The sequence below is a fragment of the Melanostigma gelatinosum genome (assembly GCF_949748355.1).
Source record: "Melanostigma gelatinosum genome assembly, chromosome: 3".
In the NCBI taxonomy this organism is placed as follows: domain Eukaryota; kingdom Metazoa; phylum Chordata; class Actinopteri; order Perciformes; family Zoarcidae; genus Melanostigma; species Melanostigma gelatinosum.
The window spans coordinates 21,932,860-22,077,038 of NC_136636.1; the positions used below are offsets into that span (position 1 = coordinate 21,932,860).

The following is a 144,179-nucleotide window of genomic DNA, read 5'->3' on the forward strand; positions in this document are numbered from 1 at the left end:
AGTGATTTCTTCAGTAAGTAGCCGTGTAATGAACTGCTTTACATTGAGGTCCTGCACATCCTGTCTGGGATTATTTCTCAATGGTGACTGGCTGGCTGTACATTATCCCTTACTGAGACAACAATGGAGTTCTGTCGAGTGGTGAAGAGATGACCTATTATTGTAGGTCAATACCAGAAGATAGCAGCGCACTGGTTCCCACGACAGATAAAGCCAATGGGGTTCACAAGAGGGTTATTTACTGATGTGTTTTATGTCATTGAACAAAACTTTAAAATCTCTTCAACTTGTGTTAACCACAGACCTTATTTCAGGCATCTAACCAAAACTCATTAAAAAAAACATTAACAATAAGCCAAGGGAAACTTTATTCATTTCAGGATTTTAGGACTCATTCCTTTACCGCTCTATAACAAATAAGCTACATTGGGTTTTGGCTGCACAGACATTATTTGTCCAAGCATTGTTGATTTGGGGTTGTCATGGGATTTGATGATAGTTAAGAAATCCTTTAACATGCTTCCTGGGTGAAGAAGGCTGAACTACCCGTGTTTCAAACTGTTTCGTGGATTTAGTGTCAATATGAAATAAAAAAAACAGCTGAGCAACTTGATGTATCCTTATTCCACAGGTCTCCCACAGATCCTTTGATTTTGGGGCTCGGGGTCGGGCCCAGGGGGAGCCGCCACCATTGCGTCCAACGAGTGGAGCGCCAACGGTAGCCCAGAAGATGGGCTGGACGGGGAAAACGAGGACAAGGCCATTGACGGGGACGCCGAGGGCGTGTGGAGCCCGGACATCGAGCAGAGCTTCCAGGAGGCCCTCGCCATCTACCCTCCCTGTGGCAGGAGGAAAATCATCCTGTCGGATGAGGGAAAGATGTATGGTGAGTATGCTGGATCACAGCCAGATGTTCAAGAGTCCAGATGTTTATAGTCCGGTTATACAAGTTCAATCGTGCGAAGGGCTTTCTCTGGGACACTCCATAAAAGACAGAACTTGTAACTATACAAAGACATATAAAATACAACTTAATACATATTATAAATATATAAGACACAAAAGAACATCTGAATGGAAATCAGTCCCATAATGAATGGGGAAAAATGAGAATACCACACATTCCACTGATAGTTGTGGCTGAAAGAAAAATATAGTGCCCTGAAAAGAAATTAGAAAAATACTTGTGCTCATTGTCTCAGCGTTGACACAGAGGTGAGTGTTTTCTTTCCACTCAGAGCTCTCTTCAACAAGTCTGTACCTGTTGAGTTGTGACCCAGGGGCTGGTTCTTCCAGCCGCACCAGCGCTCTCGGAGCTGGTTATTGCTGTCCTGAGAGCATCTCCGCTCCTCTCCGTCTGATTTACACCGGCCTCTTTTTTTTCCAGTGTTTTTTCTTTCGCGGCCGCTTTTTTATGCTCTCAGTTTTACGGCCTCCTCTCTTCCGCGCTGCACTTTCAGTCGCAAAAAAAACCTGCTCTTTGTGTTTTATCGCTGAACGTAATGTTTCCCCACAAACCGGTATCGCTGGGTGAGGGGGTTTCTTTTTGCCTTGTAGGTGACCGGTTGGAGCCGGTTTCTGGAGAAGTGCTGCGTTTGATGCCGGGACGGCTCGCGTTAAATTGGCAATAATTAGCACAGCGTGAATGGAGACTCGGGGAAAAAAAACATCACATTGGCATGTTGAAGATTTGAAATATCCATATGGTTTCAGAATAGTTATGCTGTTTCCTGCAGCGTGTTCATTAAATTGCAGGTGTTGAGCCTTTAATGCCCTGAAAAACTCCAGATGGATATCTTGGCAAGGTCTCTGGTAGAATCACTGACATCCAGGTGTAGGCATTTCAACGTGTTTGTCTTTCATTATTTTGAGCGCACTTTCCCACTCCTGTTGTTGAGACAGCACGCTCTCCTAATTAGATTTATCATTTGAAGCTCGGAATGTTGCTGGACAGAAACAAATGTTGACTGACAGGAATCGCTTTGCTGGTATACATGCTGTTGTCCTCAACAAACCTCTTTTTGGTTTTGTGAAATTGTGTTATTTTCACCAACTCCCTGCTTTGTAAAGACTTTCCTTCCCTTTAATTACTGTCCACCATGTCTCAAAAACTTGCAATTGATTCCATCTTCAGAGCGGCCATAAAAAACATCAATCATTGCCACCGACGTCTCCGGCGGGCTGTATGTTTTCGAAGCATTCATGTTTGTTTTTAAAATCATTTCGTTTTTTCTTCTGCTCTTGACGTCAGATGAAATTCTTTCAGCGTGATTCACATGAGATTGAATCCCATCCGCTCATTCGTCAGGCAGATTTGCATATTCAAGGACATGCACATACCTGAGAAAACCAGGCCACTGTTGCTGCTTCTGTTATTCTGATCGTGTCTTAAGGAGCGGTAGTAGTTAGAAAACAAGTAGCGATTGAACGACAAACTGAATATTAACTTGTTTTTTTCTCATCCATTTATTATTTACCTCATTTATCAAACAAAAATGCCAAACCTGCCGATTCTACCTTCTCAAATATGATGATTTATTGTTCGTTGGTTAGACAAAACAAGGCATTGTAAGACATTACCTTGGGCTCAAGGATAGGCAGACATTTTTCACTGTTTTCTAACATTTTGTGGACTAAAAGTATAATTAATTATAAAATGAATTGTCGGATCAATCTATAATGAAATAAAAACAGACTAAACTAATGATGTCATGTTGACTGGAAGCATTTCTGATGCTGATAAAATGTTCTTTCTCAGCAGACTTAAGGGACATGCTTAAAAGAGTATGAGTAACGTATTCTATATTTTTCATAATGACTTGTTCACAGCATGCTTTTAACTGGTGCACAGAGACCTTCAAGCACAAATCACTGCAGGCATCTCTAAAGGTACCTATAAGTAACTCTTCAGGCCTGTTTAGCAGTGCAGTGTTGCTCCATACATTTGCCATGAGAATGTCAACAAAGAGGCCGGCCGCGCACAAACCTGCACCCTTAGCAACAAACTGTCAGGACCCCTTTTAGAGGCCTGTTTTTTTCAAGAGCACGAAACACCCTCTCCATTTACAATAAGTCATCTGAGGCTCCGCTGGCAGGGCCAAGGCATGCCCCAGAAGAAGCCGACTCACAAGGTGATTACCTCAGACGTCTAAAAGCTGCCCTGACGTGAGGTTGGGGGAATGTTAACGATTGCACTGTGTAATACTGTCTACCTTGCAGTCTCAGACTCCCAGTGGCCTCGAAAGGAAGGCAAGTCATCCCATTGGGAATTCCACTTTTTCTGCCAGGCTTTTTTTCATATGGTGGGAAACCTTTTTGCAGATTTCCATTGCCTTGGAAAGATGACTCTCGATACATGTGTGTTCTTCGCTCTTCAAACCTGTCTAGACTTTCCAGAAGCGTTACCAGTCATGTGCGTGGCTCAGGGGTGACAACGAGTTCAAAGAAACACTTTATTTTAATAAGTCACACATGTTAATAATCACTCCAGAACATGAACAGAACTGTAGTATAGACACATAAAGTATTAACAAGTTACATCTTCTGTACACCGTGTAAAAACAGGGAGGTCATGGCAAAGTCTCTCATTTAGAAAAAAGTAATGCGGTGATGATTTTATTATTTACAGGTCTCATGTGTGATAGTTTGAGCAGAAATGACACAAAGTTACTTTTATTATAGTTATCAAATATAGCTAAGACTTGACTGTATGATGCAATGCTTTAGTGGTTTATATTTGCACTGGTCATCTAGCCAATATTATTAGCTAGCACGTGCGTAAATCATGACAAAGATTAAGACAAAGATCTGTAACATTTGCTGCCATTCACCAAAAACCTCAGTTACCTGTTTGTCTCTTTAACATCTTCGCGAGGATTATTTCTTACTGACGTTAACGGTTTTATCTCCGAATTAATGTCTCAACATTCCTTATGCTGGACCCTTTGCCAAGAAATAGTCTGATACATAATTCCCATAAAACCGCAAAATTACATTTTTAAACTTTGGTTTTGTACTGGTTCAACAAACAAGATAAAACACGTTCATTATTTACATTTTTCCTATACCTTTGGACAGACGCAGGCTAGCTGTTGTGAAATTGAATAGTTTCCACATTTTTACAACCGAAGTTAAGAGGAAGCTTGTGTGAATGTTGTCCATCTAGTTTTGCTTTGGGGCTGTACTGACATGTTGTTCCCCTGCGTTTTATGGCCTTGACAGGTATGTCAAATCCCCCCCCCCCCCCCCCCCCCACACACACACACACACAGAGACCTCTCTCTCTCTCTCAGGCCTGCAGCAGTCACGACTGCAAAGCATTCTGGGTGCAAAAGAAGAGAACGATTTTAGTGCTAGAGGGAGGCTTATGTCTTTTTTGACCTTTGAAGGTTGCATTCGGAATTAGCAGCAGGTTCAGTGGATGTGTGTGGAGGTCTAAGAGAGAGGGCTGAGCGCCGGGTAATGATGACTGAGCAGGCCTTCACCGTCAGCCCCCTCGCTGAGATGCTCGGAATGTTTTCAGTCATGGCTGAGCAGTATGTTAGCAATTTAGGATTACCTCAATGTTATGAGAAGGGAGGTGGGGAGAGAATATGGGTGGAGAAAGGGTTCAGGAGGGAGACAGAGCGGGAGAGAGGGAGGAGCGAGGTGGGGGGTGAGTGAGGAGAGATCACCTTTTTGCTCACTATCTTAGCGTGGAAGTGGAAAATTCCAGCGGTCATGTAGTTAAAGAAAAAAAGATAGGCGTGTCCTGTCGGGGAAGAGGTTAAGAATGGAAGCCTGCAGCGATATGAGCGGGTGTTGAGCAATCAACAAGGGGAATCGCAAGCAGCTCAAAAAGAGGGTCGCGGGATGGAGAGACGGCCATTGTGGGGCAGGAGGAGGCCGAGGACAAGCGAGGCCGAGGCCAAGCGAGGCTGTGAATGCGTGTCTGTTTGTGTGCACCTGTCATGTTCCCCCTGCTGCTGCAGGGACCAGCCCCTTTTTTTCTTTTTTTTGTTACCGTCTCTCTGACCTCCACCACGTCAAGTCTGAGCAGATCTCGGCTGCCAAGGCTGCAGCTGCCATTAGCAACCACAGAGATCACGTCCTCTATATTCTCTCGAACAAAAACGACCGATATAACCAGTCCTACTGGGTCACTGTTCACCCAGAAAACAGGACGTACAAATGTGCATGTGCACACACCAATGCGGCCTCTGCTTTTAAGACCTGACCTTTTAAATACATATTCTATGTCAGGTGGTGATTTTATCTTTTTAAAGTGAGTGAATCACATCCAGCAACAGGTTTGCAGGCATCAACTCCTGATTTTACTGATCCAGAGCCTGTTGAATGAGTGAGTTCTGTTCAGCAGTTGTTTTTGTGCCTTAAGAGTGGGGTTGAACATGTTCTCTTGATTGTTTCCCCTCAAAATGTGTTTTTTATGCCACGGTGTGAAGTGGAGGATGAGGCATTTGGGAGCGATTACCTCAGTGTTTCTAAAATCCTTTGGCCAGCTCTAATACTTTTGTAAATAAGCGCGTTTAGGGATGTAACAGTTGAACAGTTAAAAATCAAGGCTGTGTTGCAACGGTGTCATGATGCAGTTTGTGTTCTTCCACAAAGCAGAAGAAGTAGTGCCTGTGAATGTGTCTTACGGATTCCATTTCCAATTCATTTTAACATTCGACTGTTTAAAAAAGTTTCTTTGAAACTTTGAAATCAAACACTGGAGTTATTTGTCCGAGCCGCTTCAAAGTGAGCCGCTCTGCAGGAAACAACAGTATGTCGCATAAAACAAAATCTGCAATTTGAAATATCACGAAAAACCAACCAGATGTGGAGAAAAAGTGGAGATATCATCTCAGCTCGCAACCACAGGACTGCACTGTTTAACAGATGACGTGTTTGATATACCACACAAAGTATTTTCTGTTATAAATCAAGTCACAAAAAAATGTTTGTGGTCTGCTTTAAAAAAATATATATATATTTCCATAATATTGTGAAGGAGAGATTTAGTTTGGGTTTACTGAACCTCAATGTGGGGAGTGCTGAAGGTCTGCTGTGAAGTTACAGTTTGACCAACAACACCGAGACCACCTCACCAGAGAAGTTCTTATCTATTTCTTTCTTACTCAAACCGGACTTCATGCTACACTACTTAGCAACGAGATATCTGTGAAATCCACAGCAGAACTCTGTGGTCGGGACGATGTAATGTCGTCGTCCCCCCCCCCACTCGCTCCTCAGCTGAAGAGATTGAGAGTGACAGTTGCGCGGGGGTCGAACTGGCATTGTTCTTTCTCTGCCATCCTCTGCTGGGATGGCCGGCAGCAGGTGCTGCTGTCCGTTGAGTGCAGGGTCACACGGTGGTGTTGTTTTGGGAGAAGGGGGCTGCGTTGCTGCCAGGTGGCAGTTGTTGGCAGAGACAGTTATGGCTTTGTGTTTCCTCCAAGAGTTACAGCATCAGCTGCCCCCTTTTGCCCCCTCTAACCGACGACCCCCTACCCCAACCTTAATGGCCCTAACCCCGGCTCTAACCCCGTGCTTCTCCCAGAGCTGGAAGTGCTTGTGTGTGTGTTCGCCCAGGCTCTGGCTGTGTTCGCAGGCCCGGGCCAATCAGACTGGCTAGCACAGATGTGACAGGCTGAGAGGAATGCTAGGAATGCGGAGGCGCTGGAGCGGGCGTGTCCATCCTTGGCCCGGGGCAGAAGGTGGGGGGGGCTAGCTCAGTATCGGCAGACAGTTGAGTTCAGCTCTGCTCTGCTGGCCGACTGCCGGGTCGACCGCTTTGAGAGTACGGTGAGCGCTGCAAGGCCTGCTGGAGATGGTCTGCAGTACTTTTATGGTAATTGCACTAACCAGGGCCTTCTGGAGGCCAAGTGCTGAAGAGTGTGTGAAGAAACAGGACTAGTTCCTCCTGTCATTATGTGTCTGGATACTCTAAAGGCTGTTAAACGGCCTAGACATACAGTCTATTGTGTGTGTTCAAGAAGGCATATCTTGACCAGTTTTTGTCGGTTAAAAATTTCTGTCAGCAAGTTTAGCAGAGCTTCGGTCATTATTCGTAATGATGCCGCGGTTCAACCTCTCCCTTTGGCCCAATTTTGAAACCACAGCAACCCAGTAAACTTGGCAAAGACGAGAAATGATTTGCCCGGGAGACAACACAGTAATGCTTTTTGCACTTCCTTTAACCTGAAGATGACGGCGCTCAATGTAAAGAGGGCCGTTTGAAAGCCCTGAATAGAAGAAGCCTGTTCCCTGCACAACCTGTTTGTGCAGAATGTCGAGAGTAGATGTTATGTCATGAAAAACACGGTTCTGTTTTCTAAGCGACTCTCTGTGATTAGGCTTCAGGGCCCCGTGAGCAGACAATAAGTAGGTGTTAAACGAGCTAATGAAAACTTTGGGGTAAAGCAAGAAAATCAAGCTTTTTAATAGCGGCCTTATTTCAAAGAAGAAGGAGCATTTTAAATATGGTCTCCTGTAGGAAACGGAGGTGTTATTATGGCCTGTGACCTGTGACAAAAGTGTGTTTGCCTTGGGGTCTGAGGAGCTCTGGGAAAGGTCAAGCTGCTGAGTATGCAACGTACGGCAAGAGTGCCACCTTCTGGCCATTTCAGGGTATTATCACATCTGTACATATGTACTCTGTCGTGTATTCTTATTGTTGTTTGTGACCTTTCTTTCTTTTTTTCGTTTTGTCTTACAGGTCGCAATGAATTGATAGCAAGGTACATCAAGCTGAGGACGGGCAAAACCCGCACAAGAAAACAGGTGACCGAGATTTGATGATTGGATCAGAATGATCATGCATGAGTTTGGTTTTAGTTACCGATAGTACAAGACATGACATGAATACCATTAATAACAGCAATAACGTAATAACCAATTTTATTAAGGATCTGTATTTCCTGATGTCATGCCTAATTTCAAATAAAAGTAGATTACTAGTTATTTAAATGATAAGTCTGGTTTTATTACAGATGTATATTTCTTATTGTCAACAAATCCCACGAAAAAAAAGACCAAAACCAACATAGTTCCTCTTTCAATAGCTAGCAGCTTAGCTAGCCACCCTGTGGCATCATCACAGTATCCTGTCAGCTGCTCCTGTAGTTTTTAGCACATATTGGGGACTATTTTCAGCTGCGGATTAATACACGACTTTTATTTTGTCATTTTTCAGCAAGAATTCCCCTCTGGATTATTTATAGCAGCAGGTTGGTGTATGTGAGATTGACTCACAATAAACTGAAGGGCTAATGTTTATAATAATGACGAAACATATCACCCATTGTAACAGTGAGGCTCATTCATGTGTTTTTTTGTCAACAATGGAGGCCTCTAATAATAATATAATAATAATAAGATATTTCAGGCTACAGTACAGGTCCGTTCACTGGTGACTTAGGTCGTTTCGTGGGATTTATTGCTAATAAGAATAGTATAGAATATGGCCAGCCTCATTTTCTTTTGTTGTTTGCATGCACTTTTAAGAGCTCTCACAGTGTGTGTTATCTCTGTTAGTATGTGTGTGTGTCTGCACGCGTGTTGCATGTGTGTGTGTGTGTGACATGCATCTGTGAGTGCATGTTGTTTTTATGCTTAAAAACTGTTTCACACCCCTTTAGGTTTCTAGTCACATACAGGTGTTAGCACGGAAGAAAGTGCGTGAATACCAGGCGGGTATAAAGGTAGGTGCAACCAACCTGCCTCCCGGCAACACTGGCTGGGCGTCTCTTTCCTCTTTGGTTACGGCTTCTCTCTCTCTTTCTTCCCTTGTCGATTCCTCTCCATGCCACCTTTTCCTCTTCCCTCCTCTTGGCTATTCTTCTGTGCAGGTTTCTAGCCACTTGCAGGTTCTCGCCCGGAGAAAATCTCGCGAGATCCAGTCAAAGCTAAAGGTATGCGCTTCACCGCGGGCTCGGCGGGGCTGGCAAAGGCTTGGCTTTTGCACTAACCACCTTATTTCTGCATATTCATCAGTCCTCGCTTTGAGGCCGGTTCCTGCTAGATAAGTGGATGCGGGCTTGGCAAGTGACACACACACACTGTTTAAGGATAAATCAGATAATGTAAACATTGTTTAGGAGTTAATCTGCTGACACACCCACAGTCCTGCTTCTGCAGCATGCATGCAGCGCACCAAACAGAGAGCGCATTTTAACCACTAGAGTTGCATGAACCGTAAGACGAGTCTCACCACTCCGTAGTGACAGTACAGTAGCTGCTTTAAGGGAATGCCACACCAGCTGTTATGAGGAGCCCAGTGATCATTCAGCTGCATGTTGCTCCAGCTCTGCATCTGTCCTCTGGGCCAGCCATGCCTCTGCAGCAGACTGTACTTCTCTAAGACTTCTTCTTCCCCTAAAACTCTTTTCTACTTTGATACTTTTAGTTCCTCCAATGTGTCTGTTTGTGATGTGTTTTATAAAACTGAACATTCACAAAAGAAGGAAAAAGAAACACATTAATCTGCATCAGATGACACCTTTTGATTTCGTCTTGTAGTTCTTTCAATCCCTCTGTTCTGTCTTCATGCTTTTAAAAACAAATAACAGTAACATAATGCAGACTTCTGTGAATACCACAGAAAATGTGGCTTTCTTTAGTGCTAACTTTAACTTAAATGAACCCCTTTTATGCAGACTAATCCTGCAGTGGACACCAGCGTCCACAAGTAACTTATTTTGTAGTAGGAAGACTCAACTTGTTCATCCAGTGACACAAACGACAAACTTATCTTGAATGCAGAGTGTAAGTTCGTAGCGAGTCGGGCTGGGAATCACCAGAGGCCCCACTACACGATGTCAAGACACTTAAGTCACGATACGAATACGATCCTATTACCATTTTTAAACGTTTTGTGATATGTTGAGTATTACGATAACAAACATTGCAATTACCTTTTTTCAATACCGGACCAGGAAAAAACTGGTCCACAAAGAAAAGTGCAATTTTGTGAACTGATAAAGCAATTATTACCAAATGGTTAAATCTGTATGTGCAATATTAATAGTTTGCATGATAAAAGATCGATACTTGGCATCAGTGTAATGATTTTAGATTTTTTTTGTAATGAAAATTTTGCTTTATATATATAAATATATATATATATATATGTATATAAAGGTAATTGCAAGCTATATATATATACTATGCTGTATCCATTTTTCCACAATAGTGAGCCATAATGTCCCTCCCCTGTTCATAAGTTAGAAGGCCGTCACATTGTCCTCTTTGCTTTCTTTTTATTTTTTAAACATCTTCCAAAAACATCTTCTTCATGTTGTCATTTTGTTGGGGTCTGCATATCTAAACCATACATCTAATTGACACGCTTCTTCTTACATATCTTGTGGAAAATTTGCAGACAGGCGGCAGTTTTGTAAAATCAGCTTCTATGTTTTTCACGTCTTATATTGACATGTGCTCTGTGTGGTGACTTCAAGCCTCTCTGCTGGAAGGGGGGAATCATATTCTCCTCACTTCTCACTGTTTTCGCACACACGACAATCTGCAGTTTGTCTCCTTCACACAACATGACATATGTGACTTGACACATTTTGTGTCAAAATGAATATGAATAATTTCAATCACCTCATGCTCATGTATACTTGTTGAACCCTTTCACAAATACATATTCCAACTGTTCACTCAGCATGCCATTTAGTTCAGTCATTTGTGTCTATGCTTCCTGAGTTCACCTTAGTTCGGTGATTGGCAGAACTTCAATGCTGTTGTTCCTTTCTTGTTTCCCCCCCTGTAGCTTTTAAGTGTCAGATATCAATTAATAAAGTGTCCATGCAGTACCAACGCCATGTTCAAGTCTTAATCTAGGCATTGGGAAGTCAAGCCAAAGTAATTTATTTGCCAAAGAGAAAATCTCTACGTTCAGTTGGCTGACAAAGAGCGACTCTTTCTGCTTGGGAATTAAGAGAAATTGCAGCATCAGCTGAACAGGAAGTAAACATGTGACGGCTAAAATGGGTGCACACTGTGGTACATTTGACGTAACACACTGAAGGCTTGTGCTGCAATGAACCTCCAAGGGTTTAACTTTTGTTATCATGTGTTTCCTCTGTTGGTCTTCTATCGGGGGAAATGTCCAGTGTTATGAAGCAACGTGCTCCCCAGTTATACAGTGCATACTTTTAATGGGGAACTTACTGACAGAATATCCACAAAAAAACACACACAACCTTACACTTTGCTGTTGTAGTCGTCATACATGATTTGATGATGATCGCGTGAATGAATGTGTATTGTTGGAAACCCAATGTGTTGCAAATGTTTTGGCATATTTATTTTACACACTGTTATTAACATGGTTCAAAAAATGCAGTGATAATTCTGTATTGAACCGTTCTTCAAATACCTTAGTCCCTACTGAACCTTGTGACCGCTAAACACACGTATGTTGTTGCCTGGAGTGTAAAAAACAAAAGAGGCAATTTTATGTCGACCAAAACGTATTGATTCATCTTAACACATCATTTAGAAACTGCACCGTACTAATGGTTTCTCTCTTTTTTGATTCAGGCGATGAATTTGGTAAGTGGACATTGACTTGTGCAATATGCTTCCCTCCTCCGCTTTGTTTGGCAGCACCAGTGCACTGTCCCCTTGCTATGGCCCTCTGCTGGCATGGCGTCCCCGCCCCATTACTACCCTGTAAGCAATGCTTAGTTCGGAAACAGCCACGCTTTGAACACACAATACTGATATGCATCCTGCCTGATGTAGTGTAATCCCCTCAGTCTCTACCCGGAAAGCCAAAGTCTTGCTTGCTTTGCATTAAGGTGTCGCTCTTTCATTCGGGGGTCTCGCTTCTGAGACATCTGTCCTTTAATTGCAAAGTCATAGCAGAATTAGCCGAAGTGCGTTTTTGTTTTTGCAAATATGGAAAAAAAAGAGCAAGGGGACGCTTTGTAAAATAGTTTGGTGTATTAAAATGAAAACTTTAAATGTTTTCGTAAATCATGAAATATGTGTCATGCACCACGGATAGGAATTTGTTGGCTTTGTATATCTTTTGCTTTGTGTTTCCCCAACATTGTGCCGCTTTCATCTGCGCAGCAGTAATTTAATTTATTGATGTACACCTTTCGATGCAAATGCAAATCTGCATTTCCAACCAACGCACTTTCTTTATTCTCATTTTTCCTGTGGTGATGCTGGAAACATAATGACAGCCAATTAGTCTTGTGACCAGAGCTTTTAAATACCATCTTCATCTTCCTCGTTCTACCCTTTGCTTCATTCTGTCAAGCTGCTCTTTCAAAAAGAAAAAAAGTGCTTTTTAAGTTTTTGAGAATAATAAGTGTTTTAATTGATTGTTAAGCTCAACCCAAGTTTGTGAAGTTAATCAGAAAACCCTTAAACGCTCTCCTCAAGATTGTTAAACACATATTCCTTTCAGAATCTAGATGTTTTTAGTTATTACTCAAGCGGATACAAATCGATACAGTGTAGTGTGGCAGTCCGTACACAACTCTCTAACTCAACACTAGATCATGTTTATGTCACAGGGCCACCTTGTGGCTGACTCTCGTTATTCCTCTCTTTCATCCTGTAGGATCAGGCGTCTAAGGACAAAGCCCTGCAGAACATGGCAGCGCTGTCGTCTGCACAGATCGTCTCCCCGAGTATGATAAAGAATCACCTTCCACCACTGCCTCCTGCCCACTACCAACCACCCAGAGTTAGCCCACCTCTCATTTTCTCACACATACAAAACATTTCGTTCAATTTTTTTTAAGTCGCATCGGGTTTTACCCAGAGAACAAACCCCACAAAGACAATTAACAATGTTGTCTTACTCTCCAGTTCTGGCCTTCTCTCCCAGGACAGCCTGGACCCTCTCAGGAGTAAGTAAACACTTTCTACTCAACCCACAAGATGTTTGTGGGGTGACATCAGGGCATATTTAGATACCCGACAACAGAGATATGTGCTAGAGATGAGTAAAGCATAACTGAAGGGTGGCTGAGTCAGCACGGGGCCTTGGTTTGACATCAGGTGGGTATTGCAGGGCATGTTTAACGGATCACGTTTTTGCACACCAGGCTGATTCTAGATCTCAACCCGGGAAGGACTCCTGGGCTTGGCCGCACCAGCCATGCGTAAGTTCCTCCTAGCCGAGGTCCAGCTGTGAGCACAAAGCAGACCTAACTCTTTTTGCACACTGTATTGTACTATATGTTTCCTGCACTGATTCAAAAAAAAAAAAAAAAAAACACCACCGGGCAAAGGAACTGCTTCAAATTTGATTGAGGAAAAAAAACATAAGGGAGATAAATCCTCCTAGTGTTCACTGAAAAAGCACTAAAACCTCAATATTTTTTATTCTTAGATTTGTCAGTGAACTATTTAGCATCTTTAAGAAGCATTGAAGCAGGTGGACTTACGCCTAGCTGGTGCAAAAGCACATGCGTACGCTTTGACACTAACAGTTATTCACAATATTTATCAGAAATACAAATATAGAAGGACCCACGTGCCATGAGCATCTGTGTAAAGTAGAGCTCTTTGTCTCACTGAACCATTCGTTGTCTTTCAGTATCAAACCTTTTGCACAGCCCCCGTACCCGGGTCCTATACCACAATCCATACCAAGTAAGTATCAAATGAAAACCTGGGAGAATCTTTCAAAAATGAAACCGGAAATACTTTTTATAAATGCTTGTGTGTGTGTGCGTGTGTGTGTGTATGTGTGTGCCATCCAGGTTATGAGCCCTTGGCACCGCCTCCTCCTCCATCTGCTACTGCTGTGCCGGTGTGGCAGGACCGGACCATCGCCTCCTCTAAGCTGCGGATGCTGGAGTACTCGGCCTTCATGGAGCTCCAGAGAGACCCAGACAACGTGAGTCAAAAATGTACAACAGGGCTTCCCACATACAGACACGGGTGGATTACTGCAAGGGCCTGCCATGCTTAGGTCCAGGAGGGGTCAGGGGGCCCCTGGGCCAGAGCCTCTTTATCGAGTGAAGATTTCCTTTCAGAAGGTCATAGAGCTCATTTAAAAGCAGGCGTGTCCTGATCGAGTTTTAAAAACAATGAGTCAGCTCAGCGTTCTCACAGCTCTTGAATCCGTCTCACAGATGTAAGTCTTGAATATGACCCATTCATCCAGCACACATATATTCCCATCTCATACTTTTTGCTCTTTGTATTGCTATTACTACTACTCCACAATCTTTCTGCCAGAAAGGGCCCTCTAGCTTACTATTGCCAATTAAAATAGCCAATTTAACTTGGCCAGCTGTAAATAGCCAAATAGCTGCAGTGTGACTGTTCAAACAGACACTTTTACTATTACTGGCATGTGCCAATCAAATCCGATCCAATATTTGTGTATTTTTTTCCCTTCATATTGCAGCGGCGACAACATTCTGAAGCCACAGTAGCATTTTATGAAAATACAGTAAAAGTCACAATCAGTAACAGCATCCTATGTTTAAGAAAGTAGAACCAGCATCTCAGCATCTTCCTTTGGATGTGTCCTGTAATATTCCATAGAGAACGTTGTTGTAATCAGCATAATGTGTGTGTAGAGGACTGTCAGTGTGGATCTACTGTGGCACGAACTTAATACTAAAGTCCAGGAGCAGGTTTTGAACCAGCAGGAGAGCAGCTTAGAGCTCTGATTCAACTGCATAATGTCACCAAGAGATGCAAAGCAAGTTTAAATGGGAAGTGTAGACGTCTTGCTCCGATGTTGGAGTGATGGGAGGCTTTTACATGTGTATGCTCAGAGGCCTGTTGTCTCACAGTCCATCCATGCATTGACAGCATCTCTTACCCCGTCTGGAGTGTCCTGATGTATAAAACTATCTGATACCGAATGTACAACAAACACTTAAAACAACAGAACATTCAGTGGGGTTTGGTAGACAATGCAATAATCTCCTTCTCTTTCCTTATTCTCAAAAGTGAACATTAAGCTCTGCAGCTGATGTTCTTGAGGTTAACCACGTCCTTCCTTCTTTTGTCTCTGTCCACCGCAGTACAGCAAACACCTGTTTGTTCACATTGGACAGACCAACCCCTCGTACAGCGACCCGCTCCTCGAGGCTGTGGACATCCGGCAGATCTACGACAAGTTCCCCGAGAAGAAGGGCGGGCTCAAGGAGCTTTATGAGAAAGGCCCTCAGAATGCTTTCTTCCTAGTTAAATTCTGGGTGGGTTGTTGTTTATGGAATATCATCTACCAGTTATCAGTTGTTATTGTGCATTTGTATATCACTTTGTCTGGTTTATGCCTAACATGACCCCAATATGAAAAAGTGTGACGTCTTTATGTGCAACCTTTTAGCACAATGGGAGGCAATAACAATGCCAACCGATGGAGCTTTAATCAGTTATCTTTAAAATCACATGACTGACTGTGAAAATAGTTTTTAAAGTATTGCTAGAAGGTAGAATACATGAACATTTTGAACCTATGTTAAGACCATTGCAGATTTTTCTACAACCCTTAACCCTCAAAGTGAAATACATTTATGTCATCTCAAGATCAAACAGATACAGAAGGCATTCCACAATGGATTGCTTCATCATGTACATTTCTCTTTATATTAGGAAACCGTCTCTGCACACATTATGTTTTCGCCTAAAAACCTAGTCGTTGCACAGCAACAAAGCACCATTAAAAGACCTTAAAATGTTTTCTTGCAACCCGACAATCCGTGTGCCACGAGGAAATTTAAGTTACATCCAAGTATGTGATCGTCACCACCGATCTGACTAAATGTTTCCCCTCTGCAGGCCGACCTGAACAGCAGCGGCATGCAGGACGGCCCCGGTTCTTTCTACGGAGTCAGCAGCCAATACAGCAGCCTCGAGAACATGACGATCACCGTTTCAACCAAAGTCTGCTCGTTTGGCAAGCAGGTTGTTGAGAAAGTAGAGGTAAGAGCTTGCAATCGATTCTGTATTCTTCTCTCAAACAACTGATATACGGCCTCTCACTTTCACTACTTGGGTTGTTTTTGACTGTGTGTGTGTGTGTGTGTGTGTGTGTGTGTGTGTGTGTGTGTGTGTGTGTGTGTGTGTGTGTGTGTGTGTGTGTGTGTGTGTGTGTGTGTGTGTGTGTGTGTGTGTGTGTGTGTGTGTGTGTTACAGACAGAATACGCCCGCCTGGAGGGAGGAAGGTGTGTTTACAGGATCCACCGCTCTCCTATGTGCGAGTACATGATCAACTTCATCCACAAACTCAAACACTTGCCTGAAAAATACATGATGAACAGTGTTCTTGAAAACTTCACTATCCTACAGGTAACACACACTCGGTTTTATCGGATTGTCGAAGGAACAGTTTGACGTTTGTGGAAATATATGTAACATGCGCTTTCTTGACGAGAGTTGGATGAGACGATCGACACCATTCTCAAGTCTGTACGGTCAATACGAAGCTCCAGCCCGGCAGCCGTATAGTGTAGCCTAGCTTAGCACAAAGACTGAAAACGGGGGAACAGCTAGCTCGGTTCATAATACTCCTTAAAACTACAACATTGGTAGTTTTTACACTGGTTTTAGTACGTATTAAACAAAGTATAATGTGTTAATTAGTGAGCTTTAGATGTGGTAGTAGGAGGATGTTGATACCTTCAAACAGGGCCAGGCTAGCTGTTTCCAGTCTTTATGCTAAGCTAATCGGCTGCTGGCATTAGCTTCACATTTAGGGCACAGATGTGAGATTGGTATCAATCTTCTCGTCTGACTTTCCACAAAAAAAAAGCCAATAACAGCATTTCCTGAAATGTCAAAATATTCCTTTGACAAATTAAGAATGCATTAACAGTTTTTCACTGCAGTATTTCTAAAGTGACAGCGCTGCTTCATGTTTCTCACTTCACAATTTCCCTCTGCCCCTCAGGTGGTGACGAACCGCGACACCCAGGAGACCTTGCTCTGTATAGCGTTTGTTTTTGAGGTTTCCACAAGTGAACACGGAGCTCAGTATCACGTCTACAGACTTGTTAAAGACTAACGGCTCCTCAGGGAGGTTTTTGGAAAAGCCAGAAATAAAGCGTGACACAATCTCTCCTCGACCAGCTCAACCATCCAGGAAAAAAACCCCAAAAAAAACCCAGACATTCAAACAATGCTAGACCGAACTAACATGGACACATTTTATGCTTTAAAAAGTCTTGTTTGCAAGGGGGAAAAAAAGAGCGAATCTCAACGTGCCGACGCGCAAATACATTTTGAAGAATTACGGATTTTTCGAAAACAACCAGCTATTTTCCATGTGTTTAAACATGCTTTAGATGAAGTGGGTCACTTTTTGCCAAGGTAATTGATGGGGCCTGAAATGTTTTACTGAGGGAATGAGAATGTGTTGGAAAGACTCTTATAGTACCGAGAGTACAGGACCACGGAAGGGGAAAACCAGAGCCAAGTGGTTCTGTTGCAGTAGGTTTGTTAGGAAAGCAAGTGCCTTGTCTCCAAAGATGATATCATTGCCTGCCACTTTGGATTGCCTTTTTTTTTGTTTTTTTGTTTTTTTTCACTACCTCTTGTTTTTAAACGAACAGAAAACAGTCAGACAGGTGTACTTTGTCCTAAAGAATTGGAAAGAAACCTCTCCGATTTACATCTATTGAGGCGTTTCTTTGTATTTGGGCACACAGAGGAATGGGATGGGATAACACATCTTCATGTAGCCTGTTGTTTTTACGTGAAGATCATCCCGAGTTTTACAGTCTACATGTATCGGGAGAAGGTCCATTGTGTTACCGTACTATTAAGGTTCTGCTTTTTTTTTTTACATTTTATTACACAGTTCAAAAATCAGGTCTTACGAGCATCTATCTATAACTGACTTTTGACACTAGGGATGCCTTGTAAAATGCTAGCCTGACGTAAAACCAGGGCTTTGCCATCCTCACGAGATCCCCTGTTAATTCTCTCTGTTTGAAGACGTGTGCTTGGTTGCACTTAAAAGATCAAGAAGGGGAGGTGAAGCGACAGCAGTGCTTATTTTCTGCCTTGAGTGATTAGCCTAATTGAAAAAAAGATGAAATGTTTCTGTACTGTGAGTCAGCGGATGCGAAAGGAATACGTGTTACATAGGAGTATTTTTTTTTGGAGGGGAGGGGACTTTCTGTTCATATTTGTGTTCAAGTAACTCAGCACAGAGACCATGGTTTAAGTGGGAGGGGGGGAGTTAATCACTGTTTCTTTTGTTTAAAAAAGAGATTGTATGCTGTGAAGTCGGTTCATTTGCTTCACCCTTCTCCGTTGTAATGTGTGGAGAAGCTGCATTCGTTGATTCAAGTTCAGTTTTTATATTTAAGACTTGTTTCTTTCTTTATTGACTGACATTAAACATAAAATCATGAAAAAAAAATCAAACAAAATCATTGTCTTGAATGAGAGCTATTGTCTCTGTGCTGTGGAGTATGACCATTGATTGTTATTTATAGGGTTGGAAGAGAATTAGCGGGAGGGCAGGGTGGGGTACTGGAGATGTATTGATCGTTTTCCACTGTGATGGAGATGTTAAAAGTATTGCAGGACTCATATTAGAGACAGGAGAACTGTCATCCCGTGGATCCTGCTAGACAAGTGTCTACTCTGTGTGGTTCACTGGACAATTGTGTTATAAAAGTTCAAATTTAAGATATTGTGCGGTGGGATAGTTGCACCTGGCTTTGGATGTCATATTTCACAAGCTAGATACAATAACACTCCTCTGGTTTCTCAATTTATCTTTTATACAGACATGTTTTTGCCATTATCAAGATTCATGTTTTGTTTTGATTCTGTTGTCTTTTGACTTTCAGTGTTTGCCATATGCCTCACTGAAAATAATGTGTGATTGTGCTGATATTGATAATTATTAATGAGATATCTAATGTGTCATATTCTGAATGGTGTGGGCAGTTTTTTTGTTTTGTTTTTTTCGGTTTAAGGTGGTTTACTGTTGTCTTTGTTACCATTGTGCATTGCAATTTTATACTTCAAAGTAGAGGTTGGACTATGTAATCAAACAAATGTATCTAACAATAAAAGACGCATGGTGCCTTTGGGGCCATTTTTCCCCAGAAAACTTAATAAACATGTTTGTAAATTTGTTTTGTCCATGATGGATCTTTTCTTTGATATATCATGGAGACCTATAGAAACTGCATATTATGTTAGTGTTGGCTTTCACAATTTAGCTTTGTGATCTCGCTTGTGCTTCTTTTTACCCCTTTCACTGAATGAAAGGTGCAGTGTAACATTTTTTTCAGGGTGCCCATGGAGTCCAAAGTGTAGCTGCATGATGCTAAAGCTTAGCATCATGAAGGCCAGAGATATTGGTTCAGTGAAATCACAAAAGAGTTGCCATGTGTTAAAGTATGATAAAATGTTTCCAGCTAAAATTCATAATCAGGTAACAGAATGTGGTGCATGTACAAGTATACTCATGTAGTGTATTTGAGTGCAATTTTGAAGTTATTGTATGTACTTTACTTGAGTATTTCCCTTTTCTGTTACTTTCTACTTCACTACATTCATCTGACAAATATACTCTAATTTCTGATTCTGATTCAGATTTTCCATCCGAAGTATAATTGCCAGATTAAACCTTTGGTTCCCAACCCCTTTGGCTTGTAGCCCGTTACAAAAAGCGTGATTTCATCTCTAAACTGCGAGAAAAGGAAACAAAACCGTAAAAGAAATCCATTGATGTATCAGTATTGACAATTTAATAATGCAATTTATAATAATATATTATTAACAGGGGCTATTTCCTGCACATTGGGTACTTTTACTTTTTATACTTTAAGTACATTTAGGTGACAATACTTCTGTTCTTAAATAGGGCGTTGAATTAAGGACTTTATTAACTTGCTCGTGCCAAGCGTTTGACTAAAGAACTTCACCTCCCAGAGGTAATTGCGGCGTCCGAAATCAAACCGGAAACGACTATTAATTTAGGTAAAGTAAACCGGATGTTGGATAAAAGCCTCCTAATTAAAGCTTTGCACAATAAATTATTGCTTATTTAAAATAGAGTTGAATTTTAAAAACTAAATCATTCACAGCTAAAGTTCACTTCAGTACAAATGTGTTTTATATACATTTACTCAGGGAGTAATGTCGATGAAATGCAGACGCGACTCAAGTTCCTGTTTTACTTTGGAGGGAAACAACCGGAGGTCAATCACAAATGGTTTTATCCCCGCTGACTTTATGCTGATAGGAAAATCACATACCAATGGTAGTGGCCAAACTCTGCTGAGTTATTGTTCTGAGATGCTGACCAACCGACTTCGATAATAATTACCTAGGATTACGTTAATAGCTAGCTAGCTAGCTAGCGCGCTTAAAGGAAGTGTTTAGGCTCTAAAGCTAAACTAACATTACGGTGCAGTAATCGGTCCAACGGTCCAGTTAACTTCAGCTGACGTCAACAGGTTCGTGAGTTGAGTTGAATAGTAGGCTAGCTAATAAATAAATAAACCATATTGCTGACAAGTCAACTGTAACCGGAGCCGTTAACGTTACAGAGACTAACGTTAGTCAAACGGCCACAGCTAGAGTTGTTCAGCAGTTAACGTCATTGAACTGGTTACCTGTAGTGAATAACGGTCGAATATTACGGCTAACGTTAACGGAACATGATAATCAACTCATGTTGGTAATACATACGTAAACACGTGATCCACCTGGTCTGCAAGCTAGCGATAGGGTGCTCTATCTTTTGCAGTATTTGATGGTGACTCGTGTGCTACATGCAGGGAATCTCTCGTGACTTACCACATTGTGTAGCTAGAGTCAGCAAGTGTAACCACATTCTGGGTTAAAGTCCAGTGTCTGTGGCATTAACGTTTAATATGGCTACGACACATACTGTCTCTCCACTCCTTTTTAGGTAAACCCAGGCAGATGCTTTGTACAACTTTAGGTCAATGTTTAACCTTATCATTGTAAGGAAAGTGTTTTATTTATTGCTTTTTTTTCTGTATTAACACACAATGAACAACCAGTTCTTCAGCTTGGGTTTCACTGCATTGCTGCTTCCCTTTATTCTCTCCGGACAGTAAAGCCCTGTCAGCACTCTGTGGGGCCGGTGTATTGTTGCACTCCTGGGAGAAAGGAGGGAATGCAACTGCCTCTTTACTTTGTCTCTTTTTGAGATGCTGCATGACACCGTGATGTTGTCCAACTCTCAAATTGTGTTTCCGTGCTGAATAACGTTTTATTACGATAGTACGTGTATTTATTGGAACGTTTTGTGCACTCGGACATGCCACCTAATATGTGTTGGATGAGATAACAAATATTGACCTCATTAATAACAGCAACAATCATTTCACGTGTCGTATTAGGAGCTGATCCCAGTCATCTCACCTGATCTGACACTCCATCATCTACTGACCGTCTGCTCTGCCAGCATGGCTAACACAGACTCTCTCAATGTCCGGGTCTTCTCTCTGAACTGCTGGTCAGTGGCTGTGGTTTGTCGTGATTCTAAATGCACCAGCTTTTGTTTGTCTCAATACATTTAAACAAAAACCCTGTTTTCCTTTACTTCTTCAGGGGGATCCGCTACCTCAGCAAACACACTCCTCAGCGCTATGCCATGATTGGCGATATGCTGTGCAAGGAAGAGCATGATATTGTCTTACTGCAAGAGGTTGGTGGATTCCATCTTTCAGAGTTATAAAGTTGTCTACTGACTTTTTCAGCTCATGCACCTCAGTTATTTATTTACTTCTGCAATAAAGACCAACCTTAAGTCATAAATCTTCTTTGTATGAACAATATTAATTATGCAAAGATGGCTGGTATTCTACTTTTATAATTGACATCCTTTTTTTTCAGGTGTGGAGTGAGAAAGACTATCTCTCCTTGAAAAAGAAACTAGCCTGTAGTCATCCTCACTCTCATCACTTCAAAAGGTAATTTCTTCTCTCTTTTCAATCCCAGATTCAAATTTAGGATTAACATTTCATATTATCAAAAGGCTCCTGAAGTGGCTCTGTTTTGGAAAAACAGAGCCAAAAAAATGTACTTGCATGGCTTTGATCCAAAGACCCACATTATAAGTGAAGCCTAGGCAGTACCTAAAGGATTAACTTTAGTGGCTTAATTCTTTCTTGACCTCTACACCAAAGCACAAGACTGATCTTAATCAAAGGCCCTGCCTTTCTAATCCCCTTTGCAGCTCACAAAAATGTAATCTCTAGTATGAATGAATGAATGAATTTTATTTATATAGCGCTTTTCACAGACAGTAGTATCACAAAGTGCTTAACAGAGCAGACATTTAAAAGCATAAAAAACACAATGTGACCCTAGGGTCAATAAATTATCTACACAGAGAAAATAAAAAAATTAAAGAATAAAATAAAATAAAATAAGAATATAAAACATATTTTAAGAGCAGGTCTAGGACATGGGTTTACTTTTTCACAAACGCCAGCCTAAACAGGTGGGTTTTAAATGACAGATTAAGTTGGATATCATCTGCATATAAGTGATAGGACACATTATAGCTTTTTATGATCGGTCTCAAAGGTAACAGATAAAGGGAAAATAACAGAGGCCCCAGAACCGAGCCCTGCGGTACACCACAAGACAGTGGAGAGGTAACCGAAACAAAATCACCCACAGAGACATTGAAACTTCTGTCATTGAGGTAAGATGTAAACCAGTCTAACGCTATGCCAGATATGCCCACCCAATCACGTAGCCTCTTGATCAGGATGTCATGGTCTACAGTGTCAAATGCAGAACTGAGATCCAGAAGAACTAACACAGAGCAGTCACCTGCATCAGCACACATGAGAATGTCATTTGAAACCCTCAGGAGAGCGGTTTCAGTCGAGTGTTGCTTACGAAACCCAGACTGGAACTTGTCGTACATGTTGTGCCTCTCCAGTGCAGCAGTAAGTTGTTTGGCCACCACTTTCTCTAAAATTTTGGACAGGAAAGGCAGTTTTGATATGGGCCTGTAGTTCATGGGCAAAGCTGGATCTAAGTTAGGTTTCTTTAATATGGGCTGGATAGTGGCATGTTTGAAATAGGAAGGGACAATTCCTGTAGACAATGAGGAATTGACAATAGATGTTACTGCAGGGCCAATAGTTAGCAGAACTTTCTTAAATAGAGAGGATGGAATTATATCCAGAGGGCAAGATGATGGCTTTGTTTTGTTAATTAAGTCCATCAGGTCTTGAAGGCTGATAGGCTGGAAAGAGTCCAGAACAGCAGGAGATTGCGAGGAGCTACAAGTAGACGAACAGATCCCAGGCCGAATGCCAGACCTAATACCTGTTACCTCATCATTAAAATATATAAGGAATTTGTTGCAATCGTCAACAGAATAGCATGGTAAAGTGGAGACAGACGGTGAAACAATTCCTCTAATTGTGTCAAACAGAATCTTGGGATTTCTCTTTGAAGAAGAGATTAGGTTGGCAAAATAAGCAGTTCTAGCTTCCTTTACTCTAGTATTAAAAGAAACTGAGGTCTTTGAGATATAAACTATGCACTTCTAGCCCAGTAGCTTTCCAGAGCCGCTCTGTCCTGCGACACTTCTGTCTCACGCTGCACACAGCGTCTGTCATCCACGGAGTAGTGTTATAGGCAGCCCTGGTCCTTTCCTTAAGAGGTGCCACTTTATCCAGCAAAGTGGTGCAATGTTCATTAAATTACTGTATCAAGTGTTCAACATCATCGAGATTTGTGTTAATATAGTAGATAAGTTCTCACATCTACATCACATCATACATACTTCAGAATAAAGTCGATCTGAATGGGAACCAGGGATGTGACTTGTTTCTTTTGACAATAACCACGTACTGCTGATGCTGGTGTGTTGAGCGTGCAGCTTCTTTTAATGTCCCGTTTCTCTTTTGTTCAGTGGAGTCATCGGCAGTGGACTGGCCATCTTCTCCAAGCACAGGATCCATGAGACCTTTCTGTATCGCTACTCACTGAATGGTTATCCTTACATGGTGAGTCCAGAGTCTTTTTGTAATGTATGCTACAAATACGACTTGATGGAAGTGAACAATGATAAACAAAAGAGTTAGAAACAGTCATTATTTGCCACAAAAAGATTTTCAACATCGCACTACTACACAACATGGTTACAAAGTGCTTCATAACACCAAGAGATGCACGGTGCAATAGAACATAAACAAGATTACAATAAAAAATTGAACAAGGGCAGTAAATGCACAGAATATAAACTATTTCAGACAAGATCTGCAAGAAACAACACTGTCTGTATATATTTCCAAACCTGTTAGAATTATGAACATGGCAGCTTGTTGTCAAAAACAGTTGTTATGAAAAAATGCAGTTGAATTAATTACTTGAGTCAAATTTTAAATTTGCAGATATAAAAAAAAAAACATTACACAAACCACTATGATTTAGTAACTCAATATTTTCACACACTTCCTTGGCCTGTGCTCCACTCTTCCACCAAGTTTCGCACATGGGAGAAGTTTGCCCTCAGGGCCTTCTGACAGACATCTCCATAGGTTTAGGAAAATATCATGTTTGAGGTTGTAATAAACCTTTTCTTGCAGAAAGCCCTTGTTAGAAAAGTTCCACTCGAGACTGGTGTAAAAATCATTCATCATTGGACATTTATTCTTTGCAAAGAAGGAGACAGGGTTGATTCACATACAGAATGTACATCAAGACTGCTCGAAGATCTGTCTCCAAGTCTCTGGTATTTATACTCGGTAAACATGCATTGGGCTGGCACAAGGTAACACACACACATTTCGCGTTTCACACAGGCGTCTACGTATCTGGACACTTTAACAATTCGTTCTAGTACACAGGTCACTTTCTCGTAAATCATGGTCGCAAATCAGCCCTGCGTAAGTATTGACGCTTTCTACACGTTTGTTATCATTCTTATTCAGGACAAACAGCTGAAGTGTTCTTTCGGCAATCAACTGCTTCTTAATAGATTAAACATTTGCTGAAGACCTAGTGTCAGTGAAAGGACACAGGCCTTAAACACTACAGATGAGATGAGCTTCTGTTAAATGTATAACATTCTTCAATCACTTAAACGCATACTAATTAGTCATTTAGATTTTTCCCAACAGCCCTGAAGGCAAACGTTCCCGTTCAGGAAATCGGGCCAGTAGTTTTTCTATAATTTTGCTGACCAACAAACCGAACTGAAAACATAAGCTCCTTGGTGGAGATGAGAAATGCAGCTCTAAGATAAAGAGCCAGCTTTCCTCTAATAGAGACCAATAGGGATCCCAGGCTGCATTTGGGCACAGTCCCATACTTGTCTTATAGGTGATCATCACAACCGTGGAAACCACTGTTACGACCGACTCTGGAGTCGCAACATATAGGAGGGACACAACACCAAGTTAGGTTAAAAACAACCACAGCTGCCAGTTTATTTACAGGACACACGTAAACTAGTGTGCAAATCCCTCTGCAGACCAGGGTCTGGTGCCAGGCAGAGGAGAGAGCGCTGATATAGGTAAACCACATCCTCATCCAGGTGCCCTCAATCACTCGTTAGGGAGCTGCACCTAGAAGTCAAAAGACACAGAATACACACACATAGAATACACACACATAGACACACACACCCAAGCATTCACAGCAGGACATAGAACCATACGTAGCACTCCCTTCCTTAAGATAACAGCCATAAGGGTGTCATCCAAAACCATGTTGTTTTAACAGAAGGATACCTCCGAGTAAATGTGGCATGAGTAGTAGGGCTGGGCGGTATACCGGTTCAACTGTAATTTTGAGACTTCAAGATTACTTGTTCCGTCTTCCCAACAGTTAAACCTGCAGACACATGTAAGCCCTGCTCCTCCTCAAACTGACGAGATTCACGGGGCAATACATGAGCTGGGCTTTGGTGCATTGAGCCAGCTGCTCTGTTGTAGGACCTTCACTGATCTCTTGAAAATCAGACTCTATTGTGAGATCACAAAAACAACTTTATGTGGAACAAATCTCTACAAGGTAGCACACCCAAAAATGGGCTCCTCCTAAGTAAGCCAAACCACCAACACAAAGTAACACGACCACACAGAACCAGTGCTACCAAACAGCACAGCTTACCTACACAAAATCAGAGAGTAATTCAAATGCACCAATCACTAGGCTGTCTATATAAGAGCAGCTACTTAACTATTTCAGGCCACACAGTATAGAAATAGTGTTAACAGTACTCTTACTCCTACGATACACTGTCATTCTAAACACTACTTTTCTACCTCCACTGAGAAGAAAGGTTCCACAAAATGTAGTCCCTGCAAGAAGCATGCGACTACCTGAACACGAAGCTCACACAGATAATAGAAAAGCATGAGCCCTGGCTTACTAAGCCAGCCAGACGAATCAGGGTTCAAAGAAGAACAAAACTACAGCCTAGCATTTAACCTAAACTAGTGTGCACAACAATATTTCTCCACTCTTACTACTCACACAGCGTACAGCATGTGTGAAGAACAAAGGCCAGCAAATGCCATCACATACTATCCTGAGGAATGAACATTTCAAACTATTCTTGAACTCACCTGGTTTCCTCTCTACCTAAGAAACTGTAGTTCTATCTGGCTAAACCTCAACTAGTCTTCGTCGGCTTTCCCGGGCATGCCAGGGGCCACCCCGGGGTTACCGCACCAAAAACAATAAAGTGGTGCTGGTCTCTCCAACACCCGCAGGCCTTCTTAACCAGGCAAGCTCAAAAAGAGAAAAACTAAAAACTCTACCGTAAGTGGTGACATCAGCCTGAACCTACTAACTAAGTCGAGGAGTAAAAAGTGACCTAAGGCTAACTGAGCTTCGGACGAGCCCCCGTTACGTTACGACCGGCTCAGAAGTCTCAACACAAGGAGGGACACAACACCAAGTTAGATTCAAAAACCACAGCTGCCAGTTTATTTACAGGACTCAAATAAACCGCAATGTGCAAATCTAACTGAAGACCAGGGTCTGGTGCCAGACAGACGAGAGAGAGCGCTTGTATCAGTAAGCCACATCCTCATCCAGGTGCCCTCAATCACTCGTTAGAGAGCTGCACCTAGAAGTCAAAAGACACAGAATATATGCACACACACACACACACACCCAAGCACAAACATTCACAGCAGGACATAGAACCGTACGTAATGCCACTCTTAAACATACAGACAACCGATGTAGAGCTTCACCTTCAGACATCACCCCCGCCAGAGTGGCAAACTGTCTCTCATGACACATTGTGTTTTCCCCAATAATCAGGCTCAGCATGGCGACTGGTTCGGAGGCAAAGCTGTTGGGATGGCGGTCCTGAAACTCGGCAGCCTGACTGCAAACGTCTACGTGACTCATGTGAGGTTTCCTAACAGCCGTTCTCAGCCTCGCCTGTGTATTACATCCAGTTGTTGATCAATGTGCTGCCGACTCTGCGTATTGATTTCAGCTGCATGCGGAGTACTGCAGAGACAAGGACTCTTATCTACCTCACCGAGTGGTTCAGGCCTGGGAGCTGCAGCAGTTTGTTCGGTAGCGTGTCTCCGTTTGTTGATTCTGCACAAAAGAGTTTGGGCCACTTGTTTGTCTACTCTGGAGTATATTTGCATATTTTTCTGAGGTGAACTTCACCTGTTGCTGTTTGGAGTTCCTGAAGTGTACTTCTAATGCTTTCTAATTGAGTTTCATCTTGTGTGTGTCCTTGGTAATGGTGTGTTTCCTCTGTGCCTATCAGCCACACCTCTGCAGGAGCAGATGTGGTGATTCTAGGCGGCGACCTCAACATGCACCCTCAGGACCTCGGCAGCAGACTGCTGATGTCCTACACCGCACTCCGAGACTCTTATGTAGAGTCTGCTAAATTTGACGTAGGTAGCGACTAGGGCTGCACAATTACACAACTTTATCGAAATCGCTGTATGGCGGACGGCAATTCTCAATTGCAATATTTGTTAAAGGCAGAATGCGTGTCAAAATACCATTCGTTTTAAAATGAAATATTGTCATGACCTGACCCCACACAACATTTCCGTCTGGTACAGAACCTCGTAAGATCAATCCCTCTAATATTACAAATGATATAGCAATTGCGATATCAGTCAAAATAATTGCTATTACATATTTTTTTCAAAATAGTTCAGCCCCACTATTGAATACGATGGTAATAGGGTTGTTTTTTCTCGTGTTTTGTTTTTAATAACTGTTAAAACAAACTGTTTTTCAGGGCTGTGAGGATGGCATGACTCTAATAGCTGACAACCCTTTCATCGGTAAAAAGGAGCTCGGCCCCTTTGAGAAAGGAATTCGAATTGACTACATCCTGTTCAAGGTGCGTGAGCTTTGTATCCCCTCATGTTCACGTCAAGATGTTTGAGTCATCGGGTGAATGTGTTTTGACCCCCGAAGCATTTCCCTTTCTTTAAATTCCCAGGGATCTTCCAAAACGGACATTTATTGTGATTTCATGTCCACCACCAAAGGCTCCGTCCCCGACCACCCGTTCCCGTACTCGGACCACGAGGCTCTGACCGCTGGATTGAGGCTGGAGACACAAACTCCAACTGAGACGGACAGCGACAGGCAAAGAACGTCAAAGAAGCGGGACTCTGCTGCAGGTATGTTTGCTACGCCACGCTAGCTGAGGGGCTCTAGTGACGCCGGTGTCGCTCAATCGCTTTGGTCCAGACTGAAGAACCTCAACGGTTATGGGTGGATTGCTGTGACATTCATGGTTCCAGCGTCGGTCACAATTTTAATAACTGCTAATCCAACAGTTGGAAACATGATAACACCAACATATGTGTATTTGGGAACCAATTTGACGACGGGAGAAAAGGGGAAGTGACACTAAAGTTAGGAGGAGAGCAAGATCCCGTATAAGCCAATCAGATGGGCCGTTAGGTAGAGGTACCGGTCTAGTCCTGCAGAATGTCCACATCCTTTCATTTCATCATGGTTAAAGAAGGAACTTTTAACTGATTATGACACGGTCTCAATTTAATACTTGTGCCTCTATATGACCCACATGTAAACAAGACAATCAGCAAGAAAGTCTATTTCTATTTAGTTATTCTTAATGCTTTCATCTATGCCACATTTTTTAAAGGGAATCAGCTGCTTGGAAACACTACCACGTTGGTCCACAGGGGCCGCCAAAATCAGCACAAAATGAAAGTTTACTGTCTGCAATGATGACTTTAATGAGCACATTGAATATTGAATGTTATATTGCAATGTTAATCCTGTTTGAATGGGGCTGAAACACAGCCTCACAGAGCTGCTAACACCCTGTAGACTCCTTTTTCTGTTGTACCTCACTGCTCAACTTCTATCAAACTCACCCTCGCTCGTGTTGAAGTCTATGATCATCGCTGACTCGCTCCTCGTCTTCCCTCCCTTGCGTGTCTTCAGGGAAGGTGGCCGAGTTGGTCGACATTGTGACCGAGGCGCGTACTGAAGTCAAAGTGGGCCTGCACTGTGCTGAGAGGATGCGCTACACAGCGGCACGCACCGGAGTGATGGGGCTGGCGCTGCTGGTCCTGGAGCTGGCCATCGCCGCTGTGCCCTGGTTGGCCCTGGGAGCAGAGCAACCTTTCCCTCGCACCTCCTTCTACCTGCTGGCTGCGTTGTGCTTCGCCATCCTGCTCACCACCGCTCTGCTGTACCTCTTCTACACCATGGAGGTGAAATCTCTTCAGGGGGCCGAGGACCAGATGAGGCTGGCTGTAGGAAGTCTGCAAGAGAAGCTCAGGGGTTTTCCTCTGACTCAGCCCCACAATGCCCAGCGGAGACCCCCAGAGAACCATGAGCCCAGCGCCTTTACCCCAGAGGAGTAAAACGGGAGCAGACCGGGGGGGGGGGGGGGGGGCTCACTCACTCACTGAAAGAAGCCCTTGAAGTGAGCTTGAAGATGGAAGTTTGAGGAGGTTGTATCCGGTGAATGTGTCATATGCTCTTGAGATTTAGATTTGCACTGCAGAATGAGTTTCCAAAGAACGTTTCTGAAAGTAGTGCAGGACACATGCTTTGACCTCTTTTGTACTTTTTATATATACTCGTCTTCATCCGCTTTCAGCCCTAGATTACCCACAATGCACCTCAACAAACACTCCCTGTTACATATTATCAAACGTCTGTGCTGCTGCTGTTCCCAAAGGTCTTAAAGGAGACCTTTTGTGTTTCTTAAGCTCGAGGTCGGACCTGCATTCCACCCTCCGGTAGTGTCAGCGGGACCAGCTGTTTCTGTTTATTTATTTTCATGCTTCCCTTTCGTGATTTGGACAGAATTGTCGTGGGTCCAGACGGTTTGCTGATTTATTTAAGATACGGACTCTCCGGACGTTGAAGATTTACATTTTGGTCAGTCACCTTTCTTTCTCTGCAGGACAGATTGTAGAGAGCTGCCAGTGGCGCTTAAAAACAAAGATCCGACGCACCAGTTCAGTATTTCAGTGTCGTGTTGAAGGGAAAGAGACGAACTTCATCGGCATGTCTCACTGTCCTGCACTGCAAAGTATCTTTATGTGTCATGTATTGTAGAAAGTGTGCCGTGCACTTAGTTGACTAACCCGATGAACAGCTTCCGTTTATGTGAGATAGGAAATTACCTAATGATCTAAATGGCTGTATTGTGACTCACACCAACTGTGTTACCAACAGCCCAACAATGGCTGATCATTTTTAAACTTTAATCTTTCACATCGATGTTGGAAAAGTACTTGATAGTTTTTAACTTTAAGGATATTAGGTTTAAAGTATTACCTGATGTTCATTCCAAAACTGTGATGGGCATGATTATGAAAGCAATAATAAAGACTTCACGTACTCTGTGGCTCTGGAGTGTCGTGTCAGTGTGTGATGGCTTTTACACATTCACCACTAGAGAGCAATGTAAGTACATGTGACTGGCTTTCTTACAAGTAATTACAAGACACAGTTGGCGAACGTGCGTGAGTGCGTGCAAGAGCACCCATGGGTGTGGTACCGATTTCATATTTTTTTTCTTTTTTTTTTACCCAGGCCCAAATTTTAACCATAACCGTGCCATTAACCTGCAGTGAAAGGGTGAACGCACATGCTGTATGGAGATTAGGATACACTACACCTATGCAAATAAACTCAAGGCTAAGTCTTCTGTTCCACAAACCAAAGTCGGTCTTTGGATTTTATCTGAAGATTGATGTAGTTTTGTTATTTGAAAGGCGAGGATAATGAATGTGTGTCGTAAACAGAATATAATTTAAATGAGGGGTTGTTTTGGGTGAAATACTTGGTATTCGCCACACATCTCTCCTGCAACCCTGGCCTTTCAAATTGTCATGTAAATATGTAATGTTTGTTTTCCTACTTTTACTCATGCATATTCAACAGAAGGATTGTTTCTTCGTCTTGCATGACATTTAAGTGAAGTTGTAGGTCCAAGGGAACTCATCCATACCCACATATATTACTTGCATTAACCTATTACATTCTATATCCCCCCCGTGCTAAATAAATACATGAATCTACTGTATATCCCCTTTTTCCCTTGCAGTGTACCGTCATGTGATGGCATCATTGTCAAACTCTTGCAGGTAAGAAGGAATCCAATGCACCATGAACAGGTCTGAAATATGATTGCGGTGCGTGATTATTATCTACGGTACATTTCCACCTCGTGTTATTTGTCCCTTATCTGTTGGAATCCAGTGTGTTTCGTGTGTTGATTGCGTGACATTTAGTTTGATTAATAGTTAAAGTGATTCATTGTGGCTGTCGTAGCCTTTATGACTTGTTAACATGAGGAAATGAGGCCTTGGTTGACTTGTTGGTTTCTAGACCGTAGGAAGATCTCCAGTAGTGGAAGAAGTACTTGCATCTTTTAAGTTGAACATACCAAAACAATTTGACATTTCTCCATCATAAGTAATAGTTATAAGTAGAAGTACTCAGTAAGCACACTGGCCCCCCTCAGAGTGTTCTTATAAGATATATAGGGGGTGGAAGGTAGCTTAGTACATTTAATTAATTACTGTGCTTAAATAAAATTAATAAATTACATACTTTTTACTTGTACTGCGGAATTTTTTTTTTTTTTTACTGTACATTGACTTCACAGATAGTTACTTTTCAGCATCTGTATTTACATAAAACATTATTACCGAGTCAAATGTCATGTTTCAGATGTCTTTTGAGCTGTTTTTATTTTCTTTATAACTGTTGAATGACTGTCAAGTCCCAAAGCAGCAAAATTATACAATCTTCACAAACACAATTCAAGAAATTAATTCCCATTTGTTTAGCATAACTTTTTTTCTCTTCCATTCTCTATTAATCATCTCAAGTCCGATTTGTCTCTGAGTTGGGAACCACTGGACTAAATATATACTTTATAAAGTAAAGGAGCTCCACCTCAACCAGCTACTGCAGGAAATACGACGTAGCATTGATTTATCTGGATTAAACATCTAGTTATGTCATAGGCCTGACAGTAAACCAGTTTGCCATAATGGAGAATGGGTCATGTGCTCCATGATGGAGTGGTATTTGCCAAAACGAGCCAGTGAAAGTGCAGTAAAGGGCGGTGTATTGTGTTTGCATGGGCGCGGTCTAATGGGGCAGGGCAGGGCAAGGTGCGATTTGATTTCCTCTGGCAACTCCCGACACTGCGCAGCTAACTGGCTTTACGCACGAGACCCCTCTGGATGCGGTCGCACCACCCGGGCAGTACAGAAACAAAATGAGTATGGATCCGATGAAATCGGCCATTTCCATCGGGAATGTGGACGACACGTCGCTGGCAATGCCGTCTCTTCACCAGTGTCGATCAGCCCAACAGCGCGTCATCGAACAAGTGCAGACTATCCGGAGGACCAGGTCCAGGACGTCCAGCAGCAGCAGCAGGAGTGGATCGACTTCTTTGTCTCCAACATGTAAGAGCAGCCAATACACCAGGGCCCTGCATACTACCCGGGACTGAAGAGAGTTTTACATTATACAAGTACAACTTGTTATTGTTTTGGTTGGTTGCTGGCAGCTATTTTTCCTCCATAACCCTGTTATTGTTTGTTGAACTTTTCCGTAATTTTCTTGGATTTCTTTGGGGGAAAAAGTAACGTGGCAAGACTGCTTATTTCTAAAAAGATATCTATATATATATATATATAGATCTATATCTATAGATATCTATATATATATCTATATATCTATATATATATCTATATATAGATATCTATATATATATCTATATATAGATATCTATATATATATCTATATATATATATCTATATCTATATATATATATCTATATATATATATCTATATATATATATCTATATATATATATATATATATAGATCTATATATATATATATATATATATAGATATAGATCTATATATATATAGATATAGATCTATATATATATAGATCTATATATATATATATATAGATCTATATATATATCTATATAGATCTATATATATATATCTATATATATATATATATATAGATCTATATATATATCTATATATATAGATCTATATATATATCTATATATATAGATCTATATATATATCTATATATATAGATCTATATATATATATATATATATATATATATATATATATATATCTATATATATATATCTATATATATATATATCTATATATAGATCTATATATATATAGATCTATATATATATAGATCTATAGATATATATATATATATATATATATATATATATATATATAGATATAGATATATATCTATATATATATAGATATAGATATATATATAGATATATAGATCTATATATATATAGATCTATATATATATATAATCGCTTAACCATAGTTAAACAGACAGTTTGCAGAATCAAACCATTAAATATATATATATATATATATATATATATATAGAGAGCTACGGTCCTGCAGGACAATGAGGTCGTGTCCACCTCCCAGTGAGCATTTTTTGGTTGAAAAGACGTTTAAAAGAGGTCTATGCCCGACGTTGAAAAGACGTTCAGAATTGGTTCAAAAGTGAAAGTTTTTTCGCCGACTATTTGTAGACGTTGAAAAGACGTTCACGCTTAGACCAGATTTAAACGTGATTTGCAATACTATAATTTTTCGTCCTCTACATTGTGCTAATACTAATATATCATGATTTAGACTCTAAATCATGATTCCCTGTGGTTGTGCCATGCATGGATTTAAATCCCAAAAGCTCCTCCGTAACACACAGATTTGAGTGGACACCGCGGATGAAGACTGACAGCTGCGCAGTATCAGACGCGTCAGTGCTCTCGTCCACAGCAAGGGAAAAAGAAACAAAATCTTTTCCCTTTTCCATCAGCTGGTCATGCAGCTTGGTGACAAGATCACATGTGCGCTCAGCTATTGTGTTCCTGCTCAGGCTTACGTTTGAAAAGGCCTGCTTTTTCTCTGGGCACACTTGGTCACAAACTTTCAGCATGCACTTTTTAACAAACTGTCCCTCATTAAAGGGTCGGGTTGATTTGGCGATTTCTTCTGCCACGATATAACTTGCCTTTACAGCAGCCTCATTTTGTGCTGTGACTTTTTTGAACATATTCTGTTGTGAAACCAAACCTCTTTTCATCTCCTCTACTTTCTGGCTCCTTTGAGTCGTGTCCAGGTCCTTGTACTTGTCCTGGTGTTTCGTTTCATAGTGTCTCCTAATGTTGTACTCCTTAGTTACCGACACGTTGGCTCCACAAACGAGACAAACAGGTCTGTCTTTTACATATAGAAACAGATAATCTGTCTCCCACCTGTCCAGAAAAGTTCTGTTTTCTGCCTTCCTTTTCGCCATTTTTGGCAAGGGTAACACAGTGACACTGACAGTTGTAGAATGAGGCCGCAGCACGTCTGGGAGAGAGTCACGGGGTGGCGGGGTGAGCCGGCCGGCTTTCAGCAGAAGCGTTGCGCAAGAACACGGATCGCTACTGACACAGAGGAGAGAGCATGGCTGGCGCGCCAAAACAACAGCAGAGCATTATGGGATTTGTAGTATTAGCGGTGAATGCGGTGTTACAGCGGCATCGCCGCTGTATAATACCGGCGGGCCAGCTCTAATGTTAATTTGATATTGCCTCAAGGGCCAAATGAAATTACACGGCGGGCCAAATTTGGCCCGCGGGCCAGAGTTTGACACCCATGATTTAGAGGCTTACTAAGAAACCACATCCACATTTATCAGTTGAAAGCCAGTATTGGACATCACGTTGATATCTGGTCTAAACGTGAGCGTTGAATCAACGTCTACAAATAGTCGGCTAAAAACCTTTCACTTTTCAACGTGATTTAACCGTGTATTCAACCTCACCGTGTTTTAACCGTGTATTCAACCTCACCGTGTTTTAACCGTGTATTCAACCTCACCGTGTATTAACCGTGTATTCAACCTCACCGTGTTTTAACCGTGTATTCAACCTCACCGTGTTTTAACCGTGTATTCAACCTCACTGTGTTTTAACCGTGTATTCAACCTCACCGTGATTTAACCGTGTATTCAACCTCACCGTGTTTTAACCGTGTATTCAACGCCGAAATGCTTACAGTCCTTCTGGGTATAGAACACATCAACAGTTTCCACTTACAGGACAAAAGACCAAGTGACACAGCAACAGTTCATTTGTATTTATTAAAGCACAATATAAATATAACAATGTTCTTTATATAAAAACATAATCTCCTTTTCCTTCTTTAAATGTCGTTTTCAAAGCCACACAGGAGCCTGTTTCAGGAGATCTGCCATATTTTCAAGCTGGACATCTGTAAATAAAACAAGTATTAGAAAAACATATTGACTTAGACCAGTTTTGAACGTCTCTACACCGGAGACCATAGACGTGTCTTCAACGGAACGATGCTGACCTGGATATTACACAATATTGTTTATATATCGCCATAACCCAAACAACAATGTTTTGACCATGATCTATTAACGTCAGTACAGTACATTAACTAACACACATGTTTACTGTTTAGGTATTCCAGCAGTAAACACTGAGTTGTGTTTTAGTGAACATATACAGACATAATGTGCTCTGCTCTCATTATGATGTCCTGTGAGCTTCTGGTTGACAGCACACAGTCTATAGTTCCATATTTACGACGTTTTATATGAGACATTAAATGCGTTGAAATAACGTCTTTGTGTCGACCACATATGAACGGCCAGCGGAATATGATTTTGGAGAAATACGTTTAAAGTAACCAAAATCGCGTCTCTTTCAACCTACAACTGAACAAACCATCAATATTTTAAAACAAATTGGTGTTTTGTGACACCTTGATATTGTAACCGTAATTTAGCCGGTTCAAAAGACGGTTAAAATACGTCTTAGACGTTCAGACCCCATACCAACGCTTTTTCAACCAGAAATCAACGTTGAAATCCGGGTTAGTGCTCACTTGGCTGTGTCACCTGTTGCTCTTTATCTTCCCCTATCTTCCCCTCTGGCAGTGTGGAAAAGCTTTGTCTTTTATGTTGGAATATTGAATTTACAGGAAGTGTAACTGAACAGAGAGCTGAAAAATAAGATATAAACAGTAATAACACAACTTTATAATTAACAATTTTAGGGACCCTCTTTTTGTTTTGTGGTCAAATGTTTATGGTGGCGAGGGGTCGTCGGTGGACTCTGTATTGGTAAAATCCTGCTTATGGTCCTGGCCTATACGTTTTGAAATCGCATTAACTGACCTACAGGAAAATAATGTATTAAAGAAAAAGAAAAAATCTGAAGACTGGTGAAACCTGAGAGCAGTCTGTATCTGACATTTAGGATGAAACCATTTAAAATCAGAAATTTAGTCGATTTTATTTTAAAGTATTTTAAAATCAAATAGAGTTCTATCTCAATATAGCATACAAGAGATTATTGATGGAACAATGACAACAAATAATGCTGAATATAGAAATAAGATCGGCAGTGTGACCTTTACAGGTATAATACCTTCCAATATACCAATAAATAAAATAAGATCAGACATCCCGCCAGCTGAATAAGTAACAGATTTTTCTGTTTTCTTAAAGAAAAGTCATAAATTGAAGACATTGCTCTCGTGAACTGTGTGTAACAGCTGATAACCTTCCTCATGTCTCCTCAGCTCCTTCCTATGACTCCGTTTTCGTAGAAGCTCTGAAGTCACAGTCCAGCGCATCTAACGGAGGCCTCTTCTCGGTGAATAGCCATTCTAAAACTGTAAGTTATGGAGCTTATTAATATTGTTTTGTTTATCTTCATCTTTAGTCGCAGATGAGGCAGGCCCGTAGCTACCAATCATTTTACAAGACTGCACAAAGTGTTTTGTGAGGGATCTTAATTAGAACTTAATATCTTCGTCTTTATTATTTTTAAACACCATAAAATAGATTGGATATAGATTAGGGCAGAAACTAACGACAATCAGAATTAATGAATGATTGTTTTGTCTATAAGGTGTCAGAAAATTGTGAAAAAATGTCCATTATAGTCGCCAATGTGGTGTCTTCAAATTGTTCGAATAACTGTCCGAAACCCCAACGTATTTCATTCACCATCATAAATGACAAAGAAAAGTAGCAAATACTCACATTTGACAATATTTGGCATTTGTGCTTTAGAAAAGGCACAAAACTATTATTACAATAGTTGAAGATATATTCTTTCCCAAACCAAATACTTGGCTAATCAATCAACCAATCAAATAATTCTTTCAACTTTAAAATGAATAGATTCTACCTCAAAAATAAAGTAAGATAATCTGAAAAGTTTAAACCTTTTTCTCTACATTCTTTGAATCCTGCCCCGTGTGAATTACGACTGACTTTAACTTCCAATGAATCAAAGTGAAAGCGTTTTTATTTCTCCACTATTTGATGCGTCGCTTTAGTGCGGCCCTGTATTTACCATATTGTGGCCTAATACCAAAAATAAGAAACAGGCTGAAAGATTTGTTGTCCTCAGCAGACTTTTCTCCCATTTCTTCCTCAAATGCCTGTTTCCAGATTCATCCAGACTTTCTCTCTCCTCTCAAAAATATGTTGTTTACCAGCCTCTCCCCTAGAAGTATATAACCAACCCACAGCGCTGCACACCAAAACCTTCTTTCACAATTACATTTTCCAATGCCAGCTTTATATCAGTCACTCTGTCTCTTTGCCTCGTTGCGGGTCGTAATAAGCCTTCACGAAACAAGATCATCTTTCATGGCAAACGCATGTGCTCTTTGGCTCTGCAGCTCAACCAAGAGACAAACTTCAAGCGGAGCGTAGTCAACACCATTAAGGGATCCAGTGTGAAGAAGAGCGCGACTACCTATCTGTCCAAGAGTGGTTACGCCTCTGTCGGCTCCATGGCGGTCGGTCAAAACAACAGCAGCAGCGGCTCTGATCTGCTCGGTCGGGGCATTGTGACACAGCGCTCCGTTCCTCCGCAGAGGCTCCTTTCCATCAGGGGAACCTACAAGACAGAGAGGGCCAGCGCTGACTTTGTAACAAACACCACATCCCTGCCTCAGCTGCAGCCCGAGCACACTGTGAACGGCACAGGTCAGACCAAAAGAAACAGCTACTACGTAAGCAGCCAAGTGAACGTGAGCAAAACACTCCCGAAGTCTCCCGTTACTGAGAGCGCTCCGAAGAGCAAAGGAGATTCTGGGTTAGTTGGCCGCCAACTTCAAATGATATGAATCAAATGTGTCACTGAACAAATGATTCTTGCATCCTCTGTGTGTTTTAAATAGCCTTTACATTGTTGTTTTCTTACAGGTCAAACAACAACAGTGGAGTTGCTGTTATCACTATGAAGGAGGCTGTCGAGTATCTTTCCAGCAAGGACGAGACGTATCAGCACTGTGGCGCTTCCTACATACAGCACAACACTTTCATCGACGACAAGGCTAAAGAGGAGGTGGCTTGTTATCTTCATGTCATGTTGACACACTGTTTTCATTTCATTCGTCATTTTCAACCTGGCATTCAGTGCGGAGATCTTGACAAATGTCGTAAATGTTCTGTCCTGCCAAACGTGAACATTCAGTGGTTGCCCACTCACCCCATGTCAGTCAAAACTCCACCGACGGTTCGGCAGTAACTCGAAACCGCTGTGACACTGTGATGGTAAACAGTGCGTCTGATACCTGTGAGATCAAAATGTGAACTTTCCCGTGAGCTCCTCATGCTTGGATCTGTCATTTGAATCCTGCATAGGAATGTCTCCGGCACGAATGGGGAACACCAACATGTAGACAAGTTATTACAGGGTAGAAAACTACTTAAGGGCTATTGCTGAGCCTAAATATCTGATGCCTAAAGACATCTCTACTGCAAATATCTCCCAGACTAGGCAACTCACAGAGTGATACACAGCACTACAGGTAAGAGCAAACATGTGTTGTTAATTTGGGGGTGAACTGTCCCTTTAATGATTGTATCTTTAACATGCAGTAAACCTGAGTTCTTTTAGGGGTCCCTGGGGGTCTCCGGCCGCTTGGCTGTGGCTTGCTTTTCCCCGTTTGTATTGCAGCCTTGCTGCTGACGTGACGTATCCTTGAACTCAGCGTCATCCGTCGTAGAAAATACAGTCTTCATGTTGAGCAAATCCCTATCATTAGGATTACGGTAAATTATTACTGCGCTAACTCCCGAAGCCCTCTCGTCTCGCAGGTGCTGAAGCTGAATGGGATCCACCCTCTGGTGGGTCTGCTGCGCAGCTCCAGTTCACAAGTCAGGCAGACGGCCTCGGCTGCCCTCCGGAACCTGTCCTTCAAAAGCAACGACAACAAGGAGCAGGTGCATCGCTCGGGTGGCATCACGGACGCTGCGGCTCTGCTCAGAGATACGGACTCTGTAGAGATACAGAAACAGCTGACAGGTACAAGTTAGCTCTGGAAGATGCAGCCCGACACATATGTGTGTACACACACACACACACACACACACACACACACCGACCCCTATCCAAGTCAGACAGAGAGCCACTTGTTTGTTGCATTACGTAATCCTGTTTAGATCCTCCTGTCAATGACTGAGCTGTTCTTGAGTTCCGTCATTCTGCCAAGTGTGGAAGCATATCACCTCGCTGCTGTTCTAACGATGAAGCTAAACATGTATATTTTCCCACAGGCTGTGAATGAATGTTTCATTGACGTGCCACTCAAACAGCTAAGGTTTTCATGTTCCTTCCAGGTCTTCTGTGGAATCTGTCCTCTGTAGACAGCGTGAAGCCAGACCTGCTAAAGAGCGCCCTGCCTGTCTTAATGGAGCGTGCCATCCTGCCGTACACAACAGGTCCCGACCGCTCCAGCAGTAACAGCCGGGACCCCGACGTCTTCTTTAATGCCACCGGATGTCTAAGGCAAGCAAAAGAACCAACCGAGCACCTGATATCACGCCATGTGTGTTTGCTTCAGCTGCCATAAGGCTCAGCTTCTATGTGTAACTCTGGACCAACGCAGTAGACACATTAATACATATTTATACATGACGTCCATACATCACATATGTATGATGTGCATGATAAGAGATTCGTGGCGAGGGAAGGTCAGTAGAAAACTGGTTCAGTACATTATGAAAGGCCTGAATTAGTCAATATATTGAATGTGAATGTAGACAAATGACAGCGGAACACAGACCGATACTACGAGCTTACTGATAGCAGTAGTTTTACTGCTTTTACTGCTACGACTCTCCGTCGCACGCTCTTGATCTGCCTTGTTTTTTACAAAGGGCGGGGCTAACGCGCTGATCAGGCGCGCGGACTTCAAGGCAGATTTTTCCTCTGGAAAAAGGCGGATGATTACTGTACCATTTATAATTACCATCGTGAACTGGCACCAGGATAAATAAATCGTACAAATGTAAATTTTGGCGACACAGTCAAAGGTTGTTATTATGCCACCTCTGTGAGAAATACATGTCATATTTTACTAAGTTTGAATATCATCACAATAAGACATTTTAGTACACGGTGTTTGTGAATTAGAGTATACTGTTGAACTGTATTGAGATTGTATGTGTTGCATTATGCTGATCTTGTGTCTCCGCTGATATTATTTGTTTCTGTGCTGTGCAACACTTTATTCCTTTATGCCTTCAATGCCTTTCCAAAACCTTACAAGCCTGTCTGCACCTATAAATACGCTTCTCTGTCAAAGTTGATGCTTTAAAAAGAAGAAAAAGCAGCTGCAGAGGTGTTTTAATACTTGTAAATGTATGACATCACCATCAATCCATCCGCAGGTACAGGTGATGTTAGCATGTTAGTCAGTTGTCTTACTACATCAGCAAACAGTGAAACATTGACTGATTTCCCGTATTGTTCTGGGAAAGCTGTAGTTGTTTGACCTGACTTGTTTTATTCATTTCCCCGAGTGAACAAGATTTACTGTTGTTGACCTTTTAAGGCAGGGCAAAATTATTATCAGACAACTAGATTTACACACTGACTGTCGCGGTTATGTTCGTCATAAAACACAATGTGTGTTCTTTGCCAAGAATACTTCCTCTTTCATGGATCAGACGTGTGATATTTCACTTCCAACAGAAACCTGAGCAGCACCAAGCAAAGCAACAGACAGGCGATGAGAAAGTGTCGAGGTTTGGTCGACTCTTTGGTCGGTTATGTTAAAGGCTGCGTGGATGCAGGAACACCAGATGATAAGGTATAATATGATTTATTCATGCTGCACTCTACTGCAACAGAAGGCACAGCTGAGTCATCATGTTCTCAGCTGCTTAGAAAACAACCTACTGTAGTATGTGGCCTTCATACAGACAGTTTACAGACCCATGATTTGAACAGTACGGGCACGCTAGGGATGCTCAATATTGTGGATTATTAAAATGCTGTGACAACGGGTCAGCAGGGAGCAGGATTTACCGCATTACTTTAGATCTATTAGTGGCGAAATATCCCTCTGCTATTTGTGTGTCTTGTTAAACGTGGGCCTCATGTCGTGTGTCGTTGAAACAGTCTGTGGAAAACTGCGTGTGCATCCTGCACAACCTGACGTTCCAGCTGCAGGCCGAGGCTCCGGCTCTGTTTAGCAGGATCACGGCGCTGGCCAAGACGGTCAACAGGGGGCCCAGCCAGGGCGACACCGGCTCCACCGGCTGCTTCAGTCCCCAGGGCAAAACGTCCGAACACGAGGTGAGACGAGGAAGGTGTGCGTACCGATGTAGAACAGGGCCCAAGGGATACTTTGAATTATGATGGTGTGGTGGAAATTATTTTCGACACTTCCTACAAGGGTTCAGTTTGTCTAGAGTCCAGACAGAATCTGTCAGTGTGTCTGTCATTCATTGATCATACTCCTCAGTGTGTCTGTCATTCATTGATCATACTCCTCAGTGTGTCTGTCATTCATTAATCATACTCCTCAGTGTGTCTGTCATTCATTGATCATACTCCTCAGTGTGTCTGTCATTCATTGATCATACTCCTCAGTGTGTCTGTCATTCATTGATCATACTCCTCAGTGTGTCTGTCATTCATTAATCATACTCCTCAGTGTCTGTCATTCATTGATCATACTCCTCAGTGTCTGTCATTCATTGATCATACTCCTCAGTGTGTCTGTCATTCATTAATCATACTCCTCAGTGTCTGTCATTCATTGATCATACTCCTCAGTGTCTGTCATTCATTGATCATACTCCTCAGTGTGTCTGTCATTCATTGATCATACTCCTCAGTGTCTGTCATTCATTGATCATACTCCTCAGTGTCTGTCATTCATTGATCATACTCCTCAGTGTGTCTGTCATTCATTAATCATACTCCTCAGTGTCTGTCATTCATTGATCATACTCCTCAGTGTGTCTGTCATTCATTAATCATACTCCTCAGTGTGTCTGTCATTCATTGATCATACTCCTCAGTGTGTCTGTCATTCATTGATCATACTCCTCAGTGTGTCTGTCATTCATTGATCATACTCCTCAGTGTGTCTGTCATTCATTAATCATACTCCTCAGTGTGTCTGTCATTCATTGATCATACTCCTCAGTGTGTCTGTCATTCATTAATCATACTCCTCAGTGTGTCTGTCATTCATTGATCATACTCCTCAGTGTGTCTGTCATTCATTGATCATACTCCTCAGCGTGACTTGTCCGGTAACTGTACCGACATTATGACGCTTGTGCGGGTAATTATTATTATTATTATTATTATTAGAGTGACAGTGCGAGACTTTGTGCTCTGACTCCAGTAGGTGTTATCTTTCGCTTTGTTTTGTATGTTTGCATTCCCATGACATGACACGGCCTCCCATGAATCATTCCGATTCATCGTCTGTTTCCAAAAATCCTACAGTGAAATTTAGATTATTAATATGTATTAGTTATTCATTTCACCATCATATCAACGGCAAATAGAAATTAAAAAGAAAAGTCAAAGTAAAATCGTGCCATCCATCCATTCTCAACTGAGCAATCGCCTCTTGCCTTGGCATTAAACACAGAAGCTTTCCTCCATCTTGTCCTGCACACGGACACAAATTCAGCATTTCTGCCCCCTTCCTTGTCCAGCAACACTTTGACTTCCCGGTTGTGGAGGATCCACAACCTAGCGGGGCCGGTTTGCTGATCCACTCCAAAACGATACAGAGTTACCTGTCTCTGCTTGAGACTAGCCAGCGAGAAGAAACACAGGAGGCCTGTTGTGGAGCCCTGCAGAACCTCACCGCACAAGAAAGCATCGTAAGAAAAAAACAAGTTGTGCACACTGACCAGGACAAAACAAATCCAACAAACTACATTTGACTATCTGAGCAGTTGTAGCTCATGGAGACTAGTTTGGATAATCTTGTAATTATCATTGCAAATATTCTTTTCTACCAGAAACACTTCTAGGTCAACTCTATATGCATGTTTTGGTATATGCTTGCACTCAGACTTTCCTGAATTCACATGGTTTTCTGTCTTCACAGGTCTCCAGTGTAATGTGCCAGACCATTGTGCAGAAAGTGAATGGCCTGAAAGTTATCGGCCCCCTTATAAAATCAAAAAAAGTCAACATGCAGAGGAACGCAGTGGCTTTGGTAGGAAACCTGACCCAGAACCCAAACTTGCACAATGTCTTAGGTAAGACACGTGGCACGAAAACCATGTCACCTGCATGTTTTTAAACACAAATATGATTCAGCATATAGCACATATCGCTGATGTCAGATTTGAGTCAGGACCTTGAAATGCAATGCAGTAATCATTTGTTTTTTACAAGTGTTTGCTCGTGTTAAACAGCCTGTCGGTTTTGTTTGCTTTGATACTGAAGCTCGTAAAGCCCTCCCAGGGCTGCTGGGCATCCTCAGCGCAGGCACCAAGGAAGGAAATGAGTCTGACGACACGCTGTCCATGGCCTGCCAAACTTCTAACTGCCTGCTTATGAAGGAACCTGAAATGGGCAAGGACCTATTAAACAACAACCTGATCAACTCACTGAAAGATCTCAGCCAGAACGGGTAAGGTTCCATGTGAGCGGTGTGTATTCTTAAGAACGATTATTCAAGGTATGGGGATTACCTATGACTCACCGGAAGTATGTTTTGCATGCATGTTGGAAAGTCCCAACGGATCTTTAACAGTTGTTTCCCCCTCTTTAAAGACATTTCCCCAAATCCAGCAAAGCTGCAGCCCTGCTTCTCCACAACATGTGGTCAGAAAAAGATTTACAAAGCGTCCTGAAAAAGGTGAGTCGAAGCTTAACCCCCGAGTGACGAGACCTGTCAGGGTTTGGGTGTGTTGCGCACCTTCAACTCGACAGTGTCGACGCCTCTGTCAGGTATTTGTGAGAAACGGAGGGAGGAAGTTTGGATTTGGCAACGTTCTCAGGGAAATGCCCATCGAGTGTGCTCGAGGCTCTTAAAGCGATACGGCCAAGGAATCTAGCAGCTCAGTATACGACCTCACATTAGCACCATGCATCATGACTCCAACTGTTATTGAGAAGTGAGCCGTGAGCGCAGTGCAGTTAAGTACACGGGGGTTTGTCACTCACTGTAAGTTCAGTGTGTTTACTGAGGCGGTGCACTGATTTGTCATTTCACTGTTTGTCCTGCAGCAAGGGATGAGTAAGTCCTCGTTTGTGAATGACACCACCGTGGCGGCACACAAGTTGGCTCAAGTTATCGATTAACGGCAGCTCAGACGGACGGCTGGAAGTCATTTTGACAGAGAAACTCCCCTGAAGGTCTGCTGCACATCCACTGAGCGACATCCTGAAAGACTTCAAGTTTTAATCCATGTGTCCACATAATGCTTCCATCAACAGGCAGCATCCCTGTAAATACTGTAAGGTTGTTTTTTTATTTTTCGGAAAGAAAGGCTAAGATGTAACATGTTAGCAACTAACAGTCATTGTTTGCTTTTCGAGGGTTAAGATTACGTTTTGCACGAAGATTGTTTTTTTAACAACATGTACCGGATGTAAAAAAAAAAAAAAAGTAAAAAATGATAATGTAAAATGATTATAGCTAACAGGACATTTTCTGTTCTAGTTTATAAGTTTTCTATAAAGTCAGAGACCTTGTCTTAAGCAGCGATGTGTGTTGGTGATGTATCCATTTATTTTTCATATGCATGTGTACAATCGTGACATATTTGTAATGTCCCCAAAAAAGTGTAATGAATAAAGCTTGACAGAGCTCTACATCTCGAGCTGTAACTGTGTTGCTGAATCCGTGAACTTGAGTTAAGTATCCGTCATTTGTGCAGAATACACAGTAGAGTTTTATTACACCTCACGCCTCGTCTGGGCTTTTGGCTGCAGAGTTTGAAATGCTTCTGGGCAGATGAGCAACACATCTTTGAAGTTCTGTTTACTCCACCCTTCTAATTTATTTAATGAGGCTGATGAACAAGTTCTTTGAGCCAGAGACTGCAGCTGTTGTCGCATTATCTAATTGTTCGCTCAATTTGAACTTCGGTCCTCGACAGTTCAAACCACATTTATGCTCTCGTATGGTAACAAGTGAGCACACGTCAAGGCTGTCTGGATTTGGCAAACACAAATTGTCGTTATTAAAGAAGGCGTGTGTGTGTGTGTTTGAAAAACATAATCATGAAGTTAGCATTCAGTTCCCACAAGTGAAGAAACTAGAGACAGAGGCCACCATCTCTGGTTTGTCAAACAAAGATTTTCTTTTAATTCATTGCAACCTCAAATTCGTACACACAAGAACGAATGAATTAGTCTCAACTTCACTTTTAGAAGTCTAAAAATGACTTTGTGGTAGGACATAGAACTAGGATAACATTGTAAATCTTGTCAAAGCGGCATCCTTTCATATAGTGAAGTCATTTTAATGGGTTACACATCTGCTGTCAAATCCCCTGTTTAATAAGCACAAGCTGTAACGCCTCAGTCTGCTACTATACTGCTACATTCCTGCAGATGAACTCGGCATGCACTTTGTTTCACAGATACCATATTTAAGAGCGTTTGTAATTGCGTCCATGCATGTTCAAGTATTTAGAAAAACAATATGATGCGGTTATCGTCAGGTGTTGGCAGTTTCCTTCAGGTTGACGTCACGTGTTACTTCCTCAGGCCACGCTTGCTTCTGCTGCCCTTTGATCTGAGAATAAAGAATACGTTTTTTTTCCATATTAGCCAGCACACAACCCAACCTTGTACATTCCTTCCATGGTAAATGCATTTGTGTGTTGAAGCCTTTCATTTGAGCTGTGTGTCTCACCGCTCGTTTGATTCTAATGAACTTCAGACATTTTTTTGTTTCTTGTGATGCAAATAAGTCGCTCTGGCTTCATTTGAAATTAAAATTATTTTTAGGGAAATTGTTTGTGCAGAAAGGAAACTCCAGACATCATGAGACCAGAAACGAGCCTTCTCTTAAAAGTCTTAACTTCATGGTTTTATTGTCATTAACCCTTTATTTGCAGCAATTTATCCTCATAGGCCAGTAGACATTTTCTCGCACTTGCATGAAAGCCGCTGCAGATCAGAAATCTCTTCCTTGTCTTTTTTATTTTCTACAATTTTGGTCAGGTCAATGTTAAGTCCGGCCCAATTGCAGTTCATTCCTGTGCAGCAGTGGACCTAAATCTTTAACCACAAAGCGTTATCCCCCCCCTCCCCCTAATGACAAATGTGCAAGTCAATGAGTTGTGAGAAGTTCTATCAAAGAGATTTTCCTTTCTCAGGTTTCTAATTGTAAAATAGCAATTATTAGAGAAAAATAAACACGATGACTCAGTTGAGGGGTCCCGGCCCTCAGGTTGCTCCACAGAGCTCTGCTGCTGGCCTCAGATACCGTGCTGAGAGCTTGTCATAGCTGTCTGCTGTTGTAAGGGGGATTTGCTACCAAATAACTGACTGCTATCTTTATCTGCTGTTGCTACCGAGGTACCTGATCCCTGCAGCTTCACTATGAGCACATACATTTATACACTGTAGGTGAAACTGGGACAAATTATGTTTTTGTTTTTATTGTTTGACATGTTACAATTTCTGAACATGAATTAGGGCTGTTTTATCTGAAAATTAAAAAAAACTCAAGCCTCTATTTCATAACTATTCCTCTTTGAAATGATCAGTTACAGAATTATAGTATTACTGGTTTTGCAAACGCAACGTCATATTCTGCAGGAAAAACAATATCAGCTTGTTTTAAGTTTTGAACCTTGATTGGAATGAAGGATCCACATGATTTGCATAGCAGCAGGGTCTGGTCACTGTGTTATTGTGAGCTACAGATGATATCACATAGCAGTTATAAGACCTCTCAGCTGTTGTACCTGCATTTAAACCCCGTCTCTCCTTCAAGACGGAGTGCATATATGTTGTTCAGATGCCCTTTTGTTTAAATCGTGTGTGTGTGTTCGCCCCTTTTTGTTTTCCCGGTCCTGTTTGGCTACTTTAGTCCTGCCCCTAGGTCAGCTGAAGCAAACAGGCTGCAACTGATGCCGCTTCAAACAAACGGAGATCAGTGTAGCGAAGAGAGAAGCTGAGGGGAAGTTGAAATAGGTGGAAACTTAATGAGGTCACTAGGTGAAGGTTTGCATCAGGGCAGACTTATGAGTGGCAGCAGGAAATTATTGATGACCTGAATGTTACTTTCTGCCTTTTCAATTCTACTGTATGGTTTTGCTTTTTTGATTTTTATCTATATCTCTACCAGCCTTGATGAATGATCCTCTGTTTCAAAGATAAATATTAGATGTCAGATGTCTTATGTTGCAGTGGTGAAAGAAGTAGCCTACTCGGATATTTCACAAAAGTAAAAGTAGCAATACCACAGTGCAGAAATACTCTGTTACAAGTAAAACTCAGGCATTTAACAAAAGTATGAGCATCAAAACATACTTGAAGTAAAACTACTCGTTATGTTTACTATATCACTGGATTATAATTCTTAATGCATAAATGTGTTTGTTTTATAGTGTTATTTATTTAGCTCATGAGATTCAATGTATTTGCTTACATCTCACTGAAAAGAGGCGATATTCTGCATTTTATACAGAAGTGATATTTTGTCACACTCAAGACAATGCATTCATTTACCACAGCACTTGCTTTCATGCAGTAGCCTACAGGTGTTAGAAGGCACTTCAAATATCTATATATAGCCATAACACAATAGACTTACACTTTCTGATGATCACTGACCCGGTTCCTCAGCACCGTGATCTGTTAAAAAAATGTAATGACATTCACCCTACTGCAGCCACAATTTTTGCAAATATTTGGCCAACTCTGAATCTGACTTTTCTACATTTATTTACCATTTAAAAATGTATTACGCCGTAGAAATGTGTCTGAAAAAAAGAGCATGAAGCCTAAAATGTGCCCACTGCTTGTTTAAGTTAAAGCTAGCTGGTGAGGTAGCCACAGTTAGCGTTAGCTGAAGCTAAATTGATCAACCTTTTCCGAACTTGTTCTCTATAATTGAGAAATTCATTTTGATGATTTTTACATGTTAGTATTTCAGTTTGACAACACCCCATCGTTATGATGGAGGAAGAAAAGTAGGCCAACACTTGCTAAGCTAGCCTAGCTTACAGTTTTTCTCAATTGCTAAAACACTAAAACCCATTGGCTGAACAAAGTTCTCAGTTGCCTGAACTCATTTAGCTAATTGTGCAGTCTGTTATCAATACCTTAAACTATTTCACATGGTAAAACACAATTTGCAGATCTCACTTCGACTTTTCAGCAAAACTCGAAACACATTCTCAGTCACAAAACACATTCTGCACTCTAATGCACATGTCATCCATACTGGTAAACACAAGTGGCAACAATCAAATACAAATAGAGAACACATGTCATTGATTAAACACAATCACTCAAAATGGATTTCACTTATATCAAATGATGTGACACAACCAATATTAGCCAGTTTAGAGAGCAAACAGGTGGTTGAAGGTGATGTCGACGAAGTGCTCTGGCCTGACCCAGCCCAAAGACTAGAAGAAGCACATTGATGATATGTTGACTCCTTTGATTTTTGTCCCTTTCAATGTAGTATTGTATACTGTAGTAGGCCTACAGTGCATTGGAGGCTGTATAATGTACAATAAACAAATTGTATGGCCTTGAACATCGTGCTTTCTATTTGTTACAGTAACAGCACTGACTGCTCAATAGATGTTGACTGGTTGCAGGTTCATATCAACAAACAACAAGAATTACAGTATCACAGAGACAAAGGACACGTTTGTGAGCTGCAGGGTACAGTACTGTACAAATAGGGGTACAAGGAGGAGGAAGAACAAAAGAAATTGCAAAGAGCAAACATGGTAGTAATTTCTGATCAATTTTGAGCGACTGTAATGGAACATGTTTTCGTTCATGTGAAATTTGTTTTGAGATTAAAAATCTACTTCTCCCTGAGAACTATATGTTTTGAACAATGTGTTTTCTATTGATTGGTGTATTGTTTACTGACTGCTTGATAGTGTATATTATTTTGATCACTTTGTTTATGATTTGAGAGCAGTGTTTGATTTTGAGCACAGGTAAAACTGTTTTGAGGAAAAAGTTTCATTTTGCAAGAGGATTCAGAGGTTTTGTAAATAGTGCTTGAAGATGAGGTTTTGTGTTTACAGTTTTGAGAGAATGGGTGACCGTTTCAAGAAATGTGCCTTAGCAATCGAGAAAAACTGTAAGAGTAGCTGTCTCAAACGCTGACTCTTGTGGAATGGTTGCGCCACATTTAGATCACACATTTGAAATGACTCAAATTAAAGATGAATTAATTGTACAAATTGTGAGTTGAACTAAGAGGTAAGATATTGATATCACTTCTCTAATATTAATAATACTCTCACTTGTCTTTAAACTGTTTGGCGAGCTAGCCTAAAACGTAGCTCTTTTCTCCTCACTGTTTGTTTGTACTGCTCTCTGTAGAGCAGTCTAGGTAGGATATATATATATAGAAGTTTTATATATATATATATATATATATATATAAATACAACTTCTAACTCCTCCTTTAATTCTTCTTCTACTGCTTCGTCTTCATCAGACACGTGATTTTCGGCTGAATTCCACTTACGATAACTGACAAACTGGTCGGCCATTTAGATATTGTCTTAAACACAGTAAGTGTTCCCATAAAGCTCTCTGTCATGGTCTATACATATTGGCCTGCATACCAGAATGAGAACAGGTTGGTGATACTCGCTACACACGATGACGCGATACCTTACCTCATACTTTTGCTTCGCTTGCTTATACTGAAGTTCAAATTTCTCGGCCTCCAGCTGGCGAACCCAGTCCCACATTTCTTTGGCTTTCTCCCTGCATCAGTACAGACGAGAAAGCGATCGATCTTGCAAGCGTATTTGTAATGAAATGAGGGACATTTTTTGTCACTATTTTTATTTTACCTGAGTTTGTCCTCTTTCATGTGATCGACGTCTAACTCTTTGCGTCGATCATTAAGAATCTTCTTCTTCTTTTCCCTCTCCGTTTGTTTTTTCGCGCCAGGCTGTGTCTGCTGTTCAGGAAGAAGAGCGCACATGAAGCGATTTGTGCACATCTCACAAAGTATGCTTGTGTGTTTTTAAAGATAAAGAAAATCTTCACATTGTATCCAATGAAACTAAAGTTGGACAGAATCATCTTCTTCCTTGCGCCGTCGTCTGCTTTTTTCTTTGCCTCTTCCTCTTCTTTTCTCGCTCTCTCTTCCTGGTGGAACACATTAATGCACCTTTAATCACTTAGTTTACAGTGTTTTGATGTGTGACATCGTCTGAACTTGGTTTAATTGAATGTAAGAATGATTTATAGACAGGATTCGCCTGGGGTAGGACATCCAAATGGTACTTTGACATATTTAAAAGGCAGTGGCTGACAGACATGTAGCAGGGTTGAGGAAGATGAACAACAGTTACAGTATGTCCTATGGACGTTTACCGTCTTCGTATACGTACATTTATTTTGTTCTGCCGGACTTTTTCTCTCTCTGCCCTGATCTTCATCTGATCTGCTCTCTCTGACCTGCGTGTCTCCTAAAGTAGGAAAGAAAATACATTTTACCGACCAAAACAATATCACGTAATATCAAAATGTGACTTAAAGACAGCGCTTAACTTTAGAATTAAAATACATACAATGCGATCTGTGAGGTTGATAAGCTCTTCTTCCTCCTTCTTACGCTTTTCAAAGTGGCCGTCGATCAGAGTGTGGAGCTCAGTCAGGTCCTTCTCCATTCGTTTTCGATGAATGTCCTGAAAAATTAGAGCAAGAAGTTGAATTCTGAGTTTATCCAACAACCTGCCTTCCAAAAAAAAGACAGCTTGCAGGTGCAACTTTGATCAGCACTGAGATGAACTCACATCAAAGTCAACTTTCTCTCCATCTGGGATTTTAGGAGGCGCCAAGCCGGCCACAAAACCAGGCCTGGTGAGCAGAATGGAACAAATGGAAATCTTTTTATCTTAATAGGTCTCTCACAGAGAATTCTGTTTCAAGTTAAGTTATATGAATACATATAAACTCTGTTCTTACTTTGACCTGTGCTTTGCCTCATCTGTATACGCATAACAAAAATAAACAGCAAAGTAAAATCTTTAGTTCATGAGGCAATGCATAAAAATATAAAAAAAACCCACAGAGCAACATTTTTATACTGTTGCACAACACACTTATATAACCGGTCCATACCTGCTTCATTGTCCTCTGGAGTATCTGTGAAAAGATGAAAGGATCAGTGCAGAGTCAAACGTTTCACACCGACATGCAGAGGATTATGACAGTGATGAACAGGGATACTCGTGATTCTCAGTAAGATTTTAAAATATGATTGTCAAAATTGGTTTTAAGTTTGATGTAAGGGATTACTGCTGACCAGTGGCGGGCCGTGCATTTCATACCTGGGCCTTCAGTGCTGTCCTGCAGCTGAAACACCACATAATGATCTCATTATGACGCGCAAGCTACGGTTATTTGTTTCTAGGGGTGTAACAATACACGTATTCGTATTAAAGCGTTCGGTACGCGGCTTACGAACCGAACAATACGTTTGAATAATACCAGTGCGTTTGGAAAATGCAGAAGCTGGCTTTGTGGGAAATATAATGTTTTCGGCGGACTGCGCTCACGTAGGAGTCAACGGGCTGTGTGACCTCTGAACCCGGAACAAAAAAACCCCAAAACAAGAGACAGCTGAGGCACCGCACTTCTGGGAGGCTACGCTAAACTACCTTAAACAAACAATAACTCTGCGCATGACGGTATGCTTCATAACACATATATTCATATAACAACAAATCAATCCAGCAGACCTGCAGCGGAACACCTACACACTCGAGGGCCATTCAGATATTAGATGTAAAAAAACATAAAAAACAAAAGCAGTTCACTTGAAGACAAACTCCATCCTCCTTTCTTTGTTGACAGAGTTTAATCCCACGGTTAAATCCCAACTCACAAATCAATTTCTCATCCTTCAGCCATTGAGTGTTAAAAAAATAGTCACGATAGTCACGTGCTTGCCCACTGACCAATCACAGTGCACGCTGCACCTGACTGCGGTTGCTGCACCTTAACACTGAGCTGCACGTAAAGCTGACGTACTTGTAAGCCAGCTAGCAGGCTCTGGCACGTCAAAGAATACGCCCAACATGTCAAACTAAAGATCTGATTGGTTGAAAACTATGACAATCAACAATATCGTCCCCATTCACTTAAACTGCAAAGGGATTCACTTGTGAGTCTGCAGGCCTCGGGCCTCTGTTCTTACCTAGAGACACAGAGGTGAGCTCTGATTGGATAAAAGCTCTACTTAAAACAAGCTGCACTGGAAGCAGAGCAGCTGAGGAAGACAGTAGCTGTGCAATGAGAAAATAAGATAATGGGAAAAATATTTGTACAAATTATAATACATGTAGTGTATTTAAGAAAAATGATTCAATTATAAAATAGATATAACTTTGATTCCATTTAGGCCAGCAGAGAAGGCTTTGCAGGCCCTGACGGCCCGCCACTGCTGCTGACAAATGTCTTTTTTTACCGTCATTATTTAAGCATTCAACCTCAGTCGAATACTTTGTGACTGAGGGAACATATCCGACCATCTCCTGTCGGTGCTGATGGACTTATCCAGAGAGGAATGCAGGTGTGTTTAGAGGACACTGCTTTAGATTATCATCACAAGGCAATGCAAGTTTATTTGTATGGCACATTTCAACAACAAGGTAATTCAAAGTGCTTCACATAAAACCATTAAAAGCATCAAAACATAAGGCAAAAGAAAAGGAGATTTAAAAACAATTAAGAACATTCATTAAAACATTAAAAAACAGTGCAAGAAATAAAATGCAGTAGTAAAATGCAGAAATGCAGGAAATTGATTAATATATGAATTGAACGTGGTTCAATTAAAGGCAGCAGCAAACAGAAAAGTCTTCAATCTTGCTTTAAATGAGCTGAGGGTCTCAGCAGACCTGCAGCTTTCTGGGACTTTGTTCCAGATATGTGGAGCAGAAAAACTGAACGCTGCTTCTCCATGTTTAGTTCTGACTCTGGGAACAGAAAGTAGACCGGTCCCAGATGACCTGAGGGGTCGGGATGGTTCATAAGGTAGCAGCAGATCAGAGATGTATTTTGGCCCTAAACCATTCAGTGCTTTGTAAACCAACAGCAGGATTTTAAAGTCAATTCTTTGTTGGACAGGAAGCCAGTGCAAAGACCTCAGAACTGGAGTGATGTGATCCACCCTCCTGGTCTTAGTGAGGACTCGAGCTGCAGCGTTCTGACGGACTTTTTACAGAGACCTGTAAACACACCGTTACAGTAGTCCAGTCTGCTGAAGATAAATGCGTGGACAAGTTTTTCCAAATCCTGTTGAGACATAAGTCCTCTAATCCTTGATATATTCTTCAGGTGATAGTAGGCTGATTTTGTAATTGTCTTGATATGGCTGTTCAGGTTGAGATCTGAATCCATAACTACACCTAGATTTCTGGCTTGGTTTGTGGGTTTTAACATCAGTGACTGAAGCTGAGCGGTGATTTTCAATTGTTCGTCCTTGGTACCGAAAACAATTACTTCTGTTTTATCTCTGTTTAATTGAAGAAAATTCTGGCACATCCAGTTGTTGATTTGTTCAATACAGTTACCCAGCCCTTGTATGGGATTATAGTCCCCTGGTGACATAGTTATGTAGATTTGTGTGTGTGCATAATTATGATAACACACTTTGTTGTTTTCCATAATCTGAGCTAGTGGAAGCATGTAGATGTTGAACAGAAGAGGCCCCAGTATTGAACCTTGGGGAACACCACATGTCATTTTAGTCAGCTCCGATGTGTAATGAGCCATAGACACAAAGTATTCTCGGCCCTTCAAGTAGGAAGACATCACAGATAAACTACATGTTGTCTCCACCTGAGTCCCCACCCAGTGACTAACAGAGAGTCATGTGTCCTTAAATCAGATAACAGAAGACACGGAGAAATGCAATACTTAACATGATTTTGTATTTAAATGTTACATTTAACTGTATACCACAACTGCCCAACTCAAATTGGGAATTTAAACACAAATTGAATTTTCAGCAGATATACGGGTACATTCGTAGTACAGAGAGATAGAATCACATTATATTCCCAGACTTGTATATCATCATCACTGTCCAGTGAAGAACAAGAATCTCCTCGTAAACTAGAGTGTGAAGTGCAGCTCAGCATTAAAATGCATTGTCATGAAGCTGGTTGTTTCTCACCTGATGAACAGTTTTTGGAGAAACATGGTTTTCCTTGGACAGCGACAATATATTATATTTGTACACTAACACTGTCATTCGACTACATGGTTGACAACAGTGTGTTAAGAATAAAGTCATCTATTTACAGCCGGCATGCAAACAGATATTAGCATAAGCAATACTACCTTCTACCTCCTCCTCTACTACCTCTTCTTCCTCCTCTTCTGTGCAAAGCAAGCATGTATAGTTAGCAAGCAAACAATTTGAAAATCTCATCCAGCATTCATTTCAAGATTATTTCTGTGTATTTTTGACAGTGCCTTTAAAACCTACAGCTATATATTTTATTTAAAAGCATTTGTACACATATGTTTTCAATGTATTTTTAAAGTTATATACTAGACATTTTTATTTTACAATTCAATCTGTGATGTTTTGTCCAGCCCTGCGATAGTCTGGCGACCTGTCCAGGGTGCACCCTGCTTCTGACCAATGTTAGCTGGGATTGGCTCTAGCCCCCCCCCCCCCCCTTCCCCCACACTGCTCCAACCATCTCAACAATTTGGATATCACTGAAGGAGGGAAATAATTGTATTTTTTCCTCTCCTCAGTGGGCCTCTGTGGGGAAAAAGTGGCACAGAGCCTTTAGTCAGAGTCCCTTTAGGTAACTCAACCTCTTTCCACTGCAAAGAAGGTAAGCCAACCTGCATTTAGAGGACCTCTAACAGGCATCAAAAATGAAAGTGGGTATTGTGCATGTGTCGCTGTCTTCCCCAAGGTCCCGTATTGAGAACATAAGCTGACCTACATTGCTCTCTAAGAGGGATCCCTCTCCACATAGAGGGGGGGGGGGAGGACAGGTGCCGCTTAGTTTCAGGGGCAGCCAGGCTGTACAGTGTGGCCCACATGGACAGCCTCACAAAGGAGACAGAAATAGAGGCACGGCCCTTTTCCTCTCTGATGGCAACCTGTTGCACCATTTGAATTGGAAGGACAGATCCACTGGGATGTTTATACAAAGTGAACAGTCTCCGGTCTCGGACAGAGAGGACTGACGGAGAGGACAAAGGTCAATCCAAAGAGCTCAAGGACAGCAGCTGCTTCTACAGTGGCACCAGAAATACAGTATGCTGTATGGCGAAGCCAGCAGCTTAGCAGACGCAGTGTGTTAAGCAACAATAAATGCAAGACTCAAGCAGGTAACAAGGTCGCAGAAAAAATACAAGCAGCCTCTTAAAGTTTAGATTTAGAAGCAGTTTCCATCGATATTGTTTGTATTAAAGTACATAACAGCAATATCCTCGTAAACTATAAGGCAATGTACGCCACATGCATATTTAAGATGAGCATGGACGTTTCTGATATGGAGGCTAAACATGCAGCATAGACACAATATTCATGCTTTTTTTTTTTTCACGTGAAGCAGCTGTGTAGCATCCAGCCAGTCAGAATGAACAAGCAGCAGCCTGAAACTGCAGCCTCTTCACTGCACTTCAAATACAAACTGTGAAGACTCATCTTGAACCGAGAAACTGACTTACGTTGACCCCTAAAAAAAAAGAAAGAAAAAACGCACACCAAAAATACAATTGATTCCACCGGTTCTGGCATCGTTTTGTTATTATCACTCTCTATTGTACAGAAATGATCCATTTACTCACTCGTTCGTGGCATCTTCTGTGTCGGACATATTTAGGATGCAGCACCTGTACGAGTAAGTCCAATGACGATAGGGAGTGACACTACACCAACGGCAACCTGAGGTGATACGACGACGCTAAATTGAAGCAAAGTCTCAATTTACTGATTAAAAACACAGAAGAAGAGCACTCAAGACTTACCCGGATAGTGCGATGTGTGCTTCAGACTGGGCTCAATGGGGAATTGTATCCTGTGCCCTCCTCTGTGGGCCATAAGCTTTTAAACCCAGTAGTGGATCACATGGCGGCAAGCTACCCACGTCTACAATGGGTGGGCACATACCTGCAAACAGATGGCAGATGGCATTAACTAGAATGGGAAAACAGGCATTCTCCATGGACTTGCATGGTCTATTTTTACACGGCCAAAACCTCGGCTGCAGGATTATTCCTCTCAAAAGGTTTCAGCAACTCAAGTCTGGCAGACAAGAGGAAGGTTAGAAATAATCCTTGTACACCTCCTCTTGTGTGCAGCAAATACATAGATGGGGGTGGCTCACGCTCCTCTGATTTACGACGCAAAGCTACTTATGATTCAGTCGTTATGATTCTGCAGATCAATGCCACATTTATTACAAAACAGCATCGTAAAACAGCAAAAAAAAGATTCCCCTGAACTGGATGTGTTTGGCAACCGCATTAATGATCATTATTCCCATAGCAGGTTGCCAAAGGACATGTGTGTATCCCTTCACCAGTACCTCGCCTTTAATCTCTGCTCTCACATGCAATAAAGTACCACAAACAACTCCCTTTACGATCCTGCCAAGTATTTTGATACTCCCAGTGTTTGCTGCATTGCCTCTGACCCCACAAATGGGATTATGACTCATCGGATGTCTCTGGTGAGCCAAAATGGGGACTGATGGAATGGAGATCTCCCTCCACTTCAACTCTGGCTTTGTGTGATTGTTTGATGCTGTTTTGAAGCCTTTGATGGTTGAGTTCAAGTCCCAATTCGAGTTTTGAAACTTGCATAAGCAAGTCCCTAGCTAATGCTGCGTTCACACCGGTCGCGTTGATTTTTTGACGCACTGCAAAAAAGCGTCCAGCGCACTGCACAATCGCGTCCAACGCGCCGCCGGTCGTGTTCACACCAAACGCCGCAAAATCTCGTAGCGCCGGAGAGGGGCCGTGGTTTATCGTCCTGGAAGCCTCCATCTGGCCGCCATTTCTTTCCGCCGTCAACCGTGAAAGGAATAAGGACAATTGCTGCTTTGTACGTGTTGTGGAAGTCCCTCAAACGTCGGAATGCCAAACGCCGTCATGTCTGGTTCATAATATTGTTCAGAGGAGCTCCGTGGATTGTATCGAGCTGTATTCACTGTGTCTAGCAAGCCACCGGTCGCTGTTTACTACAGCTGTAGGAACACAACATAAACTGATTTGGCTGTGATTCAACGGCAATAAACCGACAAAAAGGGACTCCGAAATAACTACATAATGATGCCGATTTGTACTTGTCTTCTCCGACAAAAAGGGACTCCGAAATAACTACGTAATGATGCCGATTTGTAGGTTACTGGTCTTCTCAATGGAGCTCTGATGGATCGGTGCTAGGCTATGCTAACATCGTAGCAGCTCCACCAGCACTCAATAACGTCACGTAGACGTAAATACGGCAGCGTCTATTCATTGTTTGTACCGTATGGTTTACACACACACATGCATACACATAGTTTGGTCCGGTCTCTGTTGATATGAGGTATCGTAGAGCTCTGGGTGAACACAGACGGCTACAGGATTTATTTCCTGATTCAACAACGGCAGGAAGCCAGTGATGACAGGGGCAGCAACTCAACGCTGATAGGCTATCGCGCCACAGCGTCACGCGATTATGTCGCTGAAGTTGAAAAATTTAAACTCGCGCGTTGGCGATTTTGCGGCGTCCAACGCGTCCACCGCACTGCAATAACGCGGCCAATGCGCCGCGCCATCGCAAAATCGCGCCGCGCCAGTTTCATCGCGTCTGTGCATAGACTTTGTATGTAATCTCGACGCGCGTCAAAAAATCAACGCGACCGGTGTGAACGCAGCATTAGTCTCAAGTCCTTCGGGGCTAATGAAAGTCAAGTCACATCAGTCAAGTCCTTAGGGGAAAAAAAGAGGCTCCGGTATCTGAAGGCTGTCATGCAGAATAGTGTTAAAAGAACGATTTCTATTTGAAGCTGTTATTTGTGTTTTCACATGACTAAATATTTGAGGTGTTTGTCACTCGAGCAAGACTTGACTCGAGCATGGATGGATTACTGAATGGGCCTACGGGGCACAGGCCCAAGGGCCCAAGGTGTTTTGACAAAACTAACAAACACACAACCGCAAGGACACACAAATTAATGCAAAATGACCACAAAGAGACACAAAAAAAGTCTTGTGTGTGTTGCCCATGTGTAGCAGGGGTGACCAGGGGCCCATTGACTCATAATCCGCCCAGTGACTCATATTTTAAGGGATTCAAGTTTTCAAAGTAAGGTCCTTAGACATGTGTAATACATGTGCCGGTATTATGATACATCCCTATCATTTTGTTTAAGTACTACCAGACAAGACAGCTGAGTCCACATGAGAGAATATGTGCTGATCTGTCGCTATTGTCAGCAATGCATTGCTCTGTACTGGAGATCTGCTGCATTGCCAACTCCCTCACAGTGGTGGGGTGAGCTCAAATGATTTGACACTTTAACACCACGGAGGGAAGCACCAGTTTCCAGAAACATTTAGAAACGATTCATTATTATTATACGCGTGTGTGTATCTGTTAGTTTTTTGTGACATGTGCTTTTGTTTGAATGGTTTAATCTCCTACTTTGATGCAACAGAGCGTACATGGAGGACCTGGGTAGGTACTCGTTATGGTGTATAATATGTCTGTAATTAGGACCGTTTATGTTTTACAGTCTTGTTTTGAGCTAAACTGTTGTTTTGTTCATTATGTAAGCAGAAGAAGTAACGCATCTTTTACATGATTAGATGAACACATTAATGCAGACACTTCTCTCTTTATATGAGAAGTCAGCAGTGTGTTGAATATAGATTTATTTGCGTTGCCTCTGGTGGAATCTTTTCCTCAAATATCTGAACTGTTCTTTTGTTCAGCGGTTGTTTACACATTAGAGAGAACAGAAACTGTGGTTTGCTCCATAAAGCCCGAAAGGTGTTTCAACACAAATACTCAAACTGATCTATTTCCTGTTTCAACATGTTTGTAATTTAAGACCGATTCACTTTAAACAGGAACACAACAATAGCCCACAGAGAAGTCCTTCATGAGCAGAAAAGGCCTTTGACATTAATATGTAAAGCAGGTATTCTGTTTTACACACAATGTATTTTCAATCCCTTAATAAAACACCTTAAATAAAGAAGCATGCGATTACATGTTTATAGTTGCTGTATCCGTTGAGTGGAGTGAAACAAAATCAAAAGTGTTTGGAAGTCAATCACAGTATTAAGCCTAACCTACTTTCCTTTGATTCCTGACTGTTGCAAACCCCACCCGTCTGGCACCCGAGTCGACTAAAACAAACAAGAGAAAGTACTTAGAGCTAATAAAAGTAAATCCTGATGTGACAGCAGCCCTGAGAAGGATGATCAGCTCAAACAAGAGTCACTGTCTCTATTAAGATCTGTTATTAATATATAATCTTTACCATAAGCTGTGTATTTAGTTAAGACACAAACAATACTTTGATCCAGTTTTTAACTTAAGTAGCTGAAACCTGTTGTTCAGTAAAGTGATGATGAACTGATGCTGACACCTTGTGGTGGAAACATTAGCCTGCACCGTCTTACTTCATATGTGTCACATTTTCTTTATGTCCATATCAAATTCACAAGAATAAAAAAAAAGAATACAAATAAGAATTATTAATTGATATAGTAGCCTACTATAGAAACCCAAACCTCACCTCAAATATTATAGATTATTGGGGAAATAATTAGTTGAATCGATTTAAGGTTTCTTCCTATTTTCCTCCCCACTAAAGTTGTTTTTGGGGGGGACCTGCACCGATGTGAGGGTCCCAGAACAGAGACTGTTGCATGTGTACAGATTGTAAAGCCCTGTGAGGCAAATTTTTGATTCGGGGCTGTACAAAATAAATTAAATCCAAAGTGTTGAGGATGTAACTCGAGTGAACAGACTGAGATCGAGGCGTTTAGCTCAATTCAAGCAATAACATGTATTTGTATCAGAAGTATTATGTCCAGCAGTTAAACGTGCACGGACCTAAAAAAGTTCACTCTGTAGGAGCGAATGAAAAGCTAAAAAGGCGCTTAGACAGAGTGCGCATGCGTGTTAAAGGTTATTCTGATGGAAGCCTATTGGTTAAAGCAAAGTTGCAGGCGGGGCTGTGTTTAGCAGATCAGCAGCCTGGTTGGAGCACTGGGCATCTTCACCCACACTGGCTCACGTCCGGATCACGCCTTCTCTGGAACGTCAGTGTGTATGCATATTGTTAACACTTAAGGTGCCGGAAAGGGTGCAGTTCTAAGCTATTTAGAACTCTCTGTGTCAATAGATAAAGAGAACTCTTCTCCTACTCGAAGATGGCAGTTTCCGCCCTAATCTGGTGGTTTAAGCAAGTGTTTCGTTCAGGGCCACTGTATCTGTTTCTATCGTGCGAACAGGCGACGGAATGCATGCTCGGAGTTTTTGACCTACTTACAGTGACCTCACAACTCCGCAATATAAGCATACAAGTATAGCGCATATTATTTAACATTGAATGAATATATTTTATTTACAAAAGCCAGATTGACAGAAAGTAATTGGGTGTAATGATTACAAGTACTTGCACACTGGAAGCCAAAAGCATCAGTTCAGTATCTAGTGCTGTAAGATATTTAGTTTCTGTCCAGATTGACGAGTCTAGCAATGTTTCATAAGTTATGTAAAGTTATAATCTCCATAAAGAATCTCAACTACTTTCCAACGGTGCGGATATATCCCAGCAACTAGTCTTATAATGTTGTACATGTGAATTTAGCTGCTTTGATTTCGTGTTTAGAATAATATTGTAGATCTTATATGAAAATGTAGCATCTTTTACAATGTTTAAAATGTGTACAGTTGTTTCATTTATTGAAAGTTACAATTTTAGTACCGTCCATGCTGACTAGACTAGTCTGGGAATGTGCTATAAGTTACACATTTATCTTTAATATCAAATGTATTATTGTTAGATGAATTAAGTGTCCAGTGCCATACAGTTTGTTTTGTCCAGTTTGACATCATATTCTTGTCATGTTAAATTTGAACATAGTTGAAGGAAATGATTTTAATAAAAGAGTTGAATTATTAATTGACACTTATATTTGTAAATTTCTCCACTAAATGTCCAATGACATCAGCACATTCATTATTCCAGTGGTATAGTTGTGGCTAATTATTAAAGCATCTTGTATTACCTACAAATAGACAGCAAGATCATTCAAATCGGGGAAATACAAAGTTTTATTAAGAAAACAAATTTCGGGAGGCCCAATTAGCGGCCATCTTGGATTTTTGAATGGCCAATCAGGCAGGTTTAACCAGATACCTCTGCAGAACAACTCCACCAAATTTCATGCTTGTATCATAAATTGCACGATTAATCTACTATCTGCCCCACTACATAAAACATGACACGATCATTTATATCAGTATTTTAAGAGGATTTATATTTTTTATATATATATATGGTTACATATAGTTTCATTTCTTTGCCATATTTTAAGAATCATGAGAAATCATTACATTCATAAATTCAAAGATAAACATTCAATCTGGTATCCATAGTAACGATGCCATCTAGGACTCCATGGATAGAATTCGTGATGTCATCGAATTCCTATGGTCATCATCAGAATAGAATTCATCACGAATTCTATTCTGTGGCTTTGGTGTTATGCCAGTTTGTCCCTCACACATACCTTCACACATTTGAGAGCAGACATACTTGACAGTTACATTGAAAACTCTCACAGTTTTCACAGCACTCATCAAGTTGGTTCAGAAACAATTTGACAATTGCAATGGAACAAATGAGAAGAAACAAACAGTTGGTCAAGGATCATCAGAAGAAGCTGGAGTCTGAGCGTCAGCCTAAAACTGCCACCAACTACCACCAACTACCACCTAAAACTACCACCAAGGAGGAGATGGAGGTATTTCAGCTCAAGGAGGATCTTGACAAGGCCAGGCAGGAGCTGACAAATGGTCAACTACAATGGCAAAAGGAGAAGTCTCTCTATCACGCCAAGGCTTTCTGTCAAGCCAAGGCTTTCTATAAAGCCCAGATGGCCGAACAGAGAGCGGAGACAAGCAGGATCGCAGCAGCTCTGGAAAAAACACAGGACCTGCTGGAGACTGAGTGTCTCATTCAGACTACCACCAAGGCGGACCTGGACCTCTGTCAGGATACTCTTGATGAACAATTAGATGTCAGCAGTAAGCTCAAAAAGGATCTTGAGAAGGCCAGGCAGGAGCTGAAAAATGGTCATCTGCAATGGCAAGAGGAGAAGTCTCTCCATCAAGCCAAGGCTTTGTCTCAAGCCAAGGCTCTCTCTCAAGCCAAGGCTTCCTATCAAGCCCAGAGAGCGGAGACAAACAGGATCGCAGCAGCTCTGAAAGTAACACAGGACCTGCTGGACACTGAGCGTCACGTTCAAACTACCACCAAGGGGGAGAATGACATACTTAAGAATCTCTGTCAGGATACATTTTACGAACAGTTGGATGTCAATAGTAAGCTCAAGGCAGCCTTTCACAAGGCTGAGAATGAGCTGAAGAACAGACACCTACTGTGGCAAGAGGAGAAGTCTTCGCTCCTAGACCAGAATAAAAAAGACTGTGAACTTTATCATACTCAGGTGAAGATCACAGCTGATTTTGGAAGAATGGAGAAGGAGGCTAAGGAGACGCTGCAGAGATTCAAGGCAGCTCATGAAGCCCAGCTGGTGGAACAGAGAACGGAGATAAACCGGATCAAAGCAGCCCGGAAAAAGACAGAAGATCTGTCAGAAACTGAACGTTTTCTTTGGCATCAGGAGAAGTCTTCCCTCCTTCAGGCCATCGAAGATCTTCAGGCCACTGAAAAAGATCTTCAGAGCCAGATCAAGAACAAGCAGAAGAAGAAAAAATGGTTAAAATTCTTCTAATGCCCGGCTCCCTACTGTCAAAACAGACAGTAAAACACTGACGCACATACACACACATACACAGACACACAGACACAGACACACGCACACAGACACACTGACACAGACACACAGACACACTGACACAGACACGCACACAGACACACTGACACGCACACAGACACACTGATCCACCTCCTCCGCGAACCGCCACCTTAACGTGGTGGAGGAGTTTGAGTGGCTCAGTGATCCTGGGAGCTATGTTGTCCGGGGACCCTGGTAGGGTCTCCCAAGGCAAACAGGTCTCAGGGGAGAGCCCAGACTAAGAGCGGTTCAAACATTATAAATAGCAGCCCACAGACTTCAGCCACCTCGGCCGGACCAGGGAAACCGGGGCACTCTCCCGGAGCCAGACCCAGGAGGGGAGCTCGTCAGCGGTGGCCGGGCCTTCGCCCATGGGGCTCAGCTCGAAGAAACAACATGGAGCAGCCACCCTGTGGACCCATCAGCCTCAGGGACAAGCATCGGGGTCTGGTGCAATGAAGATCGGGCGGCGGGCCGGGCCCGGGGCGGCGGGCTGGGCCCGGGCGAGTTTAAACACTATTTCATTGAATATACATTACATGTTTCAGTTTATAAATTACACTATTACCAAGTTACTATTATATATTTACGAGTATATGGATATCACTTTTATTTTAAGATTGCATCCTCATATGAAGTCGAACATGTAATCTATACATCTTTGACCAAGTAAAAAAATAATTCACATGCAAATGTGCCCACAAAGCTGATAGTTGATCCATTGTTTTAGTTCGCTGCCTTCTGTGATAGTAAATAAAATATTTTTGTGCTTTTGGGTGATTGGTTGGAAAAAGAAGAAATTTGAAATGTGACCTTGAGAGTGTAGGAAATTGCAAATTTATTTGAGAGAAGAAAAATATTCGGCAGATTCGTCCTTAATTAAGTGATTGTCGTTGTAGCCCTACCAGATTTATTGAAACATTATAAAAGAGACATCCGCAAAGTCAGAAATCATATTCTAATTACTACACGAAGGAAAAAATGACTGCCGTGAAGCAAAGCTCAGGCAAAAGCAGCATCCACCATTACGTAACATCATAATACAGTTTCTGGTGAGGCACTGAGTCTTTCTATCTTTGCATTAAACCGCTTCCGGCTGGAGTCCAGAAGAAATAAATAATGATAAATAATAATTAATAAATTGTATGTTTGTCACACCAACATTTCATGACCAGAGATAATCAGTTTACTCTCACAGTGAAAAGCATCTTATCCTCACAATCTAAATGCTGGAATAAGTCATTGTTTGACTTTTTGTTGGTAAAATTACTTTATTGATTAATTATCAAAACCATTCATTATTTTTTTCTGATTGCAGCTTATCATTGCAACTTTAGATTTGAATATAGCGTTCATACGTTTGTATTGTTGGGAACGTAAAGGGGCGTGTTTGGGTTATCAGCATCTAAGAAACTAAATTCTTGACATCAATAGAATTATTGATGTAAGTAACAATTATTAATGACGATTAATAATAACGGGGCACCACCCTGCAGACAGGGACCAATAACCAAACGATAAAACTAAGTCTCATAATTAGTGTTCACTCACAATGTCAATCGTCTGAGTACTATTACACATTCGGAGTGAAAGTGGTTTAAGTTCGAGCACAGACCACATATACAGTTATTATCACAATACGCATGCACAAAGTAATCACAGACAGCTGCTCTTTAAAATAACGTGGTACAGTGGTACAGTGACATGTGACGTAGTTGGGACGTGGTGACGTCTCTCATGCGTGAGACCCAAAATGGCGGATAGCCAACCAGGAGACCCGGCGTCTACATGTGGTAGCAGCTGTTCAGCACGTAGCTAGATTAGCTCAACGCTATATGTGTGTGTGTGTGTGGGTTAGTAAAAGAAAAGGGGAAGGAACCCAAACAAAATGAAATAAAACAAGCGATTACGATCCTCTGCGTCGCGTAGGAGTACTGAAGATTGCTCTCTCAGCCAGGGGAGAGAATAGCGACTCTTTGTCTCAGTCGGCGGTCTTAACCTCCTGAACTGATGAGAAGCAGCTTCGATCTCACTAGGCGGCTCGCTCAACACAGATCACAGTAGCATGGAATACACGCTACTGCTACACGACCCCATCGATCTCAGCGATCGTTAGTGTCGGCGATTATGAAGCATACACCTCGTTATAAAAATGAACAGTACTTTAAGCATGTAAACAAGGTAAAATAAACACAAATTAACTCTCTCTAACTCTGCCCAGACTCTATTTTGCCTAATGCCGTGTTCACACGGGTCGCGTTGATTTTTTGACGCGCGTCGAGATTACATACAAAGTCTATGCACAGACGCGATGAGACTGGCGCGCCGCGATTTTGCGATGGCGCGGCGCGTTGGACGCGTTATTGCAGTGCGGTGGACGCGTTGGACGCCGCAAAATCGCCAACGCGGCAGTTGAAATTTTTCAACTTCAGCGACATAATCGCGTGACGCTGTGGCGCGATAGCCTATCAGCGTTGAGTTGCTCCCCCCGTCATCACTGGCTTTCTGCCGTTGTTGAATCAGGAAATAAATCCTGTAGCCGTCTGTGTTCACCCAGAGCGCTACGATACCTCATATCAACCAACAAATCGACCAAACTATGTGTATGCATGTGTGTGTGTAAACCATACGGTACAAACAATGAATAGACGCTGCCGTATTTACGTCTACGTGACGTTATTGAGTGCTGGTGGAGCTGCTACGATGTTAGCATAGCCTAGCACCGACCCATCAGAGCTCCATTGAGAAGACAAGTAGCCTACAAATCGGCATCATTACGTAGTTATTTCGAGTCCCTTTTTGTCGGAGAAGACAAGTACAAATCGGCATCATTACGTAGTTATTTCGGAGTCCCTTTTTGTCGGTTTATTGCCGTTGAATCACAGCCAAATCAGTTTATTTTGTGTTCCTACAGCTGTAGTAAACAGCGACCGGTGGCTTGCTAGACACAGTGAATACAGCTCGATACAATCCACGGAGCTCCTCTGAACAATATTATGAACCAGACATGACGGCGTTTGGCATTCCGATGTTTGAGGGACTTCCACAACACGTACAAAGCAGTAATTGTCCTTATTCCTTTCACGGTTGACAGCGGAAATAAATGGCGGCCAGATGGAGGCTTCCAGGACGATAAACCACGCCCCCTCTCCGGCGCTACGAGATTTTGCGGCGTCTGGTGTGAACACAACCGGCGGCGCGTTGGACGCGATTGTGCAGTGCGTTGGACGCTTTTTTGCAGTGCGTCAAAAAATCAACGCGACCGGTGTGAACGCAGCATTACGGTACGATGCAATCGTGGCGATTGAGGAGAGTTCTTCTGAGCTTCGGTGGGCTCAGGCTGCGGGCCACGGGAGGTATGCTCTCGATGGGAGCGAATCGCTGTCGTCTGGAGAAGGGACTTTCGTGTCCTTATGGCCGGAGCAGACGAGATGCTTGGTGGAGAGTGGAAGCTCTCTGTCTCTCGTTCTGAAGAAGTCTGCTTCTTCACTTCTGCAGGAATAAACGGGTTCGCTTCGTGGATGCGAACAAAGATAAAATAGACAGTTTGGTGAATTCGGTCAGCGAATATAAACTGTTAAACCTAGGATTTTGGTTAAAAGTAGTGATGTTACGAGATGTGCCGACGCTTCGAAGCGTGTGTCGAGTAATGGAGGGGGCGTTTCCTCGAAGCGCTTATCGAGGCTTGCTTCATTTAGGGGAGGAGCCACAAATGATGACGTCCGAAGCCTCGCTGCCCGGCTGTACCACGTGACTGCTTCCTCAGTATATATGGCAGCAGGATTAACAAAGTGCTTTGTGTGTTTGCTGGACTGTCTCTAGGAAGCTGAACACCGACTCATATATTCAGATGCCAACGGATTACAAAGCACTTTTACAGTACAGTAGTGCATGCTGTATATGTCTAAGAATTCAAAATGTTCATTTACCATGCTTTGTGGATGTGTTTTTTGCTGTGTCATCCCCATTAGATATTAGATGAACACATTAATGCCGACACGTCTCTCTTCATATGAGAAGTCAGCAGTGTGTTGAATATAGATTTATTTGCGTTGCCTCTGGTGGAATCTTTTCCTCAAATATCTGAACTGTTCTTTTGTTCAGCGGTTGTTTACATATTAGAGAGAACAGAAACTGTGGTTTGCTCCATAAAGCCCGAAAGGTGTTTCAACACAAATACTCAAACTGATCTATTTCCTGTTTCAACATGTTTGTAATTTAAGACCGATTCACTTTAAACAGGAACACAACAATAGCCCACAGAGAAGTCCTTCATGAGCAGAAAAGGCCTTTGACATTAATATGTAAAGCAGGTATTCTGTTTTACACACGATGTATTTTCAATCCCTTAATAAAACACCTTAAAGAAAGAAGCATGCGATTACATGTTTATAGTTGCTGTATCCGTTGAGTGGAGTGAAACAAAATCAAAAGTCAATCACAGTATTAAGCCTAACCTACTTTCCTTTGATTCCTGACTGTTGCAAATGTTGTGCAATGTTTCATAAGTTATGTAAAGTTATAATCTCCATAAAGAATCTCAACTACTTTCCAACGGTGCGGATATATCCCAGCAACTAGTCTTATAATGTTGTACATGTGAATTTAGCTGCTTTGATTTCGTGTTTAGAATAATATTGTAGATCTTATATGAAAATGTAGCATCTTTTACAATGTTTAAAATGTGTACAGTTGTTTCATTTATTGAAAGTTACAATTTTAGTACCGTCCATGCTAACTAGACTAGTCTGGGAATGTGCTATAAATTACACATTTATCTTTAATATCAAATGTATTATTGTTAGATGAATTAAGTGTCCAGTGCCATACAGTTTGTTTTGTCCAGTTTGACATCATATTCTTGTCATGTTCAATTTGAACATAGTTGAAGGAAATGATTTTAATAAAAGAGTTGAATTATTAATTGACACTTATATTCGTAAATTTCTCCACTAAATATCCAATGACATCAGCACATTCATTATTCCAGTGGTATAGTTGTGGCTAATTATTAAAGCATCTTGTATTACCTACAAATAGACAGCAAGATCATTCAAATCGGGGAAATACAAAGTTTTATTAAGAAAACAAATTTTCGGGAGGCCCAATTAGCGGCCATCTTGGATTTTTGAATGGCCAATCAGGCAGGTTTAACCAGATACCTCTGCAGAACAACTCCACCAAATTTCATGCTTGTATCATAAATTGCACGATTAATCTACTATCTGCCCCACTACATAAAACATGACACGATCATTTATATCAGTATTTTAAGAGGATTTATATTTTTTATATCTATATATGGTTACATATAGTTTCATTTCTTTGCCATATTTTAAGAATCATGAGAAATCATTACATTCATAAATTCAAAGATAAACATTCAATCTGGTATCCATAGTAACGATGCCATGCAGGACTCCATGGATAGAATTCGTGATGTCATCGAATTCCTGAATTCATCATCAGAATAGAATTCATCACGAATTCTATTCTGATGATGAATTCAGGAATTCGATGACATCACGAATGCTTTGGTGTTATGCCAGTTTGTCCCTCACACATACCTTCACACATTTGAGAGCAGACATACTTGACAGTTACATTGAAAACTCTCACAGTTTTCACAGCACTCATCAAGTTGGTTCAGAAACAATTTGACAATTGCAATGGAACAAATGAGAAGAAACAAACAGTTGGTCAAGGATCATCAGAAGAAGCTGGAGTCTGAGCGTCAGCCTAAAACTGCCACCAACTACCACCAACTACCACCTAAAACTACCACCAAGGAGGAGATGGAGGTATTTCAGCTCAAGGAGGATCTTGACAAGGCCAGGCAGGAGCTGACAAATGGTCAACTACAATGGCAAAAGGAGAAGTCTCTCTATCACGCCAAGGCTTTCTGTCAAGCCAAGGCTTTCTATAAAGCCCAGATGGCCGAACAGAGAGCGGAGACAAGCAGGATTGCAGCAGCTCTGGAAAAAACACAGGACCTGCTGGAGACTGAGTGTCTCATTCAAACTACCACCAAGGCGGACCTGGACCTCTGTCAGGCTACTCTTGATGAACAATTAGATGTCAGCAGTAAGCTCAAAGAGGATCTTGAGAAGGCCAAGCAGGAGCTGAAAAATGGTCATCTGCAATGGCAAGAGGAGAAGTCTCTCCATCAAGCCAAGGCTTTGTCTCAAGCCAAGGCTCTCTCTCAAGCCAAGGCTTCCTATCAAGCCCAGAGAGCGGAGACAAACAGGATCGCAGCAGCTCTGGATGAACAATTAGATGTCAGCAGTAAGCTCAAAAAGGATCTTGAGAAGGCCAGGCAGGAGCTGAAAAATGGTCATCTGCAATGGCAAGAGGAGAAGTCTCTCCATCAAGCCAAGGCTTTGTCTCAAGCCAAGGCTCTCTCTCAAGCCAAGGCTTCCTATCAAGCCCAGAGAGCGGAGACAAACAGGATCGCAGCAGCTCTGAAAGTAACACAGGACCTGCTGGACACTGAGCGTCACGTTCAAACTACCACCAAGGGGGAGAATGACATACTTAAGAATCTCTGTCAGGATACATTTTACGAACAGTTGGATGTCAATAGTAAGCTCAAGGCAGCCTTTCACAAGGCTGAGAATGAGCTGAAGAACAGACACCTACTGTGGCAAGAGGAGAAGTCTTCGCTCCTAGACCAGAATAAAAAAGACTGTGAACTTTATCATACTCAGGTGAAGATCACAGCTGATTTTGGAAGAATGGAGAAGGAGGCTAAGGAGACGCTGCAGAGATTCAAGGCAGCTCATGAAGCCCAGCTGGTGGAACAGAGAACGGAGATAAACCGGATCAAAGCAGCCCGGAAAAAGACAGAAGATCTGTCAGAAACTGAACGTTTTCTTTGGCATCAGGAGAAGTCTTCCCTCCTTCAGGCCATCGAAGATCTTCAGGCCACTGAAAAAGATCTTCAGAGCCAGATCAAGAACAAGCAGAAGAAGAAAAAATGGTTAAAATTCTTCTAATGCCCGGCTCCCTACTGTCAAAACAGACAGTAAAACACTGACGCACATACACACACATACACAGACACACAGACACAGACACACGCACACAGACACACTGACACAGACACACAGACACACTGACACAGACACGCACACAGACACACTGACACGCACACAGACACACTGATCCACCTCCTCCGCGAACCGCCACCTTAACGTGGTGGAGGAGTTTGAGTGGCTCAGTGATCCTGGGAGCTATGTTGTCCGGGGACCCTGGTAGGGTCTCCCAAGGCAAACAGGTCTCAGGGGAGAGCCCAGACTAAGAGCGGTTCAAACATTATAAATAGCAGCCCACAGACTTCAGCCACCTCGGCCGGACCAGGGAAACCGGGGCACTCTCCCGGAGCCAGACCCAGGAGGGGAGCTCGTCAGCGGTGGCCGGGCCTTCGCCCATGGGGCTCAGCTCGAAGAAACAACATGGAGCAGCCACCCTGTGGACCCATCAGCCTCAGGGACAAGCATCGGGGTCTGGTGCAATGAAGATCGGGCGGCGGGCCGGGCCCGGGGCGGCGGGCTGGGCCCGGGCGAGTTTAAACACTATTTCATTGAATATACATTACATGTTTCAGTTTATAAATTACACTATTACCAAGTTACTATTATATATTTACGAGTATATGGATATCACTTTTATTTTAAGATTGCATCCTCATATGAAGTCGAACATGTAATCTATACATCTTTGACCAAGTAAAAAAATAATTCACATGCAAATGTGCCCACAAAGCTGATAGTTGATCCATTGTTTTAGTTCGCTGCCTTCTGTGATAGTAAATAAAATATTTTTGTGCTTTTGGGTGATTGGTTGGAAAAAGAAGAAATTTGAAATGTGACCCTGAGAGTGTAGGAAATTGCAAATTTATTTGAGAGAAGAAAAATATTCGGCAGATTCGTCCTTAATTAAGTGATTGTCGTTGTAGCCCTACCAGATTTATTGAAACATTATAAAAGAGACATCCGCAAAGTCAGAAATCATATTCTAATTACTACACGAAGGAAAAAATGACTGCCGTGAAGCAAAGCTCAGGCAAAAGCAGCATCCACCATTACGTAACATCATAATACAGTTTCTGGTGAGGCACTGAGTCTTTCTATCTTTGCATTAAACCGCTTCCGGCTGGAGTCCAGAAGAAATAAATAATGATAAATAATAATTAATAAATTGTATGTTTGTCACACCAACATTTCATGACCAGAGATAATCAGTTTACTCTCACAGTGAAAAGCATCTTATCCTCACAATCTAAATGCTGGAATAAGTCATTGTTTGACTTTTTGTTGGTAAAATTACTTTATTGATTAATTATCAAAACCATTCATTATTTTTTTCTGATTGCAGCTTATCATTGCAACTTTAGATTTGAATATAGCGTTCATACGTTTGTATTGTTGGGAACGTAAAGGGGCGTGTTTGGGTTATCAGCATCTAAGAAACTAAATTCTTGACATCAATAGAATTATTGATGTAAGTAACAATTATTAATGACGATTAATAATAACGGGGCACCACCCTGCAGACAGGGACCAATAACCAAACGATAAAACTAAGTCTCATAATTAGTGTTCACTCACAATGTCAATCGTCTGAGTACTATTACACATTCGGAGTGAAAGTGGTTTAAGTTCGAGCACAGACCACATATACAGTTATTATCACAATACGCATGCACAAAGTAATCACAGACAGCTGCTCTTTAAAATAACGTGGTACAGTGGTACAGTGACATGTGACGTAGTTGGGACGTGGTGACGTCTCTCATGCGTGAGACCCAAAATGGCGGATAGCCAACCAGGAGACCCGGCGTCTACATGTGGTAGCAGCTGTTCAGCACGTAGCTAGATTAGCTCAACGCTATATGTGTGTGTGTGTGTGGGTTAGTAAAAGAAAAGGGGAAGGAACCCAAACAAAATGAAATAAAACAAGCGATTACGATCCTCTGCGTCGCGTAGGAGTACTGAAGATTGCTCTCTCAGCCAGGGGAGAGAATAGCGACTCTTTGTCTCAGTCGGCGGTCTTAACCTCCTGAACTGATGAGAAGCAGCTTCGATCTCACTAGGCGGCTCGCTCAACACAGATCACAGTAGCATGGAATACACGCTACTGCTACACGACCCCATCGATCTCAGCGATCGTTAGTGTCGGCGATTATGAAGCATACACCTCGTTATAAAAATGAACAGTACTTTAAGCATGTAAACAAGGTAAAATAAACACAAATTAACTCTCTCTAACTCTGCCCAGACTCTATTTTGCCTAATGCCGTGTTCACACGGGTCGCGTTGATTTTTTGACGCGCGTCGAGATTACATACAAAGTCTATGCACAGACGCGATGAGACTGGCGCGCCGCGATTTTGCGATGGCGCGGCGCGTTGGACGCGTTATTGCAGTGCGGTGGACGCGTTGGACGCCGCAAAATCGCCAACGCGCCAGTTGAAATTTTTCAACTTCAGCGACATAATCGCGTGACGCTGTGGCGCGATAGCCTATCAGCGTTGAGTTGCTCCCCCCGTCATCACTGGCTTTCTGCCGTTGTTGAATCAGGAAATAAATCCTGTAGCCGTCTGTGTTCACCCAGAGCGCTACGATACCTCATATCAACCAACAAATCGACCAAACTATGTGTATGCATGTGTGTGTGTAAACCATACGGTACAAACAATGAATAGACGCTGCCGTATTTACGTCTACGTGACGTTATTGAGTGCTGGTGGAGCTGCTACGATGTTAGCATAGCCTAGCACCGACCCATCAGAGCTCCATTGAGAAGACAAGTAGCCTACAAATCGGCATCATTACGTAGTTATTTCGAGTCCCTTTTTGTCGGAGAAGACAAGTACAAATCGGCATCATTACGTAGTTATTTCGGAGTCCCTTTTTGTCGGTTTATTGCCGTTGAATCACAGCCAAATCAGTTTATTTTGTGTTCCTACAGCTGTAGTAAACAGCGACCGGTGGCTTGCTAGACACAGTGAATACAGCTCGATACAATCCACGGAGCTCCTCTGAACAATATTATGAACCAGACATGACGGCGTTTGGCATTCCGATGTTTGAGGGACTTCCACAACACGTACAAAGCAGTAATTGTCCTTATTCCTTTCACGGTTGACAGCGGAAATAAATGGCGGCCAGATGGAGGCTTCCAGGACGATAAACCACGCCCCCTCTCCGGCGCTACGAGATTTTGCGGCGTCTGGTGTGAACACAACCGGCGGCGCGTTGGACGCGATTGTGCAGTGCGTTGGACGCTTTTTTGCAGTGCGTCAAAAAATCAACGCGACCGGTGTGAACGCAGCATTACGGTACGATGCAATCGTGGCGATTGAGGAGAGTTCTTCTGAGCTTCGGTGGGCTCAGGCTGCGGGCCACGGGAGGTATGCTCTCGATGGGAGCGAATCGCTGTCGTCTGGAGAAGGGACTTTCGTGTCCTTATGGCCGGAGCAGACGAGATGCTTGGTGGAGAGTGGAAGCTCTCTGTCTCTCGTTCTGAAGAAGTCTGCTTCTTCACTTCTGCAGGAATAAACGGGTTCGCTTCGTGGATGCGAACAAAGATAAAATAGACAGTTTGGTGAATTCGGTCAGCGAATATAAACTGTTAAACCTAGGATTTTGGTTAAAAGTAGTGATGTTACGAGATGTGCCGACGCTTCGAAGCGTGTGTCGAGTAATGGAGGGGGCGTTTCCTCGAAGCGCTTATCGAGGCTTGCTTCATTTAGGGGAGGAGCCACAAATGATGACGTCCGAAGCCTCGCTGCCCGGCTGTACCACGTGACTGCTTCCTCAGTATATATGGCAGCAGGATTAACAAAGTGCTGTGTGTGTTTGCTGGACTGTCTCTAGGAAGCTGAACACCGACTCATATATTCAGATGCCAACGGATTACAAAGCACTTTTACAGTACAGTAGTGCATGCTGTATATGTCTAAGAATTCAAAATGTTCATTTACCATGCTTTGTGGATGTGTTTTTTGCTGTGTCATCCCCATTAGATATTAGATGAACACATTAATGCCGACACTTCTCTCTTCATATGAGAAGTCAGCAGTGTGTTGAATATAGATTTATTTGCGTTGCCTCTGGTGGAATCTTTTCCTCAAATATCTGAACTGTTCTTTTGTTCAGCGGTTGTTTACATATTAGAGAGAACAGAAACTGTGGTTTGCTCCATAAAGCCCGAAAGGTGTTTCAACACAAATACTCAAACTGATCTATTTCCTGTTTCAACATGTTTGTAATTTAAGACCGATTCACTTTAAACAGGAACACAACAATAGCCCACAGAGAAGTCCTTCATGAGCAGAAAAGGCCTTTGACATTAATATGTAAAGCAGGTATTCTGTTTTACACACGATGTATTTTCAATCCCTTAATAAAACACCTTAAAGAAAGAAGCATGCGATTACATGTTTATAGTTGCTGTATCCGTTGAGTGGAGTGAAACAAAATCAAAAGTCAATCACAGTATTAAGCCTAACCTACTTTCCTTTGATTCCTGACTGTTGCAAATGTTGTGCAATGTTTCATAAGTTATGTAAAGTTATAATCTCCATAAAGAATCTCAACTACTTTCCAACGGTGCGGATATATCCCAGCAACTAGTCTTATAATGTTGTACATGTGAATTTAGCTGCTTTGATTTCGTGTTTAGAATAATATTGTAGATCTTATATGAAAATGTAGCATCTTTTACAATGTTTAAAATGTGTACAGTTGTTTCATTTATTGAAAGTTACAATTTTAGTACCGTCCATGCTAACTAGACTAGTCTGGGAATGTGCTATAAATTACACATTTATCTTTAATATCAAATGTATTATTGTTAGATGAATTAAGTGTCCAGTGCCATACAGTTTGTTTTGTCCAGTTTGACATCATATTCTTGTCATGTTCAATTTGAACATAGTTGAAGGAAATGATTTTAATAAAAGAGTTGAATTATTAATTGACACTTATATTCGTAAATTTCTCCACTAAATATCCAATGACATCAGCACATTCATTATTCCAGTGGTATAGTTGTGGCTAATTATTAAAGCATCTTGTATTACCTACAAATAGACAGCAAGATCATTCAAATCGGGGAAATACAAAGTTTTATTAAGAAAACAAATTTTCGGGAGGCCCAATTAGCGGCCATCTTGGATTTTTGAATGGCCAATCAGGCAGGTTTAACCAGATACCTCTGCAGAACAACTCCACCAAATTTCATGCTTGTATCATAAATTGCACGATTAATCTACTATCTGCCCCACTACATAAAACATGACACGATCATTTATATCAGTATTTTAAGAGGATTTATATTTTTTATATCTATATATGGTTACATATAGTTTCATTTCTTTGCCATATTTTAAGAATCATGAGAAATCATTACATTCATAAATTCAAAGATAAACATTCAATCTGGTATCCATAGTAACGATGCCATGCAGGACTCCATGGATAGAATTCGTGATGTCATCGAATTCCTGAATTCATCATCAGAATAGAATTCATCACGAATTCTATTCTGATGATGAATTCAGGAATTCGATGACATCACGAATGCTTTGGTGTTATGCCAGTTTGTCCCTCACACATACCTTCACACATTTGAGAGCAGACATACTTGACAGTTACATTGAAAACTCTCACAGTTTTCACAGCACTCATCAAGTTGGTTCAGAAACAATTTGACAATTGCAATGGAACAAATGAGAAGAAACAAACAGTTGGTCAAGGATCATCAGAAGAAGCTGGAGTCTGAGCGTCAGCCTAAAACTGCCACCAACTACCACCAACTACCACCTAAAACTACCACCAAGGAGGAGATGGAGGTATTTCAGCTCAAGGAGGATCTTGACAAGGCCAGGCAGGAGCTGACAAATGGTCAACTACAATGGCAAAAGGAGAAGTCTCTCTATCACGCCAAGGCTTTCTGTCAAGCCAAGGCTTTCTATAAAGCCCAGATGGCCGAACAGAGAGCGGAGACAAGCAGGATTGCAGCAGCTCTGGAAAAAACACAGGACCTGCTGGAGACTGAGTGTCTCATTCAAACTACCACCAAGGCGGACCTGGACCTCTGTCAGGCTACTCTTGATGAACAATTAGATGTCAGCAGTAAGCTCAAAGAGGATCTTGAGAAGGCCAAGCAGGAGCTGAAAAATGGTCATCTGCAATGGCAAGAGGAGAAGTCTCTCCATCAAGCCAAGGCTTTGTCTCAAGCCAAGGCTCTCTCTCAAGCCAAGGCTTCCTATCAAGCCCAGAGAGCGGAGACAAACAGGATCGCAGCAGCTCTGGATGAACAATTAGATGTCAGCAGTAAGCTCAAAAAGGATCTTGAGAAGGCCAGGCAGGAGCTGAAAAATGGTCATCTGCAATGGAAAGAGGAGAAGTCTCTCCATCAAGCCAAGGCTTTGTCTCAAGCCAAGGCTTTGTCTCAAGCCAAGGCTCTCTCTCAAGCCAAGGCTTCCTATCAAGCCCAGAGAGCGGAGACAAACAGGATCGCAGCAGCTCTGGATGAACAATTAGATGTCAGCAGTAAGCTCAAAAAGGATCTTGAGAAGGCCAGGCAGGAGCTGAAAAATGGTCATCTGCAATGGAAAGAGGAGAAGTCTCTCCATCAAGCCAAGGCTTTGTCTCAAGCCAAGGCTCTCTCTCAAGCCAAGGCTTCCTATCAAGCCCAGAGAGCGGAGACAAACAGGATCGCAGCAGCTCTGAAAGTAACAAACGAAAAAATGGTTCAAATTCTTCTAATGCCCGGCTCCCTACTGTCAAAACAGACAGTAAAACACTGACGCACATACACACACATACACAGACACGCACACAGACACACTGACACAGACACACAGACACACTGACACAGACACACAGACACACGCACACAGACACGCACACAGACACACTGACACAGACACACAGACACACTGACACAGACACGCACACAGACACACTGACACAGACACGCACACAGACACACTGATCCACGTCCTCCGCGAACCGCCACCTTAACGTGGTGGAGGAGTTTGAGTGGCTCAGTGATCCTGGGAGCTATGTTGTCCGGGGACCCTGGTAGGGTCTCCCAAGGCAAACAGGTCTCAGGGGAGAGCCCAGACTAAGAGCGGTTCAAACATTATAAATAGCAGCCCACAGACTTCAGCCACCTCGGCTGGACCAGGGAAACCGGGGCACTCTGAGGAAAAGCATCTTATCCTCACAATCTAAATGCTGGAATAAGTCATTGTTTGACTTTTTGTTGGTAAAATTACTTTATTGATTAATTATCAAAACCATTCATTATTTTTTTCTGATTGCAGCTTATCATTGCAACTTTAGATTTGAATATAGCGTTCATACGTTTGTATTGTTGGGAACGTAAAGGGCCGTGTTTGGGTTATCAGCATCTAAGAAACTAAATTCTTGACATCAATAGAATTATTGATGTAAGTAACAATTATTAATGAAAAGATGGCAGAGATGGCAGGGGGGGAGAGAGGGGGAGCGAGAGGAGAGAGGGAGGGAGAGAGTTCAGCATCCTGACCGCCTGGTGGAAGAAGCTGTTCCTCAGCCGGGTAGAGCTCGAACGGAGACTGCGGAACCTTCTCCCTGAAGGCAGGAGGCTGAAGAGGCTGTTGGAGGGGTGGGTGGGGTCACCCGCAATGCCGAGTGCTTTGCGGGTGAGGCGGGTGTTGTAAATGTCCTGTAGTGTAGGGAGTGAGACTCCGATGATCCTCTGGGCAGAGTTCACAATGCGCTGCAGGCTCTTGCGGTTGGAGGCGGTGCAGCTTCCGAACCACAGCGTGATGCAGCTGCTGAGGATGCTCTCAGTGGCGCCTCGGTAGAATGAGAGCATGATGGGGGGGGGGGGCTCCTGCTCGCTTGAGCTTCCTGATGAAGTACAGGCGTTGCTGGGCCTTCTTTGCCAGTGCAGTGGTGTTGCTGTTCCAGGTGAGGTCATCTGTGATTGTCACACCCAGGAATTTGGTGCTGCTCACCTGCTCCACAGCAGCACCATTGATGGTCAGAGGGAGGGGGGGTTGGGAGTGGGTTCTCCTGAAGTCAACAACAATCTCCTTTGTTTTCCCCACATTGAGGAAGAGATTGTTATTTTGGCACCAACGGACCAGCTGGTTCACTTCCTTCCTGTAGTTAGTCTCATCGTTGTGGCTGATGAGACCTACCACGGTAGTGTCGTCAGCGAACTTCACGATGTGGTTGGAGCTGTAGTTGGGTTTACAGTCATGGGTCAGCAGGGTGAAGAGAAGGGGGCTGAGCACACAACCTTGGGGGGCCCCCGTACTCAGTGTTAGTGTGTTCGAAGTGTTGTTGTTGACCCGAACAGCTTGTGGTCTCTCTGTGAGGAAGTCCAACAACCAGTTGCAGAGAGAGGGGCTGAGGCCCAGGTCTGTAAGTTTACACACAAGCTGCTGGGGGATGATTGTATTGAATGCTGAGCTGAAATCTATGAACAGCATGCTGACGTAGGAGTTCTTAGTGTCCAGGTGTGTGAGGGCTGGGTGTAGAGCGGAGGAGATTGCATCCTCTGTGGACCGTTTAGTTCGGTAAGCAAACTGAAACTGGTCCAGGGAGGGAGGAAGGGTGGATTTGATCTGCTTCATGACCAGCCTTTCGAAGCACTTCATGATGGTAGAAGTCAATGCGACGGGGCGGTAGTCGTTGAAGCAGACTGGAGATGACTTCTTCGGCACAGGAATGATGGTGGTTTCCTTGAAGCACGTGGGAACAACAGCCTGGCTCAGGGAGGTGTTAAAGATCTCGGTGAGGACATCCGTGAGCTCCTCTGCGCAGTCCCTCAGCACACGACCAGGAATGTTGTCAGGTCCCGCAGCCTTGCGGGTATTAATCCTCAGCAGTGTGCTCCTCACACTGGCTGGGGACAGGCACAGAGCCTGGTCGTCGGTGGGGGGGGTGGTTTTCTGCGCAGGTGTGTAGTTCTGTGCTTCGAAGCGTGCAAAGAAGCCATTGAGGTTGTTAAGCAGGGAGGTGTGACTGTCACAGGTCTGTGGCGGTAGTTTGTAGTCCGTTATGGTCCTAATGCCCTGCCACAGGCTCCGTGAGTCCCTGCTGTCTTTGAAGTGTCCTGTGATTTTCCTGGTGTACAGTCGTTTAGCTTTCCTGATGCCACGGCACAGGTCAGCCCTGGCTGCTCCCAGCCCAGCTGGGTCTCCAGCTCTGAAGGCGGTGTCGCGAGCCTTGAGCAGTGTGCGGACCTCCCCTGTCAGCCATGGCTTCTGGTTGGCTCGGATGGTGATGGCTCTGGTGGTAGTTACATCATCAATGCACTTGGTGATGTAACCTGTGACTGTCTCTGTGTATTATTGAATGTTAATGTGATGGTTGTAGGTGGCTGCCTGCTTGAACATGTCCCAGTCTGTAGTACCAAAGCAGTCCTGAAGTGCAGCAGTACTGTCCTCTGGCCACACCCGTACCTGTTTTGAAACCGGTTTGGTAACCTTTACCCTTGCTCTGTAGGCCGGTTTCAGCAAGACAGTGAGGTGGTCGGAGAGGCCAATGTGGGGGAGGGGGGACGCGTTGTACGCTCCCTTGATCGATGTGTAGACTAGGTCTAATTTGTTGTTTTCCCTGGTTGGAAAATCAACATGCTGGTATATTTTAGGCAGAACAGTTTTTAGGTTAGCATGGTTGAAGTCTCCAGCAGCGATGAGAAGGCTGTCTGGGTGTGCTGTCTGTTGCTCACTGATGGCTCTGTAAAGTTCACTGAGTGCCTCCTCTCTGTCCTTGTTGTTGGGGCTCGGAGGTATATAAACAGCCACCAGTAGAATGGCTGAAAACTCCCTCGGCAGGTAAAAAGGACGGCACTTTAAAACCATAAACTCCACCAGCGGGGAACAGTGTTGGTTAACAACAATAGCGTCTCGACACCAAGCATCACTGATGTAAACACACACACCGCCGCCGCGGGACTTGCCCACGCTAACTATGTCTCTGTCTGCTCGGTAGCATGTTAGCTTGTCCAGTTGAATAGCGGAGTCCGGGATGTTGTTGTGGAGCCGTGTTTACGTGTTCACGGAAACACAGCAGTCCCTCACCTCACGCTTGGTTCTGAGTAGCCGTATATTGTCCATCTTGTTGTCCAGTGAACGGACATTTGCCATGAGTAATGTTGGAATTGCCGGCTTGTGTGGGCTAGCCGCTAGCCTAGCCCGGCTACCTCCACGCTTTCCCCGCTTTTGCTTCCTCTCGCACCGCTTGCGCTGTCTCCTTACCGGGTGAGGGTTGACACAATGGGGGGAGCAGAGAAGTCCCAGGCTGCTAAGATCCACGGAGAGTTTGGCTTCCAAGTTGAAGAAAGTTGTACTTTTTCCAAGAAGAAACTCACGGCTGTATTGTTGTGTTTTGCGATATAAGTCCGTCGGGCATGACGAACACAGCGGCAAACTAGACGAAAAAGACGAAAACACTGTTTTTTCGGGACCGCAAGGGGCCGCTGCGACTGCTCGCGCCGCCAACATGAGAGGACATCCGTATAACAACCGTATAATTCAAATCACGAGATGCGGAGGAGCAAGACGGGAGAAGAACACACGGAGGAAGCAGAAGGGCCTGCAAAGAACCACATATACAGTTATTATCACAATACGCATGCACAAAGTAATCACAGACAGCTGCTCTTTAAAATAACGTGGTACAGTGGTACAGTGACGTGTGACGTAGTTGGGACGTGGTGACGTCTCTCATGCGTGAGACCCAAAATGGCGGATAGCCAACCAGGAGACCCGGCGTCTACATGTGGTAGCAGCTGTTCAGCACGCAGCTAGATTAGCTCAACGCTATATGTGTGTGTGTGGGTTAGTAAAAGAAAAGGGGAAGGAACCCAAACAAAATGAAATAAAACAAGCGATTACGATCCTCTGCGTCGCGTAGGAGTACTGAAGATTGCTCTCTCAGCCAGGGGAGAGAATAGCGACTCTTTGTCTCAGTCGGCGGTCTTAACCTCCTGAACTGATGAGAAGCAGCTTCGATCTCACTAGGCGGCTCGCTCAACACAGATCACAGTAGCATGGAATACACGCTACTGCTACACGACCCCATCAATCTCAGCGATCGTTAGTGTCGGCGATTATGAAGCATACACCTCGTTATAAAAATGAACAGTACTTTAAGCACGTAAACAAGGTAAAATAAACATAAATTAACTCTCTCTAACTCTGCCCAGACTCTATTTTGCCTTACGGTACGATGCAATCGTGGCGATTGAGGAGAGTTCTTCTGAGCTTCGGTGGGCTCAGGCTGCGGGCCACGGGAGGTATGCTCTCGATGGGAGCGAATCGCTGTCGTCTGGAGAAGGGACTTTCGTGTCCTTATGGCCGGAGCAGACGAGACGCTTGGTGGAGAGTGGAAGCTCTCTGTCTCTCGTTCTGAAGAAGTCTGCTTCTTCACTTCTGCAGGAATAAACGGGTTCGCTTCGTGGATGCGAACAAAGATAAAATAGACAGTTTGGTGAATTCGGTCAGCGAATATAAACTGTTAAACCTAGGATTTTGGTTAAAAGTAGTGATGTTACGAGATGTGCCGACGCTTCGAAGCGTGTGTCGAGTAATGGAGGGGGCGTTTCCTCGAAGCGCGTATCGAGGCTTGCTTCATTTAGGGGAGGAGCCACAAATGATGACGTCCGAAGCCTCGCTGCCCGGCTGTACCACGTGACTGCTTCGGGAAGTGGTTCAGATTTTGCCGGGAGGTTTGACAGCAATATAAACCCCTCAGGCTCCATTCAAAATGTGGGTTGTTGGTGGAGAGTTGCGGTCAGTTGAGAGTTTGGATAGCGTTTATATAGTTTGGAGAGTTTAGAGAGAGAGAGATAGTTTGGAGAGTTTAGAGAGAGGAGAGAAGGATAGGTGATAAGATGGAGCCAGCTCGGAAGAGGAGGATTTCCCCTGTGTGGGAACACTTTGATTTGATAACTCCTAATAAGGTAAGCTACATCTAACTCTATTTCAGACACATTAGGTTTGCTTATCAATAACTGTATTTTTCACAGTTTCTTATTTTATTCAAAGGTCAGGTGTTTATTGTGCTCCAAGGAGTTGGGGTACAATAACAACACCTCATCCATGCTAAGGCATTACCGTGCCTTGCATGAGAATAAGGAGGAAACTGGAGCTTCACCCAGCCATGGTAAGTCATTACAATATTACAAATGCACCATCACAATTTTTCCCTGTTCACTTTTGTTTATTGTGCAAATAAAGACAGGTAACAGACACTGTATTTATTCTCTTTTAACCAGCCACCAGAAAACAAGAGCTGGATGAAGCCCTCGTCTCCATGATAGTGAAGGACACACAGCCCTTCAGTATTGTGGATGATGTTGGATTCAGGGCGTTTGTGTCCAAACTGGATGCCGATTTAAAGTAATAGGATTTTTCAGCCAAACAAAAGCCACCGAAGCAATAAAACGACTGACCTCCGAGTGTGCCACCATTATACGGTCAAAACAAAGCAGAGAGGAAATCCCCCAGGCTTCCACCTCTCATGATGTCACAGGAGGTAATCTATTATTTTACATTTTGAGATCAATTATTCCGATGAGAACACTTAGTAACGTGACCTGTGGTTTCCTCTTAGGTAGCAAACTGTGGCATCGTTTAGACACCAGCGTCATGGAGGCACGGAAGACTCAAAATGTAACAGCAGATGCCACTGTGGAGGTCCAGCGCTACCTTTCCGAGCCAAATATAAGCAGGCTGGAAAAGCCTCTGGAGTACTGGGAGAGGCAAAAATTCCTGTATGAAAATGTATATAGACTTGCTCTTGCGTTTTTGTGCACGCCAGCATCTTCTGTAGCCTGTGAAAGGGTGTTTTCAAAGGCCGGAGAGGTTGTGTCAAAAAAAAGGAATCGTTTAAAACCAAAAACTGTTGAGAAACTGTTATTTCTGAATACAAATGAATAAAATGTCCCCTGTCCTGTACATCACTGTCCAAGTTACACAAGCATATTCAGTCCCCTCTTCCTAGTTCCACAAGCACTTTCACTGTCCTCTGCCTGCTTAAGCCCATGCCATTTTCCTAAAGTGACATAATAACATTATTACACAACCTGCCATATCATGATACTACCATTTTGGGAAAATTTACACACAGAATACATTCAAAAAATATTTTATTATGCACATATGTGATTTTATTTTTCTGAAATCAACACTGAAAAATAAAAGTACATATACAAATAGAAGATGGCATCCATATGGCCCACTCAGTGTTCTACAATTTAGTGATTTGATCATGTGATTATTAGGTCCAATTTAGAGAGTCCTTATTGCTGTAGCAATGCAATTTCTCTTTAAACCTTTTTAATATAATGGAAACTGAAACAATTCGTTGATTAATTAATGAGTTACTCAACGAAAATGAATACATTTTACTGTCAAAAATGCCTCTGAAACGTGAATATTTGATGGTTTTCAGTGTTTTCTGATGGTAAACTAGAATCTTTGGGTTTTGGACTTTCGATGAGACTGCACTGCCCCGCTGGTCTGATTAAGATAATAGCGGCAGACGATGCTAAGCCAAGGTTTTAAGGCAGGAATGCAGTTTCCAGTATACATTTAGCTTAGGCCACCAACTAAACATAGACAAATTGCAGGGCCATGTTATGCTGCCACTCTCTGATTTTGGGTCCCGGCTCTCGTACTGTATGAGTGCACGCTTTGTATTTGGAGTTTGTGTGTGCAGAATGTAAACACAGATGGATGTGTCTTGTCTCATGTGATCACATAAGTGCTCAATTCACTCGTGCGAGGACAAGTCCTTGCACGAATCCACAAAATCACTTGTGTCTGGGTTGTGTTTGTGTTGGAGATGTAATTGACCCTTCGCTAAGTCCCGCCCTCCAACACAGACTGGCCAATCACAGCGTGGCATCGGCGAGCTCCGAACAGGGTCGGACAACTAACCAGCTCTGATCCACAGACTCTCAATCGTTCATATTTTCTTCTTTTTCAGGCTGGTGTTTGTGGAGCTGGTTATCTTTAAACGTTGCGTAATAGTGTTGGAGAGGTTGGAAGGAGGTGCACGTTTTAGAAACGAGCATTAGGCCTATATGTAAACAACTGTCTCGCTAACTTTAGCAGAGTACGCCAGCACGCCATTAATTAGCTTTAGCACTTCTATGCTATTTTTTAATCACCTTTAAACCCGCTATCCAACACATATATTCACAGTTTCAAGACTTTTTCCATAAAACTTTAAAGGAACTTCTCCGTTGAACACTTATTTTAAGCGTGTTTTACTTGCTGCTAGTGAGGGCAGAACAGATTCACTGCACCTTAGATTCTGACTAGACACATGAACATACTTCCAAAATATATTCCTTCATTTGGTATTATGCTGATGATGGTGGTGGAGAGTCCAATCAAACATGTCACTCCCAATTCTCCAACAGCTTTTAAACTGAGTTGACGTCGCAGGCCAAAGCTCATGATTTACATCATTTTCATTCTTCTCAAACCAGTCGATGGCCTCTTCTGTGGAAGCATCTGCATTGTTATGTTCCTCATTTATTCAGGTTTTTCCTCTAATAGGTAACCTATCTGCGTATATTGCATACTCTGAAAATTACAGGATTATTAAAAACAGCCTTTTCATGCTGCTGCTCTTTACACTGACCACACGCCTCACATATGTGGAAACATATATGTGAGGCTGCTGCATTGTCTCCTGCATACAGTGGAGCAGCAGGCAGTTCAGTGGGCTAACGGGCGAGCTGTCAGCCCCTTGAGACACAGTGACTGACCTGCTGGACCACCAGCCCTGCTATTTATTACAGTTCCATGTTTATAGAGAGGCACTGTGCATTGTTTACAATGCCATCAGGGATGTAACCAGTGGCGGCCGGCCAATAGAGGGCCACGGGGCCTGGCCCCACCCGCCTTGAGCCACAAAAAATAGAAAATTATAATATTATACTTTTTTTTTTTTAAATAATATTAATAAATTATACAAATTGTCAATATTTGTGTTTTTGAGCTATGCAATATACCCAGTAATATTTGTAAAATAGGATATATAAATGCTTTTCCCTGCTTGTCCTCTCTGCTGGTGCACCTCTCAGCTGTCCCCGTGCAAGGCTCTACTGCGCGTGCACGTGCTGGGGCCAGATCGATTTGGCCCAAGGAAGACGGGTCTAATAAGCAGCTTAGCCAATCACTGATTAAGGAAATAAATGAGTGACTTACAATTTGGCCAATCAGCGCCCTAAAAAAGACTTCCGGGAGGACCAGACCCTCCCGGAAGTCTTTTTCTCCCGGACTGCCCGTGTCTAGTTCTCTTCTCGTGTGTTCTCGCTACCCAGCTGGACGACGGTCACCGGCTTGCGGTAAAGAAACACAACGAGGAGGTGGATAAAAACCGGCACATTTTATCAAAAATAATTGATTGTGTCAAGTTTTGTGGGGCTTTTGAGTTGGCTTTGCGTGGGCATGACGAGACCCTGGCGTGTTCAAGGGACTGGTGGATTTTGTTGCGTCCCTCGACGGTGTGCTGGAGGAGCACCTGGAGACAGCCAGCGTTTTTAAAGGGACGTCGAAGACTGTACAAAATGAGCTGTTGGACTGCATGCTGTCGGTTGTAAGGGATTACATTCTGGAGGAAGTAAAGAACGCTGATTCTATCGCCAGCTGATTATAATTCCTCAGTATATATGGCAGCAGGATTAACAAAGTGCTGTGTGTGTTTGCTGGACGGTGTTGGGCTCTGGCCTATGGCTTAAACATGTGCTGTGGACAAAGAGAATCGGGCCTTCACTGTTTCAAGCACAGGTCTCATCCTGACTTGTAGTTTGATGAGAACAAGCCTCCTCTGGGTGAAATTTCACACTCAGGTGTGAATTCCCCCTCCCCCCCAAAAAACCATGGTAACCGCTGCAGTCTCATTGGCCGAAGGCCAGGAGACCCCAGGACCCCTGTGGTTCAGCCGATGTTCTATAAAACTGTTTTTAGTTCACACTTCTATGCTTTCCCCCTTCGACCTCGGTTGAGTTAGGGAGCACGCAAACGCTCTCTTCGCCCGGACCCCCCCCCCGTCCAGGCCACAGAAGAACCAACTTTCCCCGCCAGCGCAACGCTGGCCACGAGGAAACAACGGCCCTTCTCCCCTCATCAAACCCTGACAAGCCATTTCGCTGGATGAAACAGCCCGCGATCACGAATCTGCTTCAGCGATCCGTTCAGTGCTCCCTGCTCCTTTTCCTTTTTGCGCACACCCCGGCAGGAAGACGTCTAGACCTCTCCTGACCGATGATTACCGGGAGACCTACGGACCACGTCGTCTCAACCGAAGTTAGGTCATCCTCCCTGAAGCGAGGATTGACCACGTCTGCGTTTCGCTCCAGAACGAGCTCACGCCACGACGGGCCGAAACAGCGCCAGCTCAAACGCCGCGCTGAGAAGCCACCCCCCCCCCCTTCCTCTCGAAGAAAAAGGACAGCTTTGCCACGGACACTTCCACGTTGCAACGAAGCATCTACAAGTAAGATTCTTGGCATTTGGGCATAGCTTAGCTTAAATTAACTTAAGTTTAATTCAGGCCATTCATTTATATGTTGATATTCCCGTGTTTTTGTGTATTTAAGTTACTGTCGCGTGATATCGAGATATTGCGCAATCATTACGGACCAGAGAAGTTCCGTTGTATTCGTGTAACTGCTATGACTGTTTCTTTGGGATTATTTTCATTCATTGTCTTCCACTCCGTGTGGAAGTTCTCTTTTCATTAACTCGACTCGTGAGTGAGCTGAGGTGCGTGGTTTATCACGGCATAAGTTACCGGCAGTTCAAAGATGACAGCGGTATATTTATGCATGATAGAACCAGCAAGCAGGCTCCCTACCACATCGCACGCCGAAGCGTGATTCACTTCGAGTTCTCGCTCCTTTTTCTCTTTCCTCCTTTCACAAAACACGCACACACACAGCTCCTAGCTCTACCCCTGGGGAACCTCGTTCAAACGAGCGCCTCACATCACGTCCTGCCCAGGCACACGTGAATTACATACAGCAGCCTAACTGCCATTTTGGTCCGCGTCACTCGACTCCGCCATCTTTGTAGTTTTTAGCTGTAGTTCTTAAGGCCCCTCCCCTTTGGCCAGCGTCACTCGACGCCGCCATCTTTGTAGTCTTTAGCGTAGCTGTAAGACTCCTTCCTGTTCACCCACAGACCCACACACACACATACACATACACACACAGACATACACCCTCATCCACTTTATTCATTCTTTAGTTTAGGCATATAAAATTGTATGATAACGTTTGTTGGTTGCAATATTAATTGATTTGATCATTTATTATTTTGATTCAATAAACTCTGTTATACTTTCAGGAGCAGTCGTCTGTGATTACTTGTGCATATGTATTTGATAAGACTGTATGTAGTAGCCTGTGCTCGAACTTAAAACCTTCACTGTCACTGAATGTATAGTCATACGCAGACTATTGACATTATGAGTGACTACTAATTATGAGACTTAGTTTTATCGTTTGGTTATTGGTCCCTGTTCGCAGGGTGGTGCCCCGTTTATATTAATAATCATTAATAATTGTTACATACATCAATAATTCTATTGATGTCAAGAATTCAGTTTCTTAAATGCTGATAACCCAAACACGCTCCTTTAGATCCCAACATAATGGTGCCCCGTGTGAGGCTACGTTATTCCAGTTTTGTTACAGTATATATGCACATTAATCCATAATTATTTTTGAATAATTAATTTTCCAAAAAATATTTTTCTTCGAAAAATTATTTTTTTTCTTCTTTTGAATGATCCAAATTCCTGAAACTTATTTCCCAAAATAGGTAGGCTTTGATCTTCAAAATGTCTTATTGTAATTAAATTTTTGATTTTAAATTTTGATTTTTAATCTTAATCTTTAATTCCCTTCTCGAAATTTTATTTCGTTTCCAGGTTTAATTATTCGTTTCATTTCTTAAACTAACAGCCAGCTGTGTAGTAGATTTGATCGTTATTTGTAATACCTTGCTTGTTTTCTTAAATCCCTCAAAGAAGTTACACACAGCTGTCACAGGCCCAAAGTGCTAAACCACATTAGCATTTTCGCACCTCTGGCTGCAAAGCAGTAGTGATACCTCAGAGCAGCAACAGTAGAAACGTAAGTCACAGAGCTAGACATTTCACTGTGCGCCTGCATGAACCGTAACACTAACAGTAATTAACATCTAACAGTAGAAATCCTAAGTTACAGAACTAGACATTTCACTGAGAACCGTAAACACGAACAGTTTCCGTTCTAACACTAGGGAATTAACAACCACTGGGAGTCGCACTCATTAGAGAGAATGAGCGACGAGAAATTCCCCATTCCTGGAGCTGTAGCTCCAGAAGACACCGCATTACGAGATGCGGTGGCTGATGTCCTCGGACTCACAGCAAAGGAAAGAGAGTACTTTGCAAAATACACTGCTGTCCTATGCGACGAGCAATTAGAGCAGCTGGTGGCTTATGTAAATAACCCAGCAGGTAACAGAGAGCGCCTGATTCAGAACGTAATCGGCGAAATACTGCTCATCTACCATCAGAGAATGCAGCTGCAAGCTGCCCAAACCCGGGCACAGAGCGACGAGCAGCAACGCGAGATCTGGACACTCCGAACAGAGGTTCAGGAGTTGTCACGTGACTGTAGAGCCCTACAGTCAGAAAATAGTAGCCTGCGCAGTGACCTCAGAGAGGTCAACCTAGAACTCTCTAAAGCATCAGAGAGTGATGACAAACTGAAAGCGCTTCAAGGTGTTCCAGCAACCCCGGTAGGTACTGCTACCCCCTATCGAGCCTTTCAGCCCAGTCATTTCTTGGTCTCGGCTCCCTCATTCCCCGAGACCCGAACCACCTTGCATTTCTTGAAAGCGACATCCGCAACCAGGAGAGAGGACCAACACCAGGTCCTAGACGGCCCAGGTGGCTTCAAAACCACCTCAGGCGAACGCAATCCTCCACGCAGTTCACGCGCGCGGCAAGAACTGACCCCATCCCCCTCAGGGAGGGAGGATGATAGTCGTTACCACCATCGCGAGTATGGAGACTCGGACGGCTCAGGCCCCATCAACCTTGGAGGCCTGCGTACTCGACAGATTGAGTCTCTGGTAAAAGACGTAGAGCGCTTCAACCCCGATAATCACGACTCGAGCATCGATGACTACCTAAGGGAGATCGATCGCTGCCTCCTCGACCTATCGCGCCCCTCATCGCGCGAAAAGCTAAAGCTAGTGTGGAAAACCACTGCGCGAAGCGTCCACGCTTTCATTGAAACGCTCCAGCCGAGCATCCGCGACCGCTATTCATCCCTTTGTCACGCCCTTAGGGAGGAGTACTCCCTGTACACCGACCCAGCTTCTGCCACCCTCGGCGCCTTTGCCATTTCCCAGGAAAGGCTACAGTCTCCGAGAGACTACTTCAGGCGCTTGAGATCTGCGTACTTCCAAGGACGTAACGCCCCAGGTCTAGAAGACCATGCCTTCAAGTCGCTATTCCTGCACAATCTCCACGACAACGTGAGATATGATGTTACTATGCACTGCAGAACGAGTAACCTCACCATGCCAGAGATTAGGAAATATGCGCAACTTGCATGGGAGACACGCGGACGGCCGACAAATCGGTACGAAGACACCGCCATAGTCTTAGGCATCCAACAGTCGAGCGACTCCGACCTAGCGTCGGAAGACGACGAGAGGACTTGGCCTAGCGAGCCCTGGTCACCCCCGAGGAACAGACGACCCTGGCGGTCGAAAGACCAACGGAACCAGGGGGGTGAAAGACGCCCTCAAGGGCAACACCTCAGGTAGCGCAACGCAGCCCACCTGACTCAGCCAAGTGACCTTTCCCCCTGCTGCCAAGTCGACGTGGTAGGGGGGGGGAAGAGAACTCAGCACACTTCCGGAAACGACCACTCCCATTTCGCACCTCGTTCTTCAACCTTCTTGGGCGACCTTGTTCGCAAAGGCAATGCCCGTTATGTATATATCTATACATATTCTTCAGTCCTACTGGGGGGTCATAACACTCTTGCTCTACCCGACTCCGGGTCAGAAACGAGCCTCATGTGTTCCCCCACCTTTTCGCATACACCTCTAGGGTGCCACAACCTTAGAGGCCCTTCGAGCACCCTAGCTCGTAAGATCTTTCGTCAACTAAGCCTTCTTCTCCTGCTCTGTCAGCATGAGCCACCTCCAGCTTGTTCAACGAAGCCACCGCCTTCTTTCAGCCGAGTCATTGCCCGGGCCTGTCAAGTCGCCAGTGCCGTAGGTAACTGAACTTTACCTGTGCGCCGGACCTGTCTCCATCTCTAATTAGGAGGGTGGGGGGAGGGAGATATCACCAGCCCGCCATGACACACTCCAGAGTGAAACTGTTCGCGACGTTTCCCTGAGTGCTGGCGGTAACGTGGGATATCGGCCCTCGCCACTTGAACAGCGCGAGGGGGGTGGGCTCTCTGACAACAGAAACTTAGAGAGATGCACTTCACAGGAAGTTCACTCTAATCTCGCCAGTGCCGAAACCAACCGGCAGAATGGCAACTTACTATTGACTACTAACGTTTAACTGCATGCTTCAACTCACCCTGTAGACATGCACTAACCGCTAACACAGCCAACTTCAACCAGAACAGTTGCATGACCTGAAACGTTCATTGCGACTGTAAACTGATGCTCCACTCTCATGAACAACTCTTTGCATGCTTCATAGACTCTATCAGAGGTAACCAAAGAAGACATAACCTCTGCCGTAGCAGTCAGATTTAACCCAGGACCTCATCCGAGAAGGCTCAGCTGTCAACAGCTGGAGCAGCGAGAGACCAGCCTAGCTAGTCACACTAGCCGTGCTAATGAAATCTGTAAATCTGCTACCACTACTGTTATGCAACCCTCACAGGTACCTCTGGCCTATAGTCTTGGCAACGCAACTCCAATATCGATAGATTCTAAAACTTAGACACAGGACTCGCTCTAAATCTACCGATTAGAGAGAGAGATAGACGCACATATCATGTACCAATAGATCCAGAAGCGACAGACTAACTGGATTCCCTCCTATTCATAACACCACGTAGCCAACCTACGACTGCTCCGCCGACGGACTCCAGTCCTGTCTAGGAGTTGAACCAGTAACCACTGTTTGCCCCTCACCTGCTTCTTGTCTTTCTATTCTTTCCTTCTCTCTCTTTTGTTTTGTTTATTTGGGTTGTTACTTTCTTTGACACTATGCCGCAATGCTAGATTATCACAACATCATAATAGCGATTGAATTATTTGGGAATAATGTTTTGCTCACCTATGATTTGAATTGTATATGATAGTAGATGTAGGTAGAAGTAGTTAAAGTCATCTGCCCAGATGCCACCTTAGTCATCTGCCCAGATGCCAATGAACTCTGAACTTGAACACCATGAACTTGACCACTATGAACTTTGAACTCTATGAACAATGAACACTGCCTGTTTTAACCACTGCTTTTGGTCTCAGGAACACTTGGACTGTCTCACCTCTTCAGGTTTCCCCACCACATGGGTGCACATGCCAGCCCTTGGTTTGCTCTAAAGACCGAAGCCAACACCTCGCTCTTCAGAACAAAGGGGGGATGTTGGGCTCTGGCCTATGGCTTAAACATGTGCTGTGGACAAAGAGAATCGGGCCTTCACTGTTTCAAGCACAGGTCTCATCCTGACTTGTAGTTTGATGAGAACAAGCCTCCTCTGGGTGAAATTTCACACTCAGGTGTGAATTCCCCCTCCCCCCCAAAAAACCATGGTAACCGCTGCAGTCTCATTGGCCGAAGGCCAGGAGACCCCAGGACCCCTGTGGTTCAGCCGATGTTCTATAAAACTGTTTTTAGTTCACACTTCTATGCTTTCCCCCTTCGACCTCGGTTGAGTTAGGGAGCACGCAAACGCTCTCTTCGCCCGGACCCCCCCCCCCCGTCCAGGCCACAGAGAATCCAGCTTTTTCCCGTCGACCTCCGTCGAACAGGGAGCACACCACGCTCTCTTTGCTCGGACACCCCCCGTCCAGGCCACAGAAGAACCAACTTTCCCCGCCAGCGCAACGCTGGCCACGAGGAAACAACGGCCCTTCTCCCCTCATCAAACCCTGACAAGCCATTTCGCTGGATGAAACAGCCCGCGATCACGAATCTGCTTCAGCGATCCGTTCAGTGCTCCCTGCTCCTTTTCCTTTTTGCGCACACCCCGGCAGGAAGATGTCTAGACCTCTCCTGACCGATGATTACCGGGAGACCTACGGACCACGTCGTCTCAACCGAAGTTAGGTCATCCTCCCTGAAGCGAGGATTGACCACGTCTGCGTTTCGCTCCAGAACGAGCTCACGCCACGACGGGCCGAAACAGCGCCAGCTCAAACGCCGCGCTGAGAAGCCGCCCCCCCCCCCCTTCCTCTCGAAGAAAAAGGACAGCTTTGCCACGGACACTTCCACGTTGCAACGAAGCATCTACAAGTAAGATTCTTGGCATTTGGGCATAGCTTAGCTTAAATTAACTTAAATTTAATTCAGGCCATTCATTTATATGTTGATATTCCCGTGTTTTTGTGTATTTAAGTTACTGTCGCGTGATATCGAGATATTGCGCAATCATTACGGACCAGAGAAGTTCCGTTGTATTCGTGTAACTGCTATGACTGTTTCTTTGGGATTATTTTCATTCATTGTCTTCCACTCCGTGTGGAAGTTCTCTTTTCATTAACTCGACTCGGTGAGTGAGCTGAGGTGCGTGGTTTATCACGGCATAAGTTACCGGCAGTTCAAAGACGACAGCGGTATATTTATGCATGATAGAACCAGCAAGCAGGCTCCCTACCACATCGCACGCCGAAGCGTGATTCACTTCGAGTTCTCGCTCCTTTTTCTCTTTCCTCCTTTCACGAAACACGCACACACACAGCTCCTAGCTCTACCCCTGGGGAACCTCGTTCAAACGAGCGCCTCACATCACGTCCTGCCCAGGCACACGTGAATTACATACAGCAGCCTAACTGCCATTTTGGTCCGCGTCACTCGACTCCGCCATCTTTGTAGTTTTTAGCTGTAGTTCTTAAGGCCCCTCCCCTTTGGCCAGCGTCACTCGACGCCGCCATCTTTGTAGTCTTTAGCGTAGCTGTAAGACTCCTTCCTGTTCACCCACAGACCCACACACACACATACACATACACACACAGACATACACCCTCATCCACTTTATTCATTCTTTAGTTTAGGCATATAAAATTGTATGATAACGTTTGTTGGTTGCAATATTAATTGATTTGATCATTTATTATTTTGATTCAATAAACTCTGTTATACTTTCAGGAGCAGTCGTCTGTGATTACTTGTGCATATGTATTTGATAAGACTGTATGTAGTAGCCTGTGCTCGAACTTAAAACCTTCACTGTCACTGAATGTATAGTCATACGCAGACTATTGACATTATGAGTGACTACTAATTATGAGACTTAGTTTTATCGTTTGGTTATTGGTCCCTGTTCGCAGGGTGGTGCCCCGTTTATATTAATAATCATTAATAATTGTTACATACATCAATAATTCTATTGATGTCAAGAATTCAGTTTCTTAAATGCTGATAACCCAAACACGCTCCTTTAGATCCCAACAACGGTCTCTAGGAAGCTGAACACCGACTCATATATTCAGATGCCAACGGATTACAAAGCACTTTTACAGTACAGTAGTGCATGCTGTATATGTCTAAGAATTCAAAATGTTCATTTACCATGCTTTGTGGATGTGTTTTTTGCTGTGTCATCCCCATTCATATTTTATTTTTACAATAGCACACTGTAAAAAGACAAAGTAAATGTCCTGCATTCAAAATGTTACTTAAAAGTACAAAATGATTGGCATCAAAATATACTTAATATATTAAAAGTACTCATTATGCAGAATGGCACATTTGAAATAATATATTTTCTGTTGGCCTATATCACTGGATGATAATTAACGATGCATTAATGTGTTCATCACACAGCTGGTAAAGGTGGAGTTTATTTGAAATGCTCACAGAAAGTTCCAAGCAAGCCCACCCGCTGAAAAGGGTAAACTTATTTCCGGTTCATTCAAAAACTGTGGCGGGACAAAAGTCCAGGTATTCAAAACTCACTTAGTGTGAGATCAGGCCTCTCTATTGCCCTCTGGTGGGTAAAGGACTGAAGGGAATTAAACTACACAGCAGGACATTCAAAGCAAACATAAATCCATTTGAAATGTCAAGAGATGAAACACATTTTTGTTCCACTTATTAGGACTGTAAACAAATGACAACTCTGGAACAGATCCCAGCGTGACCTCAGACCTGCAGTTTTGCTGTTGATGTGACTCACACAAACAAACAGCTGCCTGGCGCTCCGGTCAGTGTGCCAAGTCCTCGGAGCAGGCAGAGACAGGGCTGAAGCCCTGCGACTCCATTGTTCACCACAACCACTGGCATTTCGCTCTGTTTGATGATGATCAGAGCGAATAACAAGCACGCCCAACACCACATACAGGCACACGATGATTGCATCGGACCAGAACCGTATAAGGAACAATGACATTTGTGTAGAGCTTGCCAGACTTTGCATCACGGGGAGTACGAACAAAAATGCCATTGTTTTGTTTGTTTGTTCTGTCTCAGGAATAAGGCACATCTTAAGACAAGCACGCACACCATTTGACATGTGAGGCAGAAAGGAAAGCTTTATGTTGAGTGGAACTGAAGCTGTCAGTCTCTAAACACGTTGATCTTATTTCGTTCTCGCTCAGAAACCGACTGATTCGTGTGAATCAAACTCAACATTTGCCAAACTTAATTCTGTTATTACAGTGGAAGTGCCTCTTTGTATTCTAGCCATGTTTTATTTGTTTCCTTTTTTTAAACACACACAATGTGCACATCCAAACACAGAGTTACAATTTAGTGTGTTGTGAATATTTAGCATGATAAGCACTCAAAAATGAGGATGTCATAATCCAGAATCAAATGCAACATATGAAGCAAAAATCTACTCGGTGAACTCGTACAAAAAGCGGTGAGTTGTGTGCCTCTTTCAGTCCTCTTTGCCTTTAGCTGGAGTGAACGGGCAGAGTGAAGTAGGGCTATCGACTGAAGGATCCTGGAAGCGATGCTATCAGAGCGATGTCGGTCCCAGGTGGGCCTCCAGGCTCCAGGCTCCAGGCTTCACTGGGAATGAGCCAGAGCTCCTGCACCCTGACCGAAGCCAAAACCTTTGGGACCGAAGTTCTTTGCGTAACAGCCTGTGAATGAGATTACGAAGAATGAGAAACACTGCGCATGAAACACTAGTTTATTAAACATCAATATACAGAGTCACGAAATCGGAACGAAAGAGTTTATTTTTATACTTGCTTATTCATACAAGTCATGATCAAATATGGATGAAAATACATTAAATGGCAAAAGGTCAGAGGGGCTGCCTCTGTCTTGAGTCATTTCGAGTAACTTCTTCTGCTGCTGCAGGTCGAAGTTCAAGCAGATGTGACCGGTGGAGGTTTAACTTGACCAGTGACATCCAACATATCTCTCATAAAACAACTGTTGCATAATGCAGTATTAATTCATTCATAATATAATATAATTAAAATTTGTTTTACAAAGAATTTTCATCAATAATGTGTCATTGGTGATGACTGTTTTGCATTAATCAAGTTGATTACTTCTATAAGATATCAGAAAACAATGAAAAAGGTCCATTTCAATTTCCTAAAGCCCAAGGTAACATCTTCAAATTGCTTTTCTTCCTTGTGACCAAACAACATTCAAAAAATGTTAAATTTACTGTCGTATAAGAGAAAGAAAATCAGCAAATCTTCCTATTCTAAAGTTGGACCAAGAGAGAATGTGGATTTCATTTTCTGCCACACACAGACCTTTACAGAAGATCTCCCCGTCTCTATCAGCGACAGTCGTGGACTCGAGTCCTTTGCCACACTTGGCGCAGCGAAAGCAGCCTTTATGCCAGGACTGATGAGAGAGAGAGAGAGAGAGAGAGAGAGAGAGAGAGAGAGAGAGAGAGAGTTGGTTCAAACTCAAACATATACAAAGCACTGACACTTAGACTTCCATAATGGATGCATAGATCTTTCTTACATTGCCTCCTGCGACAACCTTCTCGGCTGCGTACACGGTTGTCCCGCATCGAGGACACACATCTGAGGCCCCTGGTTTCTGGGCGAACTTTGAGGCGTTGGGGTTGTTTGTAGGGCGGTGAGGAGCTTGCCTGTGAGGTAAAAAGCAGAGCTCTAAAGAAGGTAGAAGAGGCGGGAACAGCTGGACGAACAACTTCATTGAACCCATTAAGAGCTACTAACACAGATATGTGGATCCTTTTTATTTTAAGTTCATTAATAGAAGTTGTTTTGTTTGTGCGCACTTTTATCTTCCAAAAACGTATGAAATGTACTTTGTCATTCTATCATCTGGATGTAGAGTATTTAGATTTATGCTGCAAATAAGAGGAAGTGATGTTTAGCTCACACTTCAGGCTTGATTCCAAGTCCCTCTCCTGTGTCCATACTCAGAGTACCGGCTCCACCTCCGAAGCCGTAGCCTTTCGGCCCGTATTTTTTGCCATAGCATGATTTGCAGTAGATCTCATCCACATGGACGGCAACTGTTGTGCTGTCTAAGTTCTTCTTGCAGACCACTGACAAGAAAGGAAAAAGGGAGAAAACACAAACACATTAGAAATTCAGATCTAATTATTCTCTCTTTACTCTCGCAAGCATCTACAGCAAACCAAACTCTCTAGGACACTTTTCTTTTCTCTCTCACAATGTTTAGCCGTGACATCACCTCAAACTATGCGTGACATTTTAAAAGGAGCCCACTTTGTGGGTAGCTGGCTCGGATAACCCCTCGTCTGTGCTGGAGGAGGAGGAGGAGTACGAGCACCTTCCTCTGCCAAATAAGGAAGACTAAACCTTTGTCACATGTTTCCACTGGATCCAAATAAGGACTGAGATGTCTGCGCGAAAATCTGCAGACGCTCACTTTCCCTCCCTGGTGCCAAATACCCTGCATTCCTGCACTTCTTGTGACTTCCAAGTCGGAAGTCTGCAGACGAATAGAGCAGATTACCTGGGAACTTTAATACTTACTGCAGAGAAAACAGGATTTGTGCCAGCTCTTCCCCTCGCACTGCACTTCCTCGGCGAAGTAGACGGTTTTCTGGCAGCAGCCGCACTTGTTTCCTCCCCCAAAAGGCATCCTGTGAGCTTGCAGGAGAGCCTGTTGACTACATTTGTCATTCACTGTATATATTACGCCTCTCTTCTGGAGTACAGATCAGTGTTGCTCAGCAGACGGAGGCCATCTGCAACACTTAAGGATACATGCAACAATACCTATAAAAGGAGAGGTGCCGGTACACACACTGCTCTCTTTCCCTCATCTTGTTTCAGCAGACTGAAGGACTGTTCATCCCTGATTGTAAAATGCAAAGTATACCTGCTGGCATCGCTCAGATAGCACCAATCTGTATTTGCGGCAGACCAATGTCAGCTCAGAGTAAAAGAAAAAAAGAAAAGACATGTCTTTTTATGGCGATGACTGCACGAAACGAGGGTGGGCAATCTACTAGATCACTCTGAATAAACAGGAAATTCCCTGCATTTTATCTTGTAGTCAAGCATGTTTAACAATCGTGACCTCAGACAACCCAACACGCTGCGATACAGATGTTCTGAGGATAGCTACTCAAACGATCTTCTACAAAAGAATCAATAAAAACCTCGTTAGGGGATCATTTCAGCGTATAGTCTCCAGTTAGGACTATAGGAACACCATGAAGCTTTTTCTGCAGTGGCCCCTTTTTCATGGTTGTTTCTTATCGGATGCTTTTCCTGATGTTTGAAGCATAAACCGTTTTTTATCAAAGCCGATAAGAGGTCATTTTTGAAGTTAGGGATCTTTAATTGTATTCAAACTAGCAACACTTTATAGAGATTTGATTGAAAGTGACGTTCTCTACATCTCAATTCTAACATTTAAAAAATGTGCTGCTTTTATTCCATTTTATTCTTGACCAATCTCATCACAGCAGAAACAACTTTCACTCTACTACATCCTACTGTTTACATGTTGAGATGCTAAACAATGTTTTCAGTATTCTCAGAAGTTAAACACACCTACCTGTAGTGAGGTGAAAGGCTGGTCCCCTCTGTGGTTGTTTAGTGGTTTAAGAAGTGAGTTGAGTGAGGAGAGACACTGGTCGGTTAAGGAGAGGCAGAGGGAGGCTGAGAGGGCGCCAGGCTGAACTGAGGGAGGAGTCAGGACACAGAGAGAGGAGAGAGGGAGGGATGTAGGGAGGAAAAGGAGGAGAAAGATATAGTGAGAGTATTGATGGATAGGGAGGGTGGGAGTCTGAAAGGGAAAGATAGCAAGCCAGCTCCATTAATGAGAAACTTCACAGATGTCACAGTTCAGCTCCACACCCTCCTCACTCTACTTGTCAGTCCCTCCCTCCTCAGTCTAAACTCCCTTCACCTGTTCACTCACCTGCCTCTGATCAGTAATCAAGCCCCTCTATAGACTCCTGCCTCCCAGACACATGTGCCAGATTGTTCTTCGCTTTTCAATGCCAGACTCTCCAGCACGCTCTCACGGACTGATCGCCTGTTCGACCCGCCTTACCTGACTCCCAGTAAACCCACCAGCCTTCTGATCCTGACCCTGTTTAAACTCTGCCTGCTGTTTTTGGAAGTTTGTAATAAAAGCCAAAGATCCCTGGAATCTTGTGATGCATTTGGGTCCATATACAACCGGTTACGACAGAAGCTCCTGCCAGAAAACAATGAAATGGTCGAAGCAACAGATGGATGGTAACTTTTTATAAAGGAGCCCAAACATGTTTATGTTGAAGGTAATTCTGCACTTCAGTGAACCCGACTGGAAAGAAGAGGTATCTGTTTTGGGGACTTACCCAAAAGTAATCAATAAATATAAATTAGATTAATCCAGAGTTCCCTCTGTTGAACATTTACTGTTTCAAATATTGTTCTTTTTTGCTCTGAAAGCTCAGATTGTCCCACCTGGCGGACCCCTGACGGACCCCTGGCCAGCAAATGAGTGGCGGGTGAGCTGGGTGCTGGTATCACGGAGGAAAACTGATGTTGGTCATTTATTTGCACATACCACCCACATAGCAACGATACAAAGCCGGTTGAAAATCGGCAAAGTGTCCCTTTAAGCATCCTGCACTTGAACTTATTTGTTACGATACATTTCAAATTCAGAGTTTCAGCTGTAATTTAAGGCTGTCAACATGTACATTACATGTACCAAACTGTAAGGTACATTCATTAGTTATGCAAGTCAATATAGAATTAAAGCTTTAAAAAGATTACATTTTTAAACAGTGAACCTGTTTGAATTTAAGATTGACGGTATATAAGTGCAAAACACTGACGGAAGTAGTTCTGGTTGTTCTTAAAAATGCACTAAATGGGTTTAATGGAATTAATTATAACAAATTACACGTTTGCTTTATTTGTTCAACCTTTAATTTTCGAATGAACTCACAGCCCTGTTCTATAATCAACACTTGTATTTTCTCTGGGATCAAATGTCTCTGTGTTTGTCTTTCTCTAGTGATGAGCCCACAGAGAATTCTCATCCTCTGACATCATTCATTCATTTTTTCCCATCTCTCTGGTATTTAGCAAGTGAAACACATGACTGGTGGGATTGAGGTCAGACGACTGATTTGGCAAGTCAAGAGCATTCCACTGTTTGCAACCCAAAAGCAACTTGGTTGCTCTGTCAGTTTGGTATCATCGTCCTGCTGCGCTGTCTTAAAGGTGTGTGTGTGTGGGTGGGTGGGTGGGTGGGTGGGGGGGGGGGGTCGACACTCTTCACCAAATATGGTTGTGAACCCTAAACACCCTTAAAACTGAAATTATGATACCGCTGCACTGTATTCAAATGGAGTAACTTAACGTGAGAATATAGAAACATGAAGTCGTGTCTTGTTAAGCCAGAGGGCAACCAACCTTTTATTTCGTGATAACAACTGCATTTGTTTGAGATTCTTGCTCTTAACCACATCTGACATTTTCTCATGATTTGTCTGCAGGGTATAGTGTGTATATGAAATACTGTTTGGACGTGTGCACTCCGATGTTTCTCTCTACAGTAATCTTAACTGGACACATATTTATCCATGTGTCTATCCTGCATGATCGGCTAACTCATCTGAAGCGAATCATCGTTTGTATACGAAAAAATTTGCAGTTCGTGAACCATATTATTTTATAACTTGCCCTAACAATTCTTCAACTCGTGAGGTTTTCTATGATTTATTTATGTTTTATTTTTCAAATCAGAATCTGTAACGTTCAGTGCAACGGCACATTTATGAAGAAAGACGGTCTGTTGATTGTTAGAGTTTTAGAGCTGCAACTAACATTTAAAAGTTGACTTAATTGGTTCATCGTTGCAGCTCTATTTGGTGTAAACCTAAATTAGGAAAATATTTTCTTGTTCTCACAGTTGCGCTCATGTATAACCATCATCTATCGAGACATTTAGGCTGAATTGTCTCCCTGATGGAGACTTTGTGTTTTCTTTGTTTCTTTGCTCTTTTATAGATCTCGAATGACTTCTGTTTCGACTGTTATAAAAACACGAGTTGTAATTTATGAAGGAAACCTCTTGTGTGGACAATTTATTTTTGAGTGAGTTGACAAAATAATTGGATTGCATTATAATAATTACATGTAAGAAGTTCAATTATTTGTTGACAAATTGTCTAAAACGGTTTCCAACTTTGTGACAGTGCATTTTGATCCAAAATGGTTGATTCAATATAAGAATTGGGAGATTTTGTCACCGAAGAAAAACTTAATCCTTCAGAAAATAAGAAAAATACCAAATTCTAGAGATACACCATTTTCAGTGGACAGTGAATCAAAGTCATTTTCCCACTGCAACAATATTTTAGTGTTTTTCGATGCGTGACACAATGACAACAGCTGCTGCACGGAGAGCCTCGTTGGCATTTCACTGGTTATCTTGTCCACTCTCTCACGCTTTACTAGATCCCATCGCATTTGTGACCTCTGCATTGTGAGCGATGGATGGATGGTCAGTGTAACTATTAAGGAGAAAAATAAAAAACCAAGGCAAAATGGAGATATCAGAGCCGAGCTGGAGGCGCCAACATGCCTCCAGCTCGGCTCTGATATCTCCTACAAAAGAGGAGACTGAGGAAAGGTGAAACTGATAGACTGAGGTCGTTAGGAGGAGGGAAGTAAGAGCCAGAAGAGAGGCATGCTGTTCGGTCTGCCCTCTCCCTCTCGCCAAGCCCTGTAGGCTCTTCACCATCATAGGAAGAGACAATGATGAACTCAAGAAGTCTATTTTTAGTCCGCGATTGGCCAACACTAGCCCTCTGTTTCTGCTCTGTGGACATCCGCCTTGGCTTGTTGTGCATGTGCACACATGTGATTACGCTCATGACAGGGAGGAGGAAGAGAGGAAGAGAGGGGAAGAGTGACAGAGACTCAGTGGACTTAATCCAGAGGAAGAGGAGAGGATAAGAGGCAGCGACAAGGCTTTGATCCATCCATCAGGGTAAGGAGGAGTGCTGATTGCTTATTGGAGTCTCATACAGGAATTCAGCACAGTCTCTCTCTTTTTCTTTTGCATTTGACCTGACTTGAAGCCAGGGCTCCTCCCCTGGTCATGGTCTCCCATTTGGCATGCATTATTTTTCACAGAAGCTTTGCCAAGTTGTAAGGTGAGGAGGAAGAGCTGGAGGAGGTGAGTTGACTTCACGCTGAGTAACATGTTTGAATAGCAACCAGCCGTCACCATGTTGCTGTATTTACCATGTTGGTGTATTTGGCTTTCTGCACGGCGGTGTTTAGTGTTAAATCGAGTGCGGCTGATGCTTTCTGCTTTGGTTTATGCTGCGTGTCTGTGTTTGTGTGTGTGTGTGTGTTATTTCTGCCAGAATAATCTCACGGAGCCTCATTTTGCAATTTCCAAGTGCATGTTTTTGTAGGTGTTTTAACTTTACTGTAGAGCTGAAACAATTAGTTGATTAATGGATTCAAAGGATAAAATAATTCAGCAATTATTCTTTTGGCAAAAAGGCACAGGTTCCAGCTTCTCAAATGATACTATTTGCTTGATTTCTTGACTTTCTCTGATATGAAACCATGTATGTTTGGGTTTCAGACACATGATCAGACAAAACAAGACATTTAGATTATGTCAATTTGGGCGTTGAGAAATTGTGAAGGGCACTTTTAAAACTTTTTTTCTGACCTTTTATATGAACCAATCCATACATTTAAGAAATGTATCAACAATAAAAAATAACCGTAAATTGCAGCCATACGTTTTATTTAAATTTTTGAATGTTGCAAGTGACTATAATCCCACTCATTACACTAAATGCCCCTTTGTTTTCACTAATCTGCCTAATTAAAAGTGTTTAGTAGTAAAGCTCACGTTGTTTCGAGAGTCCAAGTTGAATGAGAAAACAAAGGCAAGCTGCTCAAAACACAATAAACCAAAAATGTTTGTAATATGTCACATAATGCCGTCATCCAATGAACATTATTGGATGCATTTCAGGAGAGGGGGGGGGGGATTGTGTTCGTGGCAGAGCGAGATTCAACAAGCAGCAGTTTGATGTTTCAGCGCGTGTGAACGTGCTCTCCGCTGACTCCTGCTCCGTTGCCTGCAGCGAGAGGCGAAGGGATGCAGTTTCTCAAATGAGTCGGTAGAGGTCACGTACGGGCAGAGATTATGTTTGAGTGACGGAGAGACACACCCTGGTTTCTCTCCTCCTGGCTGTCTCTCGGCGTGCGCATCTCGCTGTTAAGCCGTGGCACGGTTCATCGACTGAAGCGGAACGCGCAGAGCGCATTTGAGTGTGAAGTGCACATGTTAATAAGCAGTGCGAGTATGGGTGAGGGACCAAACACTCGATCAGTTCAATTCACTGGGGCTGTTCGTACCTCATCTGCTGTCTGTGACTCAAACTCAGAGTTAGGGCTCTGATTTCCAGACTGCCTCGAGTCTTTAATCTCTCCGCATGGACTTCAGTCATCCTGCAGGGCGACTTAACTGCAAGCAGAGGCAATTTGCTCGAGGGGACCATAACATGACCCACCATGTGCCATGCATCTTCACACCAGCGTGCACGGTGTTTCATTGCTCTCTGCGCGCGCTAAAACATCGCTCATGTTACACATGGTCCTCGGCCTTGCACACATTCTTCCCTCGCATGTTGATTGTGTGAGGGAACACAGGGTGGTTTGTCTTAGTCACAGTTTGTAATACCTCAAAGATGATGTGAGGGGAAAAGCGTGTGTGAGCCCACGCTGTCACGACACCTCGCTCCTGTCATCCCCCCCCCCCCCCCCCCCGTGCTGACACCTCTGAGTCGGCTTCCTTTGGCCCTGATTCCCTCGGAGGGAGCCTGCGCCCTGTACGCGGCCAGCTACAAACATGCAGTGACAATTCAAATCAAGTCTAGTTGACTGGGTCTGGCTGTGACTCAGGACACTGAGCGCCAGGCGGACAAAAAGATGCAGACGCAACCCCGCCAAGCCGGGACAGAGAGAAAGAGAGGGAGAGAGATGAGGCACTTTTATGGGCGTTTCACCAGGTGAGTGTTTCAGCTCAGCACTTTAGTTCAGAGCGACTTGGACTGGAACAGCGCCAGGTCCATTTGCAAGTCAGAGAGAGAGAGAGAGAGGGGGGGGGGGGGGAGAGAGTATTGTTATGCAAGCAGGAAGAAGGGAGCACTCTGATCCAGGCATCGGACGGAGGCTGATGCTCCGGTCCTCCGCGCTGTTTGAGCAGGAGGCTGCTGTTTGCTGTCCATTCTGGGAATCAGCATAAGGGACAGAGCAGCGCGAGATCATGAGAGGGACGGACTGATGGACACCTGCTCCTCACGCAGCTTCCAGTGCACTTGTGAACGCGCCACGAACTTTGATCAACCGCATTGTTTAGGTAAGTTTTAATTCCTGGATGAATACTGAGAATATATTAAATACTATATTTGACTCGTGAGAGAAGCATGCAGCTGCACTGTTCAATTTCTAATTCAAAGGACTTTAAATAATTTCATTGATCTCAACTTTCCATTCCCTCTAATGACCCTGTTGGCAAAAAAAGAACCAGATAAACAAGTGTAGTGCTACAAATTGCATTATACTGTTGTGAAAGACCTTTAACAACAACAATAACCACCCTGGTTGACTGAGCGAGAGTGAGAGGGGGGGGGGGGGGGGGGGGGGCAAGGAGGACACAGTCAGGCTGCTGAACTAATTCCTGCAAAGACTTTGCGGTCCTGTGCTCGACTTTTATTGTACTGCTGGTGACCGGGAGTCATGAGCCCAGTAATAGTCTGGGGTGTACTGCTGACTCATAGCAGTGTGTGTGTGTGTGTGTGTGTGTGCTACTGGCTCCCACTGCATCAGGATCATAATTAATTTCAATGAGATACAGTAGTCTGTGATCATTCATGTGTGGCTGTTTGATCAAACAGTGGATCAACATGAGTGGTTTTAAAAAATGTCACGTTTTGTTTATTTGTCAACAAACTAAAATACCTGCTTGACCAAAATATTGCTTTTTTTTACATAGTTGAGGGTTTGAGCAGCCAAAGAGACGGATATTTCTTTGGTGGAGACCAAAACAGAGCTAAAAGTAGTGTGCATATTAATTTCATTGGGTGACCAGAAACGCAACTCCAAATAAATGCTTATGTTGCTTAATTTGTAAATCAGCAGTTGTTTGCCAACATAGAGATAATATATTTAAATAATGTTGTCAGCCCCCAAGTGGCCAAAAAAATCAACCTGAGAGGAACGTTGAGAGTATCACTGGAGTCAATCATGAATATCTGTTAAATATCCCAGTCAGCAGATATTCCTCAGGACATTTAACATGGATAATAAGTGAAGACATAATCTGACAATGCATTCAGCTTCAGACACATGACATTTTCAAAACCCTGGGCTTCTCTACAACACATGCTGTTTGGCTCCATAACGTATTTAAGTTCCATACAGCCCTTGCACTCACAAATGCACAAAATACAGACCATAACATAATTCAATTCCGGAGAGGGAGTCCATGCATGGCTCTGGGAATACCACTAATGGCGGGTGACGTCATTGCCAATAAAGCAGATCTGTTGTGTGTGCAACTTGCTGCACTTTTGAACTTAACTTATGTCACATGGATTACGGTAAAACAACACAGAAATAGTGTCTTGTGGTAAGACGACAACTATTATGGTGGTGACAAAATGCTGCTGAGCTCATCATTTTCTCTCCGGCCAGCATGCCTGCACCATTTCCAAGAGCCTTTCAGAAGCTGTGCATATAAGCAGCTGCTTTGTAGCTTCCTTCAGCACCACTGAGAGCTTTGTGGTTACGTCGAACGGCTGCCCATGTAAATCCGTAGCTGATTTTAAATTACACATATCATCAACATAATTATGATGATTATGATATTATAGCGCATGCACGCACAGGAATGTTATGATGGGATGTTCTGAAATGCCGGAGAGCATCATGTTCAAAGGGCGATTTTTGTTCCCTTGTAAATGCCACGTCTCAGTGTGTCCCGAATCCAACTGTCTCTTTGTGTGTGTGTGTGTGTGTGTGTGTGTGTGTGTGTGTGTGTGTGTGTGTGTGTGTGTGTGTGTGTGTGTGTGTGTGTGTGTGTGTGTGTGTGTGTGTGTGTGTGTGTGTGTGTGTGTGTGTGTGTGTGTGTGTGTGCGGTTTGTCTGATTTGGAAAGTCTTGTCCACAGACACGTTCCAGTGGCAGACATGTTCCACCTTGGCTAACCCAAAATGACAGCCTCGGAAAACCTGATACATATTTGATGTGTTCCTCATACAACTGCTGTACAATATTTGAGTGTTCAGAAAAGAGATTTGTCGGATGAGATACAAAGATGCAACACAAGATGAAGGTGACTCCTTCCCTTGTTGTGCAGAGGTGCAGAGGTGGCTTCATCTTTTTCTTTAGATGTTTTGAGTTGCTGTGAGGCGAGGATGTCAAACATGAACGGTTTTGGGCGAAAATGTCAGGTCACGGGTGATCTTTTCCATCAGAAAACATATTTTAGTTACTAATGAAATGCAGTTTAAGGTGTTTGTCTTGTTATCGTAAAGAAATATTAATTCCATAATTTAATGCATCTGTGGCTTCCTTAGTAAATATATATTGATTCATACTTGCGTTTGCATGAAGTGTAGTCGGATACAATAAATTATACAACTTGAATTGTAGAAACTTAAGTGTCGTTCTTCAGTCTTCAGGTTACAATTATTGTCACTTTAAACGTCTTGACAGCTGTTGAGTGACACGTTGCAGACACTGCTCCTCCCTGGAGAACTGACATTACAGACTTCAGTCCGCCCCCCCGCCCCCTCCAGGATCTGAAGCTGAGGTTGAACCACACATTGATGGAAGGACACAGGGGGCTCTTGGTCATAACACTATTTAGATCAACTTGAAGACAGTGGCTGTATGCGAATCCTTCAATATGCGGCGGCCATATTGGAGCTCCTCTGCTGTTGGTACGTGTCTGTTTCATGTGAAATGTTTACATGCGAGGTCGTGCTTCTGTAGTTTAGTTCACGATGCCAACGCCTATGTCGTGTCTTAGTTTTATACAACCCAAAACCTCGAGTGGAAAAGTCCATCAGTAAATGTGTTTGATGTGAATGCTGGTGTTGCACAGCGGTGCATTCACATCCACAGAGCTTGACTAAAATGTGTGAGTGAGCAATTAACAAAACAGATGAATGTGGCCAAAACTGAAAACATAGACCCAGGTTGTAAAAAAAAAACAACAGTTAGTGAACTTCGGTTAAGCTAAGGGGGAAAAAAACAATTAGTTTAAAGCCTATTGTACTGATCTATTTATTTTTTACTTATTCAGGCCACTTGTTCAATTTTATGAATCCCTTTTGAAATTGGGTGACGGGAGAAGAACAGTAGGCAGTTCATTTATAAAACTCATTTCATCCACATGTGGCAGATCAAAGTCATTTCCAAATTGTTCAATTATAGTGAGCCGTGAAGAGGTAGGTTTTCAAGTTTAGATTTAAAAGGAAGGTTCTATAACGTTTAACACACCATGTTGGATTGTTCCTGATCCAGTTTCCTTTAAGACACGTTTTTGTGTTCATTTCACTTTAAATAACCGCTGACTTTAAACAACTCCACTAGGAATCCTGTGTTTCCTATGAAGGAAGTCTGATGTAGATAACACAGACAGATGGAGAGGGTCAGCATTTCAGTTGGTGAGTTTTGGTTCTGCAGTGTTACAGACTGAGCGCAGTGGTGCCACTGAGAGCCATATGCACGCAGGTTTTCACTCCAACCATTTAACACTGTTTACACTAATTAATCCCCCCCCCCCTTCTGGCTTAAGGTGTGTAGTACAATGAATGGAAAGCTGCATACATGTCTGCTCTGCGTGTTGTTGTGCTATAGCAGCCGGCATGCAATACTGTTATCCTGCCTTTTGCCCAAACTGCTTGATGGGAAATCAAAATGCAGGTGTTGATGCCTCTGCTGGCTGTTGAGACGAGCCGACGGGCTTTCAGAAACGAGAAGAGCAGATGCTCAATGTGTCATAAAAACGGCAGCTTTGACTGTGACAGCTGAAGGAAGGACTCCTGCCATTCTGACTCTGACGTTGTAGAAAATGGGTGTTTGTACATATGCATAGATGTAGAGGTCATTTGGGTTATAAAGTTACATCTTTGCTTTTGGATGAAAACATGCCAAACATCAATTTTAGTACTTTTAATTTTTAAATACGGCGTGGAAAATTCCCGTTTTATGAGACACATTTAAAATATTCCGAAATAAAAAAGAGAACATTTCTATTCAAAACAATGATGACATTCCTTAAAAAAATGGGATTAGGATTTCACAGCAGGTTGTGTATTGGCAAGAATCTGGCGATGCAATAGGTTGAAACGGGGGTTACGATTCAACATATTGAATATATTTTAAAGTCTAATTTTAAGGAAAAATGTCATAAAGAACACACCACCATATGCATAATATCTGTAAACAATTATGCAATCAGAAAAGTGGGATTTGCATGTGCTTTCATCACAGTCAATTTATCATCCAGCATCATAGCACGACTTTGAGAGGACACACACACTTTGCCAATCAAATATTTGACTGAGTCTGTCTTCGTGTGTAAACTGTTATTAAAAATCCACACAGGGTTTTTGAGATCAATACAGTATCACAAAACCTAATAACCAAATACTTGATATTTATGATATATTTTTACACCCCTAATCAGGAGGGTATACATCTCATCATTAACATACCAGCCAAAAGTATGGTCTAAAAATCTATAAGAAGTATATTATTGGCAGTAAAGTGACATTATTTTCAGAAGTTGCCAGACAGATCTAGCTGTTCTATTATTATTATTGTTATTATTATTGCCTTTACCAAGTTAATCATTACATCCACATCACTGATGACTAATTATTAAGAATCTCTTTGTGTAAACACTTTGTAAAAGCACCAATGTTTAACCCTATGTCGTTGAAACACAGATATCTAGACTTTTGGTGAAATGTAATACAATATTTGATTTTCTCCGTATCGCCCAACCCTTTTTTTGTAAATAATACACAAATTCAGGTACCACATTTTAGGGTTATCTGGCCAATGTTGTCTGAGACTTTGAAAACTCAAATATCAAAGAAGTTATTGTTACGCTTTCATGACAAAACCTGCTAATTTGTGATGAACTAATTATGATTCACCTGAGAATTTGTCAATTTTGTTCTAGAAATGAACTCCTCATTCACACATTATTTATGGTGTTTCAATTGAAGCCATAGGTCACCATTCCTATGCTTTCAATAAGATACACAGAGAAACAGAAAGCTGCGCATTTTTACTGACTGCAGACTTTTCGTGGAGGCCTCAAGGATGAAAGTGAAGAATCGTGTTGTATTTGCTTATGCATGAACTGGATCCCTTGTACTATTTTAGGTGCTGTTGCTGCAGAGTTCGGAGAGGTTTCAAGTGTATTTCCAATGCACTTCTCTTTTCCTACCTGTCCTAATGACCCAGTTCGCAGAACTGATGGTCCGCCACAGACAACTGTCCACACTTTGACTCATGACAGCGCTGCAGTATGCTGTGAAGGCAGCCTTCCTGTTCTTACATGAGCTTCAGTTCACTTCAGAGAACTGTGTCGGTTGCATAACGGCAGCATAACTGCAGCGGCAGGTTCTTTCACTGTGCAGAGGGGATCTCACAATACAACATCCTGTGCTGCTTACAATCCCATTTTCTGATCCTTCTGGGACAATGTGTCTACTTTTGTTTCAGGTTTAAAGAAAGACTTTATGTCAGAGCAGCAATGTAACCTGGAATATCATATGTGGAAGGCCTCATTGACCCTGTTCAGCTTTAAGGCTCGCAGACACCGCTAGTTTAAAAGGCTTCTCCTAAGTTTAAATTGGAATCCGGCTCCTGTAGGATTCTCTTTTTAAAAGAGAATCTGGTCACTGCAGGATTGAATTAGTCCGTGCATGAGCTTGAAGCAACAAAAGTCGTCAAAGCAACCATACTGAATGCAACGATTCATGTTACTTGTTAATCAATTTAATGTTTCCACTAAAAAACACGATGACACTTTAAACATAAAATGCTTGTTTGTTTCAAAACCTGGTCGCCAGGCACATGTGGTTCATTGCACGTTCAGGTGTGAAATGGCTTGTAAAAGCATGTTGGAATGGAAACCAGCAGGGGTCCAAGTCCAGAAGATTGAAAACTGCAAAGGGAGAAATGAACAAGATTCATTGCTGTGCTGCTGTTCTGTATTGGATTTAAAGCGCGATGCACCCCACAAATAACCTGACCCGCCAGATGGTTTGTCACACAAAAGAAGTCATCTTTGGAAACTGTTGGAAAAAGGTTATTGGATGAACCATCCAATAAGTCGGGAGAAGAGCGAAAACATCTTTCCCGTTGGGAAAAGCCTTCAGTGCCGTTCTTTGCTCTTCTTTGAATGGAGAAATACTCTCCAATTGTGATATGACTACACTAACTTCTTCTGGGGCTGCCATTGTTTTTTTGAACAAGCATTCGCCTCTCTGTGTTGTCTCACTCACACCTAAGCCACGCCCCGGAGCTGCTAGCTCCTCATAGGATGCTGATTGGCATCCTTAACGGACACAAAAGCATTACTGGAAAACCAATAAATCAAATCACAAAGTTAATAATTCATTATTAATTTATGCTATTTGTAATGGTGCCTTACTTTCCCCTCCTCTGAATGTGAATGTTTTATTTCACAGAAGAGTATTAATTTTTTATGATGTTAACGGAGGTATTTTATTTTAGGATCAATGGCCCACAGTCACAATAAAACACTGCGGGTCACACTTATATTAAAGAGACAATGATAAAATGAAATGTGGAAGTTCAATTACAACTGCATCTGTAGTCCAGTTACGTCATGATGATAACCTACATGCCAATATTGACTCATGGTCATAGCGCCGCCTAGTGGCAGCAGGAAGTTAACTAAAAGAACAGAAAACTGCAGTGTTGTGAAAGGTCAACTAAAGGGCTTTTTCATAGGGAGACATTTTCACAAGATTGTGACATGACACAGGAGAAATAGCACAGGTGTAAATGTAAAAAAATGAATAATAGCTGAATTTCATTTAGTTGCTGTCACAGTATTGGGTTTCGTTTAGTTTGTTTCCTGTTTTATTTTGAATTTCCCTGCCTCTTGTGTCCCGTGTTCACTTCACTTCCTGCCTGTCGTATTTGTTATAAATACTTGTTGTCACATCGATGTTATGCGAAGCTGTACGTGGGGGGACTTGGGACCCAGGGGAATGGGGGCGAAGCAGGGCAACCTGGGAAGGGGTCTGGACTGTGGGGTAATGTACCGGAGCAGCTTGGAATAGAGAGTTGAGTTAAGAGCAGTCTGTTCTCACGTTTATTTCTAAACACGACACTGCCTTTGCATGTTTTCCCACCTTTTCGATTGTCTGCCCCGCCCCTGATTGAATCCTCCTGTGTCTAATCACCGTTATTCATCCCTCTGTTCCCTGTGTCTCTCTGCATTTAGGTCCATCCCTGCTACCATTTTCGCCTTAAACCCTGACAGTTGCTTTAATTCCAGGGTCCTTTTACTATGCATGCTGGCTCACTGTCACACTGTCATGTCTCGAGGCATCTTCGATGTTGTTCGTGACTCCTTTTCTTACTACGGCGACAGATGTTTCACATCGGAGATAAATCCCCTGCCGTTACATCACTGTATCAGAACATCAGTAATGTTAAATAACCTGGTCCAATGTGGACTTTTACTCTTTAAAAAAGCTTGGAGTTTGCTTGGATTATCTCTAATCTTCAGTGTTTTCAAACACAGCTGCCGGAAGCCGAAGCATTATTGAGGGTGTCGATGATGTCATGGCATTACTGATCATGGTTAATCACGTAAAGTGACTTATAAGGGATAAAACCCTGTAATGGGCCAACAGATTAACTAGCCCGCCTAAATTCCCACTCTAATCTCGCGTGCCACAAAAAAGCACAGTGGGCTTTAATGGAAAAGACAATATGTCAGTATTTAATGGTGTTATAGTAATCTTGATGTTCAACAAAAGCGAACATAAATGAGTGAAGTGACATTGGTAGGCGATGACAAGACAGAAAACAACACAGTTGAAGCACACTGCAGGGGAATGCTGCTGCAGAGAGCTGTAATGGTATTACAACGCGTGATGGACGAGGAGGGAGACTATTATCGAGGTTGAAGAGACAATGCGATTAGGAAAGAAAATGATCCGACAGCCGGAAACGCACCCTGAAAACAAAACAGTTTTAAAGCACATCATCAGTGATGCTTTGAGCTTACATCAGTGCACTGACAATGCTAACATGTTGATGTTCACCATCTTAGTTTAGCATGTTAGCATTCAATCATTAATTAGCACTAAACACAATGTACAGTTATTTCTGTTCTGCAGGTGATTGGTCATAAACTAAAGTATTGATGGAGCTGGAGGGCAAGTCAAGGGATCACCAAAGTTATTACATATACTGTGTTATCCAGAGGACAACAGGAATGGTTATCCCAATTTGGAATGTAATTCATCCAACAGCTGTTGAGCTATTTTACTCTGAACCAAAAATATTGACCTGACGGTGGCACAATAAAAAAAAAAGGTCGGTATAGGCTCCGTCCTCAGGGGACCATGAATGTGTGTGTAAAATCTTATTACACAGTTAAGATATTTTTGTCTGGACCACATGTGATGGGCAGAACGAATGGCATTGCCGTCCCTTGAACCACACCACTGAAAATGCCTTAATTATTGTCAATTGTCTTTAATGAGCAAACGAATAGTAAGATTAATCTAATATTATTGTGGCTCCATTTTGTTCATTTGAAGCTTTGTCTTCAACTCCTCATCGTAAATTACTCGATGACTGAAAATAATACATTGACTATATTCTATTTAAACAGATAAAAGAAAAAAACCACTATGAAAGGTATATAATATACCAAAAAAGCTTTAACTTTCCAGCTATTTTGCTGTCAAAGTGTCCCAAATAGCTGAAAACCTGTGGTGCTGGAGGGAAAACAATAAGACAAAGTGCAGCTTTCAGCCGTCGCAAACAAAAGAAACACAAATATTCTGGACTGGTGTCACCTAACAGTTTGCCTCCAGCCAAAATGTAAATAGAGCCATGCTTTACTTCTGTCCACTTCTGTGTTCATCTGCAAATGTGAATGTGTCCTTGTGTGCACATGTGTGTAAGTTGACCTCGGTTCATGTTTGCCCCCCAACAGATTCCCTCTCCGACACAGCTAGGACACAGGAAGCAGTGACAATCGGGAATCTGGGACTTGATGCTGCTATATATAAAAATGAGATCAGGCCTCTTGTAAAAGTAGATTGTGCGATAGTCTTGGAAAAATTGAATTATGTAGATAATGATGCACTCGTTCAACTCTATTATCTGTCGGTGCTCAGCTGGAATGGAGAGAAACTGGTGCCCGGAGAGACTGAAACAGCAGGGCCAAACTCAGCTATGTAGAGTATCTGCAAGTGAACTGAAACATTCACAATTTCAGAAGGTGACGCCCCACAAGATGACATTTGGCACAAAATCAAAACAATAATTGCAGAAGCCCTTAACGATCCACTGAGTCAACTCCATTTGAAGTCATCTATCTTCAGAAATCCGACTCTTCTGCTGTCTTACGAGTGTATTATCTGACTCTTGGAGGCTTCACCAGAGTAAAGTGATTCCTCTCCGACATGTTTTTGGTCAGCACGAGTATCTTTAGTCTGGCCCTCGGGCTGATTATAGGTTTGGAGGACTGGGGAAGCTTTAGCTCCTCGCGCTGTCTCCTGAATAGATGCTTTGATGATCGCTTGTTGAAAAGGCTGGCATGTTAAAATAAGAAGCTCAAAGTCGCATTCAAACATGAGCCCTGGAGGGAAAACAAAGTAAAATGTCACCAGAGATATTTTGAAATACGAGTCACGAATACATCTGTTCAAAATAGCTGAAGGGTGTGTGTGTTTGTGTGTGTGTGTGTGAGAAAGTGACAGTTAAGAAGAGTGTAGGAGAGATGTAAAGACATGGAGCTTCCCTTCAGCGCTCTCACTGGCTTGTTCGATTTGCCCCCGTTCACTTTAAAGCAGCACGTGGGTCTAAATTGTATTACTGTAAACTGCATCATGCCGTTAAGTGTAGTTCGTCTCTGTGGAGAGAACGTTAGGCTGCACCGCGGCGTACTGTTGTCTTCTTAATGTCTCCGCGCTGAGCATTGACTGATGCTGGACATTTATTTGCTCGGGTAAGACGAAACATCCGGCCTCATTCGGCCCTGGCAGTTTAGATTCACAGAACATGCAGTTTAGATTCAATTACCAGCCAGGACAGCGACGCTGGTATTGTTCTCACCTCGGTAGTCTGTGTGTGTGCGTCATCATGGCGAAGTGTGATCCTGGAGACACCTACTGAAAAGGACTACCACAGAGGCCGTTTTGAGTACTTTAACAGGTGTTTATGTCTGTGGACAGATTTTGTCAACATGATAGCGTCACAACAGTGCAATAGGCAGTCCCAAAAATGTACAGGAGTGTGGTTAAGATCAAAATGGAGGCAGAGTTTGAAGACGGTAAATGGACTTGCATTTACAGAGAGCCTTTCTAGTCTTCCAGCAACTCAAAGCGCTTTACACTACATGTCAACGTTCACCCATCATACACTGATGGCAGAGGCTGCCCGAGGTGCCACCTTGCCCACCTGACCTGCTCTTCATCCTGAGCCCCTCAAAAGATAAGTGTGGTGCGAGTAAGGGGCCGGAAGTGGGGGGCGGGGTAGGAAGTGGGGAAGCGCCATTGGCTGCCAATTGGCTGCCAATTGGCTGCCAATTGGCTGCCAATTGGCTGCCAATTAGCGTTAGTGCCCCTAGCCTGATTTGGTGTCGCAGCTGGTGTGATCCCAACAAGATCATCTCTAGTTGAAGGGCGTCATCAGAAGTTTCATATGATCGTGTAATAACTGTCTGTGAAATTTTTGTTTTACAAAACTCTGTTTGCGCACTGTTATATGCATTTGATTTAATTATTTATATGTGCACCTGTGATACCTGTGTGACAAATAGATCAACTTTTTATACAGGAAAACGTATTTAACGTATCGATGAATCCACTAATCATATCAGACCTGACATCTAATTCCGACTTTGGTTGTAAGTGTTTCTCGGTCCGACCCGGTACAATTGACTGTTGCTTAAAAGTGACTTGGATGTTTATTCAGACACCAGAACATGCCAAATTTCCAGTAGATGTCTGAAAGGGGTTGTAGAGACATAGAACAACAATATACTGTGCAGTCAAGTACTTCTAAGTTGCAAAGCATGTAAGAGAAAAAAAGTCAAGACAATGTAAAGAATTAAAAAAATGTATGGAGGAGTAAATCCTAAATAATCACTGGTAGGTGTTGTTGAGATGTTTCATAATGCTGAATATGCATTCAGGGGAAAAGTGGTATTTCTTAGGCAGCGACTGAGTTTCAATAAAGTTTTCGACATGGTTACTAACACTTTAGATTATAGTCATCAGTTGTCAGCATTAGATGACGGGATGAGGTCATGGAGCTGGGGGACTGGTGGAGCGCTTACCTTTATGTCTTTGGAGGAGGGGTGGTGTCTGCAGGGCCGCGGTGGGGACAGCCGGTGTTGGCGCGGCCTGAAAGGAGCCGTTGTCCTGCTGCATGTGCCAAGTGGTGTCAGCCCGCCACTGGCTTTCACAGCACGCTTCACAGTGGAGGTCGTGGCGAGTGGACCAGGAATACATTAGGAAAAGCTGTTCAAACATATGGCGTCTTTTTGAGATGCAACTCATGCTTTGATTGATTTTGTGTAGCACTGTTTTATTATTGATCATATTTTAAAAACTGAATAATTCAAGTTATGGTTCATTTTAATCCTCATTTAACCTTTTTTTCTTAAGTTATTTCCCTTCCTCATTTAGGAGTGCACCTAAACCGCATTGACGGTTGAGTTTTATTCACTTTCTTGATCTCAGTGTTTCTGCCAGATGATAAATCTGAAGTGGCGACTAGTCTGGTTCTCAGACATTTTGGTCACTTTGATGTTCTTTCCCACTGGCTTACATCCACATTTATAGTCAGGCAGTACCTCTGTGGTTAGAAACCTCTTCTCTGTGAGGTAGATGTCCTGGAATGCACAGCTGTTTTACAGTATTTTCTACAGTTTAAAGATAAAATGATGGCTTGTTATCCATCATGAGCTTCACAGCAAAGGATGCATGTCCACAGCCTCCCACCATAGAAAACCTGCACACCACAATCTTCATTCGTCCACCACATGTACAGTGTTTGACTTTTTGACTCGAGCATTAAGTTTCGAATCCTTGTCATTTTGTAATAACTACGTTAAAAAAAAAAAAAAATCAATCTATCTCAGGTCAATTTAATGTTTTGGAATTGGCAGTATAGCTCTTGAGAAGTTACTTGAAGAGACAACTTCCTGTTTCTGATGAAGTTCTTTGAGTAAAACATGTTTCTGTCATTGTGTCGTCATTTGAAATATCAGGATGTTGCACAAACAATACCATGAATCTTAATTGTACTTGTATTGTGTATGTAAAACTGTAATAGTGCAATTTCTCTGAAGCTGCCTTCTATTATAGTGATGTGCCAAATTTGGAGCATAGATTTTCTCTCTTTCCTCTCCAGGCCTCCGTCCAGTGACTGTCACCAACCATGAGCGGTGGAGTGAACATCAAAGTCATATCTCAGAGTCAGAGCGACGCAGGCGTCAGCTCGAGTCTGCCTCTACCTCGAAGCATGATGCCTCTCTCCAAGGTGGATCCTAAACAACAATACGCTGGCACCCCCAATCCCACGACGCAGTATCAACATGCAACCAAACGACAGCCTTCCTACTCTTCGTCTTCTGTGTCCTCGGGTCCTGCAGAGCTGCTGAGAGGTGCAGCTTTAAAGAACCACCTGCTGCAGCAACAAGCCGGCACGTATTCTCATAGAAGCCCAGCAGCTGCTGAGCGAACTGATGGAACCTGCTCGGCGTACAGCAGCCCTCAGATCCGAAAGAGGGAAGTCCGACGCTCTAAAGACACACTGGACCTGCGGGCCAGCACGCTGACCCAGACGGCTTTGCAGGACATCCAGTTGAGACGAACCACCAACAAAAACTGGACATTTGGAAAATACCGTCTGAAGAGCGTGGACAACGCAGCTGAGGGTGACGCCTTGTGCCGGCTCTCTGCTAATGTCCAGTTCGGACACGGAAGAGGACGTCTCTTTTATACTAAAGGTGCAAATGGCAATGAGATACCGGGGGTGTCCTCAGCTGGAATGGGCGATATCCAAAAAGAGGTGAGGAATATCTCCTACCAGCACATGGGAGCTTCAGAAAGAGGCGTGACTGGTGGCAAATCAAAGTCTTCTCCTCACACTTTCAACATGCCACGCAGAGGGAGTGAGCCAGGAAAAGTCAACATGGCCGCTGTTGCACCCTTTAGGTTCAGGTGAGGGCAGTGTTTCACTCATTTAAGATGGGAAGATAAGCAGCATTGCAGAGTTTATTTTTAGGACACATTTTGAATACGATGCAGCCGCAGGGCATCTCATGTTGTCTCTTGGAAATTGTCATCTTTGTTTAATGAGAAAAAAAAGAGTATTTTCTACTTTTAGTAGCATTTCATCAAAATTGAATCTGTGTTTTGCATGTTGCTTTCTTTTCCTGCAGGTTTCAGGTCCATGAGGACACAGATCCAGCCCTCGATGATCTTAGTGACTGTTCCTCTGACTCCATGGAGGTCTGCTGTGACGAGCTTGGTGAGTCTCTTTCAATCTTCTCCCACTGATGTTTCCATCCTGGGAATGTAGACACACATGATGCTCTTAACCAGTGGTTCCTGGGCGTCCCGACTAATTCGAAAGGGTCGCAAGATGATGGAATGGATTTTTAAGGAAAAACATATTCCTGTGGTTTTTTTTAAATCTGTTCTTTTCTCATGAAATACCGAAAACTCTTCTTCAGTCCTCTAGAAATTATTCAAATGAACGGCAACGGCCCCGGCTGGTTGCACCAGATTACCCATCTCTAGTTCTCCTTGTTTCATGTCATTTCTTTCCCGTTTACTATCGCAATAAGGCATAATATCCCCCCCCAAAAAATACATAAAAGAACCTCAGCTCAGACATATGCAGCAAGTGACAAGAGGTTGCGAGCCAAACATGTTGGGAACCATTGCAATAAACCAATAAAAAGAGACTCTGATGCTCAATAATGAAAACAGGATGATATCTGATATCATCCAGGATTTTATAAAGAGCAGGTTGTCCATGAAGTTTAATCACTTTATTGGCTTACAATTTAATTCAGCCTCTGTTTTTATGACGTATACTCATCTTCCACTGTAGTGTCAGAACAAGTTTACTTAAATCTTGCAAAAAGCTAACTTTTTCATTCAGTTCACAGCATTCAACCACTTTTATTATGTAAAACTCTGTTTTTCCAATTGTGTAATGTGGTATCACTGTAACACCCAAGCTTTAATATGGCTGCGTGTTGACACTGGACTCTGTTCAGCATGGCAGTTGTTCTCACGCAGGGCTGCTGCCAACTCGTCATGCTGTATGTACCACCTGTTATGTGCATCAGGATTTCCTGAACTGCTTAATTTCTTTCTTTATGTGCGTGTGGGAAAACAGATTCTTGGCAGAGATCACGTCTCTCAAATCACACCGCACTGCTAATGCGGCACTGTTTCCTCAGTGTTTTTTTTTTTGTCTCTGGTGACCCATCCTGATCCCATCCACCCATTCACGTCATTTCTGTCTGTGCTGTGTTAAACATTAAAAGTTAAGTGTTTTGTTCTGATGCCATGTTGCTTAGAGACTGACATACAAACATGACTATATTTGCTTGGTCAATATTTCATTATTTTAAGGAACTGGGAATATCTTGCTGATTGAAGGCAATTCACCATCAGCAGATACAACCACAACTATTCAATCAATTAGTTCCAATTAAAGAGAGATTACATAACTAAAGATCTACTCTAAATAAGTGATATTGATTTAAGTAAGCAGACGCTATTGACTCAGGGGTAACAGCTGTGACCACAAGACAGAATTAACACTTAAACATGTTTGTTGTTTGAGTTCACATCAAGAGATTTGTAGATATTTTTTCCAGAGGCCTCCTCAATGTAAAACGTGCCCAAACCAAGTAAATGAATTACACCCGTCAAACACTAATGTTCATCTGTTCAGATAATCAAAGAGTTAAAATAAAACTCTACATGGTATGCTCCTGGTCACGCTAGCAGCTCTGTAAGGCTGTACTTGGAAACAGCAGTGCTTTATGCTAAATGCTAACTGCTAATAATTTTAGTTTAGTGTGTTAGCGTGCTAAGATTTGATGATCTTGACTTGATGATGCCAGATGAAAAAGTTAAGGGATCACCAAAGTTATTACAATTCAGACCATGAATGTGCATTTTTATGGCAATTTCTCTAATAGTTATTGAGACCAAAACCACAAATGATAACCACATGGTGGGGCCAGAGGCTATTTCAGGGGATCACACAAATCATTTGGATTCATCTTCTGGGGACCATGAATGGATCGAAATGGTGGATTGTCGGAAAGACCCTACTTTAGAGCCGCCAGTATGGCTAAAAGGGTAATATTAAAAACAAATTAGTGTGTAATACCATGGTCTACGTGAATACTCTACTCTGATTGGCTGCAGGGTGTCCATCAATTCATCTGAAAGGACACCAATTACAGTGAAACTGTCAGTTCTAAATGAATGCGCTGGCTACATTAAATGAGAAAAATTTATCTGAATCTCTCATATTTATCACTGAGGTTAGTCCTTCAAAGCCCCATCCTTTGGACACCAACACAAGCTGCAAGAAGTAAGTTACACTGCCGCTGTGAACTACTGATAATTAGTATCACATAAGCGATCGTCTCACATCCCGTTCGCTATAGAACTAGCCAGCTAAGGCTGCGACCGACGGAACACTTTTCTTGGTGACAATGATTTTGGCTGGCTAGCTAGCTTGTGTTGTTGTAAAACATACCGTCTTAAGTACGTTTTATTTTCCGTTTGTCAACCGTACGCAATGTTATACAATTTTGAATCTTGCTAGCAAGGCTTTCCGGCTTGTAGCTGAGCAGAAATGTAATGTGCAAGAACCTTCCCATCGTCCATTTATTTCTGATAATGGACCCACTTTGGGCATTATCCCAGCAGCATTATATTCAAAGCCTAAATTACTTGGCTGCATCACTTTACAAGTCATTTTGGTTCAAATGTCTGATATATTTGTCGCTCCTGATCACCCAACATGCAGACTTTTGAGAAACGACCTCATGTAATTGCACCAGGGCTATTATAAACCCCTCTAACTGTGTTCTTAATTGCCATAATGACTTGGAGGGGTGAGAGCCTCTAGCCAGCCTCCTCAGGGAGAGACGAGACAAGAGACAGAGCCGCCCTCAGCTGAGGGTGGACAGAATCAGGACTGGGAGATCGAGTGAGTGGTTTGATGGGAGGATCGGCTTTCACCTCCTGTCTGGGAGTTCCTCTCGGCCCCGGCTGGACGGACCTGAGGGACGCTTAAATTCAGTTTTTGATCATAGAGCAGAGAGATCTTTGTAAGCTGTCATCCAGCTTCAACTACAAGTTAGCTGGAAGATAAAAAATAGGGTTGTTTAGTGACGGTTACATTCAGTAGGAAACATCTGCAGAAACTAGGGCTCTGTTAGGATCTCTGGTGAGAAATGTTACTTTCGAATGACTAAAGTTTCACAGAAGGGAGGCTTCACCTCTCTCAAGGATACGTACGAAACAGCCAATTAATCACTCAAATGTTTAAACAAGATGGTTTTACCTCTTCTATCACTTCCAGCAGCTTGAAGTTCATCATGAAGGGATTATTTGCTCAGCACATGAAGAAACTCTCATAACTGTTCAGGTCAGTCTTCATCCCTCAGGCTGCTCGCATTCCTGCAACACAATGATTCGATTAGATCTCTATCGAGGGTCTTTTGTAGAGCAATAATTACCACATGACTCCGACATCATCCACAAACACAATCTTCACACATGCCTGTAACACCATGCTTCGGCCTATATTGATGTTCTCCGGGGTTTTCCCCTTTGAGCACATGTGGAGGTTCTTGAATCTGTTGCTGTATAGCAGCTGAGCAGCTCCCAAATGATCACATGTGCTGTCCAGGGAAATATATAATACACAGCTGTGTAATACCATGCACACACAATAAACACACACACACACACACACACACACACACACACACACACACACACACACACACACACACACACACACACACACACACACACACACACACACACATAATTACTCAGCTGGCCAGTTGGAGAGTTGAAATCAGACCCAGATGTGAAAGAGACCGAATGAAAGATGCAGCTCCACCCTTCCCCTCTCTCAGCGATTTGAGAGTTTATACATTTTTATCTCCAGGACATTTTACTGAAAACCGTCAAATGTCAGCCCAAACGCTTCTAGCAAGGAGTCAGAACGTAGGAGTGATTTAGGAAACTTCTCAGAACAAGAAAGTAACAGAAAGCTTTCCCTGATGAGGAGGTGTGTGGCTCAGCGGTCAGGTTTGCAGTAAATATGGCATTTCGGAGTTAGTTATCTTATGATTCATCAAGAAACCTGATTCCATAAAATAATTAAGCTATTCAATGCATCATGGGAGTAAGGTCACAGTCTGCTGTGCTGGAGTCAGCAGGGGAGCCTTGGAGCTCGTGATGAGGAGGAACAAGACATGCCATTGTTTCCAGAAACGAATTGCCAGATCAAACCACCTCACTGGTCCATGAAAAGAAAAAAAAGCATTGGAGTGTGGTGCAAACCCATTGCGAGTGTCAGAGCGGGACCATCTGGGCATTGCCGCTAACAGGTCAATCATATCCGGTGGATCAGATTCTATTCGCCAGTGTTGTATTCAGATTATTTAAAGAAGACATTTCATTTGATGAGCACATAACAACATGGGGGTGGTATCACAGTAGTTTATGGAGAAGGTTCGTGTTTCTTTGGCAGCTGAGTTTTAGCAGAGCGCCGAGGTCTGCTGCAGATGACATGCGGGCACAGAGAGAGGGTGGTTTCCATGGAGCAGCGCTGCATGCGACCGCTGCAGAGCCTCCTTGAGCCTCCTGAGACACAGCCGTAGGGAATACCTTAAAATCATGATTCCACTCATATGTTAGCAAAAGAAAACATGGCCGAAAATGATGTGAAAATCCTGTGTATGTGTTGTTTTATGTGGGATTTTGACAGTGATAATGATTTCTGCCAAGGCCTGGAATTACAAATCTGAATGTGCATCCATTCACATTAACGATGCGTCCACTAACATCACAAATCATGCATCATGTTGAATGTATTGAACAGGGAGCACTGTAGGTGATGGAGGGGGAGGGGAAGAACAAAGGAATCAGAGGAGATGGTGGGAAAACATGGTGCGTTAGAGGAGAATGGCGCCTGGTTTTTAAATACACAGATGATCATTTCTCATCGCTCACTTGCATTTCGCATATTCTGCTGAGACGCAGCAAAGCATCTTCTAAACGAAGGAAAACAAACGAGGGAAGGAGGAGGCATGATGGGAGGGAGGGAAGTGGGAGGCGAGGCAGAGGCAGCAGAGAGCAGGGGGAGGAGGGAGCGTTGATGCGTCTGCTGTCATTCCGCTGCTGCGCGGCTCAGCGGCAGGAGAGTGTGCTGGAGGGAGGAGGGTGGAAAAAATCGGAGGAAAGGAGGACGGGAGGGAAGGAGAGAAAGGGAGTGCCTGGGCAGCACTGCAACAGCTGCAACTGCAGCAGCCTGTAAGGAGGAAAAAGAGGGAGAGAAGGGGACGGAGGGAAGAAAGAGAAGGATGCAGAGGAACCAGCTTAGAGGAAGCATTTTTATGTGTGTTTTTGCACAAGGAAAAGGGTTTGATACGGAAGCCAGTTTTCTCCCTCGCTGATGCTTTTCTACATGGTCTCATGCAGGAGGCATGCTTGGAAATAGTGTGAAAGGCAGAGGACACTTGAAGATGGAAAGGACGGATAGCACAAAGGCATACGGCCAAGCAGATGGCAAAGGAGTTGGTATGGCAGCCAAGAGGGCAAAGTCTGGAGTGCCCCAGAGCACACAGAGGGCTGAACTGAAGGTTTACCGGGCGGGTAGCTCTGAGGGCAGGCTACCAGTGTCCTCCAATCTCCGCAAGCAGAGGTCCATGACAAACCTGGCTGTACTCACTGACGCCGAGAAGAAGTTGCACCTTTATGAGCCCAAGTGGTGCGATGACATGGCCAAGCCCGGAGCAGGGCAGTCCAAGATGGGCAAGCCAAAGACAGCAGGGGTGGGCAGCAGTGCCGGAGGTTGTGCCCCTCTTTCTCGAAACCTATCCAAATCGGAACACTCGCTGTTCCAGGGCAAGCCCATGCCCTTCAGCCCCCTGGCTGCTCCATCTCCTCTGAGCAAGCTGAGCCGCATACCTCGTGCTCCTTACGCTGAGGTGAAGCCCATGAGCAAGGCGGCGCCCGAGGACGGGAAGTCGGATGACGAGATCCTCTCCAGCAAGGCGAAGGCCAACGCTAAGAAGCAGGGAGCCGGACCCGGAGGGGAGTCCGGTTCCAAGGGCCAAGGGGAGGAAGGGGGAGACAAGGCTTTCCTGAAGGTGGACCCAGAACTGGTGGTGACGGTGCTGGGCGACCTGGAGCAGCTGCTCTTCAGTCAGATGTTGGGTGAGTACAGCAGAGCAGTCTTGATACCTGTACAACCCCAGGGCCCCCGACAGTATGTGTGGCGACCATGTGCTACAAACCAAACGCCCCGCTTGTAAGATCTCTCAGTGCATCTCGGCGGCACGCCCCCTTCGATACAGCCGTCACACGGCACCTGCTTGCTCCTGCAGACCCACACCACCCTAAGAGCGGATATAATGCAGTTCGACGACGAAGAAGATATCCTTGTTGTGCTTGCAAAGCATGCTCCCCTTTATATTATTTAATTGAATGCTGCATCAGCTTGGCTTCCTATCAACCATTCAGCTTTACGTAAAAATGCCAAAGCTACAGTGATGCGCTATTGTTCTTATTCCTCCAGCATGTCGTTTAGGTGTCTGAGGCCGTTGATGTGAAACATGCTTGCTTTCTATCGTAGCGTTGCCGGCTGAATGCATGAGAAAAGCCTGAGGGGTTTGGGGATTATTACCAGCGAACTGAACTGAGCTCTGGTTTGCTGCAACATGTGCCGATGCACTCCGGGGTTCATCCACTCCTCCACGTAACGCGTCCCATAAAAAGAGAGATGGGGAAAGAAGGCATGCCATATTGAATTCATTTGAGGCACACAGACACATATTTAGCCTCCTCGCAGCTCCATTCATCTGTAGAGCGCTGACAGATGGTTTACTGCAAAAAGAAAGGAAAATGGCTTTCTCTCTGGAGGTGTAGGTCAGGTTTATAGGCAGAGCTGGGTGAATAATAAGGGTTTTGATCACATGATGGTGATTCTGATGACTTCCATCATATTTTCCTTGTATACCAAAGCATGCCTCCTTGTTTAGCTGCAGGTGTTGTATTTATCTAATTCCTCTGTTTTCACTGCAAGGTTATTGGACTTCTTAGATTTGAATTATTTTACAGTTCAGACCTTCAAATATCTGTTGTAGCAACTATTGTATAGAAAGAGAGACTGAACATTACACCCTTCAATGCATACAACTGCATTTTCTTATGTCAATGTTTTGGTTTCTGATGACACTTCTGACAGCAGGTTTTCTAATTTAAAGAACAGGAAGATTAGAGCATGAGAGCTTTGTGTTAATTCATATTCCTAAAATCCTATCATTGACAAATCTGGTCCAAGCATGTTACACACCAACAAGCATCGCATGTACTATTCAATTATTTGTCATTCCCTTGCTCCAGCATATCTGCAGCAGGGCATGTTCTCAGTTGCATCGTAATGAACACATCTGTGGTGATTGAATCGGTTATTCATGCCTCATTAGCCCATATGGACATCTATCACTCATGTTAGTCACACTTAGAGTCAACTACCAACTGTCAACAACAACAAGATTAGCAGCATCAGTGATGTTTGGGTGTGAAACAACCACTAACATTTCTAAAAGCTCTGCAGAATCCGCGTCTGCTTTATTAACCTAATTGCAGCAGAAAGCCTCGAGCTGATGCATCTTTTCTCCTCCATGTTACACTTTGACCGCTATGATCTGTGAAGATCAATTCAAAGTCGTTATTCCTCAAAAAGGGGAAGTTATTACCGAAATGAATTATTTATCATCATTTAAGATTTGACAAGTGCTTTTGTGCTCATGAAAGGAAAACCAGGAAACAGAACATGGTGCTATAAAAGCGGGAAACAGTGATTATTGACTTAAATTGATCAGGCAGATTAGAGAAAATGATCGTCAATGATATATTAATGTGTTGCATTCATGGCAGCATTTGCTGAGCACTCTTTTCTGCATGGTGGACTGGATCTTTTGTCCTTGTCCTGACGGCATGTGGGCAGCCTTGCTGCTATAAATAGATCAATTTATTAAAAGTCTGCTCTGTTTCTGCAGCATATCTCATTATAAGATGGCTGAAAGGACGCTATTTATGACCATAGAGGGTCTCTTTGTTTACCAACATGGCATTAAAAACTTAGTCAACAGGCTCATCTATTGAGCTCGCCATCTAAATTTGTGCACGTGGCTTGTCGTACAGTAGTGGAACATCGTCTTCATCACAAGACGAGCCTGCAGATAACACGGCATAATAAAACACTTGCGTTCCGATCAAGTGGAGCTTTCATGCTTTTATTTTGTGGTTTGATAATCTCATACTCATATACTTGCAACTTCTATTTGACTGAAGTCGTCTTCCTCTTTTCTGCTGTGTAATAAATGGAAACGGAGTAGCCTCAAATACGTTTCTTGAAAATGATGAATGCACGATGACAAATAGATGCCAGGTCATTAGAACGACAGATAGGAAGCTGAAGATGAGAGTAGAAAAGACAGCAGGACTCCTGGAAAAAGGGCACGAGCAAACGTCATTGCATTGTAATTATATGTCATCTGTCATGCAAGATCTCAAACATATATGGCCCACAGTGGTTGAATATGAGTAGAATATCAAGCTATACAGGCATGTAAGGGTCATGAAATCGTGCCTCTTAAAGGTACAGTAAGTTTAACGTAACATTTTTAAACATAAAAACCCATAGTTAAGTAATATCTGATGATATCTCAGTCGAAAAAGTCACCAATGTGCATGATGGAATTGAGCAATCTATTACATCACTGTGAGGGTGTTACTTTTTGTTGAAGTGCACAAGTTATTTTCCCATCTGTGCATTGTGAGAAGTTCTGAAAAGCTTCATGTGAGCTCTGATCCAATGACACAGGCTTTTAAAATGGAGTCTGATTTGCTCTCACTAATAGGCTTGTTTGTTTTTGGAAATTTGGATGGAAATAGTTTTTTAAGGTAATAACTAAAGGCCTTTAAATAATACTTTGGAATTCATTTTGCCACACTTTAATCTGCCTGTGTCGATGTAGATCACTTCCCGTGACATCATTCGTAGGACTTTCCCGAGAAATTATCTTTACATACAACTAACTTGCATCAGAAAATACGTTTACATTTTTAATGAACATAACAAGGAAATGATTAACCTCTCGCAAAAATGTCAAGACAGAACATATCAGCAACATATTTCATTTGATTTGTGCAAAAATATCAGATTCTGTTATTCAAATTATGATTTTAGCAACTCAAGCATTATTCAACTTTTTATAATTATGTGTAGGCACTTTCAGAAATTTGTTAAGATGAAGGAAAATTCATAGTTTTGATTTCATACAGAAAAGAAATCAGCGGTGACTTGAAGCACGTTTACATGTTATTGAAACCACAATCTTTGACTTGTCTGTGAACGCAACGCAGAATGTTTTTCATTGCTTTGAATGGAACATGCAGCACATTTCTGACAACTGGAACCTTCATAAACATCAATTATTGTGGATGAAATCACTTCCTCTTTACTAAAACTTGCACCGTATTCAGTGTCCACCATTTATTTGACTGTGCTGTGTCTACGTTCTGCTAAGAATCCCATAAAGCAGTACATCACATTTTATGAATGCAGAACAGTCATGTGACAGTTACTGATGAAAAAAAGACTAAACTATTAAGTGTCAATAATTGTTGGTGGATAGTGAATGAAGCGATGGGTTTGTAAGTGGACCATTGACTTCCACTGATGATTAGATTTGTAGCATTAATAGGTCTTAGAAGCCCTGAGAGAAGTCTGCTGCTATATAAAGTATATACGTAAGTTGCATTAAAGAATCCCTGCTCAAAGAAGTTAATAATAAAACCTGAGCCCAGACAAGTTTCCAACAACATAATATTTAACATTTACTCAGTATCACATTTAGGGTGGCTCATGAATCATAAAATGCTGTGATGTTCAAGTATGTACTTGGGTTATACTGTCTGGGTACACACGTTTCCATATGACGATTTATTGTTTTTTCATTGAGGCCATATATTCGATGTATTTGGATGCTATTGAAACCAGCTGATGTATCAATGGCTCTATTATAAACAAGCCTTCGGCTTCATTGCAGATTTGGACTCCTATCTCTTGTGCTGGTTTTAAAGAAGGACGTTAGCGAGTGTGTTTTGTACAAACTGTGTGTAAATGTTTGCACGTGATATTGATTCCCTCTATACACTCTGTGAATGAGTTCAACATCCTAACATGAGAGCAGCCCATTATTTGACGCCTACGCCCCTTCCCCTCTCCTCCAGCTATTCCAGTCAATGTACTGCATGTTCTTTCTTCCCGGGGGGGTTCCAGCTCCCCACACTGCAGTGGAAAGCCCCATGTCATTTTGTTTTAAGACAGGGTGGTTCCTCTCATTTGTTTACAGCTAACACAACAACATAATTGTACTGTAATATTGATTTGACACGGTCGTGACCCACTGACTGCACACTTTGCATCGCACGCAGCTCTGTCCAAATAAGCTGACCTGCAGTGAAAGCCCGTCTGGCTGCAGTTCAGCTGCTTGTTAGCCGCACAACTTCAGCTGAATGACTCTGAGTTAATGCTCGATAACACAGAAGCTCTGGAGAGAAAGGAAAAGTCCTTGAAAAACCATCCTGCTGTGGCATGAATGTCAGAATACATCCCCCTGGTGGTCAAGCGAAGTTAGAGGCAACCTTTCAGTGTTTCATTCTCCAGGATGTACCACGTCGGTGCAGGAGGCGGGGGTAGAGCGGAGGTTACCATGGTGAGGGAGTCCATGGAGTGAGATTTGTCTGCCTGTCACATCCGTCCAGACACAAATATTGCAGAGCACATGCATGTGGAGGCAGAAATGTGTGTGTGTATGCATGAATTCTCTTCATACTCCAGCACAAACCACAGTGAAACAGCAGCATGTGTCTGAGTTTTATCTCCACACACAAAATGTTTTATAACCTTTCGTTCTGCATGACTGACCCACAGACCCTGAGTCCCAGAGGAAGCGGACCGTGCAGAATGTCCTTGACCTCCGCCAGAATTTAGAGGATACAATGTCGAGTCTGCGGGGCTCTCAGCTCAGTCACAGGTAAGTGCACTACATCTGCATTTTTTTGGACATTATATTGCCTCATAATGCTGTCTCCCACACCACTGGCTAGTATCACACAAAAAACAATAAAGGCAGTGTATGTCTTGCTCATGACATCATAAAACCCTGAGCAATATTCTGTCTTTTGTTTAAACTGGAAAAAAAGAAAACGCATGTGAACAAGCAACAGAAAGCTCGTTGGATCGATACATAACACAATAAAGTGTAAACAGTCTGGAGAGTTGCCACCTGGTGCACATCTGGCTTCCATCCTTCTTAAAGAGCCCGTCTCTGTTTCGTGGTCATGACTTCATTCTAAGAATCTCTCTGTTTAGCTCTCATAGGCAAAAGGCCCAGACATGAAATTGTTGCAGCAACAACAGCATAAGGCACTGGTGGAGGACAGGCCATTTTCATTTTCATTTGGACATACAAGTTGATATTTGCTGATGAGCTGATGAAGGAAGCCTGAGACTTTTGCAAACCAAAACCACAGCTACAAGTTCAATATAATTATAAACTTAGAATATAATCATGTTTCTCTCTGTCTGCTGAATGTGTCATTATGCAGTTCTTTGAAAACACATACTTTAAAAGCTGGTACAATGGTGGTAATTGTGTATCTGACATTCTGTTTTGATGTTTTTTGGTCAGAAATGAATGGATAATCAATATCAACTCCATCCAGTATCTTCTCTGTGAAATCTTGCGATTGTACCCTTGCTATTGGCCAGACCTTCTCATTGGATGCTTGACGAGACATCTTGTAATCCTCAGCAGTTATAGTTATGTTGTATAATTATCTTCAATCATTCAGATGTCTTTTAGATGAGAGTAAAAATTTGTCTCTCCGTCAGGTTCAGTACTGGAGTGGCGCCAGTTAGCCTCTATATTGATGAATTATCCATCAACAATGGATAAAAATACTCCCACGGTCGTAGCCATTGCAATATTTATTTGGGTGAGTTGGTACATGTAGTTATGTCATCGGCAGACACAGAAGACGCTCGCGGCCATCTGGAGGACATTTCTAACCCTGACTCACTTACAGGAGTGATATACTCTCCTCAGAATAATGGAAAGGTTGCTTTAGATACGACAGCACAGCCGTGCAAAGCAAAGTCCTTGGTGTGTGTGAATGTGTTGCTCAACGAGACAGAGAGAGATCCTCTTTGCCATGTTAACATGGGGATATCGGATCGTCCATCTCTTTGTCTTTGGGTTCAAAGAGGCCACATTTCTAGTTTTAGTCCCCGAAGACGACGCGACACAACTGCTGTATCTGGGGCATCGGCGACTCAATGCCACTGTGGGTTTTCTTTGAAGGACAGAGCGAGAAGAACGTTTCACTGGGTGCTCTGGTTCGCATTTGTGTCGTACTGGACAAGAAAGTCAGCTAAATGTGTATGAACATAACACACACTGACCTTTTCCCCCTCCCCCCCCGTGTGTCGCTCTAGCTGTATGGACAGTAATGTGGGCTACGACAGCGACGAGGCCAACGCTCACAGCATATCCAGCCTGTCCAACCGCTCGTCGCCTGTCTCCTGGCGCCACGGCCAGTCCAGCCCTCGCCTTCAGGCGGGCGACGCCCCGTCCTCCACGGGCGGCGGATACAAGGGGAGTAAGACGACCGGCTCCCAGTACACGGCCCAAACGATGCCGGCTCGCTGCTCCAGCCGCCTCAGTGGCACGTCTCGCATTGAGCTCATCGAAGGATTGGATGACTCCGACCTCAAGTCCGGTTACCTGAGTGACAGCGACGTGCTAGGAAAGAGCCTTCCGGATGACGACGACAACGACAACCTAGGCAACGGGTAAGAGCACCTGAAGATGGGGTTGAAACCTCTTGTTGCCATAACAACAATGAACCAATCAGCGACAGCAGATTGGCTGCATGCTGGTTGGTCCGTTAGGCCTCCACCTTGTGACTTTAAAAAGGTCAGTGAGAAGTTGTTGTCATATTTCGTTGTACTCACGCTAAGCTGATGGGTGTCCTGCTGCAAATGCTTTTCATTGTTGCATTCTGCATTTCCGTGTTTTAATTCGGCCGCATAGGGGCTGTGCATTATAACATTCAACAGTGGGTTTCGTGTGACTTTTCAAGCCGACATCGTGGCTTTCTGCTTTGTCTTGCTATCTGATGTTTTGCAAAAAGCATCAAAGAGCTTTCATCAGCAGTCTCTGCTTTTCTCTTGCTCTGAAAGGATTTCTCACAGTGCTCATGACATTCTCAGAGGCTGTTTTTGCTGACAGTGAGAGAAGTTCTTCACTGAGGGTAGGACTTGAACTCATCAGGTGTCCTCTCGGTTACACAGTAAATGCTCCCTCATCTCTGACGGGTCTTTGAAGATTTTGTCAACAGGTTAAGAAGCAACAAATGGCTTCAATTAGACAATACTTTCTTTTTTTTCTGATCAGGAATGCTGCCTCCTACAGTTCCTTGTTTTTTCCTCCTTCTTCGCCTGTCTTCTTCACGCTCTGCTAATTGTTGGAATGCTGTTAAGCATTCCAACTATTGTTCTTCGAATCTTTATTCAACTTCTTCTATTTATTCTACTACAGCTATTAGTACGACTGCTACGAGTACTACGACTACTGCTACATCTTCTACTGCCATTACTATTACTATTACTATTACTACTACTACTACTACTACTGTGATATGAAATAGTACGACCAATACTACAGCTATTACTATGACTACTGACACTGCTTCTTCTCTACTTCTTCTAATTACTAATACTTCTACAACAAATAATACTTCTACTACAACTTCTACTACTACTACAAATATCACTACCACTACTAGTAGTTATTCTAATGCTACTAATACTTCTACTAATAATACTTCTACTACAACTTATACTGCTACAAATATCACCACTGATGAATTTTTTTAAGCCACAGAAACTGTTCAAATATCAAAATGTTCAGCTCTTTCAGGAGAGGTGTGATATGACTTTTCATATTTGTAATCTTTAAACTCTTTGAATTATTCAGCTTTTTGCAATTTGTTTTTGAATTGGATATCTATTTTCAGCAATGTTTTTGCGATTAATTTCAGTTTTCAGCATTCCAACGCATTTTCAGCAGGAAATGCTTTTTCTAGTTGTTGTTATTGTTCTTCTCCACCTTACTGACCTTTGTCTTCTTCCTGCTCTTCTTCTTATTATTCATCTTTTTCTTCACCTTCCTCTTTGTCTTCATCACCCTCTTCTTCTTTGCCTTCCTGTCTTTTGTCTTCTTCACACTCTTCTTATATTTTGACTTCCTCTTCTTCAAACTCCTCTTCAATTTGTTCTTTTTCTTCTTCTTGGCCTTCCTGTGCTTTGTCTTCTTCACACTCGTCTTCTTCTCCTTCTTCTTTTTCTTCTTCTTTGCCGTCCTCTTTGTCTTATTGAAGCTCTTCTTCTTGTTCTTCCTCTTGTTCTTCTTCTTGGCCTTTCTCACCTTCACCCTTGCCTCCTTCCTCTCACATGCCTTGTGTATGTTTATCTACTTCGCTCTCCCAAGTTGACAGCTGACAGTGAGAGTAAGAGAGAAAGAATCCAGGACAGTCCTCCAGTTTGATTTAGCAGCTTTATCGCTGTTGCACATGCAGTGGGATTTAAACTCAGCCCCTTGAGCACTCACCAGTCCCTGCTAGCCAGGTCACGTTCTTACTACAGTGAGGACAAGAAAATAAATGAGACTCATTTAGATGAGTAAAAATTAGAGCAACGAAGAAAAAGTTTGAAATGGGTCATTTAAAGTTTCGTCAAAATTTGTAGCTGAGGAGAATCAGAACGGCATGAGATTGCTACCAAGAATGATTAAAAAAATGAGGATTGTGTTGAATAAAAATGGACGACTAGCTCCGTGTGTTGAGGTTTAGAATTTAGTTTGGAGGGAGGTGAAAAAGATCAGACATCAGAAACCTGATGAGGTTAGGATTAAACAGGGATTATCTCATATGGGTCCATTCCTCACAGTAACATCCGTGCACTCGAAATCCATTTAAATCTGCCCTGCATTTCGTACCTCTCTGCATCAGCTCTACTGCTTCAAATTGATGTGAGAGGTGAGCACCACAGGCACCAAAGATCCTAACAATTTTACATAACCGTGTTTTTAAAAATGCATCATCGTGCTCAGCGTTAGGCCTTCAAGTGTCAACAGTCCCGAAACATGCTTTCATGGAGACAAGCTGTGAGACATCCGAGACAACCGGCCCCTGCTGTAGATTATTACCATATACTCCAAGAGGATTATGGGTGTGTTTGGGTACATACATGGACATGTCAGAAGAGTTATTACACGCTATTGTGGCTGCCAAAACACAACAATACATGGAAACCCTGGGGGCTGTTTTCTCCCTGACCTTGAGTAGGCTGCTTATATTTGGAAGATACAACACTGCGGGAACCCCTCTAATTTGCATGCTTTGGTGGTCTGCGTTTGCATTAGTTTCAGTGGAAAGCATCCCTCCTGCAGGAATACTGGAGAGCTGTTCTCTCTGTCAAGAATGAATCCTCCCTCGTACCAACAACCTTTTGGTGCAGATAACTAGTTCATCCGGTTTTTGAAGCAGCCACTTGCTCAAATTTTCTTCCTCGCAGCTCCCCCTTGCAGATTCCGTGTTACATTTGCATTTCTACTGTACATCCCCTTGTCACACGCTCACACTCCGGCTCACTGAGAGCCATTAGCTGCCGGCTCTTGAAAATAGATCAGGCGCCCCCCCCCCCCTGTGTAACCATGGGAACCAGCTGGTAATCGACTGTATGGCGAAGTGCAATTTCTGTTCTCTTACACTTCTGTTCTCTTGCCCCAGTTTTCCCATGTTCATGCATTTCACTGATCTGAAATAAGCCCTAAATATAATGAACTAAATCTGAATGTAGAGTGAGACTTGTAAGAAACAACCAGATACTGGTGACATAATAAGACACAATGCATGTTGTTGATGGAACTACAGCACCATGCTCCATGTCTAATGGATATTGATTAATCCACACCAGACAGCACTGGCTATCTAAGGCTAAACGTGTACACACTGACAGTAATCACTGCTGCAGTGTGTCTGCCTTGTCAATAGTCTGATGCATACGTACATCTCAATCTCCTCAAGAGCTCCATCTTTCCATCAGAGCTCTACAGCAACACACTGCTTATTAATGATAATCTGGTTTGGCCCAGTTAAGGAAAAAAAATATTTAAGAAGCCTGTTTTAATCATAATTAATAAATACAACCTTACGTAAAGTCACTTTTTGGACAGTAGAGATCGTAAGATCTCAGAGACAACTTACTTGAGCAAACAGTAGCCCAATTGACTGACAAACCTCTACGATATCACTGGCCCATAAGGCTGGAGGCTAATAATTGTCCTCTTTCTCATCCAGTAGACACTGTGACGCCATAAATATGAATCGTCACATGACCAACATAAGTCCGAAGGTCGCTCTCGTTTTAGCTCTGGTTTGGTCTTCACCAACTCTTGAGAAAAATGTTGAGGACTTCAACTTTCACCACCAACTAGTCACTTGGCTTTGTCCGAGGCTAATAATCTCTGCTGTGTAGGATGTGACATATCTTCGGGTTTGTCACTGCAAGCAACTCCTTTCACCTTACACACAGTAGTTTGATTCAATGTTTATACCATCGAGTAAAATCACCTCCTTTCTGACACAAAAGTGTTTCACACAGGAAGTATTTATTGTAGGACAGTTTCATTTTATTGCATTATATACAGCAGTCTTTCAGTACGCATCTTCAAACTGCTCTCATGGTAGAAAGAACGGACTACATTTAGTTTCAACTTAATTGCTTGAGAATGAGCAACACTTCCTCGCTGAGCGACTGTTTTCTCTCTCTTGAGTGCTGAGGTGGCACCTTATTCAGCCGTGACCACGTCTCACCACGTCAGGAATCATAACTGCTTCCTGTGGTTACATTCTTGAAAACATATTGGCAAAGTTCCACCATGACTCGTATGATATCATCCTATTGCAAACCCTGGTTTTATGACTAGAGCAGTAATCAGATTATATTGCTTGTGTATGGTTGGGTTTTTCCATATCTGGTAGATAAATTGTGACTACTATTGAGCTTTCAGTGTCATGTTAGTGGTCAGTCAATTATGGTTGATGTTCTACAGGCACTCAGCTGCAGAATATGTAAGCGCAGGTTAGCTTCTCATGTCGAATGCAGATGTTAACCCGGGAAAGTTACTTGTTTTTTCCATAATGTCATTCAGTTGATGGGATGAATGCAAGCCGAATGTTTGCAGCAGAACATGTGAATTTCACTGGAGGCAGATCTCCCTGAACATGATGATTGTGTCTGACAGATGTACGTTTTATCTTGGAAAATTAACAGTTTAAAACCCCTTAAATTGGAATTGATAATATAATATCTGTCAGCATTTGGTTTGGCTCCAAACTCTTTGGCTGACCTCGGAGAGAAGCAACGAAAGGCACTTAGCGGCAGTACAGAGCTATTGATGACTGCAAAGCCTCATAGAAAGCTGAGGTCACGCCTCACTTTGGCTCGTTTTTGTTCCACAAACACATGTTTTCTTTTAGCAACCTCTCTATAGAGGTTAAAACCTGAAGCAGTTTATTGTACGTTTTTCGCTGAAAACAACAGCGGAACAAAAACATTGAAGTTGTTGGCTGTACAACCCAAAAAAGTAACTGATACATTTACACATACATTCATCTCTCTACCCTGTTATATGACAGACAGACAAACAGACAGATGGATAAATAATTACTGAGATACATTCTTACTTTATTCATTCATTCATTCATTTATTCATTTGTTCATCTCATTCAGGGACATTATAAACAGTAGTAAAGGGATAATGTAGCCAGAACTACTACAGAGAGCTGTTGCTATAATAGAGCTAATTGGAGGTAAATGCAAATATAAGGTGATTAACAGCTGTCCATTTATTCCAAATGTAAGGTAGTTATTTACTTTTAGCAAAGAATGTGGTATAGATATGATATAAAGTATATTTTGGGAGACACAAATCTCTTTCACGGTACAGTACAGATTCATTTCAATAAGATCTTTTAATCATCAGCGAACTGTGTAAGATTTCATGTGCTGTTCGTGGCCTCACACATGACACAGAACAAGTCACAGTTTAGACACAGCTGATGCAGAAACAGTAGAATACATATTGAGGATGAAGACGTGGTGAAGGTGAACCAAAAATAGCCTGTCCTGCTACAAGGTGACTTTTTTTTCGGGGGGGGGGGGGGGGGGGGAGGGAGAGAGGATGGGGACATCTCGGGATCGGGACCGTTCCATTTTGTGTTTCTACACAGCAGCGTTCATGTGGAGGCAGCAATGCAATGCAGGGCAGAGAAAGGAGGCTGGTTCAGCAGCATCACACTTCTGATCATGCGGCAACGTGGCTCGGGATGTGCTGCCATGGCAACCGTCTTCCACTGACCCACTGATGGACTGCCTCCTGTGTCGGTGTGTGATAGCTGCTGAACGGGTGTGTGTGTGTGTGTGTGTGTGTGTGTGTGTGTACGTGTACTTGTATCAACTGCTGGTGTGTGTGCGATAAAGAGAAAGAGAGAGACGTAGACAGAGAAAATGAGAGACAGACAGACAGACAGACAGAGAGAGAGAGAGAGAGTCGGGTGTGAAGGCAGCATGCTAACCACTTAATTTGATTGTTTCTTAATTGGCCTTGGGGGAGAGCTGTCTGCCTGTATACTATTGTTTGTGTTTCCATTTCCATCCGGGTCATGCCAGGATTTACAGTGGCACTGGTTGTGGAAAATTCTTTCATTCAACCAGTTTTCCAGAAATCTAATCTGAAGAACAAACCTCCTAAATTCCTTTAAAAGTAAAAGCATACGATTGCATGTTTCGGACAAAAATGACACCGTTTTACACCTCACGAGCACTGAACGCATTCCATCGCTGTCTTTGCCTTCACTACTGTATTTCGCAGATAAGCCCATGGCTCAGTTTGCTCCTCTGGCAATGTCATGTCCGTGGTAACCAGAATAAAGCTTTGCCCCTGCTAGTGAGTGGATCTGCTCGATGGTTTGCATGTACAGTTATGAAAGTGAGTATTTGTAGTTTTACAGCCTCACTCGTGGAAACTATATGTGTATCGACAAGCACATTCTGTAATGCACAAAGGGTTCGCTGCAGTCATCTGATCCTGGATCTGTGCCTCCGGCGGTCTGCAGTCAATTTCCCCTTCCTGCCCGCCCGGGGTTGGACCTTTCCATCGTCACGGAGTGCTTGCCGAACTATTGAAGCCTCGCACGTTTTCTGACCCACTTAAACCCATCAGCACCAAAATTGAGTTTTGGCCTCTTTGCTCTGTTTCTCTGCAGGCGCTGCTGGGATTACAGTTTAGTGAGGCCACCACTCGGGGGTCAGTCCTTCATGGGCTATTGCCCTGCAAGAAGGGATGTTGTTTTCTTGTCTCTGAAGACTACACACACACACACACACACACACAGATAAAGTTATGCACTTTGAAATGTTTGAGTCAATTTGTAATCTGAATATGTTGCGAAATGGTTGAAGGAAGAGCCATGAAGAAAAGCACCCACTGTGTTACTGTTAAACAGACTGCTGCGCAAACAGGCTCACACAGTCAGCAGCTTGAACACATCTGGGATCAACATGGAACTCTCATTTTCCACCAAAGGGTCAGTGAACGACTGGATCTAGAAGGCCCCCCCATCCCCATACCTGCCACCACCAGCATCCTCAGCCATGTGAGTAATGGACCATTACAGCAGCACCCCAGGGGAGTATGACTCCCCCCTGTATCATGTCTGCGTGTGGTCGTCTGCGTGTGCAGTTTGGATCCCACCAGTGCGTCATACTCAGCCCCTCAGGTGAAAAATATGACACTGTTTTGGCTCACTGTATCGTATTTTTTTCAAAATCGGAATCACGTGGAACGTGTTGATCCATCATTCTCCATTCATTGTTATGTTTGTTTGAAGTCGATTATCTCCTTTAAGTGTGGCTGATGAAGTCTGGTGGGTTCAGGTTAATATACTGCTCTGTGTCGTATTTGGCTCTGCTTCAACTCCGTGTTGATACTGAATCTGCGTTACTCAGACGGTTCAAGTTCGGTGTTTGAGTGCCATATCAATCAAGTTGATATCAATTTGTCGTAGTGCAACATCATGATACCCGGACAGCAGAGTTACCAGACGCTCAGGCTGTAAATGTGGCACCGCATGAGACTGCGGGGTCTCAGGAGGAAGTGTGCATCAGCTATATCGTGGCTGAGAGGGGGGAGAGTTTCCTGTCTGGGGCTGATGGAGACTGTACATTCATTTTCCAGTCCAATAATCAGACGACGAGTCCATTTTCTAGGGGGCCTTGCGGAGATGGTGCGTGCACTCTCTCAGACACATTTACCACATGGATACACCACTGCTCTGTGATGACGCCCCAATCCTATTTGCCCGAGCTATGGTCAAGCTCAATACCGATCAAAATTAGGCACCGGGAAGATCAGAGATGTGCTGAAGCAAAGCTCTGCCGGCTTTTTAATCTGTATAGTCCTGTTTGAATAATGATACTTAAACCAGGCTGTTTAAGGATGCTGTCTCTCTGAAATAATCCCTCACATTGAACCATTGGATCAAATCCACTGAGTAGAGGAATGTCTGCTGTCTCTCTGCATCAAAGGCTTCAAGATCAACCCTGTGAAGAGCAATTTTTCTTTCCTTTTAAATGCAAAGTGGTGCCTCCTTTAATACACATTTACAGAGCACACGCACACTACACTGCAGCTATAGGAGGCACAGCTTTAACTCATGATGCCCCCTGCTGGAAATCTAATGTCATGACACCACATGGAAACAAGCCGTAAAGCAGCAACACAGTTCAGATTCATCCAGGTTTACTATGTTATCTTATCAACTCTCGTAAGGTTAACTGAAAGTCTTTATTTGGATATAGTTCCACCTGTTCAGAATGTATGTTTTCTTATTATGGAATAGTTTCATCGATGAATAATATAGCGGCTGGAAAATGCATCATGTCTCCCCTCTCCACATACTTTACGGCCTGTGTCTGTGTTCATGCTTTTGGTTCGGGCCCTTGGGTCCGATTAAGGGAAATGTTAATGATGCATTTTAGACCTTGTGTGTGTTGACAGTCTGGGGAAGGCCCTTTCCCTTTTTCAACACAACAGTTCCCCCTGTGCACAAAGCGAGGCCCATGAGGAAGTGTTTTTTCCACTTTTGGCGTGGAAGACGGTCCCAGGTTCGTGACCTGAGATCTCATCCGACACCTTCAGGATGAACTGGACCAACAAGGTTTGGAAGAGCCCGGCCTTTATCGCCCAAAGTCAGCGCTCAACCTCACTAATGCAGGGAGCTAATCCCTGCAGCCAGCTGCCCACATCTTGTGGAAAGCCTTCCCAGAAGAGTAGAGGCTGTTATATTGCGTCACATTAATATCCATTGTTATGAATGAGGTTTACAACAATCAGCATTTCATACCTTTTAAGTTTCTTCATATCGTCCCTTAGCTTGTTACGGTGTTAATTAATGTTACAGCTGCCAATTAGAGCTGGACATTTAAAATATATCAAGGAATTCCCTTGGAGATCTTGATGTCTCTGGCCTTTCTTTCCTCCAATATCTTTCAAATACATTTTTTAGACTCCCATATTGCAGCACAGTTGACTGAACCAGAGAGAGGCCTCACCGATAGATCAAACGCCACAACAGTAAAGGTCAGATCACGAAAGGGGAGCTCGGACCACCCATGGATCTCGATTTTAACAGTTTGTAAATAGCCCAACGAGCAAAACATGCTTAGGATGTTTCGGACACAAGCCACTCTGTTATCAGTGCGGGACAGCTGTTAGTATACAGCGCAAACATGACTTCAAGGCTTTTTAGGTGACAGCTTATTCAGCCGCTGTGCGTGGCCTGGCTGAGATAAACAGGAGACTGCAAACAAGTCATATCATTCATCATTCTGGGCAAAGACATTTTAGTTTGATTCGTTTTTCTTTTCTTTTTCAGCAAAACAAGCAACAGCAGAGAAGCCAACCCTGTCTTAACTAAACTGCATTCTCCATTACATTTTGAAACTTTGTTATATTTAGGTAACAAAAGTACTTTCTTCATGAGGGACACGAACAGCAGCCCTGGGTGAAAGCGTGTGTTTTTAACCCATCCACCACCTCGACGACTCGTTCCAAACCTATTTGTGATATGTCAAAAAGCAAACATATTCCACGGAAAAATACATTTCCCCTGTGCAGCTTTTGTGGAAAGGCGTAGCTCTTGATGATCAGAGGGACAAAAGATAGAGGCAGACACAACAATCTTTGATCCAACGAGCATCTCCCTCTGTGACAGATAATGAGAAATGCCTGTTTGTCTGGTACACACACTGACTTATTCTCAACAAAAAGAAAAAACTGTTAAATTCCATACATAGCTCTATTCATATTACAAGATGTGGCCTAAGGTGGAAAAAACCGAGGCAGCCTAAAACTATAATACATCATAAAGGTCAATCAGGCCCAACATTTTGAACCAAAACAAGTCAAGCTTGACTTAACAGTCGACTGATCAGATTTTTGGCCGAGGATGTGAACAGGGTGTGAGACGTCCTTTACCTCCCGGAGTAGTTGGTCTACAGAGCTGAGATCTGGTGAGATCATCCCTGTGAGACTGTTCCACTCCTAATGAGAGGGGGAGGGAGGTTTTCCAAGGCTCCTCATGCCTCACTGGAGGTCCTCCTGTCATCTGTGGCTTTGTGGTTAGAGCTCGCATGGTGATTCAGGCCTTGTACCTTGGACGGAGTTTTTCCAGCCATAGGCCCGAGGAGGGCAGGGATGAAGATGGAACACGTATTACTTTTAAGTGCAGTCGTCATTGTGATCTGTTTCATGTGAAAGACTGTCTGATCTAAAAAAAACTAAAACGTTTATTTGCGTGGGCTTTTAAATTTGTTTTCCTGTTGAAGGTTAAAACCCTGACAATCACTGTCAAGACTTCATGAGACATCACTGACACTAATCTAAATCACTAAGCTTTATTTGAATACATTTGTTGAGTTTGAAATGGACCTAAGACAGTTCACACTGGAGTTGTTTCTTTACTCTGAGGTGTTTCATACAAGCAATGAACACCATCCAGCACCCATCAGAAGAGCTTCAACATATCGTAACATCTGCTCAGAACTCATCGCTTTAGTTTCCTACAGCAGACAATGAGCAACATGTGAATACCATTGGAATACTGCCTAGCTAGCAAATATGGCTTATTGTAGCCCATCTTACTACCCCCCTCACACAGACCCCCACTTGTAGTCGGCCCAGTGACACGTTTGGCTGTACAGTGTACTGGATATTCATTGTAAAGCAGCAGAGATCGAGACATCCCGCCTTTTAGATATGGATCACGTTACAAAACGCTGGATCCATACAGTTCCCATCATGTAACTCCTATAAATGCCTACTTCATTACCGCCACACCTTCGGTTTGTAATGCCGGCTCTCTGTTTGAATGTTTGAGGCTCAATGCCAAAGCCAAGTCAACCCTGATGACCTAATGGGGGTTATTTTTCTAAAACTGGAACGCTACAGCCACAAACTAGCCTGCGTCTTATGAGGACTTAACTGAGCTCAGTAAAATGGCCTATAATTTACTATCTCTCCTGTGGTCTGGCAATTTGCTCAGACAAGCTAACATTTGGGCCATTATTCATAGCTAGGCTAGTTTGAGGAAAAACTGCATAAAACAGTATGTATATGATAAATGAAGTATCTATTTATGAGCTCACTAGGTAATAGTTCACCAAGACAGCCGTTGGACATCATCTCTCGCGCTCTCTCTCTCTGCCTCTCTCTCTCTCTCTCTCTCTCTGCCTCTCTCTCTCTCTCTCTCTCTCTCTCCCTCTCTCTCTCTCTCCCCCTCCCTCTCTCTCTGCCTCTCTCTGCCTCTCTCTCTCTCTCTCTCTCTCTCTCTCCCTCTCTCTCTCTCTCCCCCTCCCTCTCTCTCTGCCTCTCTCTCTCTCTCTCTCTCTCTCTCTCTGCCTCTCTCTCTCTCCCCCTCCCTCTCTCTCTGCCTCTCTCTCTCTCTCTCTCTCTCTCTGCCTCTCTCTCTCTCTCTCTCTCCCCCTCCCTCTCTCTCTGCCTCTCTCTCTCTCTCTCTCTCTCTCTCTCTCTCTCTCTGCCTCTCTCTCTCTCTCTCTCCCCCTCCCTCTCTCTCTCTCTCTCCCCCTCCCTCTCTCTCTCTGCCTCTCTCTCTCTCTCTCTCTCTGCCTCTCTCTCTCTCCCCCTCCCTCTCTCTCTCTCTCTCTCTCTCTCTCTCTCTCTCTCTCTCTCTCTCTCTCTCTCTCTCTCTGCCTCTCTCTCTCTCTCTCTCTCTCTGCCTCTCTCTCTCCCCCTCCCTCTCTCTCTGCCTCTTTTTCCTTTTTAAAATGTCTTTGGAAAGGGGGGTGTTGCATCTTTCTGCTCGCTGGATGGGATGAAAGGGGGGTCTTTGCTTGCGGAGGATATGCATTTGAATCTCGGCAGCACGCGGATGATTCAAGGAAGTTGTGTTCAAACCGGTCACGAATGAGCGGACGTGTTTTGATCGGCAAAGTGCCTCCGCTGCAGTCAGCGCCCAGAGCCAAGAGGACGTTACTTTTTACGCCAAGGTAACATTAGCATAACATGAACATAACATGTAACATGAATTCGGTTTAATTCAATAAGTTACATTTTTGGTTGTAGAAAACTCTAATAATAAAAACGATGCCGGAAAAATACAGTTAAGTAGCAAAGTGTGTCTTGAATTGAGCTTCTAAAGTTTCTGTTGAAGGGTTAAACATGTGTGTATTATGTTGCCATGAAGTCAAACAAATACTCATGAGAAGTGTGTTGACAGTGATTTGGCACTGGGAACTATAACATCTGTGGGAACACATTGTATTCTTGGAGGAGAACCACAGCTATCTGTATAATAGAAGCCATAGCATGCACCCCAGGAGCTTTGTCTCCGCTGCCCTTTATGCAGACAAATGAACTGCCCTTGCTGTGTATTTCATCTGCTTTTTACAGCTGCAACAGGCTCGAGCTTATATATGCATCAGTTCTGGGCTTGCTTCTTTCTTCATCTATCTTTGCAGTGTGTGCCACACACGTCCGTCTCGGTAGCAGCAGCCAGCCCCTCGGATGTGTGTGTGTGTGTGTGTTTCGTGATGCTGTTGGTGATTGCAGCGTCCCCACCCTGCTCCACTGCTCCCCAGTCATCCCTCAAGTCTTCTTAAATCAACACATTTTCCAAGCAACCCAACGCAAATAATAGCGCAGACGCACAAATCAGAGAGCCGTTGGAGTTGTGCCACGGAAAACAGAAAGTTAATCGCCACCCTATGTATGAAGTATGCACTTAGCTGGAGTACTCCCACCCTCTCCTGTCTAGATTTCGCCTCTGAGAGTAGACACTTTTTGCTTTATGTCAACAATCCACAGGCCCTCCTGCCTCCTTTCAGGCTGACATCCCTGTGGGGGTCATTCATGGCCGCTCTGCCGCCCCCTGACAGAGGTGGTATTGTTCGAACATACCGAGAACATCTGGGCCTAATGTAAATCAAAAATGATTCTCTTTGTTGCTGGTATGTGAAAACATTTCAAAATGTTCAAGAATGCCATTATTAATCTCAGGTTTCTCCTTGTTCGTGTCAAGCTGCGCCTCTGGGGTCCTGCGTCTATACGGCCACAAATCACTTCACTGACATGCTGCTGTTGTGCATCAGAATGCACCAAAGTGTCAGAGTATACGCTTCTACACCGTTTTGCA

At 43.0% G+C, this 144,179-nt stretch overlaps 6 protein-coding genes and 1 long non-coding RNA gene across 10 annotated transcripts in view; 4 read left to right on the forward strand and 3 right to left on the reverse strand.

The window, feature by feature from the left end:
• The first annotated feature begins 755 nt into the window (after positions 1–755).
• tead3b (TEA domain family member 3 b) lies at positions 756–19,073 on the forward strand. Its single transcript, XM_079265839.1, has 13 exons — positions 756–886; positions 7,700–7,764; positions 8,622–8,684; positions 11,533–11,544; positions 12,569–12,694; positions 12,820–12,860; positions 13,059–13,115; positions 13,553–13,608; positions 13,719–13,855; positions 15,000–15,173; positions 15,760–15,903; positions 16,117–16,269; positions 16,871–19,073. Exons 1-13 carry the CDS (start codon positions 880–882, stop codon positions 16,982–16,984), a joined length of 1,149 nt encoding a protein of 382 aa, XP_079121965.1. The 5' UTR covers positions 756–879; the 3' UTR covers positions 16,985–19,073.
• A 1,128-nt stretch (positions 19,074–20,201) lies between these two features.
• On the forward strand, positions 20,202–30,787 carry smpd2b (sphingomyelin phosphodiesterase 2b). Of its 2 annotated transcripts, XM_079297013.1 has the most exons (11): positions 20,202–20,402; positions 21,318–21,433; positions 21,529–21,625; positions 21,814–21,890; positions 23,858–23,951; positions 27,226–27,315; positions 27,407–27,489; positions 27,692–27,824; positions 28,181–28,285; positions 28,388–28,571; positions 29,368–30,787. In XM_079297013.1, exons 2-11 carry the CDS (start codon positions 21,384–21,386, stop codon positions 29,790–29,792), a joined length of 1,338 nt encoding a protein of 445 aa, XP_079153139.1. In that variant the 5' UTR covers positions 20,202–20,402; positions 21,318–21,383; the 3' UTR covers positions 29,793–30,787. The 2 variants fall into 2 exon arrangements, with proteins under 2 accessions (XP_079153139.1, XP_079153140.1); XM_079297014.1 differs by lacking the exon at positions 21,318–21,433.
• A 1,849-nt stretch (positions 30,788–32,636) lies between these two features.
• pkp1b (plakophilin 1b) lies at positions 32,637–45,636 on the forward strand. The gene is made up of 13 exons (XM_079266206.1): positions 32,637–32,867; positions 37,076–37,170; positions 38,189–38,607; positions 38,718–38,859; positions 39,615–39,822; positions 40,137–40,305; positions 41,494–41,611; positions 41,923–42,099; positions 43,482–43,652; positions 43,883–44,036; positions 44,227–44,413; positions 44,557–44,641; positions 45,013–45,636. The coding sequence occupies exons 1-13, from the start codon at positions 32,675–32,677 to the stop codon at positions 45,085–45,087; spliced, it is 2,193 nt and encodes a 730-aa protein (XP_079122332.1). The 5' UTR covers positions 32,637–32,674; the 3' UTR covers positions 45,088–45,636.
• Positions 45,637–46,067: 431 nt separating this feature from the next.
• Positions 46,068–53,679, reverse strand: tnnt2b (troponin T type 2b (cardiac)). The gene is made up of 10 exons (XM_079265414.1): positions 52,084–53,679; positions 51,928–51,949; positions 51,756–51,819; positions 51,531–51,647; positions 51,351–51,428; positions 51,004–51,105; positions 50,805–50,914; positions 50,625–50,715; positions 48,560–48,600; positions 46,068–46,528 (listed from the first exon to the last, which is right to left on the reverse strand). The coding sequence occupies exons 4-10, from the start codon at positions 51,627–51,629 to the stop codon at positions 46,489–46,491; spliced, it is 561 nt and encodes a 186-aa protein (XP_079121540.1). The 5' UTR covers positions 51,630–51,647; positions 51,756–51,819; positions 51,928–51,949; positions 52,084–53,679; the 3' UTR covers positions 46,068–46,488.
• A 2,088-nt stretch (positions 53,680–55,767) lies between these two features.
• On the reverse strand, positions 55,768–57,203 carry LOC306775140. The gene is made up of 3 exons (XR_013771862.1): positions 56,968–57,203; positions 56,788–56,884; positions 55,768–56,675 (listed from the first exon to the last, which is right to left on the reverse strand). It is a non-coding gene; the product is annotated as an uncharacterized lncRNA (long non-coding RNA).
• Positions 57,204–94,869: 37,666 nt separating this feature from the next.
• csrp1b (cysteine and glycine-rich protein 1b) lies at positions 94,870–99,358 on the reverse strand. 3 transcript variants are annotated; one of them, XM_079265841.1, is made up of 6 exons: positions 99,249–99,358; positions 98,216–98,438; positions 97,593–97,761; positions 97,206–97,335; positions 96,986–97,079; positions 94,870–96,352 (listed from the first exon to the last, which is right to left on the reverse strand). In XM_079265841.1, exons 2-6 carry the CDS (start codon positions 98,322–98,324, stop codon positions 96,276–96,278), a joined length of 579 nt encoding a protein of 192 aa, XP_079121967.1. In that variant the 5' UTR covers positions 98,325–98,438; positions 99,249–99,358; the 3' UTR covers positions 94,870–96,275. The 3 variants fall into 3 exon arrangements, with proteins under 3 accessions (XP_079121967.1, XP_079121968.1, XP_079121966.1); XM_079265842.1 differs by having other exon boundaries at positions 98,216–98,345; positions 99,249–99,341; XM_079265840.1 differs by having other exon boundaries at positions 98,216–98,352; positions 99,249–99,315.
• Positions 99,359–123,538: 24,180 nt separating this feature from the next.
• The window catches only part of nav1b (neuron navigator 1b), a 44,827-nt gene continuing 24,186 nt past the window's right edge, over positions 123,539–144,179 (forward strand). The window contains exons 1-3 of the mRNA XM_079265372.1: positions 123,539–124,481; positions 129,271–129,373; positions 130,837–131,193. Of these exons, the coding sequence (XP_079121498.1) occupies positions 123,749–124,481; positions 129,271–129,373; positions 130,837–131,193 (1,193 nt within the window). The 5' untranslated portion in view covers positions 123,539–123,748. The remainder of the gene's footprint in view (positions 124,482–129,270; positions 129,374–130,836; positions 131,194–144,179) is intronic.

Excerpts from the sequence above, each read along its gene's own strand:
- tnnt2b (XM_079265414.1), bottom strand. The coding sequence starts at position 51,629 with ATGGAGAAGGACCTGACTGAGCTCCACACTCTGATCGACGGCCACTTT. Across the intron at positions 48,601-50,624 it reads AAGCGAAGCAAAAGTATGAG|ATCACGGTGCTGAGGAACCG; the intron begins GTAAGGTATCGC and ends TTTTTTTAACAG. Across the intron at positions 46,529-48,559 it reads GTCAGTGATCATCAGAAAGT|ATCAAAGGGCAGCAGAAGCA; the intron begins GTAAGTCTATTG and ends CTTTATTCTCAG.
- pkp1b (XM_079266206.1), top strand. The coding sequence starts at position 32,675 with ATGAGTATGGATCCGATGAAATCGGCCATTTCCATCGGGAATGTGGAC. Across the intron at positions 38,608-38,717 it reads AAGAGCAAAGGAGATTCTGG|GTCAAACAACAACAGTGGAG; the intron begins GTTAGTTGGCCG and ends GTTTTCTTACAG. Across the intron at positions 40,306-41,493 it reads AATGCCACCGGATGTCTAAG|AAACCTGAGCAGCACCAAGC; the intron begins GCAAGCAAAAGA and ends CACTTCCAACAG.
- csrp1b (XM_079265841.1), bottom strand. The coding sequence starts at position 98,324 with ATGCCTTTTGGGGGAGGAAACAAGTGCGGCTGCTGCCAGAAAACCGTC. Across the intron at positions 97,080-97,205 it reads AGGTTGTCGCAGGAGGCAAT|TCCTGGCATAAAGGCTGCTT; the intron begins GTAAGAAAGATC and ends CTCTCTCATCAG. Across the intron at positions 96,353-96,985 it reads CGGGGAGATCTTCTGTAAAG|GCTGTTACGCAAAGAACTTC; the intron begins GTCTGTGTGTGG and ends TCTCATTCACAG.
- tead3b (XM_079265839.1), top strand. Across the intron at positions 12,695-12,819 it reads CCCACTACCAACCACCCAGA|TTCTGGCCTTCTCTCCCAGG; the intron begins GTTAGCCCACCT and ends CTTACTCTCCAG. Across the intron at positions 12,861-13,058 it reads CAGCCTGGACCCTCTCAGGA|GCTGATTCTAGATCTCAACC; the intron begins GTAAGTAAACAC and ends TTTGCACACCAG.
- smpd2b (XM_079297013.1), top strand. The coding sequence starts at position 21,384 with ATGGCTAACACAGACTCTCTCAATGTCCGGGTCTTCTCTCTGAACTGC. Across the intron at positions 27,825-28,180 it reads TAGAGTCTGCTAAATTTGAC|GGCTGTGAGGATGGCATGAC; the intron begins GTAGGTAGCGAC and ends ACTGTTTTTCAG. Across the intron at positions 28,286-28,387 it reads TTGACTACATCCTGTTCAAG|GGATCTTCCAAAACGGACAT; the intron begins GTGCGTGAGCTT and ends TTAAATTCCCAG.